The sequence below is a fragment of the Salmo salar genome, chromosome 26 (genome assembly GCF_965601325.2).
Source record: "Salmo salar chromosome 26, fSalSal1, whole genome shotgun sequence".
Classification (NCBI taxonomy): Eukaryota; Metazoa; Chordata; class Actinopteri; order Salmoniformes; family Salmonidae; genus Salmo; species Salmo salar.
The window spans coordinates 13,314,128-13,457,356 of record NC_138316.1 but is presented as its reverse complement, the minus strand read 5'-3'; the positions used below and the strand labels follow the sequence as shown (position 1 = coordinate 13,457,356).

Genomic DNA, 143,229 nt, shown 5'->3' with positions numbered 1-143,229 from the left:
TGTTTGAGGCCAGCCACCCGACGGTTGATGAAACTGGATTTGCACAACTGAAGAAATTTCTGCACAAACTCAAACCGTCTCAGCGAAGCTCATCTGTGTACTCGACCTGACTGCAGTTTGGGGCGTAACCAAACTCCAATGGGCAAATGCTCACCTTCGATGGCTGCTGGAGTGTGCTCTTTGCGGATTAATCACTGTTTCAAATGTACCTGGCAGACAGCGTGTTTGGCATTGTGTGGGCGAGCGGTTTGCTGATGTCAACGTTGTGAACAGTTCCCCATGGTGGCGGTAGGGTTATGCTATGGGCAGGCATAAGCTATGGACAATGAACACAATTGTATTTTATCAATTTTGAATGCACACCGTGACGAGATCCTGAGGCACATTGTCGTGCCATTCAGCCGCCACCATCACCTCATGTTAAAGCATAATGCACAGCCCCCTGTCGCAAGGATCTGTACACAATTCCTGGAAGCTGAAGATGTCCCAGTTGTTCCATGGCCTACATACTCACCAGACACGTCACCCATTGAGCATGATGGGATACTCTGGATCGACAGCGTGTTCCTGTTCCCACCAATGTTCAGCAACTTCGTGCGTGCTACTCTACTCTGTGGCCATGGAGGAGAACCTACCTGACTACAGGTGACCATCTCGGATCAATTCCGGCAAGGCGAGAGGTATTGATGACCGACACTTCGCTAACAGGCTGGGGAGCAGTGTGGTAACACAGGTCTGTACGAGGAGAGTCGTGCCCCTACTGGAGGAAAGAGCACATTAACATGCTAGAACATGGTAGTTTACCTATCCCTCAATCACTTTCTGCCGGTTCTCAAACATGTCCTGATCGGACTACTTAGACAGTGTTCCACATCAACCATCAAGGGGGAACGAGGTCTGTACGGCCCCTACAGGTGGCCCAACAACTCTTGATATGGGCCCTACCACATCTGGCATCCTTACGAGCCATTCATGTCCCAGGCAAGGTGAACAAGGAGGCAGACTTCTTGTCGTGACAGAAACTGCCCCCGGGGGAATGGAGACTTCACCCACAAGTAGTGAACATATGGCAGCGGTTTGGAACGGCACATGTGGACCTGTTTGCCTCAGAGAGAAAACATCCCAATGCTCCCACTGGTTCTCTCTGGCAGAGTCCAAGAGTCCCCTGAACATTAGGCCATCTGTGGGCTAAGGCTACTCTATACTTTCCCTCCACCCCCCCCCCCCCCCCCCAATCTTAGCACTGCTGCACAGGGTCTTTCATGCTCTGAAGAGCCCAACCCTCTACTGATCGACTGCAGTCCTGCTATTATCAGACGGAATCTCATTTCGAGCATACGAAGGAGCCGGACATAAACCATTTTATCTCTGAAAACTGCTTTTCTCTTAGTTATTTCATTAGTAAAATGTGTGAGTGAGCTCCACGCTCTCTCTAAGGCAGACGACCTAGACGTGACCTTATGGTCAAATCCAGACTTTTTGCCTAAGGGTTTATCACATCCATCGAGACAATCGAAATGCAGGCCTACTGCCCCATCCTTTCCAGAATGCAGAGGAGCGAGCAAATCTCCTGTGTCCAGTCCATTCCCTCAAATGCTATATGCAAGCCTCAGAGAACTACAGGAAGTCAGACCAGCTGTTTCTGTGCATTGGTGGGAAAGACCTAGCATTGTCCAAGCAGAGGCTTTCACACTGGGTTGTGGATGTCATCACTCAGGCCTACCTGTCCCAGAAGGTGTGTAATGTTATTTGACCAGAAGTGTTGCCACATCCTGGGCTGTGCTGAGAGGCATCCCCCTGAATGAGATATGTGCAGCTGCTACCTGGTCGTCAGCCCTGCACGTTCTAGATTTGACAAGGTCAACGTTGCATCTTGCCACACCATGGGCTCTGCCATTCTTCTAGTGGCACTGGTGCATTAGAGGTTAGTAGTCTATTCCTCGTGACCTTGTTGGTACTGTATTGACAGTCTGAAAGGTATGAAGTAGAATGGAAGTTACGAATGTAACTATGGTTCTACGAATACCTGGAAGACCATCAGTACTTACATGTCACTTAATCTTTTGGGCAGAAGATACTCAGTGTGTGTTCCGACATACGGTTATATTTGTACCGAGGGGCACGTCCTCCCAAGCTGTCACATCACCGGCGTGACTTTATTACTCGATCTGTGCGGAGCACGAGGGATATAATCCATACTTTCCACCATACTGAAGGTCTTGCAGGTATTCGTAGAACCATAGTTACATTCGTAACTTCCGTTTGAATTGTATTAAGCATTTCTCCTAGGATCAGACAATGAGTGGTTATTCATTATCACCCAGCAGTTTCATCCGGCAGATGTTTTCAAAAAGTGAGAAATTCAGGCACAATAAGTTGGGCTTTTTATATTTTTAAGCAGTGCTCGACTTGGAAAGATATAGGTGCCGGTACTGTTTATATTAGATGCAGGAGCGCCACAATACCTTAGAGTTAATATTCTATAAAAGAGGAACAGGAGCTCAAGCAGTAGAACATTTGAAGTGCCGGTACTCAGCCCTGGTGAGCTCTTGCCCAAGTCAAGCACTGTTTGCAAGACCATTATATTTGTTCATATAGCCAAATATCAAGTAATTATTTTTTTACCGTTAACTAGGCAAGTCAGTTAAGAACAAATTCTTATTTACAATGACGGCCTACCAAAATTCCTCCTGCAGGGACGGGCCGGGATTTAAAAAAAAATAAAATATATATATAGGACAAGAGACAATACTACATAAAGAGAGACCTAAACAACAGCATAGCAAGGCAGCAACACAACATGGTAGCAGCACAAAACATGGTACAAACATTATTGGGCACAGACAACAGGTAAGAAGGTAGAAGACAATACATCACGCAAAGCAGCCACAACTGTCAGTAAGAGTGTCCATGATTGAGACTTTGAATGAAGACATGGAGATAAAACTGTCCAGTTTGAGTGTTTGTTGCAGCTCGTTCCAGTCACTAGCTGGAGGAGCGACCCAGGGATGTGTGTGCTTTGGGGACCTTTAACAGAATGTGACTGGCAGAACGGGTGTTGTATGTGGAGGATAAGGGCTGCAGTAGATTTCTCAGTAGGGAGGAGTGAGGCCTAAGAGGGTTTTATAAATATCAACCAGTGGGTCTTGCGTCAGGTATACAGAGATGACCAGTTTACAGAGGAGTATAGAGTGCAGTGCTGTGTCCTATAAGGAGCATTGGTGGCAAATCTGATGGCAGAATGGTAAAGAACTACTAGCCTCTTAAAAGCACCTTTACCGGTCTTTCCGTTATCTAGCATGGGCAGGATGGTCATCTGAATCAGGGTTAGTTTGGCAGCTGGGGTGAAAGATGAGCGATTATGATAGAGGAAACCAAGTCTAGATTTAACTTTATCCTGCAGCTTTGATATGTGCTGAGAGAAGGACAGTGTACCGTCAAGCCATACTCCCAAGTACTTGTATGAGGTGACTACCTCAAGCTCTAAACCCTCAGAGGTAGTAATCACACCGGTGGGGAGAAGGGCATTCTTCTTATCAAACCAGGTGTTCAGAACAAGGTTGGACACTAAGAAAGCTTTGTTGTAGCGCATTTAACACAAAATCCGGGGAGGGGCCAGCTGAGTATAAGACTATCATCTGCATATAAATGGATGAGAGAGCTTCCTACTGCCTGAGCTATGTTGTTGATGTAAATTGATAAGAGCGTGGGGCCTAGGATTGAGCCTTAGGGTACTCCCTTGGTGACAGGCAGTGGCTGAGATAGCAGATTTGACTTTATACACTGCACTCAGAGGTAGTTCGCAAACCAGGCCAAAGACCCCTCAGAGACACCAATACTCCTTAGCCAGCCCACAAGAATGGAAAGGTCTACCGCAGGTATTCCCAAACAGGGCTACGCAATGTCGCTAGACGTACGCCAAATAAAAATGTGATTCATGTTTTTTGCTTCACATTTTCAAAACAGCCCATTTATATTTTCCAACGGGGCTATACATTTGGGTGTTTTTTCCCCCCCCCCTCGCCTGAGTAGCCTTGACTCACTGCCAAAAATAAAATGATACCATCTAGTGTTCAGCGAAATAACAATGTCAAATACAGGTAGCCAAGTCAAATAGTTAACATCCAGTAACATTAACTGTTATTGTTACGTTCCCCAGTTTCTGTGTTGTGGGTTTGTATGTGTGTATTGCAGGAAATGGCTTCCTGGATTCCCCCAAGCAGCTGATTGGTCAGCCCTATTGCAGATTTGAGCTCTGATCCCACCCTCTCGTCAGGAGATACAGCTGTCTGCAATTACAAACTCCTTCTCCAGCTGGATAAAAGCCAGTGTTCCTTTGTTAAGAGAGCGAGCTTCTTGGATGTCCTGTGTTGGTTGTTGCACAGAGACAGCGTAGTTAAAGTATTTTGTAGCCGCTACTTCTGAGGTATGTTTGTGCCAGTTGGACTGTGTTTTTTGAAGTTGTTCACTTTTAGTAATTATTCTGTTTTTGTTTCCAGGGGGAAGGCATCTTGGGAGTGCTTAGGCAAGAGGCCTGTGGGCATACATATACCCGTGGTGAAAATTGTGAACTTTGTTAAAGGCCACTGAACTCTCGTATTTTCTGCACTGTGCAATGATATGGGCAGCAACCATGTAACACTAACATACTGAAGTCTGCTGGTTATCAAGGGGCAAAGTATTGACACAAGTTTACAGTTCCTTACTGACCATTATTTTCACTTGTGACTGCTTGCATGAGTTTCACACGACTGGCCTATCTGGGTGATGTTTTTCCTCGCCTCAATGATCTCAATCTAGGATTACAGGGACTCGCCACAACTATTTAATGTGCAGGACAAAATTGAGGCTGTGTGCGCAAATGAACTCTAGCTTACAATGTCAAATGTGATAGCAAAGCACCCAAGTTGGGTGCACAATTACAAACTGGATTTGGAATCCCTTTCATGCCCTGCCTCCAGTCCACTTAACCATATCTGAAGAGAGCCTCATTGAATTTGCAACAAGCAGGTCTGTGAAAATTGAATTTAAAAGCAATAGCCACCGCCAGATTTCTGGATTGGGCTACACTCAGAGTATCCTACCGTGACAAAACGCGCTGTTAAGACACTGCAACCACGTACGTATGCAAGAGTGGATTCTCAGCAGACACTGGACAATTATTTTAAACACTCTCCAATATAACCCAACATTGTCGAGTTATGTGCATCCTTTCAAGCACACCAGTCATTAACTTGTGAGATATTCACAATTGACAAGGTTATGTAAAATGGTTTAATAAAGAGCAAAATTGATTATTTGTGCCCTGGTCCTATAAGAGTTGTCACTTCCCACAGGCCGGGTTGTGACAAAACACTCATTCTTATTTAATGTATCTTGTGGCAGGCTTACAATGATGGCAAAAAACAATTTGTGTGCTGACCCCGGTGCTAGAGGTGGTATGCAGCTGGAGGTCTTATGTTTGAAGGGGTATGGAACTATAAAAAGTTTGGGACCCACTGGTCTACCATATCAAAAGTCAAAAATAGCAGCACAACATTGCTTAGAATTAAGGGCAATGGTGACATCATTGAGGACCTTTAAGGTTGCAATGACATAACCTGAGCAGAAACCAAGTTGCATACCAGAGAGTATACTGTAGACAATAAAGCCAGTCAGTTGATTGTTAAGTTTCTCCAACACTTGATAAACAGGGCACACTTTTGCTAAACAGTGACAGTTGTCAATACGAAAATATTCAATAGGATGCTCGCAACCACCGACTTTGTGGGGCTATATATTGCTCACAAGCCAGTAAACATGAATACACAAATACAGAACCGTTTATTGAATCAATGTTTAATTTGAAAGTAAAACATGCATAGGTGGCATTAGTGGATCAATGTTAGATGTCTTGGTATCATTGCACAGTCTCATTCATAGGCTGATTCGCTTTGACTTTGTTGAAAAGAGAGTCCATCAGTTTCTAAATTAGAAAAAATATCTGAATTAATTGTAGGGGATAAATTGTTATTTTCTCATATTGAAATGAGCAGAATATATTTTACCATCAACTTCTGCATCTGGAGAACAGCCATATCATCCAGTAACCCGATGTCAACATCTTCAACAGTATCATCTGAGAGGCACAAAGTCTAGGGAGAAAATGTGACTAGTTCAGACTGCTTGAAGGAACTTAAAGCCCAACAACCTCAATATGAAAAGTTACCTCTCCCTGGGATGTAGAGATCATTACATGTGGAGACAATCCAGACAGGGAGCAATACAGGTGGTCATCACTGGCTGACCGCAAAACAGATCTAGATACCAAGGAGAATTTAGGACAGAATTAATTTGATAAACCTCAGACATACCTTAAAAGATAGCCGTTTTGAAACTAGTGAAAGTGCAGTAAATGCAGTTGACTCAAATGGTATTTTGGACCCAGTAATTGCAGAATAACTGCAATCTTTTTTTCCATAAGGGATTCTGGTAAGTGAAGACAAACCTGTGTTTCGTCCCAGTCAGTGGAGACTGATCACTGATTTTGGCAATGCGAGTTTTGGTTCTTTTTGTACTTGTGGATGTGGCACACCTGCAAGAGCAAATGAGCAGAATCAACCAGAAGAGGGTGTTTCAGCTAACACTAGTGAATTATTTCAATAGGGTGTTTGAGTGGTGGACTGGAACAAAACCAGCAACCACCCGGTTGCTCGCCAGGACTGATAATAGATATAGGGAGATTTACCGTAGGCTTCCAATGCTTGAGCTATTGGCAAGTGATCTGGCTTTCTTGGAACCCTTTAGAAGAAAGAAAATGTATTAAATTGTATATATTTTCAAGGGGAAATGCCTGCTCTGTTCCCGATCACACATTGGCCTAATGCCATGCAAATAAAGTGGGAGCTAAACTGCACCTACCTCAGCCTAAACATCAACACCACAGCTACCTTCCACAATGCTGTGAATGATCTGAGACAAGGCAGCAAGGGCCTTCTACACCATCAAAAGGAACATACAATTCAACATCCCAATTACGATCCGGCAAAAAAAAAAAAATTGAATCAGTTATAGAACCTACTGCCCTTTGTGGTTGTAAGGTCTGGGATCCACTCACCAACCAACAATTCACAAATGGGACAAACACCAAATTGAGACTGCAAAAATATGGGTGTACAACGTAAAAAGAAGAATGCATGCAGAGCAGAATTAGGCTAATACCCATTACATTTTATAACTACCTTAAAATAAGGGATTCAAACCTTACATAAGCCATCACCTACAGAGAGATTAACCTAGAGAAGAGTCCCTTAAGCAAGCTGGTCCAGGGGCTCTGGTCATAAACAGACCCCAAAGAGCCCCAGGACAGCTACACAATTAGACCCAACCAAATCATTAGAAAACCAAAAAAAGATTACTTGACACATTGGAAAGACCAAAAAAAAAAAAAAAAAAAGAGCAAACTGGAATGCTATTTGAACCTAACCAGATAGTACACAGGTAGACTATTGCGTCGTTATAACACTGTACATAGCCATATTACATTTATTCATTTGAGGTGTGTCATGTTCTGTTCATTTTTGCTTGTTTGTTTAATAGTTTACTATTCCTGTCACGTGCTATGACAATGTAAAAATACTGTAACGACCCTGGGTTTATAAGCGCGGATATGACTTCGAGGTAGAAGGTCGAGGGTTCGAGACCTGCTCCCTGCTATTTCATTACGTTTCCCATGATAATAAAGCCCTTTAAATTGAATTGCTAGCTACCTTTGATGGTTCTGTTGTAGTCTTCCTTTTATGAGCCGATGCACCTTCACTTACTTTGACTACAGAAATACGAAAAATGTATCGTTAATGGCAAATTCATGCATTTAAGTTAATTAATGGAAGAAATAAACCCTTACCTTTACTGACCTTCCTTGTGAGAGGCTGGTGAATCTCGGGTGATTCGGTCTGTAAAAAAACGTTAGATTCTGACATTTCTACAGTAAGCCACAAGGAGGCAGCCATTTACAGCCTGTCTGATAATCAGTTTAGTCCTACCTTTATGGCGATGGTGACTTCACCTGCCGAAATGTCATCCGCTAGGAAAGAAAGGTGATAAACAACCTAAATAAAGTCAACATGTATGCCTTCCAAAAAAAACATTAAAATACATTTGAAAACCGCACCATTTATTAAATCTATCATCAATGTTTTTTGAAGCGCAGGTGGCATTTTCATCAATTCCACTTTGAAAACACGATCTACTGTTGCAAGAGTCTGCTCCAATTTTTCCTCCATCTCGTTTATACGTTCTTGTGCTGTAAAGGGAGAACATAGTGAATTCAGTTAATTTGAGGAACATGGAAAACTGACGGTAGAGATGGGCCTACTTAAAATTAACAACCTTCTTTCTCGAACTGTTGAATAAAAAGCGCCCCTTGCTTTTGGCGCATCTCCTTGCTAACTTGACCATCTGTGTATCCTTCTGCCTGATTGCTGATTTTCCTTATCCTTCTTGGTGCCATGGTTTCAACAGTGTGCCTTCTTCCCCTGCCTCCACGTCACCTGAACGCTGATTTATAACCTTCAGGACACCAGGTGTTCCTGACCAGTCAATTGACCCTAGACTCCACCACTAATAACTCAACTCACTAACAATTAGTGCTGGGCTAGGAGAAAACTGCACCCTTGTCGTGTGAGTCAGTCTAATATTAATTTAAAAGATGGCCAAGTTTAAGATTTATGAACAGTTCAGCACTCAGGTAGAAATTATATATGCAGTTATTCAATGACTGGTGGAGAGCAAATTGTCCTCCTGTATTAGAGGGTAGACCGTTTATTGTTGAACTGTGTCATTGTAGTTTCTGATGTTTGGGTAAATGGCTAAACATTAGATTCAGTAGTTTCCCCAAGTACAATCATTCACGTTCATATTGCATGAAACTGAATCTGTGGATATATCTTCTTCAGAGACCATTTATGCATTTACACAAGCAGCCCAATTCTGCTATTTTTTTCCCCCCACTAATTGGTATTTTGACCAATCACATCAGATCTTTTTCAGAGCTGATCTGATCAGTGTCTTAACAGCACGATTTGCCAAAGGCAGGATACTCTTGAGCGCAGCCCAATCCAGAAATCTGGCAGTGGCTTCTGATTAAATTCAATTTTCACAGAACCACTTGTTGCAATTTCGATTAGGCTCTCTTGTTCAGATATCAGTAAGTGGACTGGAGGCAGGGCATGAAAGGGATAACAAATCTAGTTGTTTGTGTCAATGAAACAAATATCAGTATTGGGCTGCCTGTGTAAATGCAGCCTTAGTTTGAGACAAAAAAAAGATTTTAATCATCTCTCAAAATGGATCTCAAAAGTATTTATTGTACAAAACAACAGAAGTAACAAAAGAAGAAATCCAAATCTGGAATTTAAATTTTTTTTATATCCAAAACATAAACAAGACAAGCAGAAACTAGGGTTAAGTCTTATTTCAGTTAGAAACTTGATATTTATAAGCACATCGATGTTGAACCCAAAACCTTTTCCAGTTAACTTTCAGCTCATGAAGAAATACTGTTGAATAGAAAGCAGGCACACAAATTAAAACATTTAGCAGAAAATGTACATTTTTAAAAATGCCATAGCATTAATAAAAAATATTAATTTATTGACATTCTCAAAAGTCATTCAATGTAAGTTACAGCTCATTGCCATTGAAGGCACCTCATTGCAGTCAAATGGTTAAAAACAATTCATGTTGAGGTCAGTCAAGAGTTTCATACATCGAATGGCTGCCGAGGTTCCGTTAATGCGTCAACACTTCATTCAGCATTAAACTGCATACAAAAATAGAGATGAGATGATACGGTATCAGAGAATAAAAGTTAAATCGGCTGGCTGAATTCATTGGACTGAAGCTTTTAGACTGCCTTGTGTGGGTCACTATGCTCATCTCCAACCTAAAAAAGGAAATTGTAGCGTTTCACTTTCCAATGACATTTCTTCCCGCTCGCAGTGTGCAGAAAGAGACATTTTACAAACAAAAACACTAAAGTGCATTCAACCCACCATCTCTATTGTCTGAGATGTAACCGTACTCCCTTTCTCATTCTCAGTTGTGATACAAATGTGAATGAAAGACATAAAGCCACTGTCAGTAAAAAGCATAAACAATCTGTGCAATAATTAGCCTATACAGAATTATCATCAGAACCTACGGTTCCCTTGGTTTGACCTTTAAGCTCATTTAAGAGTAGCACACAAACAATTTCTTTCCATAACAAGCACATAATACTGCAACTAGGCAGAGTACAGACACACACACACACACTCGAAAAAACCCTCTCCAAGTGCATCTGACACCTCATATCAGTGTCATGCTAGACAGGTACTATATGGGTAAACATGTGCCCAACAGTGAGCTATGCAGGCTTAAAGCTTTATGACTTGGAGAGATAGGATGTTATGTTAGAAATGGTTAAGAGAATCCCTCCCCGCTGTTTTTCGGACCAGAAAGAGCTGATGTAGCAGTACTCATTGTCCGGAGTCCATGACCTACATAAACAACCTCTGTTCCCCAGTTCCATTTGGCTCATGGAAAAGGTACAGCTGGTTCTAAGATAATATTTGCACTTACAGTGCCCCGTGGTGTAGATCTCCAACACAAAATGCCTCTAAGGAGACAGAAAAGCCTCAAGACAGGTAGAAAATACAAAACGGTGTAAATAACTTCCCGGGCACAAAAACAACAAAATGGAGTGCTAGAAAAGAATTCCCCAGTGCATCCTCTATAATGGAGCACCTTTGCGTACATCACAATGTACATTGCTTTAGTGTTAAAGGGGCAATCAGCAGTAGTTACAATAAAACATCCTCACTGCCAGTTTCAATAAAAATCTGAGGGATGGGACTGGAGAATTGTAACCAAATTCATAGCCAGAGCTATGGATGCAAGGACTGATCATCCATGATATCAACATTACCGTTTTAACCATATAGTGTTTGTTTACATTTACAAAGATTATTTTGTGTTCTGATGTGGTACGACAGCTTATGAGACATTTGTAAGTTGTATTCTTCAAGAATCAATGGGTACATTGAACTACAATTTAATTTACAAGTCCTAAAATGTATGTAGCAACTGCAGATTGCCCCTTTAACATCTGTACAGACGGCATCGTTTCTCCCCACTTTTACCTCGTCTGACAAAGGCACAAATGTCTCTCAAACAAGTACTGTTCCTAAAATCAGATAAAACTTCAAGCAATCATAGGTTACACTAGTAGAGTAAAAAAGGGGTTACTTTTTTACTTTACATTATGTTAGTCGATACCTCCGTAAATGCTGTTTTTGTTTGTGTGTTAAACATTGTCAAACTGGGACTATCTGAACTGTTTCAGTGCTTCCTGTGTGTCATCCTCTGATCTCTTTGGTTCCTCCAATGACGCGTACTCCTTCAGAAACTTGATGTGGAAATCCTGGAGCTTCTCCAGGAGCACCTTCAGCTTCTCTGTCGTGGGCAGAATGGTCATTCTAGGGGGAAATCATTTGTAAAACAATTTAGCGGGTAATCTCAGATACCCAGAAGTTAAATTCTCGCGAATGTTGTTACACGTAAATCTCTCCATGAGAGATTACTTAGCGGGCAAAAGACAGAGAGGGAGGAAGAGATCAATGCAAAGTAAACACAGCATCTGTAAGATATAAAAATAGAGCTGGAATGAAAGGAAGCCAGCTATTTAGTTAGCTCCTCTACGGCTAGTGTAATATTTGCAATTTCCAGCTCAGTTAAATCTTTTTAGTTTACTTATGCAAGCAAGATGTCAGTGCCTGACCAATTTGAGCCTGGTAGATGTAGCACTGTAATGGTTAGGTTACAATGCATCAATGTACAGTTGAAGTCAGAAGTTTACAAACACCTTAGCCAAATACATTTAAACTCCGTTTTTCACAATTCCTGACATTTAATCCTAGTAAAAATTCCCTGTCTTAGGTCAGTTAGGATCACCACTTTATTTTAAGAATGTGAAATGTCAGAATAATAGTAGAGTGATTTATTTCAGCTTTTATTTCTTTCATCACATTTCCAGTGGTTCAGAAGTTTACATAGACTCAATTAGTATTTGGTAGCATTGCCTTTAAATTGTTTAACTTGGGTCAAACGTTTCAGGTAGCCTTCCACAAGATTCCCACAATAAATTGGATGAATTTTGGCCCATTCCTCCTGACAGAGCTGGTGTAACGGAGTCAGGTTTGTAGGCCTCCTTGCTCGTACACGCTTTTTCAGTTCTGCCCACAAATTTATTATAGGGTTGAGGTCAGGGCTTTGTGATGGGCACTCCAATACCTTGACTTTATTGTCCTTAAGCCATTTTGCCACAACTTTGGAAGTATGCTTGGGGTCATTGTCCATTTTCGACCAAGCTTTCACTTCCTGACTGATGTCTTGAGATGTTGCTTCAATATATCCACATAATTTCCCTTCCTCATGATGCCATCTATTTTGTGAAGTGCACCAGTCCCTCCTGCAGCAAAGCACCCCCACAACATGATGCTGCCACCCCCGTGCTTCACGGTTGGGATGGTGTTCTTTGGCTTGCAAGCCTCCCCCCCTTTCCTCCAAACATAACATAACGATGGTCATTATGGCCAAACAGTTCGATCTTTCTTTCATCAGACCAGAGGACATTTCTCCAAAAAGTATGATCTTTTTCCCCATGTGCAGTTGCAAATCGTAGTCTGTCTTTTTTATGGCGGTTTTGGAGCAGTGGCTTCTTTCTTGCTGAGCGGCCTTTCAGGTGATGTCGATATAGGACTCATTTTACTGTGGATATAAATACTTTTGTACCCGTTTCCTCCAGCATCTTCACAAGGTCCTTTGCTGTTGTTCTGGGATTGATTTGCACTTTTCGCACCAAAGTACGTTCATCTCTAGGAAACAGAACGCGTCTCCTTCCTGAGCGGTATGACGGCTGCGTGGTCCCATGGTGTTTATACTTGCTTACTATTGTTTGTACAGATGAACGTGGTACCTTCAGGCATTTGGAAATTGCTCTCAAGGATTAACCAGACTTGTGGAGGTCTACAATTTTTTTTGAGGTCTTGGCTGATTTCTTTTGATTTTCCCATGATGTCAAGCAAAGAGGCACTGAATGTGAAGGTAGGCCTTGAAATACATCCACAGGTACACCTCCAATTGACTCAAATGATGTCAATTAGCCTATCAGAAGCTTCTAAAGCCATGACATTTTCTGGAGTTTTCCAAGCTGATTAAAGGCACAGTCAACTTAGTGTATGTAATTTTCTGACCCACTGGAATTGTGATACAGTGAATTCTAAGTGAAATAATCTGTCTGTAAACAATAGTTGGAAAAATGACTTGTGTCATGCACAAATAGATGTCCTAACCAACTTGCCAAAACTATAGTTTAACAAGAAATTTGTGGAGTGGTTGAAAAACGAGTTTTAATGACTCCAACCTAAGTGCATGTAAACTTCCGACTTCAACTGTAGGTCACTAGCTACTGTCACAATCTGATTTGAATCCAACTGGTGAATCAGGACAAACAAAACACTGTCGTCACAGACAATGTTTCTGAAAGGCTTCTCTAAATTATTATGTCTTTGTAAATGTATGGACGCAATGTTTCCACTAGTTGAACAGTTACCTGAAGTGATATGTCCCTTCCCTCTGGCCGAAGCCACTGCCTGGAACGAGGCAGATGCCAGTCTCCTCAAGCAGTCTCAGACAGTACATCATGTCAGGAGACATTCCCAGGGACTGCAGAAGAGAGACAAAACCTGTTTTTCTAGTTTCGGGTGTGGGGGCATATAATTATATATAATAAGGAGGCATGTGGAGCCATATAATTATATGCCAATGCCAATTTGTTGTCAGCTGCACAGTACCTACACCATGCAAGTTTTATGCGCGAGTTGAGAAGTGACAAATTCACTAATGGGTGTAGAAAGGAATCACATTTCGGCAGTAGGTTTCTAGATGGGTGTTAGGTGAACACACCATGGCCGCCTCCACAGCTCGTGGGGGGATGAAGATGCGTGGGAAGGCGTACATGGCTCCCTGCACAGGATTACATTTGATCCCAGGCACCGTGTTGAGGATCTGCTCAGTCATCTGGGCCTTCTCAGCCAGAGCTCCAAGCACAGCACTCTTCTCCTGGAAGACAACACGCGTACACAACACAGAGGTCAGACATCGGTCTTGGATGGCAATCAAAACTGAATACTAACAAAATGAACCCCCCACCACCACATTGAATGACAGACCTTGTGGAACTGGAGGTAGGAGGGTTCGTGTGGCAGAGGAGGGTTGACGATAACATCCATGGCAGCCTGTCCAGAGACAGGGGGACACAGTCTAACAGAAAGCAGCTTCACCAGCTGGGCCTTGACCTCCAGGTCGAGGTTGAGAACCTCCATATAGCCCCCTCTAAACCCACACCTGTAGGGGAGGAGGACAGAGGAGCGTTAGTGTTGGGTTCACAGTCACACACAAAAGAACCAAACTGGACTTTATCCCAGATCAAATCAACCATGGCAAGGATAATCCCATGAGCCAGTCAGTCTGCATTCCAAGGGCATCTGTTTTTTTTTTGGGGGGGGGGGGCCTGGTAGCCTTGTGATTTTAGCCAACCCGTCTGACATTTATACAAGCATGACAACACAAATCCGAGGAGTTGGCTAAAGCACAGCATGGACCTGTTTCCCAGGGCAACATGGCGTACTAACACAAAGGCTAACATTTTATAACGTTCTTGTAGATCAAATACATGAGACTAAGGCGCTATACGAGTTGGACAGCCTGTTATGGATACACAGGAAAGGGTACTGTACGTCAGTGACTACTTATGGGGGTCAGACAGAGAATTCAGATTGAGCACAGACAGCGTGTGGTGTTTTAAGGTTACTTTGGGGGAAATAGTGACCCTGTGCGAGGGGCACGTGGATGTGAATACTCACTCTCCTGAGTAGCCTTTGGAGGTGGAGTGAAATGAGGCCAGCTCGACAGTGTTGAAGTACTCTGGGCCCATCTCATAGAGCACCTTCTTAAAGGAGTGGAACTGACAGTCTGGGGAGTACACATTGTCCTGATACACCTGGACACACACAGAGGAGGATTACATCAATGGAGAATTGATACTTCTCATAGGACTGGAAAAGTCGAGGAATAGTCAGTGTCCATTCAGTTCAATACACCATGGTAGTTGGAAACAGCAAACAATTACCTCATCGGACATAACAAACAGATTCTCCTCGTAGGCAAAGTGGAGCACTTCCTCGATGCACTTCTTACTCTGCACTTGACCTGGATATTGCCAGAGAGAAAGAAAGGAAAGAAGAGGGGAGGGAGAGTGGTCACCACAGGTGCTGAAATTGAGAACACGGTGAACTCTACATGGGCCTTCCATCTGTACAGGGGACGCCATGACTACAAAGACAGTATGTACTGCATTATGGAGGCAACTGGAAACCAGAGGAACAGAGTATTGCCTCACGGACGGTTACTAGCCTGGCGGATGCGATTCACGTGGTACACAGCGAGGGAGAACTGTGACACACTGGTCTGGACAGGAGCCCGTTCTTAGTGCAGTATTCACACACAAGTTGGCTTAGCCTTTGATTGTGTGGCAGTTAATGTTGGTGTTTCTGAATGAGAGAGAGGCTGAACCAATCAGTAAAAAATAAATAAAAAAAGAAGCACAGCCCCCTTCATTATCAACACATCTTGCCTACAACATCATGGAGCCTTTCCAGACTCTGAAGTCAGGAAGACTTCAAGTCAGGTGTCAGGCAGACTATTAAGTTACAGCTATTGTAAGAGGGAGTCCAAATCCTTTTACCCAAACGTCAACTTGTTAAGACCGATCCCGTTTCCTATGAAGGCTATAAACACCCATCAGCTACCCTACATGACACAGAAGAGTAGAGGGGGTTCCACATATAATATCTAACACAACCTGACATCATGACCCTTGGCCTGCTTGTTTCAATGGTGGTACAGTATCAACATAGCTACCTTATGGGACATGGTAAACATTTGCAACATATAGATTTGAGATGATCATGCTTGGATATGTTGGACACTGGTCTTTGGTGTGGTGGACACTGAACCGTCACATTACATAAGGAGCCTAATCTCATTGTTCTGGCTGGTGAGACCCACCGGTAGGGTTGCCTGGATTGATGATGCAGATGACTCTGGGGTGACAGTGCTCCTTGGCAGCCTGGTAGGCTCTGTGGAGCTCGTTGATATCCAGGGCCCAGCAGTTGTCCTCGTCCAGGTAGTAGTTGATCTGAACGGCCTCCATCTCAGAGATGGCTGCAGAGTACAGGGGGTACTGAGGAATGGGGATCATCACACCGCTCCTGGACCGGCCCTGGCCCGACACCAGCATCTTCAAGATGCTCTACGGTCAGATGAGAATAGCGTTGCACAACATCAACAACTAGTAGGAAAGCATCCCGAATGAAAACGATAATGATAAGAAAAAATAAATGAAAATACCTAATAAATCCAATGAACTTTCAGTGACAGCTCAGATTAAACAAATACCAACCAACTCCCTATTGTTTGGAAGAGGATTATTCGAAAGGGTCGAGAACTAAAGACTTACCACGATGCCATCACTAGCTCCGGTGGTGAGGTAAATATTGTCCCAGTCGGCAGGCACACCCTTATCCCGTTGCTCGATGTAGACAGCAATGTCCTGCCGAATACAGTCCACTCCCTGGCTGGCACTGTACGACCCTGGAGTTAAAAAACACACAATATGGTATAAACTCTGGATTTGGTTTTCATGTTCTGTTTCAGGAAATAAATGAGAGCTTAGATAACCTCAACTTGCATACACTTTCTAGCTCCACCGTACAATGCAGTTTTAAACGAACTATGAGGCATATCTTGCAGCAACGGTAGGTTACAGAAAGAATGTTTCAAATGCATATTGTTGTAACCAAAACACTGCTAGGTTCTGCATTTTTCAGGCCACAACGTCATGAGAACTTAACTTAGCATCCTGTTCTTTGTCTGTGAGACAATTCTGAACTCAACAGTGCACAGGAGGCCAAAGCTACTACTTGGTCAGCATTTAAAGCTATATTATTAGCCTATTTCAACACAGGAATGTGAGTACAGTGCACTCCGACAGACAGGCACACAGTACACACCCAGGCTCTGTCCCCCACAGCCCTGTAGAATGCGACGGGCACGTTGTTTGGCATCTTCTGGGAAACTAGAGCTGTCCAACAGCTCTGGGAATGAGCAGAGAGCCACCACCTGAACATTAAGATAGGAGGTGTTAATGTTAACTTCAACCCCATCAAGACACAGACACCTTCACAATTTAATATGCCAATTTGACATATTGTGTAAATAGCTTTACATAAGCATCCCAGGTGAACCAGCAGGAGGAAAAAAATATTTTTACTGAAGTTATCCTTCCACACAATCATGTTCTCTCTTGTATAGTTCTAAAGGAATTTCTGATTCCTGTATGTAGCCTTTGTTGCATGTAAGGACTAGTTTTTGAGGAGGAGGGAAATACATTGTGTTCTTTCACTCTGAGAATGGCTTCTGGCTTTCCTAAGTGATTAATAAAGCAAATCAACAACACTCATCTGAACATGACCCATTCTATCGGGAGGACTCATGGGTTTACACAATGACAGACATAAAATAAGCCACTTAAAAATGGTCTTCCATTTGACCAATATGTAGTACATAGACGGGTTGTTTTTTTAGTAACGAAACCGATGCATACGCAACTATGGTGCAAAACAGACGGGGTTGACTTAGATCGTTGACAACATGTAAACTATATTTAGTCTCCAATGTTTATTGAAAACAAATGAATTTGTACAATGAGCACTTGTCCCAAATACTATCGTTACAGTTGTTGGTTAGCTAGCGAATTTGACATATTAGCGTCGACATGAAATAAGTCAAAACGAGACATCAAGTGCAAGATGAAACTAGCTGAAACGTGCCTCCTACAATTCCCCACACGGCAGCGTCTTGCCATCCGACTGTTCAATAACGCACGGCTTCCGGACCCATTAATGCTCGCGCATCATTTTCGTGACGTTGTCAGCCAACCCGTCAATAGAAGGCTAGTGTAGCCTAGCCACAAGTAATTTACACAATCTGTTCTGTGTTTATTTGTTTGCAGTGTAGTTGCTAGATGGTGTAGAGTACGTTTGCTGATGAGATTTAGAGCAGAACATTTGACCACAGTAAAATAGGCAGCATGACATTAGCACACAGGTTCTATGTTTCCAGAGCAGTAAATGCTGGGGAGTGGGGCATAGCAGTGGCATTGACTGGCATAAACAAAGCTTGCTGCCTTCCAAGCTACTGAATCACATGGAAAGTTTTACGACAGAGTTCCATGGACACACTGGTCTGCACACAATGTCATTGGCAACTGACAGATTTACTTTCAATCCACCTGACCAGGCAAGTTTATTAGAGACAAAGTAAGGTGGGTGGTGCAGAGTTAGGCTTTATAGAACTACTCAAACTAGGCTATATAGACTTCACATACCGGTACATACCGGTACTTTAAAAAACAGGCCTCCTGGTACAGCTAACTGAATAGTTCAAGCACTGGGGCTATTATTTGAATGATAATGGAAGATCTAAAGTGAGCTGTCCTGAGGGAGAACGTAGCCCTGGGCGATATGGCCTAAACTTATGGACGATTCACGAGATATATACACAATGCAGTCGGGAAAGTATTCAGACCCCGTGGCTTTTACCACATTTTGTTACGTTACAGTCTTATTCTAAAATTGATATACCCCCCCCAATCGATCTACCCACAATACCCCATGATGGAAAAGCAAAAACAGAAAATGTATTACAAATAAAAAACTGAAATATCACATTTACATAAGTATTCAGACCCTTTACTCAGTACTTTGTTTTAGCACCTTTGGCAGCGATTACACCCTCAAGTCTTAATATGTATGACGCTACAAGTTTGGCACACCTGTATTCCGGGAGTTTCTCCCATTATTCTCTGCAGCTCCTCTCAAGCGTTGTCAGGTTGGATGGGGAGCGTCACTGCACAGCTATTTTCAGGTCTCTCCAGAGATGTTGGATCAGGTTAAAGTTCTGGCTCTGGCTGGGCCACTCAAGGACATTCAGAGACTTGTCCCGAAGCCACTCCTGCTTTGTCTTGGCTGTGTGCTTAGGGTCGTTGTCCTGTTGGAAGGTAAACCTTCGCCCCAGTCTAAGGCCCTGAGTGCACTGGAGCAGGTTTTCATCAAGGATCTCTCTGTACTTTGCTCCATCTTTCCCTTGATTCTGACTAGTTTCCCAGTCCCTGCCGCTGAAAAACATCCCCACAGCATGACGCTGCCACCAGTATGCTTCACCGTAGGGATGGTGCCAGGTTTCCTCTAGACGTGACACTTGGCATTCAGGCCAAAGAGTTCAATCTTGGTTTCATCAGACCAGAGAATCGTGTTTCTCATGGTTGAGAGTGCCTTTTGGCAAACTCCAAGTGGACTGTCATGTGCCATTTAATAAGGAGTGTCTTCCGTCTGGATACTCTACCAAAAGGCCTTATTGGTGGAGTGCTGCAGAGATGGTTGTCCTTCTAGAAGGTTCTCCCATTTCCACAAAGGAACTCTGGAGTTCTGTCAGAGTGACCATCGGGTTATTGGTCACCTGACCATGGCCCTTCTCCCCTACTTGATCACTTTGGCTGGGCGGCCAGCTCTAGGAAGAGTCTTGGTGGTTCCAAACTTCTTCCATTTAAGAATGATGGAGGTCACTGCTCTTGGGACCTTCAATGCTGCAGAAATTGTTTGGTACCCTTCCCCAGATCTGTGCCTCAACTCAATCCTGTCTCGGAGCTCTACGGACAATTCCTTCGACCTCATGGCTTGGTTTTTGCTCTGACATGCACTGTCAACTGTGGGACCTTATATAGACAGGTGTGTGCCTTTCCAAATCATGTCCAATCAATTGAATTTACCACAGGTGGACTCCAATCAAGTTATAGAAACATCTCAAGGATGATCAATGGAAATAGGATGCTCCCGAGCTCAATTTTGAGTCTAAGTGTCTGAATACTTATGTAAATAAGGTATTTATTTTTATGTTTAATACATTTGCAAACATTTCTAAAAACCTGATTTTGCTTGGTGATTATGGAGTATTGTGTGTAGATTGATGAGGAAAATGTTTTAGTTCATCCATTTTAGAATAAGGCTGTAACAACAAAATGTGGAAAAGGTCAAGGGTTCTGCATACTTACCGAATACACTGTATGGGGCATACAACAATCTCAGCTCTGTAGATTTTGCTGTGAAGAGACAGAATCACTAGATCATTAATTCTATTATTGCCCCTATGTAGCTTGTTTCTGGTCACAGGTTCAGGAATGGTTAAACAATTACAACAATCACTTAAAATTAACCTTACAAATAACATTGTTGGTTGATTTGGAAAACCATTGTCAATCAATCATGTAATAATACTTGTAGGAAAGGTTTTTCATCTTTAGCTCACAATCTGTGGATACTATGTGCTTAGAAAGGTTCAAAATTCACAATTGAAAAATATATGGTACATGGACACCAAATGAGGGTGGTCTACAGTGATAGATGGGAGGGGCTGAGAGTAGCTGAGGGGTGGGATTAAAGAGCTCATGTTCGGTAATGTGTTATTGTTATGTGATTGCTGTATATAAAAGTACCATGTATGTAAAATGTATATGTCAAGTGTATGTATAAAAAAATACTTATCGTAGCAGGAATTATAGAAAATTAACACAGGTCTCAAACAATATCTCAAGCACAAGCCCGAATGTTAGTGAGTAGCCAGCTAATCTTTATATTTCAAGTTTAGCCAACTTAGATCTATTTGCTTGCTAACAAGGTAGAACAGTTGAATTGTTATGAACACACCCTTCTGTCTGTCTCCAACTGTTTTGAACAGAATTCTCAGAATGAGTTGCCAATTCCTTATATAATTAGTGTTTTATGCTGATTGCACAGTTATACTAGCTGTCTAGTATGTGTTTTATAACAGTCTTTGGCTAAAATACTTATAGCAAGCAGTACATGGTACTGCAATGTCGCGCGCGACAAATTGAGCATACATTTTCCAGAATCAATGTTCAGTGATACTCTTCTTTTAGTAGTGTCTGCTCTGCGCACAATTTGAAGAGTTGAGACAGGGTATCGTTAGAAAGGTTAACTTCTCTATTACAGTTAAATATCTCAATGCGTTTCGGTGTCCATTTTTCCTTCAGTTTCCTTACTTAAATTTATTTAAAAACTCTGCATTGTTGGGAAACGGCTCCTAAGTAAGAATTTCACGGTAAGGTCTAAACTTGTTGTATTCGGCGGATGTGACAAATAAAAATTGATTTGACCAATTCTGTTGAACCAAACCTCAAATGCAAATAGCGAGTTGAATCCGCTTGTCAGAGAGGAAGAAGTGACCTCTCATCTTTGTTGATGTGAGTGGCAGGGGGAGGGCTTGTTGTGTTTGTATATATTGGAAGATGCACAGCTTACAAGTCATTGCACACAGCAAAGAAGGAGAAAATGAGAAGAGACCAAAAAGACAACGTGAGAATAAGCGGGCATAAACTCTCATTAAAAAAAAATTATAAACTTGATTCTTGAGATACAGGCATTTGGAAGATCATGCAAAAACAAAAATTCTAATTAATTCAACATCGCCCAGCCCCATTTCCAACCTCTCCATGAGCTGAGGACGTTCCTCTAAATGTTTCAGAGTGCAAATAGTAGCCTAAACAAAACAGTAGATGTGCAGCCTCATAAGCCAAACTGATGCCCAGCCAAGGATGACTGATTTAGTAACTCTGAATAAACAGATAGCCGTCCTGACAGAATATTTCCTTAGCAAGATCACAGAATCAACAGTCCAGTTAGAGAGGGTGATAATGGAATTATACGTCTATTTGACCTTGTGGTGGTTATGGTGGTAGGACAAGTGATGTAAATATGACTTTGCAAGACAACACTTTTCCTGACCCATCCCTGCCCCTCACCTGACGGAGAAAGGTGATTGGCTTCTGCCCCATGGCATGTGAATCTCCAATGTTGGCTTTGATGACCTCAGTGAAGGGGTGTTTCTGACCCTGGAGAGAAAAAAAGTACAATTTAGATTCACGTTGAGAGAAAATTAGAATTTTGTAAATACCTCTGCACATATGAATAAATAAATAAATAGTTCAATAAAAATACATATGAAGAACTATACTGAACAAAAATATAAAATGCAACAATTTCAAAGACTTTGCTGAGTTACAGTTCATATAAGAAAATCAAACAATTGAAATAAATTCATTAGGCCTTAATCTATGGATTTCACATGACTGGGCATGGGCACAGCCATGGGTGGGCATAGGCCCACCCATTTGGGAGCAAGGCTGACCCACTGGGGAGCCAGGCCCAGCCAATCAGACTGGTGTCTGGTCTCAGACAATCCCACAGGTGAAGAAGCCGGATGTGGAGGTCCTGGGCTGGCATGGTTACATGTGGTATGCGGTTGTGAGGCCGGTTTGACGTACTGACAAATTCTCTAAAATGACGTTGGAGGCGGCTTATGGTAGAGAAATTAACATTAAATTCTCTGGCAACAGCTCTGATGGCCATTCCCGCAGTCTGCATGCTCTCTCAACTTGAGACAACTGTGGCATTGTGTTGTGTGACAAAACTGCATTTTAGAATGGCCTTTTATTGTCCCCATCACAAGGTGCAGCTGTGTAATGATCATGCTGTTTAATCAGCTTCTTGTCAGGTGGATGGATTATCTTGACGACGGATGAAATCCTCACTAACAGGGATTTAAACAAATTTGTGCACACAGTTTGAGCGAAATAAGCTTTTTGTGCAAATGGAACATTTCTGGTTTCATTATTTCAGCTCATGAAACATGGGACCAGCACTTTACACATTGCGTTTATATTTTTGTTCAGTGTAGTGCTGATCTAAGTAGGCTACTCTTTCTATCAGCGTAACTGTTGAGGCAGATTTAGGCCTACAAGACATAAAAGTATATTAGATGAGTTGTTACAGCAAGTGATGGATCAAATAATTACGCCTGTCAAAGTTGTGGTCTAAGAGCAAATACATTGCATGATTATGCATACTGGGGGTATATCATTGATTGACACCATCCTTTACATGATGTATTAGCATAACCTAAGTGCTGAATTCCTACAATTTCATTTTAATGCCCCTGTGGTGGCCCAGTATTTAAATCATATTTTGACAAGAGTACGCAGGGGACATAACAAAGCGACCCACCCTAGTGTGGTCTTGTATATGTCAGAATGGTACACGGATCATGTGCTCCTACCAGCCCCTAGGAAGGCACCTGTTTCAGGGTTATTATTTGTTGAACCGCCTTTGCCCAAGGCACACATCAATCAATCAACTTATCCAACATGACAGAGAAACAAGCGAGTTTAAGACTCAAGTGAAAGAGTAGTGGGAGTAGATTTTGAAGACTGGCTTTCGTTCAAGTGGAATGTGGGCTATAGGTCTGTCACAGCATTAGTCTGAATGAATGAATTCCAGTTCACTGATCTTGTAGGTCATATAATTACATGTAAATAAAAGGATCTTTGTGTTGTAGCTCATCTTCATCATTAAAGTAAACTAGCCTAAACTTCCCCACACAACAGTCTGGATCACAAGGGGTCCTTGCCTGATATTAATGTAATGTAAAGGGATCACTAAACAGCACAACGTGTACATGAATAGCAGTTGAGCTAAGGGTTAGTTACCAGTAACTTTGGTTGAGCGTTCACTAGCAAAGCTCATCATTGCCTCGGAATCAGATGGCGCCTTCCGGGATTTTTCTGTGTTTGATTCTGAATCCAAAAAGGCACTTGCACAGTTGAGCTATCTATGTTGCAGGTGCATGGTAACAATTGAATAACATGAAAGAAAATAGAAGCCACGACCACTGCTCTTGCTAGTATCACTGTTCTTTATTAAGCTTTACGTATCGGCCTCAAGGCATTTTTCATAGCATTTTTTCCAGTGTTTGATTCTGGAAATGGGCCTCTCGTCCTATTTAAGCCGAAATGTTGAATATAATAAAATGTGTTTACTCTACTGGTTGTCTGCGTCGTTGGTCCTTTTGCAGGTTGGAATTTGAGCCAATACATCCATAGGAAAGTATTATTAGACCAACTTTTCAAAGCACTGAGTTGTGTTCAGAATTATATCACTTGAAGCAGGCGTAAAACCATGTAAACATGAGCACTGTACATGTTTGGCAAGTATGCATGCAAGTATTTACATAACGTGTGCATGCTTCAGGTGATAGTTATCTGAACGGACTACCAGTGCTTTGAAAAGTTGTGTTAAGACTCTCCTGTCGATAGTCAAAAGTCCTACCCGCAAAAGGACCAACTACGCAGATAACCGATAGAGTAACTTCACATGTAATTGTATTCAACATTCCGGTTTGCAGAGGACCGTTTCCAAAAATCAAACAAAGACAAATCCCGGACGGTAGATTGAGAAATTCACTGTCTGGTGGTCCCCTGTCAAAGCTCATCACTGCCACGTCCACGAGGGGGTACCACGAAGGTCGAGCAAATCACGAGGCGGGATTGGCTCCTCATCACACACATACAAGCGGATGGATGCAACATTGTTTCGGCACTGAGGGAAGACGCTACACACGTTATTTTATATAAACTAGCTAGTAAGCTAACGTTACTCCTCCATTTCCCCAACTGTCGTTCACTATTTTAGTTGACCATATAAAGCATGAGAGCACATATCCATGACTAATCTTAGCTAGTTTGTTTGCTGGGGGTGTGCCAACGTTACGGCTGTGTAAATAGCTAGTTGCCGGTAAACGCTGGTTAGCATGAGCTAGAAGCAAGCTCACCTATTGTTTTTTTAATCCTCGCTAGTTAGAATGATAGGCAATGTGTTGTCACCTGTTGCAAGCCTCTCTCGATGTCACCAGCCTTCGTGACAATTGGTCCTCTTACAGCGTACTCCACCGCTTTCACCTGCGGATTGAGGGTGCCCATGGTCAGAGTCTTTTCTCGCGTCTTGCCATTCTCTCTCAAGACCACGGTTGCCTCAGCTGTACTGAATCTCTTCTGTCCATACTGTTCAACGGGTCCTTGTGTTTTGAGTCGTATGGACTGGACTAAACATGAGGTTTCCCGAGCCTTTGTCCGCACAAGGGCTGGAGACTGATCAAAAGCACGTGCAATCAATGATCTATTTGCCAAGTGCTGAAGTCGATGCATGATCTCAGCAGGGTAGCTAGAAGAAACACAGAAATGAATGACCGCTGCAAATGAAGAACGATAGTATGTGAGAGGAAGAGGCGATGCTAGAGGGATAACTGGGCGCGAAATCTGTCTTCTCCAGCAGGTGGCGATGTTTAGTTTTTTTCCCGCTTACCAACTGAGGAGTTTTAGTTTGGAAATCAAAGTGAGTGTCGAATTTAGTCTACAAAAAATGGAATGGCTTGATTGCGACGTGAGGCTTATTTAATCGAAAATGTGTTTCGTAATTGTTAGGTTGTTACGAGTGTACAGATATAAGTAGAACACGTGACACCCCGGCAAAAACAAACACATATCAGAGTTGTTCGTGTTCTTCGGATACGTATCTTCCCTCTCATTGGTTAGAAGGGTCTCACCTGATCTTGCCTCATCCTGACTGCCTTCCATTTTTTTAAACATTTATTTTAATTGTTAGAGTTGCCACTTGAGTATATGGTCAACACAATGGATAGTCTGTGGTAATATCACCCAATCAGGTTACATTTCAGGATGCAACGTTCTGACGATTTGAATTTGCCCGAGTTAGGTTGAATTACCATTGCCCACACCTTCAATACTGGACTGCTAGGACTGTACTGGACAGCCACTGCAACACTGACTTTAAATGAATTGTTAGAATCAAAAGTGATGACTGCCTGCCAATATGATACCAAACCTGGGTCTGGGTCATGTCAAAATGTGAATATATGTCAAAAAGTATTTGAGGTGGATTTGTTTTTTATTTGGAGTTTGCACTTTTGGGACCATTCCATTGGTGCAAATTGTACCAGGCACACTAAATCAAATGAAGTTAAAGTGTTTCTAAGTGTTTTGTTCTGACTGTTATAGGATGATAAATGATGCTGGCTCATCTAACCAACAGGCGGCGCTATCACCGGTCCTAGGTTGGTAACCGTTCTGTGATCAATAGAGATAGTTGAGTATTGGTCTTCATGATAGATAGTGGTGTAAATCAAGTAAAGATTACATTCTGTGTCCTCCAATTATATGTTGGTCTATTCAAGATACTACACTGACCATACACATTTTTTCTCAAATAAAACGCACCACACTCATTAACTTGGCTAGTTACTTAATCAATCAATCCAACCAACCTACACTCAGCGCATGGGATGGGAGGTTAGCTGATTGATCAAAAAGCAGATAGCGCCATCTACTGGATACATGGTTGCACTGTGTATTTACTGTCCTAATAACCTCGGGCCACTTTCAATCAAATGTAATTGTATTTGTCACATGCGCCGAATACAGCAGCTGTAGAACTTACGGTGAAATGCTTACCTACAAGCCCTTAACCAACAATGCAGTTCAAGAAATAGAGTTAATAAAATATTTACTAAATAAACTAAAGTTACAAAAATCAAATCAATCAAAAGATAACACCCTACATTTACATAACAATAACGAGGCTATATACAGAGGGAACCGGTACCGAATCAATGTGCGGGTGGTACAGGTTAGTCGAGGTAATTTGTAAAGGGGGGTCAATGTAAATAGTCCAGTTACCGGTATGGGGAAATCCAGTTACCGGTATGGGGATTCAGGGCTAAGTCAAAAACAGAATGGCTTTGGCTGGAAAATGCAAATAATGTGAAGTAAGAGTGCCTCAAATAAAGGTAATTTTGCATCTCAATTAATTTCTTAAATTCTTCAAATAAAGGAAATACAATTCTCAAAATGAAGATACATGTTTTAGACAGTCATTATAATATAGTCTAATAATACTGTCAACTTTTCAGATACATTGCAGAAAAGGTTAAAGAGTTCACATTTCTCATGAAATCAAATAAAATGTTATTGGTCACATACATGTGTTTAGCAGATGTTATTGCGGGTGTAGCGAAATGCTTGTGAATCATGAATCCCTAGTTTGCATATGAACCATGTACTGCAGTTTTCCTTGCCTAATACATCCGACTTTGATACCAGTTGTTGGTATACAGTCTGAAACAAAGCACTGCAAAATCGTGGACATTTTCCTTAAAAAACAGAATATTAAATAACATTTCATTTGAACTTAATCTACCGGTTGTCTGTGCCGTTGGTTCTTCAGCTGTTTGAAATTGGAGGCAAAATATCCATAGGAAATAATTGCTTACCCAGCGCCGGTACTAAAATTGAAATTTATATTACCTAGCACATGAGCAAAACCATGTAAACACCTGTTAGTATACTCGTGGACGTGCCTTCGGTCATGAGCAAACGCATCTTGATTGCCACACTCTTCAAAACCTGTTTTGAAGTCGGTTTAATAATACTTTCCTACGGACAATTGGCAGGGTATGTTCAAATATGATTTTATTCAACATTCGTGACAGACAAGGGACGTTAGGCTTTTTTTCTATGTAAATGTGTGTGGCGTTGCCTACGCAATTGAAGGCGTCGACCACGTTTAGTGACTACAGTTTCCTTTGCTATACATGGAGGCCCATTGATTAGACTTCTTGGTTCTCAGTGCCAGATTGCTGTCCTCAGTGTTTCTCAGGGCTGGATCAAATTGGAAGATTTTACTCTGAACCTTTACTCATGGGTGGTTCACCCTGGTGAGACATTTATAACGTGTTAAGTATATTGATATCAAATCCAGGAAACATCAACTAGGCATTTTGTCAGAGAACATTATAAAACTTTAAGAATTTGAAGTATCTTAAAGACTGTATGTTGCTCTGTTATATAAACCTTTAGGCAGGGGTGGACTTAGTGATTTGGAGGCCCCAGGCAGAGGCCAATCTGAGGCCCCCACCCCCGCTCCTATGTGTGCATGCACAATTATGGGCTTTATAGTAAAGACATGTAATTGAACTGTAAACATGTATTACCTTTTAATGTGCCATGAACACATTCAAATCACTTCAAAAAGTAGGTCAATTTCGCACGTTCACTCAAAATCATTCCAGCATCCGAACAGTGCACTGTGCACTCGCCAATTTTCCTTCAATTTGCAATTGGTTGAAACAGAGTGCCGACACTTGTGGGGTTCGTAGAGCAAAGCAGAGAACATCATCATGTTCGTGAGAGTCTCATCTGTCCATAGAGGTGTGTAGCCCAAACTGTTCAGACGCTATAGATGTTTTCATGAGAAGGCCGATTTTCAGGATGTCTTCTGAGCTGACAAACAGCGCTGTAGGCCGAAATTATAAAAAAAATTGTTTTACTATTATTATGCCCAGCTCATGAGGCCCCTTGATGATGTGAGGCCTGAGGCAATTGCCTCTTCTTGCTAATGGTAAATCCACCAGTGCTTTTATGGTAGCACTTTATAATAACTCATAATAAAGCATGTATAATGGATTAGCCATTTTGGACCTATATTAAACAGCTTATGAATGGTCTTATGAATCATTATAAGTTGTTTTATAAATGTGTGAATAACTAGGTTACTAACATTTACAAATGTGGAAGTAATGATTAATAAATGATGAATAAACGATTTACTAATCCATTATAAATGCTTTATTATGTGGAGTTATTATACATTTCCTCAATTTGGTACAAAAATCACTATTTAACTCTGGTTTGGTTCCAAGTGTTTCAGGTTTGGTTTCAGCATCGGCGTACTGGAAATTCAACCACTAAGTGACATATTCGTCTTGCTCTAATGATAGGGCTGTTCTTGTTGTAAAGCCCCTCTGAGCTGGCATTGGGTTGAACTGTGCAAGAATGATCAATGTCAACAAAGGCATTACTGACTTCTCTATTTTAACACCACTTACAAAGCTTTTTTAATCAACTTAATTTGACCAACTGTCCAATAATAGGTAGTTAACAATGAATTACTTTGTTATCAAACATCTAGGGTGACGAAGTAACTTGTAAAATGACAACTGTTTCTTCACCTTTCTTGTCATGAATATTATTAGACGGGCTGATAAGGCATAAATAGCTGTGGGGGGTGGACAGATCCTGCCCATTGCAGCACAAAGGAAGTGAGAGTGAGGAAATTAGTGGAATGTGTGTCAGAGATGTGAGTACATGATACACAAATTCTAATCTGACACAAAACTCAAAAACTGTCAAACAAGAGAGGAGAAATTCTCTCTCTCAGGCAGCAGTGGATCCAATGACTCTTTCAATGACTATTTCAAAGTCTATGTGAAGTTCAGTTTGTATTTATTTCCTATGACATAAGAGCTTCCTGCAATATCTGAATATGATGAAATGGAAATGGAGAGTGAAGAAAATTATTTAGGAGACAGATTTTGGCATGCCTACTTAGCTTGGTCACACAAAAAACTGTTGAGCTCCAGGAAGCTTACATTTGTTTCCAAGCAATATTAATGCTGGAATTGTACACCTTGTACAACATAACTCATCATCGTCACTGTACGCTGTGATACTTCAGTAGAAATAACTTCAAATCGAAAACATGTTTTGTCTTAGTCGCCATTATTACCACTGTATCTCGCTGATCATAATACAGAGCAAACTTGCTGGCAGCCTGTGGTACCTTGCATGGGGGATGGTAGCCATGTACACTAAGCCTCTTTGCTTTTCAGACAATGTTATCTTTAATCTACATCATACAGGCACATAGATCATAATAACATGGACTGAGACATAATATATGCAATATAGGCCTACCACAATAGGTACAACATTTTCTAAAACATTGGAAATGTAAAGTAAAATCAGAAGCCACTGAAAACAAATGGGGTTGATAGAATACAATAGGTGTGCATATGTGCCCTAATCAAATACAAGTAGGCCTAGCATTCACAGTCATTTAATTTCAGTTGGCTATAGTCATTTGATTTATGTAATTAAATATGGTTTAACAAATAGTCCACGAACGTTCCAACCAACGATGTATACTGCTCAAAAAAATAAAGGGAACACTAAAATAACACATCCTAGATCTGAATGAATGAAATAATCTTATTAAATACTTTTTTCTTTACATAGTTGAATGTGCTGACAACAAAATCACACAAAAATAATCAATGGAAATCCACTTTATCAACCCATGGAGGTCTGGATTTGGAGTCACACTCAAAATTAAAGTGGAAAACCACACTACAGGCTGATCCAACTTTGATGTAATGTCCTTAAAACAAGTCAAAATGAGGCTCAGTAGTGTGTGTGGCCTCCACGTGCCTGTATGACCTCCCTACAACGCCTGGGCATGCTCCTGATGAGGTGGCGGATGGTCTCCTGAGGGATCTCCTCCCAGACCTGGACTAAAGCATCCGCCAACTCCTGGACAGTCTGTGGTGCAACGTGGCGTTGGTGGATGGAGCGAGACATGATGTCCCAGATGTGCTCAATTGGATTCAGGTCTGGGGAACGGGCGGGCCAGTCCATAGCATCAATGCCTTCCTCTTGCAGGAACTGCTGACACACTCCAGCCACATGAGGTCTAGCATTGTCTTGCATTAGGAGGAACCCAGGGCCAACCGCACCAGCAAATGGTCTCACAAGGGGTCTGAGGATCTCATCTCGGTACCTAATGGCAGTCAGGCTACCTCTGGCGAGCACATTGAGGGCTGTGCGGCCCCCCAAAGAAATGCCACCCCACACCATGACTGACCCACCGCCAAACCGGTCATGCTGGAGGCAGCAGAACGTTCTCCACGGCGTCTCCAGACTCTGTCACGTCTGTCACATGTGCTCAGTGTGAACCTGCTTCATGTGCTCAGTGTGAACCTGCTTCACACTCACCCCCCCTTTGACCTCCTCCTTTTCCGCAGCAACCAATGATCCGGGTCAACAGCATCAATGTAACAGTGTACGTTCCGTCCCTCTCTTCGCCCCAACCCGGGCTCGAACCAGGGACCCTTGCACACATCAACAACTGACACGCCACGAAGCATCGTTACCCATCGCACCACAAAAGCCGCGGCCCTTGCAACGCAAGGGGAAACCCTACTTCAAGTCTCAGAGCGAGTGACGTCACTGATTGAAACGCTATTAGCGCGCACCATCGCTAACTAACTAGCCATTTCACATCGGTTACACTAGCATGTGAAATGTATTGTCAATCAGTGTTGCTTCCTAAGTGGACAGTTTGATTTCACAGAAGTGTGATTGACTTGGAGTTACATTGTGTTGTTTAAGTGTTCCCTTTATTTTTTTGAGCAGTGTATATAAACCCTGGATTTCTCATGCTATGTATTGGCCGTTGAGAGGCATTGAAGCCACAGGTCGGCCATATTGGTACTCCCCAGTAGGAGCAGCCCTCCATTGGAGTGAATGGAAATGTTTCAAGGACAAAATTACATGTATTTAAGTATTTGTGTTGTTGTAGTGGGGAAAGTAACATTAGTCATATAAATGATCTAATTATACTTAAAGGAACATGCTTTTATATATTTGTTCATTTTTTTATGCTTAGCTCACATAATATGATTTAAAAGTAAGGTGTCTGTAATAGAGTAAATGTGTCAAAAACGAATGTAGGCATTAATAAATGCATTTCTATAGCTCCCAATATATTTGTACAACGGTGGGGGAGTGCCAAAATGGAGGCACAGTGGCTTCAACACAGTGCCCCCTATCTGGTCATCTAGTCACTTGTGTATATGTAAATAATTTGTTCCAGCTGAGCACTGTTTCCTACTCTGTGAGAGGTTAACGTATGCTCAGTGGATAGGATAAAAATGCAAGTATTATGCAGAACATTTTCTAGTGTACTGTATGTAGCCTACTGTTTTTTAGGCTGAGTGGTGCGCATGCCCCATGTCATAGTAAAGGAAAAGCATAATGAATCCTCTCTCTCATTGACCACAGTGCGCATGGTCATTGCTTTTGTGTCATTTATGTCCGTCTGAGCAAGATCAGCTGCACTTCATGTATTGCAGAAATAAGTTTTACGGCGTTGAAGTAGGCTTTTTTCAAAGGAATCATCGGATAAGGAAACAGAATATGTCGGTAAACAAAGCTAAGAAAGTAAAAATGGCTACCAAATCATGCCCTGAGTGCGACCAACAGGTGAGAAAATGTATAGATATTGTTCATTTTGATATATTTTGACCTAGTACTAATGTTGTTTTGCTTCACATGCATGGGATTTAAAGCCATTGTAGGCTGCTGAAGTCCCATATGGTAGCCTATGAATTCAAGATCTGGAGCAACATATTCTAATCTAATGCAAATAATCAGGCTAATCATATAAATTAGTATGTGCATTAGACACTCAAACACTATGTTACAATGTACCTCAACTATAGCTAGTAATTGCTTTAAATGACACGTTGATACGATTAAAGAGTCGGAATGTTATTGCTCGCCAAATGTAGCTTGACGTTTCCTTATTTTTGATACACTAATACTGTAACCTAACTGAAACTGGTTAATCATCGTGATCTGACTTTGCAAATCATAGGCTATAGCCTTAGAACAATATCGTGCGTTGAAATGTCGTTAAATGTAGCTGCATTGCTGACATTTGATATATTGTAAAATTAACATATTACACAAATAAATCGTAGTTTATACGGCGACATTTGGATCTAGCTTTTAGATCGTTTCTTGATATAATTTCTCTAAACTGCATCGATGAATTGATTTGTTTTCACAAATAATTTGTCGACGAAATAAATGTAGGCTATTAGTCAACATTCGATTTGAAAACGCTTTATTCATTGGAACGTTTTAATGTCACTGCTGTTGTCGGCACGTGTCCAAAATATGTGGTGCGAGTTTCAGCTAGATTGCGCTAAGGACTTTTTCATGAATTACAAAGGACAGTCCTCTAATATCTCAACATTGTTGGGCAATATAGTTATCATGGGGGTTAACACTGGCTACGCCCTTGTTTAACTATTGCAAACAAAAACTGCTAAAGTTTATATAGCTTCTGCAATGTAGCCTATGCTTAATAGATGACTTCATCAACAAAGTTGCTACAGTTTGGAGGAATATTTTATATTAACCATGTTTCATCCTGTTTCTTTTTTAGATTCCAGTTGCTTGCAAGTCTTGTCCCTGTGGCTATGTATTCATTAGTCGAAAGCTTCTTAATGCCAAACTGAATGAGAGATCACCACCAGCAATAGGTAAATTAACATAATTCAGGAGCCTACAAATCATAATTTATTTTACTTCTCTTCACACACTCAATGTTACAATCTTTATTAACTTAGGTATTTTGTTTTATTATGAGCCTGTATAACATTCACATGAGATTGAAGATAAAGTAGTCAGAATGTAATTGTATTAATACATGACTAAACTCAGCTAATGAATTGTATTCATCTTGGTCATTATTGATTTGTCCATTTTAACCCCTCCCCCCCTGGTTATTCACTTAAGATGTATTGGCATTACTTTTTTTGTCAGATGGATCAGAGTAGAATATTTGAGTTGTGCAGTGGTGGCTGGCTTAAATTGCTATTTGCTTGAGTGAGTAGCCTACTGCAAGAAGTGGGGGGATGGGATATTTTATTCCTGACTGAAAAGCTTGTTCCCTCAGTTCTCTCTTGTAGGCTTCTGCAGTAGCATAAGGCAGCCTATACCGCTCACTGTGACAATTTAGACCTTACATTTCGCTGTAGAGTTAGATCATGTTGTCTTTCGTGACATTTGACATTTTCAGAATACAGATATCTAACAGGATTTGATTAAGCCATTTCCAAAATGTGATTAGGAAAATAAATTACAATACAGAATTGTTATATAACCCATTAAATGCTAGCTCATGCTGCTATGATCCTGTCAAATGTTGAAAGTGTAAGGATTAAATAGATATAGGGCCCAGAAGCCTGCCTGTGTATCTGAGCATGTTTACAGAATACTAGTTCACTGTTTTATTCCAATGAGGGCTTTTTCCGTGTGCATGTCATCAATGTGCTACTGTCTGCCCATAGCCTTGCATATCCCTCCAAACAGACTGTTTAAAAATGCAGTAACATATAAGAAATTATTTCAATCTGTTTTTTGAAGAATATGCCATAGAAATACCTTAAATAGCTTAGTACTACTTTATTACCTGATAATAAACAAATTTCTGCAAATATTTTTTCAACCTTAAAGAATGAGAACCAATACAATGCTGCTGTTTTGATTTTAAAAGATGGAGTGATTGGAATGCTAAATGTAGGCTAGTACTTAAAAAATAAATATCTGGGTAGGGGTGAAATCATCGTGTATAGGCTATCACAGTGCCTGAAGTTATGAATGGAATGTTAACACAACATGCCTCTGTGAGAACTTTGTTTTATTAAACACTTAGTATTAGACAGTTTATGGAGTAGAATTACTCACATCTTCTCTCGCTTTATGATACAATTTCATTAGTTTCATATGATACAGAATGAACTTTGAGGTATTGTAGTTAATAAGTATTTTGAAGGCAGAGAATACTGGTTCCATTTGAAGAGGAAGGGGTCTTGAATTTCAGCTCTGTGATTTTTAATGATGGGGTTTTGTCTTCCCCCTCTCCTTAAACAGTTTATCATTTGCCTCTCCTCTGTGTAATTTCTGTAGACTGCCTCAGGTTTTCAGGTTTACATTTTAGTACTTCCTTTGTAACTTTGAACAGACACTAATAAAACATTATTATTGTTGAATAGGAAGACTAAGGTTGCACTGAACCTTTTTTTTCTGGATAAAAGTGCCAATAGTTGTATTTATTTTTTGCTCACTCATGATTCCTTAGCGGAACATATTTATATAAGACTGTTATTTTCCGGTGGCCTTTTTTAAATATCATCTGTTCTTGACAATGAGAATTGGAAAAGGTGAAGTAGTAAGTTATGTATATGATGTTTATGTTATAGTATGGAGTGCAATAGGTTTCTCAGACTATTGATTATGTCACAATTTTATGAAAATATTGTCAGTCTGAAGAGGAAGTGTGTTCCTGTTTGGGCAAGCTGTTGATAAGGCTAGAATTCCTGGGAGATTCTGAAGTTGTGTGTATTCTCACGTAGCAGAAACGTGGTTGATGTAGAAAATATATTTTCAGGCCTAGTCCAGACTTTGAAACAATCAATTGAATTTAATAGCAATACTATTGCTATGCAATTATTACAGAGTTACTAAAAAACGATGCAATAATATGTTAATACAATATTGTTAGTAGTGGGTTGCTACACAGTTATAAAGCATCACTATTTTATCTGGCTCTTTCAATCAGTCCTTGTTTTGAAACCTAAATACTCCTGAGTGCACACTCACTGCCTACACCGCTGAGGAAGCAGCATATGTGGTAACTTACATTTCTGAAGAGGAAGGCTTTTTAAAAGGCCACTAGACAGAAACTCCTAGTGAAATGTAGGCCTACTTCCTGCACTGGTAATAAGAACACTCCACTGATTCAATGACTTAAAGTGGTTTTGAGGCAACAGCACACCTAGGATGCTAGATATGCATTGGAATCACAGAAAATGGAATGCAAGCATCTTCCTTTTAGTGTAATCGTGTTGAATATGAGATGAGCTATTCTGTTGTTATTTTAAGGCGGTATTGTTGGTGTGTTGGAAGAGGGGGGTTGGTAGGAGAGAAAAAGTGGAGGCTAAGATGTTTAATACCATATAGCCTTCCCACAAATTTTCCATAACATACATTTAAACGAGTCATTGGCATAAGACGATTTGTCCTTAGTCTGGATGTATGATGCATTTGATACTGTGACATATTTGAAGGCAATTCATTACTTTACATTAATCTTTAATTTCCATATTGCATATTTTCTGTGTTAAATACCATTTTAAAACATATTTTTCTGGTCTATTTAGACAAGTTGGATGCAAAGAGGAGGAGAACTGAAAGAATTCGTAGAGAGAAGATCAACTCTCCGTCAACCAATGACATGGAGAACAGAAGGCGATGCCGCTCCAACAGCCAATCGGATCAAATCCGGAGAGGGCGGGGCAGGCCAAAGACAGTTGGGCTGAAGAAGCAGGAGGAGGAGAAAGGTAATACAATAATTAAAAGCCTCTATCTGTGACACTCAATGACATGGTGCAGTTATGATATATTAAGCGTTTCCAAGATACTTTCGAAGCTTTGTTATTCCTCATTGTTTTGTGCTGACTCTTTTAGTATTACTCTTTTAGTAATATTTCAGTATTTTCCAGTCACAGGAGATAAGGCTGGTGATTAGTGCAGTATTGGGACAGAGCTGGGGGATTTGTGTTTGGATGAATGATTTACAGAGAGGGTTGCTCTCTCCTCTCACCCATGAATAAATCATGGTGTCCCTGACTCTGCCTGTGCTTTAGCGGCTGATCTATAAGGAGAAATATCATTATGCAGGTTCCTCCTGTGTGGAAGACAGAAATTATGTTAATATATTGCTCGAGGTTATTGTTGTCACATGCAAATTATGTATGTTTTTCAATGGGTTTTCTCTATTACCCAGGGGATGTTGTTAATTCATTTTCTTTTGTGTTTTTTTACCAGAAAAATTTGAGAAAGAAGTTGATATCTATGCCAACCTCTCAGATGAGAAAGCATTTGTGTTTTCGGTGGCATTGGCTGAGATCAACCGAAAGATCCTGGGCCAAAGACTGATCCTATAGACAGACCAGATGGTTGCTTTGAGGGATTGACATGTGAAACCTAAGATTGTTACTGTGGAGAGACCCATGGATGACCACCACAGTATGTCTAACAGGGTATGAACTCTGACCCAAAGAACTCCCTGCCGGATTGGTCAAAGCCTTGGGAAAATGGAGATGTTGGGGAACATTGAGAAGCAGGCGCCTGATCTGCTCAAGAGGAAATGTTGGAACCAACTTTTATCTTTAGAGAGTAGCTTATGGAATTGGAGGGGGTAGGACATCTGAATATTTATCTTTTAATCAGATTTTATATTATATATATTAGATGATATGGTATAGGTATAGGATTCATCACCATGGCAACCAAGAAAGCTGTCAGTAGCAAATGGAATACATTTCTATTAAAAAAGGGCACAAATGTGTTGAAGCATGGAGGGCCATCCTAGCATTGTTACTGGCTTCTATAACGTTATTGGCTTGTAGTGCTAGTAAACATTGTTTATTTAAGTCTAGATGCCATTGGAACATAATGTTCAATATATTTTGTATCATGCTTAGGACTTTGGGAGAAGGCCTTGTACATTTATATTTATAATGCTTGTGTACCATCTTAATTTAAATGCATATTGTTTTGTCTTTTGTTTCATTATTGGTGACATTATATTAAATATGTCATATTTGCTTTGGACACCTGTAATTTAAATGTCAAAGGCAAATCCTATTTAATGTGACTTATTTTTGCCATTAAAAGAGATGAATCACAACCATCACTGTCAGATGTTGGGCCTTAATGAGCAAATGTTAGTTTTTATTTAAGAGTGTGTTGTACTTTGTTGATTTACTACACATGCACTATAGTACCAGTGAATGATGTGTATTACCCACCCTCTCATGTCTATACGTTACCCTGCAGAGGGATTGGCTTGGCCCCTGAGACACCTGTTTGTAACCTGCCCACTTCTCCTGGAGACAGCTGCTGCTGCCGTTTCTCCAGCTCCTCTCTGCCTCCCTCCACAGGGAAAGGCCCTGCCATTAAAGGCTCATCCATCTGGAACACATCCCAGTTTCCATGGAACTCTCAACAGATCTCAACCTCACAGGATAATCCTGTTGGAGACATTTTCAACTGCCTGGCTTCTTTGTTCACCAAACTGCATTGTATGAATGTACAGAAACACGCTTACATCATATCCTGGTTATTCATACAATGAGTAAAACCTGAGAGGAAACACTGCTGGCGTATGAATATGCAAAGCAGGGCTGTTAACGATGAGCTATAATGATGAGACTTTCTTCTTGGTTAGGAAAAGGGTTCTGTGTGCTGTATTATTGACACCTCAGTTCTTGTGAGAAACTGTGGCCATTCAGTGAACCAGAAAGAGACCGTGTTCAGCATGCCCCTATGGGAAATACATGTGAGTAAAAACAAAAGACAGTGCTGTTTGTATAGGGCGGAAAGTAATTAGAATTTAAGTGAAGTAATGAAAAGGTTATTTGAGAGTTGGATTAAAGAACTTTGGTTGTAAATTATCCTGGATGCATTTTTTTTTATGTCATGGGGATTATGTGGATTGGCTGCCCTAAAACATTGTATTAATTCCCCTCAAATAGTCAGAGGAGACTTAGACACAATGAAGAAGGGATTCAGGGTGAACCCGGGATTTTCTTTCTTCTCAAAGCCAACATTTACATAAGATACTTGAGTAAAGCCTGCCTGTTGCAATGCAATACCACAGGAGATGGGTGTCAACTTTCACATTGGGCCCCTGAGTCTTAATACATTCAAACACAGAATAATACACATCCATCCGCTATCTACAAGCACATTTGGAAACAAAAGTCATGATATTAGTCAACCACTGCTCCAAATACTGAAACTCATTCTTAATGACATTTTCTGAGAAAATGACTCTGTTCTGTGAAATGTAGAACATGATTGAAATGAGAATCGGTTGTTAGTGGAAATCACTCAGGCAGTCAGACCTTATTTGGATGTTTTAAGGGTATAAGGATAAAGAGCGCTACCTGATGAGCACATTTCATAAATCACGTACTGTAATGTGAGAAAGTTCCATGATGACAGTATCATTACTGCATATGGCTGGTAGTGGGGCTGAAATGAACACGCTGAGGCCAGGCTGGGCAGGGCTGTTAATGATGAAATGCCTGGCCCAGCCTGAATACCATGCCCTATTACCACATGCCCCCAGGAACACTGAGATCCCTGGCTTTATATCGAACAGGAAATAGTGAAGTGAGCAATACTGAGCACCCAGGCCCATAGACAGAAAGATGGAGAGAGAAGAGGGGTGTAGGGAGAGAGAGAGATACATGTGCACACTAAAAGTCAGTTATTGTTACTCAAACAAAAATTGCCATTTGTTCAGTGTGGAGTGTTCCCCAAGTCACATGACTCACATGTGGTCTCATTAACCAGCGAGGGTTCTTTGTTCAGATCTTGGCGCATGTAAACTGGCTACTTTCCAATGTAACATGAGATACTGTATATTATTCGCTTTATATTCTTAAGGAATTTGAGGACAATTTTATTATTATAAAAATGATTAAACACACAGTAGCTAATACTCCTTCTAACATTATTATTTTAAAATCTAATCGGTTCGGTTTATTATCTGCCCAATATGATAGTTTGCATATAATCCATGCTTGTAAGGCGTGTTTGAGGATGTTGCCTACTGGCAAACCAATGTCAAACTGTGAACCACCCTCCTCATGTCCTAGAGAACAACATTTAAATGTTTTCCCTTTCTCTCCTATAAACCCTACTCCCTTCGTAACGTGCAATTTTTGCATGTAAATGTATAATTTAGTGCCTTGTCCTTTTCTATGGCATTGAAATGTCAATATGCTATGTAGTCTCTCTTTCAACCACTGGAGGGCAATCCAGTGACATAAGAATCCAGTGCTTTGTTCACATAATTAACAGTAAATGTTCATTTTTGTGAAATGGTGATCTCTCAGTCTCCTCTGCTATGACATCATATATGGCAGAAAGAATTTAATTAAATTTAATTAAATGAAAAGTGGTTAATATAATTATAAGCCACTCTACTTCAAAGAACATTAGTCAGTCCAGCTATTTTTTATGAAATGGATTGATGGATGAAGAGAATCTATTGCCTTTGTTGCTTGTTTCCTCAGAGTGTTTTCTCTGGCTCTGGATTTAGATGGAAACGGTAAGGAAACCAGTGGAGGCTGCTGAGGGGAGGATGGCTCATAATAATGGCTGGAACAGTGCGAATGGAATGGCATCAAACCATGTGTTTGATGTATTTGATACCATTCCGCTCCAGCCAGTATCACGAGACCGTCCTTCCCAATTAAGGTGCCACCAACCTCCTGTGGTAGAAACATCTCTTTCAATGAAATACTGGACAGTCATTCTGAGGTCCTAGCATTCAGGAGACCGCTACAGTAAGAGATCAACACTGTGAACAACAAGTTGTTTCAGGAGATTTAAACATCCCTATTAAGTCTTGTTTCGGAAGAATCATCCAGCTTTTCATTTATCTAACAGTCGTGTAAGAGTGCGTGTGTGTCCGTCTCGGAGGACTCAGTGGGCTGTTTTAACAAAAAAACTTGGTCATATAGAACAGTACCATTTCCACGCTAAGTGAGTCAGAGACAGAGACAAGTGCGACAGCATAGACAGACACACATGTCAGGCATCCAAGAAAGACAGATTATGTAAAACTTTAGACAGAACGTGTAAAACTCTATACACACCAGTAATGACAACAGTTCGAATCATGCTGTTCCCTTACCCACCAGCTGTCCTGTGATGTCTAAAGGCAGACAGTTAAACTGAAGCATCATCCACATCAGAAGGAGGATTATGACATTGTGACAGTCCACCGGGACACCACCTACACACTAGTACATGCTGTTCATAATAGATATGTCATATGTGTGGCTCAAGCACGTGTACATACACAGTGACACATTAACAGGTCAGCCCTAATGAAAATGTGCATCATCATCATCATCATCTCCTTAGGACCATTGTGACATCATCCCTCTGGCGTGCATACTTCTTCCTGCATCATAGAGCTGACACTTCCCCTGCGGACACCAGAGCCTGTAGACAATACTCCAAAAATACCCTGCACTTCTAAACAAGGTGTTCTGAGGAGGAAAAAACTGCAGTGGGATGCTTGCCAGGAGGTGAAGACTTTTCCATTCCACCTAAAACCCTGTTGCTGCCAGGCTGAGAGGAGGCCTCTTTTTCCCTGAGTGTAAGACATAGGTGGTTTTGAGGTTAAGACCAGCAACACGATGCCACTGCATTTGAGTGTTGGTGACGCACCTTCTGTTGCCCCAAAGCAGAGTCGTGTGGGATCAGATCCCTAACAGGTTCACACACGCACGCACTCAACAAACACACTCACACATGGAGGGGTAAACAGGATGGGGTACACTGGTATTGACCTCAGTGGGGTGCAGAGAGAGGGCATTCGTGAGAGATCTGAGAACGGGCTCTCTTCACCTCAGACTAGGAATCATCCTCTCATCATCACTGGGTGGGAGGAGGACCCCCACAGAGACCTTCCAAAACAAAAAGGCCAATCTGAACCCCTATTAATAAAGCAGGACACTCACATTTCGTGCATACCCTGCCTAATCTCAGGCAGCTGTTATCTCCCTGCAGGAAGTGCTCTTTGCTCTGGGCCGGCTGTGGTGCTGGAGCAGTGCTGATATCACTACGAGAGGGGACAGGATAGGGACCCAGCTATAGCACAGGACAAGGCACCGGGCGATAAGATAGAGTTGTCTCTGTCAGCACCCATCTTTCTTTTCCACTATGTTTCAGTACCCAGAGGGCCTGGCTTCCCCATTCACCCTCTCCATAAGGCACAGAGACCCTGGTATGGAGAACCGTAGGTCCTAACCTTGGGCAGGGAGAAAGTGATGGGAACCTCCGTCTATAGAACTTTCCTTCTACGCACTGGAGGTTTCAGCGTATCTGACTACATTCAAAAGTTCACGGTAAGAGACCTGGCACTGATTGCTTTTGGGTTGTGGTTATACAAGCTAGTTTTATTTTTGTCATTTTATTTAATCAGGTTCATGGATGAAGTTAGATTCAAGACAGACCATTGGTCACACAAGGCTGCCTAATTAATAATAGGCATCTAATAAAAGATGCTAGGCAAAACTAAATTAATTCCTGTCTAGACTCTAGAATATTTTTGTGTCATTCTAATATTCATAAGGGCCAGGGGTTACATAATATTGAAACACAAATCATCATACACTCAAAGAAAATGATGCATCAGCATCACTGAACAGAAAAAACAAACAAACAGCCTTGTGTGCTCAAAATCTCATTAGTGCTCGGTCAGTGAAGTGAGACCAAGTCACATTCACAAGTCACATTAACTGTACCATATCTAACTCCATTCGTTTTTTTATCATTGCCCTTAACACAGCATGGGAGCATGGGGTAATGTTATTTGGAGGTGGTCAGGTGGAAAACATTTTTGGGAGAAGAGTGTTGTTTTTCTCAATTACCATTTAAGTCCTTGAATTAAGATTTTCTTCTGAAGTAAGACTTGTTATTTTATGTTATTGAATATTGAATAATATATGAAGCATAGCCCTCAGGGTTAGATCATTTGTTCAACAAGCTTGCCGAAAACATGGCTTCTTGCAGAAAAAAGTTGTATTTTTGAAGGTCTGTTTTTGTCTGTCCATATCAAAATTCTCTTCAGGAAAATGATAAGACAGTTTATGTGTGTGTGTGCGTGTTTGTGTGTTCCTATGAGGAGGAAGGGGAGGACCATCCTCCTAAGTGAATTTCATAAAACAAAAATAGTGAAACATTAAAAAAGTTACCCTTTTTAGATAAAACTAAACTAAATATATTCACGTCACCAAATAATTAAAACACACTGTTTTGCAACGAAGGTCAACAGTAGCCTCAAAAGCACTCTGTAGGGTAGCACCATGGTGGAGCCGGAGGACAGCTAGTTTCCGTCCTCCTCTGGGTACATTGACTTCAATACAAAACCTAGGAGGCTTGTGGTTCTCACCCCCTTCCATAGACTTACACAAACGTCCTCCAACCTATCAGAGCTCTTGCAGCATGAACTGACATGTTGTCCACCCAATCAAAGATCAGAGAATGAATCTAGTAGTGAACACATAAGCTACAGCTAGCTAGCACTTCAGTGCATACAATGTGATGAGTCGTTGACTCAAAGAGAAAGACAATAGTTGAACAGTTGGCTATGACTATCCAAAACTGGAACTCTCAAGTCAAGGTAAGATTTTAGTTTTATACATTTATTGCCATGGGGCCCGCCGGTGTAGCTGCTAAACTGCTTGCTGAACACTGCACTGCATGATTGTAGCGTGTTTAATAATATGTTAGTTTTAGTAGCTACAGTATGTTGACTATGACTTTAAGATGGTGACAACGATGTAGGCTGTGTGGGATCATGGGGTGTATTCATTCTGCCAATTCTGTTGGAAAACATTCCTTAAACGGAAGCAAACGGATCGAAACAGGAATAAACAGATCTGAATTTGTCCATTAGAAACTCTTGTTTGCAACTGTTGGACTAATGATTACACCGTAGATTAGCTAGATGCAGGAAAGAGTGTGCAAGGCGGTATTGAATGTGTCAATGTCTGTCACCTTGATTACTCAAATTTCTCTCGACCTGTGCACCTACAATGTAAACGTTAATTCATAGGCTAGGTTGTAGCAACCTCATTGATGGGTATAGGGAAAATTTGAGTATCATGCACTATCCTAAACCTATCGATGTTACTGTGAGCTGGGTAAATGGAATATGAATGACAGTCATTCAATATGCTGTCATAAAAATAAGGCCATGCTCATAAAAAAAGATGTGTCCTCCATCATCTTAAACGGCACCAACCGCCACTGGTGTATTAGCATGCTATCTGTTTGATATTCATAGTTTTAACTCTGGCAGCTGGTTTAAGAACATACACAAATCCCTATTATCCTCTGGGAAGCTTGTTGAGTGATTTTTTTTTTTTAGCAACGTTCCCTCTAAACTGCGCAGGCGCGCAGTAGCCCTGAGACTGACACGCAGCTCCTCTGGGATTCCATGCAGAATAAATATCAACCAATAAAGAGAAGCTCCACACGAGATTGAACTTAAGTCAATTTTCTAGAGGAGTGGTCACCAACCTGTCGATCGCGATCGACTGGTCGATCACCAAATCATTTCTAGTTGATAAAGGGCACTGCAGTCCCTGGTTCTAATCCAGGCTGCATCACATCCGGCCGTGATTGGGAGTCACATAGGGCAGCGCACAATTGGCCCAGCGTCGTCTGGGTTTGCCCATCATTGTAAATAAGAATTTGTTCTTAACTGACTTGCCTAGTTAAGTAAAGGTTAAATAAAATAAATAAAGCCTTGTGTTCCTATTTTTTTATTTATTAATCTTGGGCTGTTAATTGTAGGTGCACCCGATTCAGCTGCCCTGCGCCCGGGTATGCGAACCGTTTCCATTTTGAAAAATTGTATGCATCTTAATGTACAAACTCTGGCTTCCCGGCAGGCACGGAGAGCAAATCAAGTGCCCTATAGGTATTCCACTGGCCAATCGGATGGCTCAGATTACCGTGTCTGCAGTAACATACCAGGCATAAAAGAAAACTACAGCGAAATTGATACGGTGAGATTTCAAAACCATGATTAGAGAGACTGTCAACGAATACAGCAAAGAGCTGCTGTTTTTATAAGTGAGTTCATGTTTAAATTCTTACTCAGCACTCTCAACACTTGAAACCATGAAATGGCTTTCTTCCTATTTCCATTTAGCGCTACAACAAGCATTGCAACAGTAACTTAATCAATGAGTAGGAAAGTGTATCGATAGGCATGCGTTGTTATTATTAGCTGCTTGGGTCTTTTTTAATAGGAACTTTTCACTTTTTCTGTTAATAAAAGTAACAACATGAGGCAGAAATAATGCGGTGCGACTCGAGATTTGCCATCAACTGGAAGATAGTGTCCCTTTGGTCAGTGTCAGTGGAAGAAAGAGAGAGCGGAGGGGATGTTGAGAGTAGAGGTCGACCGATTAATCGGAATGGCCGATTAATTAGGGCCGATTTCAAGTTTTCATAACAATCGGAAATCGTTTTTTTTTTTACCGTTATTTAACTAGGCAAGTCAGTTAAGAACACATTCTTATTTTCAATGACGGCCTAGGAATGGTGGGTTAACTGCCTTATTCAGGGGCAGAACGACAGATTTTTACCTTGTCAGCTCGGGGATTCAATCTTGCAACCTTACGGTTAACTAGTCCAACGCTCTAACCACCTGCTTTACATTGCACTCCACGAGGAGCCTGCCTGTTACGCGAATGCAGTAAGAAGCCAAGGTAAGTTGCTAGCTAGCATTAAACTTATCTTATAAAAAACAATCAATCAATCATAATCACTAGTTAACTACACATGGTTGATGATATTACTAGTTTATCTAGCCTGTACTGCGTTGCATATAATCGCTTAGGTACACGTTGCTCCAATCATAAACATCAATGCCTTTCTTAGAAATCAATACACAAGTATATATTTTTAAACCTGCATATTTAGTTAATATTGCCTGCTAACATGAATTTCTTTTAACTAGGGAAAATGTGTCACTTCTCTTGCAAACAGAGTCAGGGTATATGCAGCAGTTTGGGCCGCATGGCTCGTTGCGAACTGTGAAGACTATTTCTTCCTAACAAAGACAGCCGACTTCGCCAAACGGGGGATGATTTAACAAAAGCGCATTTGCGAAAAAAGCACAATCGTTGCACGACTGTACCTAACCATAAACATCAATGCCTTTCTTAAAATCAATACACAGAAGTATATATTTTTAAACCTGCACATTTAGCTAAAACAAATCCAGGTTAGCAGGCAATATTAACCAGGTGAAATTGTGTCATTTTGCGTTCATTGCACGCAGAGTCAGGGTATATGCAACAGTTTGGGCCGCCTGGCTCGTTGCGAACTAATTTGCCCGAATTTTACATAATTCTGGCATAACATTGAAGGTTGTGCAATGTAACAGGAATATTTAGATTTAGGGATGCCACCCGTTAGATAAAATACGGAACGGTTCCGTATTTCACTGACAGGAAAAACGTTTTGTTTTCGAGATGATAGTTTCCGGATTCGACCATATTAATGACCTAAGGCTCGTATTTCTGTGTGTTATTATGTTATAATTAAGTCTATGATTTGATAGAGCAGTCTGACTGAGCGATGGTAGGCAGCAGCAGGCTCGTAGCGTTCATTCAAACAGCACTTTCGTGCATTTGCCAGCAGCCCTTCGCAATGCATTGCGCTGTTTATGACTTCAAGCCTGTCAACTCCCAAGATTAGGCTGGTGTAACTGATGTGAAATGGCTAGCTAGTTAGCGGGTGCGCGCTAATAGCGTTTCAAACGTCATTCGCTCTGAGACTTGGAGTAGTTGTTCCCCTTGCTCTACATGGGTAATACTGCTTCGAGGGTGGCTGTTGTCGATGTGTTCCTGGTTCGAGCCCAGGTAGGAGCGAGGAGAGGGATGGAAGCTATACTGTTACACTGGCAATACTAAAGTGCCTATAAAAACATCCAATAGTCAAAGGTATATGAAATACAAATCGTATAGAGAGAAATAGTCCTATAATTCCTATAATAACTACAACCTAAAACTTCTTACCTGGGAATATTGAAGACTCATGTTAAAAGGAACCACCAGCTTTCATATGTTCTCATGTTCTGAGCAAGGAACTTAAACGTTAGCTTTTTTACATGGCACATATGGCACTTTTACTTTCTTCTCCAACACTTTGTTTTTGCATTATTTAAACCAAATTGAACATGTTTCATTATTTATTTGAGGCTAAATTGATTTTATTGATGTATTATATTAAGTTAAAATAAGTGTTCATTCAGTATTGTTGTAATTGTCATTTTTTTTTTTTTTTTTTTTTAATCGGCCGATTAATCGGCATCGGGTTTTTGGTCCTCCAATAATCGGTATCGGTGTTGGAAAAAAAATAAATCATAATCGGTCGACCTCTAGTTGAGAGGCAGATCCTCAGTCGGCTGCTCTCTCTGCTAAGACTGACCATAGATGCAGGCACCATCGGCCCAGTAAAGTAAATATTACATCAACATTTCACTAGGATATGCTGTTGTATTACTCCCACAGAACCACAATGGTATTTTGAACTTGTCATTGACATACAAATGAGAACTTGTTCTCAACTTGCCTACCTGGTTAAAAAAAGGTTAAATAAATAAAAAAAAATATTAAGACCTGCTTGGCCTACATTGAACACTGCACATTTGCTGCTACTGTAGACTGTATGACAGAACAGCTATTTCCATGTTAAAATGTTATGGGATACATTTTATTCATTGTTTTTGATGGTAGGCCACTCTGGTAGGCCTACTTTATGATCAAATACTTGTTAACTGGCCACTGTAAACTTTAAAACGGGTACAGCCTCAGTGTTCACAGTAAACACGCACTGGAATTTGCACAGAATTTTCACAATGTTCAAGTTTGCTTTTGAGACTACCACCACTATGAGCAAACAAACAATGCGAACTTTGGAAAGTCTACAACTATTACTAGGCCTATTTCAACATTACTTTTGTTGAAATGTATTTTACATACAGTAAAAATTACAACCTTTCACTTGGATTTTACTCTACTGCTACTCTCTGTTCATCATATGCATAGTCACTTTAACCATATCTACATGTACAGTTGAAGTCGGAAGTTTACATACACATTAGCCAAATACTTAAAAAAAAAATTTAACTCAGTTTTTCACAATTCCTGACATTTAATTCTAGTAAAAAACACCCTGTCTTAGGCCAGTTAGGATCACCACTTTATTTTAAGAATGTGAAATGCCAGAATAAGAGAAGAATGATTTATTTCAGCTTTTATTTCTTTCATCATGTTACCAGTGGGTCAGAAGTTTACATACACTCAATTAGTATTTGGTAGCATTACCTTTAAATTGTTTAACTTGGGTCAAACGTGTCATGCAGCCTTCCACAAGCTTACCACAATAAGTTGGGTGAATTTTGATCCGTTCATCCTGACAGAGCTGGTATAACTGAGTCAGATTTATAGGCCTCCTTGCTCGCACACGCTTTTTCAGTTCTGCCCACAAATGTTCTATAGGAATGAGGTCAGGGTTTTGTGATGGCCGCTCCAGTACCTTGACTTTGTTGTCCTTAAGCCATTTTGCCACAACTTAGGAAGTATGCTTGGGGTCATTGTCCATTTGGAAGACCCATTTGCGACCAAGCTTTCACTTCCTGGCTGATGTCTTGATGTTGTTTCAGTATATCCACATCATTTTCTGTCCTCATGATGCCATCTATTTTGTGAAGTGCACCAGTCCCTGCTGCAGCAAAGCACTCCCACAACATGATGCTGCCACCCCCATGCTTCACGGTTGGGATGGTGTTCTTCGGCTTGCAAGCCCCCCGCTTTTTCCTCCAAACATAATGATGGTCATTATGGCCAAACAGTTACATTTTTGTTTCATCAGACCAGAGGACATTTCTCCAAAAAGTACGATCTTTGTTCCCATGTGCAGTTGCAAACCGTAGTCTGTCTTTTTTATGCTGTTTTGGAGCAGTGGCTTTTTCCTTGCTGTGCAGCCTTTCAGGTTATGTTGATATAGGACTCATTTTACTGTGGATATAGATACTTTTGTACCTGTTTCCTCCAGCATCTTCACAAGGTCCTTTGCTGTTGTTCTGGGATTGATTTGCACTTTTCGCACCAAAGTACATTCATCTCTAGGAGACAGAATGCGTCTCCTTTCTGAGCGGTATGACGGCTGCGTGGTCCCATGGTGTTTATACTTGCGTACTATTGTTTGTATAGATGAACGTGGTACCTTCAGGGGTTTGGAAATTGCTCCCAAGGATGAACCAGACTTGTGGAGGTCTACAATTTTTTTCTGAGGTCTTGGCTGATTTCTTTTGATTTTCCCATGATCTCAAGCAAAGAGGCACTGAGTTTGAAGGTAGGCCTTGAAATACATCCACAGGTACACCTCCAATTGACTCAAATGATGTCAATTAGCCTATCAGAAGCTTCTGAAGCCATGACACCCTTTTCTGGAATTTTCCAAGCTGTTTAAAGGCACAGTCAACTTAGTGTATGTAAACTTCTGACCCACTGCAATTGTGATACAGTGAATTCTAAGTGAAATAATCTGTCTGTAAACAATTGTTGGAAAAATTACTTGTGTCATGCACAAATAGATGTCCTATCCGACTTGCTAAAACTATAGTTTGTTAACAAGAAATTTGTGTAGTTGTTGAAAACGAGTTTTAATGACTCCAACCTAAGTGTATGTAAACTTCCGACTTCAACTGTACATACTACCTCAATCAGCCCGACTAACCGGTGCCTGTATGTAGCCTCGCTACTGTTATAGCCTCGCTGCTGTATATAGCCTCGCTACTGTTATTTTTCACTGTCTTTTTACTGTTGTTTTATTTCTTTACTTACCTATTGTTCACCGAATACCGTTTTTGCACTATTGGTTAGAGCCTGTAAGTAAGCATTTCACTGTAAGGTCTACACCTGTTGTATTTGGTGCACGTGACAAATAAACTTTGATTTGATATGCTGTGTGGTATTACTCCCACAGAACCACAATGGTATTTTAAACTTGTGATTGACATACATGTATCATATTAATGTCAGGGTTCATGGAGAAAGAGGAGCATTAGGTACAGCAAAAAACTTTCCATCAATAGCTCTCCAAACAGATCAAAATACTGACCCCTCTGGTCTGCCAAGAGCTCTAACTAGACCCGCTAGGCTCAAACCTTGACACGCACACTTAGATGCATCAAACACTTCCTGAAAATGATTGACTTCTCTTTTGGTAGACAATGGGCGTTAATGGTACAAGGTTAGATGGAGAGGACTGGAAGAAACCCAGAATACCCTCTCCAGTGACCTCACAGGTCTGAAATGTTGTTGTGTCAGGGAGGTAGCTTTGGTGTCACGTTTCCATTTCAGAGGGAAAATACACCAGGTTAACCCTGTTCAAGACAAATAGCCATGGTATTCCTATAGACAGCTTCAGTGTCCAGTTAGTTGGGTTTCCTTTATTTCCTTTGTCTGATGTTCTCCCACTCTGTGATTTTTTTTATTGGTGACTGCCGGAGCCATGTTTATTTTACTGCTATTGTTACAGATACTTTTACAGACATTAAATACAAGTAAACGTGTTAAGTAGCTCTGGTGGTACCACAGCAGCTGTGCAAATGAGGGAAACTGTCCGTGTGTTTGATGTCTAATGGTCCCTCCCGGCAGGCATGTGCACAGATAGGGCTCTACCTTTGCAGAGAACATGCCCATTTGCCCTTCCAGTCTCCAAAGTGCCTTTTTGGGTGGAAGTATAATTTCCCCCAAAATGTTTACAAAAAAATTGTATAGTTGTTGTTGTTTTGAACCCACTGCCCACAAATCGTTGTTAAAGTAGTCGGAATGGCAGATCTGGTCATTGATAAGCCCCTAAATTGGAAAGCAGTGGTTGTACAGTAACATTCTATACATGCCGTCAGAGCTCAGGGTCTCCGCTTCACAATGCTATATGGGTTTTGACTGACAGTCATTCTAAACTTGACAGTCATTTGAAATCCCTCACATTAATTGGGCAACTTTTGAGCATTTGTTGTTTGGATTCAGTCTTGTGTCAGGTGAACTATTGTGTCCTCACATTTGGTCTGATAACTTCCCCATAAGATCCAAAGTCTACTCTTTCAGTTGCTACCATGGTCATGCATATGCTTTTTATAGTCATTTTGTTAAACATTAAAACGTGTCCCCTATCCATATAGGCCAGTTTTCACTCGTGTAAAGGGTTAAGCAAAGCAATAAATGTAATAGATCTGTGCTAAATGACTACGGAGTTATTATAGATGAAATATTAAATTACTTTCAGACTAGGGGTTATTTATTTGTGTCATTTAATTTGCCATTAAAATGTGACCCTCTATTGCTTTTATATACAGTAACTAAATAACCAAAGTAGCCTAATAATTGCTCAACGATTCCATGACCTTGATTGTAGGGATTTTTCGGGGTTGACTTTTTTGTTTCAGCACATTTTTTTATTTTACCTTTATACCCACCAAAAGACATATCCTCAGAATGTATGATAATTGAATTATTAGACACTTTTATCTTCTCCGAAATGGCCTTAACCCATATTTACCAAGATAATTTTGCATTTGAATTGTTTTCTAGAGCTCCTTTGTCAACAGCTGGTCATGTTAGCCTACATTATTTTTAAGGTCTAGCTTGTTGAACAACAGTCGGTCTATATTTGAAATGTTGTTGTGGTCTTGGTATTATGGCCCCACCCTACATGACCCATGTGTATTGGGTCATATCATCATCGCTGGCCTGATCCCATGTCACTGCACCTCTCATTATCTATTGTTTCCTGTTATTCATTGCAGCTGGCTGCCCCATTTTGCTACTGCCAATGCTTACTTTCTGATATGCTAGGACGCTAGCTAACTAGCCTGCCCTGGGTTATGGGGTGGTTAATAGAGTTGTTTTGATTGTTCAGAGCTGCGGTGACGCACCCCCCCCCTAGTCAGACAAACCCCTTGTGGAAAACCACAGCGGAGTCACATTCCTTTGAAGGGCCAGCATCCTACCAGAGATTTCCATTGCCACTCCATTGCATAATGTGGTTACATTTCAGTGGGATGGTTCCTGGCGTAGGCACAAGGCAGAGAGCTAGCCTGTAGTCTCATTGGGAAGGACTTTATGAATAAAGCACCCAGCTTACATACTGCCCATTATACTGGGCCTAAGAGACTCCGTCCACTACTTGGAGGTGTTACAGCTGCATATGGATGGTTCTATGGGCTATCTTCTGCTCTCCGGACCAGGAGACAGGGACCCATCATTTCATCAAATCATTGCATCACTATTCACAGCACTGAGATGAAGACATATCCTCAGAATGTATGATAATTTAATTATTAGACACTTTTATCTTCTCAGAAATGGCCTTAACCCATATTTACCAAGATAATTTTGCATTTGAATTGTTTTCTAGAGCTCCTTTGTCAACAGCTGGTCATGTTAGCCTACATTATTTTTAAGGTCTAGCTTGTTGAATCATTGAAAAGCAGAGATTGCATCATTGAGGTCCATTTGTCATTGGACTGTCTTTTCAATAGTAGGTTAAAGAACAAACACTCTTTGCAATACCTGAATACTTTACTAATAACTGGGAGATGGGAAAGACCCATGCAGTACAAAATGCCAGGATGTTCCAAGAAAACATTCCCATCCAATGGGACAGTAGGGGACACAGTAGGGAACTGTAGGGGAGACCGGGGTTGGATGTCACAGTTTTCACTCTCTCTTATATTTTACAAGACTCCTTTCAACATTAACAGAAAGGTCTTGGGTGGAATAGGGACTATTATTATTCTCATATCTTATTCCAACAAGCAATCAAACCCACCTTGCCCACTTGTGACAACCAGCCTCATCGCAGGGTTGGTTGTCGTATGGAGTGTGTTGTCACGTTTGCTAGTAGCTTATTCATTTTGTAAAAGGAAATGACCCAATATAGCACACAGTCTTAGAAATGGCTTTCTTTTATAGAACGAAATTCCTAACAGAATTCAGCATTTTATACCTTGAGAACAACGTATGACATTTTGAGTATATTTGTGTGTGTGTGTATGCGTAAGTTTGCACACGTGTAATAAAAAATATGTGTGTGGTGCCTCCCGAGTGGCGCAGTGGTCTAAGGTTGTGCCACTAGAGATCCTGGTTCGAGTCCAGGCAACCGGGAGACCCATGGGGCGGCGCACAATTGTCCCATCGTGCTCTAACGACTCCTGTGGCGGGCTGGGTGCAATGCACGCTGACACGATTGCCAGGTGTACGGTGTTTCCTCCGACACATTGGTGCGGCTGGCTTCCGGGTTAAGTGGGCATTGTGTCAAGAAGCAGTGGGGCTTGGCTGGGTTGTGTTTCGGAGGACGCACAGCTCTCGATCTTCGCCTCTCCTGAGTCTGTTTCGGGAGTTGCAGCGACGGGACAAGACTGTAACTACCAATTTGAGTACCATGAAATTGGGGAGGGAGAAATAAAAGAGACAACACTTCCACTCCGCTGCCCAACAGATGTATACATGATGCATTGGGAAGATGCAGTTCAGACATTGTTTGCTAATTTGCAAGACGTCTCACATTCTACATTCTAAATTCTATAGTTCTACATCATTTATACATCGGCCAGGCATCAACATTTTATTCTTCCCAATCTGCAAACGCTCTCCACCCTACATATTCCCAACACATTTTGATATGTTGGCCAAAGGTGTTTGTGTTTACTGGGAAGGGAGATTTTTATAGCAACAGCACAAAAGAGCTTGGGATATATTGTATACTGGCAGTGCCAATATCCCCAAACAGTATGGTTACAATGCGTTGATAGTGACTACCAACCCGACCAATGCTAGTTACCACATGGCTTGACCTAGCAACTCAGAAATAGGTTTGGAATAGCTCTCCTTTTTCTCTTTTCTATAAACATATTTTTTATTGTATAATCCCAGAATTCAAACATTTATAAAGTAACAAGACATACTTTACATGTTTTTTATTTTACCAATGAAAAACACAAACTCAGCAAAAAAAGAAATGTCCCTTTTCAGGACCCTGTCCTTCAAAGAATTCATAAAAATCCAAATAACTTCACAGATCTTCATTGTAAAGGGTTTAAACACTGTTTCCCATGCTTGTTCACTGAACCATAAACAATTAATGAACATGCACCTGTGGAACGGTCATTAAGACACTAACAGCTTACAGACAGTAGGCAATTAAGGTCACAGTTATGAAAACTTAGGACACTAAAGAGGCCTTTCTACTGACTCTGAAAAACACCAAAAGAAAGATGATCAGGGTCCCTGCTCATCTGCGTGAACGTGCCTTAGGCATGCTGCAAGGAGGCATGAGGACTGCAGATATGGCCAGGACAATAAATTGCAATGTCCGTACTGTGAGACGCCTAAGACAGCGCTACAGGGAGAAAGGATGGACAGCTGATCGTCCTCGCGGTGGCGGACCACGTGTAACAACACCTGCACAGGATCAGTACATCCGAACATCACACCTGCGGGACAGGTACAGGACGGCAACAACAACTGCCCGAGGTACACCAGGAACGCACAATCCCTCCATCAGCGCTCAGACTGTCCGCAATAGGCTGAGAGAGGCTGGACTGAGGGCTTGTAGGCCTGTTGTAAGGCAGGTCCTCACCAGACATCACCGGCAACAACGTCACCTATGGGCACAAACCCACCGTCGGCTGGACCAGACAGAACTGGCAAAAAGTGCTCTTCCCTGACGAGTCGCAGTTTTGTCTCACCAGGAGTGATGGTCGGATTCGTGTTTATCGTCGAAGGAATGAGCATTCTCCCGAGACTTGTACTCTGGAGCAGGATCGATTTGGAGGTGGAGGATCCGTCATGGTCTGGGGCGGTGTGTCACAGCATTATCGGACTGAGCTTGTTGTCATTGCAGACATTCTCCTCCCTCATGTGGTACCCTTCCTGCAGGTTCATCCTGCCATGACCCTCCAGCATGACAATGCCACCAGCCATACTGCTCGTTCTGTGCGTGATTTCCTGCAAGACAGGAATGTCAGCCATGGCCAGCGACGAGCCCGAATCTCAATCCCATTGAGCACATCTGGGATCTGTTGGATCGGAGGGTGAGGGCTAGGGCCATTCCCCCCCAGAAATGTCCGGGAACTTGCAGGTGCCTTGTTGGAAGAGTGGGATAACATCTCACAGCAAGAACAGGCACATCTGGTGCAGTCCATGAGGAGATGCACTGCAGTACTTAATGCAACTGGTGGCCACACCAGATACTGACTGTTACTTTTGATTTTGACCCCCCTCCCCTTTGTTCAGGGACACATTATTCAATTTCTGTTAGTCACATGTCTGTTGACCTTGTTCAGTTTGTCTGCTGTTGAATCTTATGTTCATACAAATGTTTACACATGTTAAGTTTGCTGAAAATAAAGTCAGTTGACAGTGAGAGGACGTTTCCTTTTTTGCTGAGTTTACATTCCTCAATGTTTTGTCATGCTGACATGAATTGACCAGGCGGATGAGTTCTTTCAAATAATTCATACATTTGGAATTTTTAAATTATTACACAGCACCCTCTAGATTCAGAGTGATATGCACTGTGACAACCAACCCATGAGACAACCAACCCCAGTCACCCTTACCATGGACCAGAGGGAGAGGGCGACTGCTTAGATTCCTGCTTGCACTTCATCATTCCTCTGTCTACCGAGGTTTATTTTTAAAGGGAAGTGTCAGCCAATGTCAAGTCACTTTCCTTTGAGCGATGATGGGGGACAGTCGCCCAATCAGAGCAGCTGTGCTGGGCGGACCAGAACCTTTACATCCACCAATGGTTCACTTCACTCTATCAGCACCAGTAAACAAACTAAAACATATACCAACAAACAAACAACCTGTACATCCCAATGGGGAAGCAACATGACAATGGGTCAGCATTTTAAAACAACAACCTTTCCAAAGCTCACAACATCTCTCTCTTAATCCTGGCGAAAGGCCATATTCAAAAGGTCATTCCTTGCATGCCCACCAGTCAACAGCATCTTCTGAGGTTGAATTTAAATGTTTTGGTGACGTCAAGCAGCCATTGGAATTTTGGCAGTGGGGGGGCTACTATATAAAAACTTTGGGACAGAGAGGTAGGTAGAGGGGGGGAGACAAGTGGAAAGATAAGATACCGAAGAGTTGGTGTTTATTTAAGTAGTGTCATGTCTCTGGCACATACAGACAACAGGATCCGGCAGACTGCCTGTATGGGAGCGGAACAACACCACCTCGGGAGCTTGAACTAAAATAGATCCAATTCAGCTTGGAGCAAGGTGGATTAGCACAGCTTCCTTTGTCTCGCCTGACACTTGTTCCCTTCTGTGTGGAATTTCTTGGAACTATGAGTAAACCGGAGACATTGGCCTCCTGCATTGCCAAGATGTACGAGGGGGGTAAATTGGACAATGCTGGGGCCCCTTCTGGAGCAATGAAAAAGCCAACTAACAGCCTTCTGAACAGCCTGGGAGGCATGGAGGTCAAGCTGAATCAGCTTGAGGTGAAGGTGGAGCAGATAGCCTGTAGCCAGACAGAGGTCCTCAGGAGGCTGGATATGGTGTGCCAGGGCATGGGGATGCTGGAGAAGGACCTGGCCCAGCTCAGAAAAGACAAGGACCCCCAGGCGGGGGACAAGGGCTCTCGTGGAGGTGGAGGGGACCCAGCCTTGTTCTCCGAGGTCAGGGTACTGTGTGGGGAGACCGTGGCGCTGCTGAAGAACCTGCAGAAGGAGGGTAAATGGCAACGGGAGAAAATTGAAGGAATAGAGAGCTCGGTTTCGGCCGTGGACAAGCTCTGGGGATATGTGGGGGAAGTTTTCCGAAGCTCTAAGATAGTGGAGTTCATCTTGAAAGGCATCGTACCCTGGAGGAAACAGGGCCTACTGTACATCCAAGAGGAGGAGGAGGTCAGTGAGCTCATGCTAAAGCAGGCTGGCACACCTTTGCAATTTCAGAACTAAATGTGATGTCCTCTAGGTGCTTTTAAATGTTTGAGTTATGGTTTTAACATTTTAAAATCTGTTATTTTGTGAGCCATTACCCACTTAATTTAACCTTTGGAAAGTACGCAGTGCATTCTGTACTGAGTGCACTGTCATTATGTTTTGTTCTCACACTTTTAAATACTTTCTCATTCAAATGGGAACATGAGTTCAAATTAGTTCATTTGCATTATAGGATATGCAATGTTCATCCTGTTTAATTCACCAAATGATGTGGTGTAAAATAAAGGGAACGATTTCTCTTTTGAAAATTACTAATCCATGCTTTGGGCTTGTGGGAAAGGATTTCAATGTTCGTGATTTGACTACTATAACAGCGTCTTTTGTTAAACGTTAACTCTCAATAAGTGGTCATTGCTATTTTCATAGGGCATGACCTAACATAATGAGGAAGTGTAAATTGAAAGTGGACGTTTGTCCAGCAAAATGTCAGTTGAAATCCCCAGTGCAAAGTGTTGCTACTATAGTAGCCTTGTGCAAAGTCACTTAACCAGGCAACCTGTGTCACCGACTGTCTCTAGAATGTTTGTTCAGCTGTTTGGAAACAATGTGAGCCATTTCAGTAATGTTACTGTCAAGATCAGGCTGTTTGCTAGCATCAAGTCCAAAGTGAAACTGAAGTGAGAGGGATTTTTCCCACTGACTGTATGCTTTCCCCCCAGCTCATGACAGTTTAGGGTAAAGAATCTGGATTACATATAATGTATGAAGAATCTATTGTCTGATTCATATCAAAATTAGGTTCTCATCACTGGCATCTTGATAATCTTGACATTAAATACTAATGTTTGCTACCACATAAAGTAGCCTACTAACAAACCGTTAGAAGGCAGATGGAACCAAATGCTGGTCATCTATTCATTTGAACATATAATTAGGAATTAGAATAGTAATTTAATACGATCTCTTATTTATTGAACTTTTTTTTTATTTTATCAGGGAGTCCCACTGAGACCAAAGTCTCTTTTACCGATGAGCGCTACAGAAATGACCGAAAATACACACTTCAAAATACAAGCAGAAAGGAAAAACATGATCATAAAAAATAAAATAAAAACACCTTCATCAATAATAAACCCCTCAATCAGCTTTTTGAATTGCCCTAGAGGCACCAAAATATTAAATGTAAAGTACATTTTAATATTAAATGTAAAGTACATTTAGAAGATTTCCACTAAAAGCTGATTTACCTAACTCCGTAGAGACCAAAGGAATTTCCAGAGTTAGGTGGAGGAGCATACACAACAGTATCATCGGCATACAAGTGCAGGTTACAATTTTTTTTACAGACAAGTCAATATTGTTAATGTAAACAATACAGGGCCCAGAACCCTGTGGGACACCTTTTTCTAATATCCAGGAAACATGATTTAACATCATCAGTAGATACACATTGAGTTCTATCTGTCAAGTAATTTTTAAACCAGCTACATGCAGCCTGGTCTAGGCCAATTGAGGAAAGCCTCTGAATTAGCAGTGAGTGATCAACAGTATCAAAAGCCTTTGGCAAGTCAATGAAGAGGGCAGCACAATGTTGCCTTTTATCCATACAGTTAACCACATCATTTATAACTAGGGTTGCAGCGGAGATAGTTTTTAGACCAGGTTATAGCACTGACTGATGTACATTTAGAATGCATTTCAAAGATAAGAAAGATCTTAGCTGAGAATGAAGGATTCTAATAGTTTAGCTAGGCAATAAAGTTTAGAAATAGGGCAATTTAATTATTTAGGTCACAAGCGTCTCCACCTTTGTGAAGGGGGAGTACATGGGCCGCCTTTCAAACCTTGGGGACAGTACCAGATATAATAGTCAGGTAAAATAATATGGGTTAATTATTCAGGAGGGCAGAGAGCTGCAGCAAAAATGGATCAAGCATATCAGCCTCAGTGGATTTTGTTTTACATCAGTCTTAAACAAGGCATCTAGCACATCACAGATAGTAAATTGTTGAAATGAAAACAAAGATGCACTAGAATCTGATGGGTTAACCGTCGAGTCAGCTAGAGGCTGGCAAAGGGAAGAGCAGTCGATTGACTGACCAGGGTCAGTTAAACCACCATTTCTCTCAAATAAAACTAAAAAGCATCACTTATCCCATTCCTCTCAGTTATGATGCCAGACAAAACTTGTTTAGGCAGGGATGAAGAGGAATTTGTACACTTCAGTGCATTTACTGTTTTCCAAAATGTAGAAGGATCCCCAGCAGGGTCAACGCTTAGGATGTAGGTTGACTTAGCTTTCTTAATCGAGATAGTATCTGTTTCTTAATTGTCTGAAAGATTGCCAATCCACTACAGAGTCAGTTTAACTTGCTTTGACCCAGGCCTGATTTCTCACCTGAATGAGCTTAGATAGATGTAACTCTTGGTCTTCTTCTGAGCTATCTTCGACTCTGAATTGTTTAATAGGGGCGTGTTTATCTGCCAGAGGAATACATTTGGAGGATAAATATTCTAGAGCCAACTCAGGGTTAGGAATACAGGATACAGTGGCTAAATCAGAGTAGAGCATGTCATGTAAAAACCCTTGAGGAGAAACATTATAAAATGATGTTCTTAATTAAATAAAGATTAGTATTTTGCTGTTTCGTATCTCTAATACATACTATGGGACAATGATCACTGATATCATATGTAAAAACCCCGTTAGACAAATATTTATGCAGGTTAGTAAGAATTAAATCAATCAAGGAGGAGTTAACAGGGTTTTTCACATTTAGCCATGTCGGTTTTGAGATCATTTGAGTGAGTTTAAAATCAATGTATATGCTCTTAAATTGATCTGAGGCCAGGGATAGCCAATCCAGATTCAAATCCCCCAAAATGACCAACTCCGAAGACATATTGGTGCTATACACTCAGATATAGCACCAATATACGTCTTGTAAAACAATGTGGCCTTAATGGCTACACAAATACACTTAAATCTCTACCCGGTACAGCCAGAAAAGGAGCCACTTAGCCCAATATTGGACCATAGGTAGCTTAACGTTTCCCATTAGTCCAAGGACCTTACATGTTCTGTTTAAAGGGTGAATTGGCTGTGGAAGCCAAAACAGACAAATACAGTACTCCATCTAAACGTGAATTGAGTGTGTACTTTGGTAAAGTTCTAGAAATATAAATCCTCTACTTTCACTTCACTTCAAAATACACACTTACTGTACAATGTTTTAACCAGTTTTAACACTTTTGCAGCCAACGTTATGTTTCCGTGACAACACATTTGGGGCATCTGTCTTCCGTTTACACACAGCTGTTTGAAGATGCAGATAGCTAATTGGCACAGGTAGTCCACTCTCTCTACCGTCTGTTTTCCATAAAAACAAGCACTGTAACATAATATGGCGAAGTTGGAACCCTAATGTTATAAAGGTGTGTACCAATTTACTTCTGTTTTTTGAAAATGATTATATGAAAGCTAAGGTTGCTAATCGGAAACAAAAATCCCCCCTACAGAGACACCTTCGTCCAATGACTCTTATGTGTAATGGAACTGAGAGTCAGGATCAAGGGCTACTAAGCACTGTGTTTCTGCCTCGGCATTGCTTGCTCTTAGGATTTTGAGGCTCTGGAGCTGTAAAAAATAAAACGTTATGACTGCTGATGTAAAAAGGGCTTTATAAAATACATTTGACTAATAGATTGAAATGTAGATATTTTTGGGGTGGAGATAGTGCCGTTTTCATTTAGTGTTAGGCAGACAGATGGACTCTAATGAGAGCCAGTAAGGTATGCCGTGCGAACACAGATCACAACAGCATTGCTTCTTGCCCACCCATGCTATGACCCTGCGGTGTACTTCCAGGCCATACCCACTGCTGGCATCTCCCAGTTACTCATGGCTTAGTGTAAACTAATAACAGAGTCCAGCTGAGTCGGCCCAGTAGGGATCTGTTATCAGTTATGTGTTGTCATTTCAAATATGCCATACCGGTTCATCATTAATACTAAAAAGACCATTGCTCAATCATACTCCATGCCTCAGTCCATGCCTGACGTATTGGCAATGTGGTGATGAGTGGATGTGAACAAACATTTAGATAAGATATTTCAGCTTTTAACCTTTTTTATTTCTCCTGTTTGCTATATGTTGTTTATCTTGTTCAAACTATACCACATTGGTGGGAGAATGATTGTTAAACCTGATTGTGATGAAGTAGTAAGCAACGATATACATGAAAGATGTTCTCTTCCCTCAGAAAACTAAATCAGAAGATAGCAGAGTAAAGCCTAAAGTCACTCTCTGCAACCAGGGGACTCAGGTCCAGGAAGAGGGCTTACAAATCGCCACAGGTAAGCTGGACTTGTCTCTGTGTTATCTGTTGGCATTGATACATATTTTTAAGTTAATGTTTTTCAATTTAATGTATTTAAAAAAAAATGTAACCTTCATTTAACTAGGCAAGTCAGTTAAGAACAAATTCTTATTTACAATGACGGCCTACACCGGCCAAACCCGGACGATGCTGGCCAATTGTGCGCCGCCCTCTGGAACTCCCAATCATGGCCAGTTGTGATACAGCCTGGATCAATCAATCAATCAATTAATCAATCAAACATTATTTGTACAGTGTGTGCAAAGCTGTCATCAAGGCAAAGGGTGGCTACTTTGAAGAGTCTCAAATATATTTTGATTTGTTTAACACTTTTTTTGGTTACTACATGATTCCATATGTGTTATTTCATAGTTTTGATGTCTTCACTATTATTCTACAATGTAGAAAATTGTCAAAAATAAAGAAAAACCCTTGAATGAGTAGGTGTCCAAACTTTTGACTGGTAATGTATATTCCATTTCTTACATCAAATGCATTTTAAGGTGCTTTCAGTCAATGTTGACCAGTTACTGACAACTGCCTCGATGTTTTCTGCGAAGTTAATGTGAGTGGGTGGGGATTCCATAAGCAAATGAGTGATTACTTTAGCTAATTCCTTCTGGTATGGTTGCTGTTCTCCCACAGGTGACCAGAAGGCGCTAGAGCTCCCTGTAAAGGAAGCGAAGGCCGCAGACCATGGAGTGGAAGTCCCGACAACTCCTGAGCCTGATCCCTGCAGGTTATCCGAAGCTCTCACAGAGGGCCCTGCAGTCGACCAGGCCTTATTCCCATCTACCAATAGTGATTGGGGTAGTAAAGGCTCTCGCAAGCCCAAAGAGGTCACCTTAAAGAGCAGAGAGCCCACCAGAGTCCAGACCTTTGCCCCTGATGTGGTCGTAGCTCAGGTGGAGGTCACCATCGAAGTGCTCTCTGAGCTGAGGAGGTAGGCTGTCACTGATTCATTACCAATAGAAAATGCCAGTTATCCAAAGTGGAATCTCTCTTGTTATTAAGTGCTTTTTTTTGTTGTCAACAAATAGCAGCACCATTACTCCCAACAGGGCTATGAAAAGCGCGACAGGTGGATCCGTTGAGTTGACATCGATTGTCATCAAAGAGATCTAACAAAGCACCTGCAATCACTGACGTACACTTTCAGCTAGAAATGTGAAAGCACAGGGGGGATTTAATAAATTATCCTCAAGCTAAACCCCACTGCTGCCTTTTCATGTCTCTAATGAAAGGGTTTCAAGTGGCGGTGGGCTCTCACTCTGAGTAGGGTGAGCAACATGAGGTACATGCTAAAGGGGATAAAGAACATCAAAGGGTCCTTCTGTTGTTGCCAATTTTTTACATGCCTACTCTAAGTGGCATTTCAAGAATGGGGGTACTTAGGATGAGAGTTAGCATCTGTCGCTACTCATAGCCTATAACTCGAATTGCTATTATCTACATTTTTGACCTGCGCTCTTGGAGCCAGGAGCATAATATTTTCACTGTACCCTGCAATTACATCTGCGTCCCTGTACATGTGACTAATAAACACACTCTAATCTAAAATGTAATCTAATATATTGCTGTCACGTTGGTTTCATTAGTTACGTGCATATTCTGTTTCATTAATGAAGAAAACGTGTAGGTCTATACATTGTTCAAACATTGACTGTTTTGTCATGTTACTGTGTTGCTAGGACTCCTGATGTGACCATGATTTCGGTGAGCAGTGAGTTAGACAGTCAGTACATCAAAGTCAAGGAGACAGAGGTTCCACAAGGTCCAGAGCCCACTGTATCACAGCCACCTATCTCCACCACTGAGGAGCAACCGCCGGAGCAACCGCCGGAGCAAGTCCCTGAAAGTGTTTCTCTTCCTTCCAAGGATGACACTCTCCCTGAAGAGGACTTTACAAAGGCTGCAGTCAGTCCTCAGGAGCCTGTTATCATTGTAACACCACCAACCCCGTACAGCAGTGCGCTAACAAGCCCACTGGATGTGGTCACCAAACCAGAGTCCGTAACGATTGTCCCTCAGGTCCAGCCTGAGCCGGTGGCGGTCACAGAGCAGCACAAATCTGTTCCACCTCAACCAGAGTCTGAGACAGTGAAAGACTCTGCAAAACCAGTTATCCCTCAGCCAACTCCCTCTTTAGTTGTTAAAAACCCTACAGCAGCTGCACAGGCGGCAGGCCTGGATGCACAACTATTGGTCATAGGTAAGAAGGGCAATATCAATGTCATTTTCATCAAAATATGGATTGCACAGCGTTATGTTACTGGGTGAAATGCAGGATGAAATATACTCCTCATGGTCTGTCAATCTTCCAATAAGTCCACAGATCATTACCCATACCACCAAGCATATAATAAATCATGCTCCGGTGCTCTTCTTTTCCAGATGACTGCCCACCCTTGCCCGCTCCCTTTGAGCACCGCATTGTGAGTGCCAAGCAAGTACCGATGGGCTCTTATTACGCTGTAAAGCCTAACGCGGTTCTTGGAGGGTGAGTCATAATTCTTAAGTGCCCACGAGAATGTGTTTACTGTACACATAGACTGTGGTGTTGCATATATTATTCCCATTATTGTTACCCCTCAAACACAACATACTTACTGTAAGTGAGGGTTACCAACTGTTATTCTACTGCTATAAATACACTGTCAGGTTGGCTTCTACCCAATGATGTTGACTGACAGTAACGATGTAGAAAACACCAGAGGAGCAGCTTGCTGCACCAGTGGTAACCAGGTGCAGCATTAGCAGATAAACAGGGTTAGCAGACTGACAGACTGTGCATGATAGCAGGCGATGGGCAAAGCAAGGAGAGATAGTACGTATCAGCAGCAGAGCTGAACAACTGGCAACACAGACATGGCTAATCCCCAACAGAGTCTGCAAATAAGCACTGGCTTATTTTATGCTTGTCATGGACAGGGTTTATTTTGGGCAGGTGTTGAGTGGACATTTGCATAGGGGCTTTTTAAAATCTCCATGGTCCATGTAGAGTAGAGGCACTCTCTCGCGACATAAAGAAGTTGGCTTAGTAAACTCTCCATGTGTGGCAGATGATGATATACTTCCAATGAAACCAGAGGAGTAAAACAGGTCCTTGGAGTGTCTGCAAAGCCCTGACCGAGGTCAACGCAAAGGATACCCCTCAAGATTGACTGCTTGTGGGTCTGTGCTGTGCTCTTTGGTGCCTTTGTCGGGGTGAATGTAGCTTGAGTTCTAGCATTTTAAAGGTTCTACATAACCTGAAGCACGGATTCCGCGGAAAACCACGTTGAGTCTGTGCTTGCGCGGCTAGGATGCATGTATGTATGTTCATAAATGTCTATGAACAAATATTCGTGTTCACACCTGTTTCTTTCACATGTACGCTACCGTTCAAAAGTTTAGGGTCACTTAGAAATGTCCTTGTTTTTGAAAGAAAAGCTCTTTTTCTTTTTTGTCCATTAAAATAACATCAAATTGATAAGAAACACAGTGTAGACATTGTTAATGTTGTAAATGACTATTGTAGCTGGAAACAGCAGATTTTTTTATGGAATATCTACGTAGGAGTACAGAGGCCCGTTATCAGCAACCATCACTCCTGTGTTCCAATGGCACGTTGTGTTAGCTAATCCAAGTTTATCATTTTATAAGGCTAATTGATCATTAGAAAACTCTTTTGCAATTATGTTAGCACAGCTGAAAACTGTTGAGCTGATTAAAGAAGCAATAAAACTGGCCTTCTAGACTAGTTGAGTATCTGGAGCATCAGCATTTGTGGGTTCAATTACAGGCTCAAAATGTCCAGAAACAAAGAACTTTCTTCTGAAACTCGTCAGTCTATTCTTGTTCTGAGAAATTAAGGCTATTCCATGCGAGAAATTGCCAAGAAACTGAAGATCTCACACAACGCTGTGTACTATTGCTTGTTTAATCAGTACAACAGTTTTCAGCTGTGCTAACATAATTGCAAAAGGGTTTTCTAATGATCAATTAGTCTTTTAAAATGATAAACTTGGATTAGCTAACACAACGTGCTATTGGAACACAGGACTGACGGTTACTGATAATGGGCCTCTGTACACCTATGTAGATATTCCATAGAAATCTGCCATTTCCAGCTTCAATAGTCATTTACAACATTATCAATGTCTACACTGTATTTCTGATCAATTTGATGTTATTTTAATGGACAAAGAATGTGCTTTTCTTTCAAAAACAAGGACATTTCTAAGTGATCCCAAACCTTTGAACGGTAGCGTATGTAAAGTATCTATGCACTCATAAGTGTCCTTGTTTCCACAGGGGACGTTTTGGGCAGGTCCATAAGTGCGCAGAACTGTCGTCGGGCCTAATCCTCGCTGCGAAGTTGATCAAAGTAAAGGGAATGAGGGAGAGAGTAAGTGGATATACAACAACAGACCTGTGGTCTTTGTACCCCTCCTCTCTCTGACTCCAACCTTACACACCCACCCTGACCTTTCTCTATGTTCCTGTGAAGTTTATTTATGAGGTTCGATGTGAGCAATTCTCTTGCCGCAGATTAAAGAGCTAGTCACACTTACAAACACGCACGGGTACACACACACACACACACACACACACACACACACACACACACACACACACACACACACACACACACACACACACACACACACACACACACACACACACACACACACACACACACACACACACACACACACACATGCATACTAGCTCTCTCTATCTCAAAATAAATAAAAAATACTATGCAACGAAGTTAAAGTTGCAGTATCTAACTATTGGGGTAAACTGACCAAATTCACATAGAAATCTGAGTTATTGATCTGTTATTTTCATTGAAATCAAGTTTAAAGCCGGGTGTACAGTACACAATTTTCACCCTGATTTAGACAAAATCCTAATGTCGTTGCCTACTCGGGGCGTGCGGCCATCACTGACTCTCATTTAATGTGAGCGGGTCAGAGAAACAATCTGAGGGCTACCGATCTCACCGTTGAGCAGTTCGACATCCCGATATTTTTCAAACATGTTTGATTTTATCGGCGCAAAATCTGCAGTGCTCTTGTCATGTGAGATGTGCAACGCCAATTTTTGTGAACAGTGCCAATGAGAGCTCGCCAGAGAAGAAGCCAGTGAGATGATGACGTTGTATCACATCACCCAGAATGTGGACTCTCCTGCAGGAGCCATGACTACTACTAGTGTTTTATTTATTATCCCTTATTTTACTAGGTAAATTGACTGAGAACACTAATTTCTCATTTACAGCAACAACCTCGGGAATAGTTACAGGGGGATGAATGGGCCAATTGGAAGCTGGGGATGATTAGGTTAACATGATGGTATGAGGGCCAGATTGGGAATTTAGTCAGGACACCTGGGTTAACACCACTACTCTTACAATAAGTGCAATGGGATCTTTAGTGACCACAGAGAGTCAGGATACCCGTTTAACATCCCATCCAAAAGATGGCACCCTACAAAGGGCAACATTTTTTTTTCAACCAGAGGAAAGACTGCCTTGTACTGGCCCTCCAACACCATCTGGTATCCCATCCAAGGAACGAACAGGACCGACCCTGCTTAGCTTCAGAGGCAAGCCAGCAGTGGGATGCAGGGTGGTATGCATTTGTACTTGCCTTTGACCAAAGCAAAAGTGTAAAATCGTTACAGCTATGAAGTTCAGAAGCAATGTTATTCAATTCAAAATGTTGGCTACAAATTTCAGCTCTGTATGGCAAGCGTGAATGTCTGACTGAAAACTTTTATGAGGCTGCTTTGAGCCACAGCTCATTCTAGCTACGTTAACAATCGAATCACATCATCATGTCATTGTTTTTACGAGACAGCGTGGTGGTATGGAGAATCCTCATGACCAAGTGAAGAATTTTGTAGTGTGTGACACCCTATATGTGCCAGATCGATTAGTGTGCGCAAGCAAGACAAATAACCGCAGGAAAGACGGTTGTTTAATGTGAGAGGTTCAGCGGCGTTTGGATTTTGAAAGTCGTGTAGTGTACTCCCGGCATAAGAAGCGGTAGATCTGTTCTATGTGCGCTATTTCTATGCTTCCCGTTCGTATGTTTCATTTTTGCGTCTTTTAATTTAGGCTCTAAACCAGCTTCAAACAGCTGAAAATACAATATTTTTGGTTATTGAAAAGATATTTCACAGCAGTTTAGATGGTACAATGATTGTACACTATGCATTGCTTGTTTTGTCACACAAACTGAAATTAGGAGAACTATTAAAATTTTAGCAACCAGGAAATGGCGGATTGATTTCTGCATATTGCACTTTTAAAGAGCACATATTTACATACAGCATGCACCTGTGTCTCTTCTCTTAACCAAAATCTACCACAGCTCCCGTCGAGATTCATTTCACATCCTTCGTCTTCAACATGTGACTCCTATTGCACCTGCTAATCACCACACTCTCTTTATGTGCACTGTTTTAATGATTTAACTTTGGCTTTTCTTCTGACCTTGCCTTTATTGACACATTGAATGAGTACAACCGGAAGCTGGTACAGAAAACTGGTATTGAATTTGTGATTAATAATGTATTTCTTAATCAATCAAAAACGTAGCTTTGGAAGTAGACTCCGAGACACTCAGCCATACACTGAGCAAAGTACGATGTTTCTTATATCCAATATGTGATGTACTCATTTTGTTCAGAGGTTTTGTTTGATCAGAATGGCAAATTGCTCTTATACATATCAGAAATATCCACTTTTCATTTGTTTCTTACTGGAATAATACCAGGGTTCAAGTATTTTTTGGGGTATTTCAATTACTATCAAATATATATTATTTATTGTAAAAGACAAGTATTTGAATATTGGAATGTATTTGTAAATATGCTTGGAAAGTATTGGCATGTATTTGAAAATAGTAAAATACACTGACTCAAATACACTCCCATGCATTTAACCCAGGTCGGTTAGGAATTTGAAATGATGTATTTGGAAAGAAGTATTTAAAAATACTTTTAAATAGTAGTCTATTTATAAGTTGTTGATTGGGGCCACATTATTAGATGACTGATAGGGGGCGCTGTGTTGAAGTCACCATGCTTCCATTCTAGCACTCCCCCACCATTGTAAAAAATATTTTGGAAGCTATAGAAATGCATTTATTAATGTCTACGTTCGTTTTGCCACATTTATTCTGTTACAGACGCCTTCATGTATACTTTAAAATTATAGTAAAAAAAAAGTAGATTACGAATGTCACTGTTCCCACTACAACAACAAAAATACTTAAATACATGTAATTTTGACCATGAACATTTAATTGAAATACTGTAGAATTCCATTCATTCTTATGGAGGACTGTGCCTACTGGGGAGTGCCAATGTGGCTGACCGGTGGCTTCAAAGCCTCTCACTGACCAATACATAGCATCAGCAATCCAGGGTATATATTCATCATTGATTTGAACCCAGGTCTGCATAATACATTGCTCAATGAATGTGTTTAAGGTATAGTGTCATATACATATAATTTATATGGGTATAAGCACCCTCCAGAGTGGTTAGATTTTTTTTCTTCTAAAATCATGAAATGTGATAGATTGTGATTTTCATTTTGCTGAGGTTGAGTGACTTCCTGCTCTCTCTTCTCTTATTTCCTTATTCTCTCTCTCTCTCTCTCTCTCTCTCTCTCTCTCTCTCGCTCTCTCCTTCCTCCCACCGGGTAACAAAGGATGAAGTGAAGAATGAAATAGGGGTGATGAACCAACTTAACCATGTGAACCTGATTCAGCTTTATGATGCCTTTGAGTCACGGACAAACCTTACGCTTATTATGGAGTAGTAAGTCATTTTTCTCGTTAAGTCAGTATTTAGAAATTGCAACTCTAATAGCACCCCCTATCTGCATTTTCATGTGGGTACGGCAAACACTGTTCCAGGCTATAAAGCATTGTTTTAGTGGAATTAACCTCTATGCCACTCAATTTCCTCTTTGCTTCTTGCACAGTAGAACAATATCACTTTTACGGCACTCACCAGCTCCCTGTCTTTGCAGTGTGGAAGGTGGTGAGTTGTTTGACCGGATCGTTGACGAGAACTACCAGCTGACAGAGCTGGATGCCATCGTGTTTATGAGACAGATCTGTGAGGGGGTACAGTACCTCCATCAGCAATACATCCTCCATTTAGACCTCAAGGTAAAAATCATATACCGTACATAGAATATATTGCAAGACTTGTTAGTTCGACATGGATTTTAATTAAATTACATATCACCCTTGTGTGAGGATTCTTACATTCTCTCCTTATTTCCTCTCAGCCAGAGAACATTCTTTGTGTCAACTCCACAGGGAACCAGATCAAGATAATAGACTTTGGTCTGGCCAGAAAGTAAGTTTCTGAATATTTTCTCCATTATGTGGCAAGAACTGTTTTAATCTACAAATCTCATCTATTGACATCACCCTTTTTCCATCATCCTCAATTGAGTAGCCAATGAGGTAGTCATGGTAACAGTCACCCAGTAGACAGGTTGGTAAAAAGTAGGCCATCTCTGTAACTCTGAGTCTCCACCCATGACACTCTGTTGTAAGACATGAGATATTTATGTTCCCATAGTTCAAATGTGCTTGTCTCCCCTCAGGTACAGACCCAGAGAGAAACTAAAGGTCAATTTTGGCACTCCAGAATTTCTGGCTCCTGAGGTGGTCAACTACGACTTTGTCTCATTCCCAACGGACATGTGGAGCGTAGGAGTCATTACTTATATGCTGTGAGTATTACCACACACACACACACACACAGAGAAACACCTCTGCTTGACAAAAACACTCACCACACACCTCTGCTAGGCAGCAGCATCAGTCATACCTTGTAACACAGTGGAGGCTGGTGGGAGGAGCTATAGGAGGATGGGCTCATTGTAATGGCTGGAATCCAATAAATGGAACAATATAAAACATGTGGAAACCACATGCTTGACTCCATTCCATTCCAGCCATTACAATGAGCCTGTCCTCCTATAGCTTCTCCCACCAGCCTCCTCTGGTGTAACATGAGGATCTGATCTGTTGTAAAGGGTCAACCAATGGTATCCTAGCCACTGGAAACATGCTTGCCATCCATCTATAAACGCATGTTTGTCTCTTGTCACTCACACTAGCACACTGTTCAGCTATTACTAAATTCATACCCACTGCTGCCCCCTCGCAATGTTGCCTGTCAGCCTCAACCATGGCCCTGAATGAACTGTGTGCATCCCAATGGTCTTCTGTCTTTTCACAGGACCCGGCAGATTCAATTAATGCTAATAACCGGACAGCTGTCCAAGGAGATTTAGGAGGGTTCGCTCAAAATAAGAAAGTGTGGCTGTCCCACTATGCCGCCAGCTTGCCTGAATACCTAGCACTACCCAGGGCTCCATGGTGCTAATTGAATTATTCTATTCTATTTAGAGTAAGCATCAGCATGTGAGTGTGTTTTGTTTCAATTTCTCTGGAACGTGGCACGTACATCTGCTCCTTCGTAACCATTGCCCACAGTCTTTGTGTTGAAGTGTGATATGGGTCTAAGATTCATATACTCAAACTTCGTATTTACATACCTGGCCCATACTTTTCATTCCATGCAACAGGGCACTGAGGCAGAGCTCTCTGTAGCATCATGACTTTGATGACTGCTTTGTCTTTCTAATGAGTGAATGTATAGGACTGTATGAAAATGTGACTAACCAAGAATATCTCCGTGTTTTATTAGTCTGAGTGGACTGTCTCCATTCCTGGGGGACAACGATGCAGAGACTATGAACAACATCCTTCACGCCAACTGGGATTTTGATTCAGAGGCATTTGAGAATGTCACAGAGGAAGCTAAGGACTTTGTTACCAGACTGCTGATTCCAACTAAATGGTATGTATACTACATCTTCCTTACAATTCATGTTCTATTCATCTAAACTCAGCAAAAAAAGAAACAACCTCTCATTGTCAACTGCGTTTATTTTCAGCAAACTTAACATGTGTAAATATTTGTATGAACATAACAAGATTCAACAACTGAGACATAAACTGAACAAGTTCCACAGACATGTGTACTAACAGAAATGGAATAATGTGTCCCTGAACAAAGGGGGGGGGGTTAAAGGTAACAGTCAGTATCTGGTGTGGCCACCAGCTGCATTAAGTACTGCAGTGCATCTCCTCATCATGGACTGCACCAGATTTGCCAGTTCTTGCTGTGATATGTTACCCCACTCTTCCTTGTGCCAACGCAACTGCAAGTTCCCGGACATTTCTGGGGGGAATGGCCTTAGCCCTCACCCTCTGATCCAACAGGTCCCAGGTGTGCTCAATGGGATTGAGATCCGGGCTCTTTGCTGGCCATGGCAGAACACTGACATTCCTGTCAGAACGAGCAGTATGGCTGGTGGCATTGTTATGCTGGAGGGTCATGTCAGGATGAGCCTGCAGGAAGGGTACCACATGAATGAGGAGGCTGTCTTCCCTGTAATGCACAGCGTTGAGATTGCCTGCAATGACAACAAGCTCAGTCCGATGATGCTGTGACACACCGCCCCAGACCATGACGGATCCTCCACCTCCACATCGATCCCGCTCCAGAGTGCAGGCCTCGGTGTAATGCTCATTCCTTCAACGATAAATGCAAATCTGACCATCACCCCTGGTGAGACAAAACCCTGACTCGTCAGTGAAGAGCACTTTTTGCCAGTCCTGTCTGGTCCAGCCGACGGTGGGTTTGTGCCCATAGGCGTCGTTTCCGGTGATGTCTGGTGAGGACCTGCCTTACAACAGGCCTACAAGCCCTCAGTCCAGCCTCTCTCAGCCTATTGCGGACAGTCTGAGCGCTGATGGAGGGATTGTGCGTTCCTGGTGTACCTCGGGCAGTTGTTGTTGCCGTCCTGTACCTGTCACGCAGGTGTGATGTTCGGATGTATCGATCCTGTGCAGGTGTTGTTACACGAGGTCTGCCGGTGCGAGGACAATCAGCTGTCCGTCCTGTAGTGCTGTCTCCCTGTAGTGCTGTCTTAGGCGTCTCACAGTACGGACATTGCAATTTATTGTCCTGGCCACATCTGCAATCCTTATGCCTCCTTGCAGCATGCCTAAGGCACGTTCACGCAGATGAGCAGGGACCCTGGGCATCTTTCTTTTGGTGTTTTTCAGAGTCAGTAGAAAGGCCTCTTTAGTGTCCTAAGTTTTCATAACTGTGACCTTAATTGCCTACCGTCTGTAAGCCGTTAGTGTCTTAATGACCGTTCCACAGGTGCATGTTCATTAATTGTTTATGGTTCCGTGAACAAGCATGGGAAACAGTGTTTAAACCCTTTACAATGAAGATCTGTGAAGTTATTTGGATTTTTATGAATTCTTTGAAGGACAGGGTCCTGAAAAAGGGACATTTCTTTTTTTGCTGAGTTTGTGTTTTTCCATTGGTAAAATAAAAAACATGTAAAGTATGTCTTGTTATTTTATAAATGTTTGAATTCTGGGATTATACATAAAAAATATATATGTTTAGAGAAAAGGGAGAGCTATTCCAAACCTATTTCTGAGTTGCTAGGTCAAGCCATGTGGTAACTAGCATTGGTCGGGTTGGTAGTCACTATCAACTCATTGTAACCATACTGTTCGGGGACATTGTCACTGCCAGTATACAATATATCCCAAGCTTTTTTGTGCTGTTGCTATAAAAACCTCCCTTCCCAGTAAACACAAACACCTTTGGCCAACATATCAAAATGTGTTGGGAATATGTAGGGTGGAGAGCGTTTGCAGATTGGGAAGACGTCACCGAGACATCAGAATAAAATGTTGATGCCTGGCCGATGTATAAATGATGTAGAACTATAGAATGTAGAATGTGAGACGTCTTGCAAATTAGAAAACAATGTCTGAACTGCATCTTCCCAATGCATCATGTATACATATGTTGGGCAGAGGAGTGGGAGTGTTGGCTCTTTTATTTCTCCCTCCCCAATTTCATGGTACTCAAATTGGTAGTTACAGTCTTGTCCCTTCGCTGCAACTCCTGTACAGACTCAGGAGAGGCGAAGGTTCAGTGAACAAGCATGGGAAACAGTGTTTAAACCCTTTACAATGAAGATCTATGAAGTTATTTGGATTTTTACGAATTATCTTTGAAGGACAGGGTCCTGAAAAAGGGACGTTTATTTTTTTGCTGAGTTTATATTGTTTTCCCTTCTTTGTCCTCCCTGCTCAATCATGGCCGTAGCACCATCTCATTTAGTAAAATGAAAAATCTATTGTTTATGTAAGGCATGAATATTCCAGCTGAATGCACCTCATTGCCACTGAATCACAATCGGACTGTTGATGGTTAATTTTGCCATTTGTCTAAATGGGTTATTTGAACATGTGCCATGAAATCCAAATGAGTTGAATAAACAGGATATAGAAGGTCAATAGAAAGTAGCACATTTGAGTCACATTTAAATGCAAACTACACTGCTAGGGCCTGAGTGAGTTGTGTGTGTGTGTGTGCTCCCACACTGGACTGTTCACTGAGTGGTCAGCTGGCAGGAAACAACGACAGCCCGGATGGCAGATGGCAACAGCCACCTTGTTGTTCTTTCTGTGCTGTGTCACCGTTAATGATCTGGTCATTCCTAATCGGGGCACTCAGTCGTGTGTTATTCACCCCAACACCCACTATCAGCCATGGGGAAGAGGATCATGGTGGGCTCATCATTAGCCTCCCTCTGTAGGCTACTTTTCTTCCCAGGGAATGGGTACATCTCTGCTGTTAGCAGAAGCTATTTCATGATAGGCTACCAGCATTAGATGAGGCATGGGTTACAGAGAATGTTTTCACCCCATAATGGCAGCGGCATTGAAAACACAGTTTATAAACAGAAAGGATTAATACAGTTTTGGAAGTTGTCAAGTTTCGGGAGTTGTATGTCATCGTGTAAAATTATAGTCAACCAATTCTCTTGATGAATGTCCATTTTGTCCGTAGACCTGTGTGTATTGATACTCCTATCCTGGGTCTGTATTGTAGCAGTCGACTCAGTGCAACTGGCTGCATGAAGCATGCCTGGCTGAACAATCTGGAGGATAAAGCCAAATTACACCAGGTGCGGCTCAAGTCCCAAGTCAAGCTCCAGCGCTACCTGGCCGCTCATAAACAGTGGAAGGTGAGGACTGAAGCCTGTTACACATGTTCCCATGCATCCCATCATAGGTCTACACATTGCATCTGTGTTACAGTGAATTGTCTGAATAATATTTTTTTTATAGGAAAGTGATCTAAATTCAGTTATTCTACTTCCTTGCAGAAACACTTCTATGTGGTTGCTGCAGCCAACAGGCTGAAGAGGTTTCGCCAGAATCATCCCATAAACACTGTATAGCAGTGAGAAGACTGTCAAAGACTGAGTAGTTGTACCTCCATGGCAGGCATTTCTGCCATTAATGCTAGTTGGACTGAGGCAACAGAACAGGACGTGATCTGCAACAGTGTCTGGCATTGGTATGCAAATTGCAATGATGGACAATGAAGTGTACTGTAGTATTCTAATCACTTTTTATACTGTACGGTGCACAACTTTGTGCGGTCTTCCTGTTAGTGATTACTAAACTACCCTGGGCTCACGGTGCGCTTCAAGCAGGTAGCCTACTACTTAGGTGTAATTGTTTATTTAATGACAACTCTTACCGACATATGTTTGAACTGCTTTGTTGAATGTACATCACGTTGAAATCACAACGACATTATTCACAAGGCTTTCATTTTTGGTTTATTTAATATGGTAAGTGAATTGTTACAATCACACAGATGACCTTGTCTTGTCAATCTTTCCTTCTATGAAGGCTTTGAATGGGCTACTTGCTTGCATGCTACACAACCTGACTGACAGTATGGTGTTCCCATATAGCATTATTTTGTGACAGTGTCCCCACCTCCACTTGAACTCACCAAATAACTCAATGACTATAAATGTTAATTTATTAAAATAAGTGAAGCCACAAATGGCCAGACTTATACTATTGTCAATAGTCTGGCACAGTGGAATCGCCATAACACCCATAAACACAAATGCTTCCAATGGTTTTTCCGCCATTCATTTTTCACATTGTGATTTTTTTATTTATTTAACTAGGCAAGTCAGTTATGAACAAATTCTTATTTACATTGACGGCCAAACCCTAACCCGGATGATGCTGGGCCAATTATGCACCGCCCTATGGGACTCCCAATCACGGACGGTTGTGATACAGCCTGAAATCAAACCAGGGTGTCTGTAGTGACACCTCTAGCACGGAGATGCAGCGCTTTAGACCGCTGTGCCACTTGAATGACAATTCTAATTAAATTGTGTGTTAGATGTAGGTGTGACGTTTTGATAGCTGTGTAATTCTCTCGGATGTGAGTCATCAATATATTCGCCACAATTTACTCATTCAAAATGCTAATAATTGATAAAAGTCACCTTGTTCGAGAGATGTGTGGTTATCAAAACTTAGGAAGTAGTTCTAAAATTCCAGATGGAAAAAATGAATGGTGACAAAAACTATAAGAACCATTTCTAACTCATACTGTGGTACTCACTGTGGTCTAAATAAAAAACGTTGCTAATGCCAACTGTTAAGACTGTCTGTCATCCACCATAAATTGTGAACGCCAAAACGCCACAGAATGTTAATCTTAAAACTGTACAAATCCAACACATTGACCAGCAACAGCACAGCTCAATTCTCTTAAAGTAAGTCTCATACACTGCCACTGAGGGGCAGAAATGTCAAAGTACTGTATGGAATACAAACATATCATGCTTGCTTACAAGGATAAGGCTTATAGCATAAAATAACCATGGTTGAAACAATAAACCATGATCAAAAAAATAAACACTAATAAAAACACCTTTCAGGAAACTTTCTCAAATCAGAAGCAAGCTCATATGTGCTTCATTACTAGACGTCTATCTGCTCATTAGAGTTCACATGCAAAGAAAACAAGAGCTCCAGCCTCACTACTCAGCACTGTAGACAGCATTTTCACTGATCACAAGCCCAAGGTTGTGAAAACATTTCCACTTTATGGCTGAGATGACTATCAAATTAACTTTTATGCATTGGCTTTAAGGGCATTTTCCAAGATTCTTCGCTTCCATTCTTCGTAATCTTGTGCAGCGCACTCCTCAGAGTCCTATTTCTGCTGCTTTTGAGACGTCGGCAGGTCTTCCTCTGAAAGGGAGGAGGAAAAGGCCTTGATAGACAGCACAAAATATTCCCTCTAACACTATTTTAACCCCACAATACAGCAAAGATTAAGAGTTACACTTTTCTAAAGACATAATCAGGAATTTGGTATGGTTATTATTTGGTCACACTTACCTTCCTCTTTTTGTTCTATACTTTCTATGAGGGTTTGTCTTTTCTGTGCCTTTTAACTGGATTCTTCAGTGGAGCGGCTTCTTCTATTGAGGAAAAAAATCAAGAGATAATTAAAGACCATACCTGAGAGAGAGAGGACCATACATGAACTCACTCTACCTACTGCCAGCAGAAACTGATTTCAGCCTCGACATTCTGAGATTGCTTGTAATAGGCATGTTGTATGCCGCGATCGAGACATCCCTGATTGGGAGACCAACTCACTGAAGTTTTCAGTCCTAAAATAGAACATCCATTCTCTCCCACCAGGCAGTAACCACGACAACAATGAGAGAGAAGAATGACCTAGATTCTCTTTTCACCCAGGAAAGTAAAAATCCACACCAGGGGCAAAAGTACAAATGGCCACTATGAAAAAGGCCACAATAATTCAAACCCCAGCTTTCTGAAGCGTATGTCACACAAAAAAGGTATTGTTAGTTAACAGAGCGTTAATGCTCGGAAGTAGATTTTTAAATCCAAAGGCCCTTCCTGGGCTTTCACCCATTTCCCACCATATGTTAGTCAAACCCCTTTATCATTTGACAGCAGATGTCCTGTCCCAGTTTCTGGAGCTGGGTGCACAGCCTGTCAAGATTCCCTTTTTAGCACCAGATGACGCTAACAGCTTCCTGTCCACTTTGATCTTCAAGCATCTGGAGAGATGTCCATGGGGATAGTGATTAGGTTTAATTAATAATCAGGTTGAATGGTTTATGGAGAAACAGTAACAGAAATACCATAACCCTCACTTGCATGCAGAGTTCAAAGCAGCTGTAGTGAAGAGTGGTTTTGACAGGTCCACATCTTTTTTGCTGAGCAGCAGGAAGGCTCACTTCATACCTGGAACACAAACATGGATTAATCTTATTAAATTAACATATTTGCATTGACAAATGTATGATATTTGGGACAGTGTCTTGTTCAGGAAAGAAGACTTGCTGAAAATAGTAGTTTACTAAATATTTGAAGAATAGTTGTGTTGGCCAGAGTAGGCTACTCTTCAAGTTCTCACCGTTCTAGTATTTGGGTGGCTACTTTGATTGCATCCATGCACCCAAACTGAACAGCAAGGTCTTCGAGTCCTAGGTGAGACTCGAGGCCAAGCGTGCATTCATTCTAAGGCCTTCAGAGTGCTTTGATACGGCTTCTTGTTCAACACGGATAATTTGACGTCATATTCTTGAAGAAATAACACACAGCCAGTTTTCATAGGGCACGTTACCTGAGCAACACCAGGGCATTTGGTTATTTGATTAACAGGTGAGATGCCTTGTCATCAAAACTAATATAAAAAAACGTACTTTGTCCAGGGGTAACTTAATTGATGTTGCTGCCAGTTCTAGGCAAATTACTGCTTTACTTGTACCCGTCCTGTACATTTAACCAGGGATAACCGCACGTACTCATCTGCTTGGCTGTTATGTAGATGCAGAGTTTAGGAAACTATATCAAGCGGGTTATCAAGCAGCTGGATAATAACAGTTGTTGGCAAGCAGGTTAACTAGCTACCTAAAATCAATGGTACATGTTGATTGAACTATGATCCTGTCTCAAGTATACTAGCTAGATAATATAATCGTTTTACAGACCCACCGTAAAACTCTTGCAGAGGTTATACCCATTTTAGATACAAGTTTAGTAAACATGTACTTTTCCATTACCGATAACTAACTAATGTTCGTGACTGCCAACGACAGAATAAAAAGTTAACTTCTCCAGTCGAATTATCACACAAAAACATGCCTTTCGCAGCAAAATTGGCAGACACCACCACCCCTACCAGCCATCGACGCCTGTTTGCGTACTTGTTGCTGAAAATAACAACAGCATATTTATTTACGAAAGGAATTCAGCGTCAAATGTTCTACTCATAATATATTTGCTTATATCACATTGTAGTAATTGGATCTCCGTTGTCTAAATATTTGCGCTAACACTACTACAGGCAGTAATTTAGCCAATGGGAGACGTATTCCCACACTTTGTTTTCGGCTCAGCCAATGCGTGCGATTCTGTGGAAAGGGAAGCGGGGTCTTCACTAGTTATTAAAGCCACAAAGTCATAAACCACGCCCATGTATACAATTTATCTTCTTAAAAGCTGATTATAAACCTAATCCTAACCTCAACCACAGTCAATGCCTAACCCTATCTTTAAATTAAGACCAAAAAGAAAATTGTTGTTTTCATAATTTTTTTACGACATAGACAATTTTGACTTTGTATCTGTGGTAACTTGTCGAAACTGGGTAGCTGGTGGATCGGTAGCAGTCACATGACTGGGAAACGATTTCAGGGTTAGCTACCAGTTTGCTGATACAAACTTGATAATCATGGTAAGTGAAAATGCAAGAATAGCTACACTTTACACTTGTGATTATTATCCATCCTAACCTCCTATGTGAGTCATTCATTTTCGGTATTGTTTTTTTGTTATTGCTGTATGGCTGAGACTGAGACTCGAAAACAGACTCAAATTGTGGGTGGTGCTAGTTAGCTACGGCCTAGTTAAAAGCCAGATAGCTACCTGCTAGCTAGTAGTTGGCTAAGGCTGTAGGCTAACTGTCAACCTATTTCATTTTTTTGAAGAATCGACCCGATTCATTAATGTCTAGCAACTCTTATGGTCGATTTGTTTAATCTCTTACTTTTAAGACACGAATTTCACAAAGTCAAAGGAGTGCAGTTTGTTAGCTAGTATTTTCATGAAATGTCTAGACGCGTTAGCTAGTTAGCTATCTAGCTAACTAACGTAGCTAGTAATGATCAAAGAGAATATCGATATAACTTAGTATATGTAACTAACTAGCTAAACTCGATTGGTTATCCGTGACAGAGAGGTCCAAATATACAAACCTGGCCACCACAACTAACGTTAGCTATCTAGTTCAATAACGAAGGTTCGCCAACAGCTGTCAGTCATTGATCATTCATTCTGGTGATGCTAGAAATGAACATGGTTAGTGTGAACAGTGCATACGAATCAGTAGCTAACCACTTGATGATAGTCCGGTGACTCAGTGCTAGCTTGCAGTCTACACCTATTACACTCTTGATGAGGCATGTGACATTTTCTTCACCATTTCTAATCTTAGGCCATCCAGAGGGCTGACATTAGGATAACTATGAATTAGCTAACTCGATGTTTATGTTGGCCAGTACAGTACCACCAATAATTTAATTATTTTTCTGTGGGCATAGCCAGTTTACTGAGCATCTGAATCAATGTCATGTCTCAGCTCCCTGTAACTGTGAACCACTGTAGCTATAATGGTGGAGTATGTCAGAGTAACATGCATGGCATTCCTCTGAGCTTCTGTGTGCTGTCTTTCAGCCTACCACACAGCAGTCACCCCAGGACGAGCAGGAAAAGCTACTTGATGAAGCTGTGCAGGCTGTCAAGGTCCAGTCATTTCAGATGAAGCGTTGCTTGGTAAGATCTGCCTATTTCCTCCTGTGCGGGTCCCTTTTGATTTCCTTCTCTTTTCTGTTAACAATATAGCAAATATGTATTGTGTTCTCTGACCCTCATCAGTGTATGAGAGAGACAGTGTTTCCGAGCCACAAGTTACATTACAGCATATTGTGGAGCAGTGTTTCAGATATTAAACTAACTGTACTGTATACTAATTGACTTGTTACTTGACTTGTTTGATTGACACTTCCATCTGTAGGACAAGAACAAGCTGATGGATGCATTGAAACATGCATCTAACATGCTGGGTGAACTCAGGACCTCCATGTTATCGCCAAAGAGCTACTATGAACTCTGTATCCTTTACCTGCTGCAACCTATGGATCTCTGGCCTAGACATTTAAAAAAAAAATGCACTCCTCATTCTCCAGATCATTTGACTGTTCTAGGCAAGTCCATGTTTGGTGTTGTTTACAATTGTGCTATGAGTCCCTAATTCTGAGTGCAGACATGGCTATCTCTGATGAGCTCCACTACCTGGAGGTGTACCTGACAGATGAGTTTGCCAAAGGCAGGAAGGTGGCTGACCTCTATGAGCTGGTACAATATGCAGGGAACATCATCCCCAGACTGTGAGTACTCAAGCATCCTAATGATCGTTTCAGATGGTGAATAAGTGTAAATGGAAAGCTGCACATGTTCTCTTGGACTAGCCTACTTGTACATGTGATCAATCATGTGACAACAATGCCCTCTTTAGGCGGTGCGAACCAGATGAAGGAGCTTGACCCTAGAGGTATAGGAAACAGAACAAGTAATGACCCCCCCCCCTCTCCTCTCTCCCAGTTACCTGCTGATCACTGTGGGGGTGGTGTATGTCCGCTCCTTCCCTCAGTCGCGTAAGGACATCCTGAAGGACCTGGTGGAGATGTGTCGGGGGGTGCAGCACCCGCTGAGAGGCCTGTTCCTCAGAAACTACCTGCTGCAGTGCACCCGCAACATCTTGCCTGACGACGGGGAGCAGCTAGAGTAAGAACATAGGGAGAATCTCAATTGCATAACCCTTGCGTCCTCTCGCCTCGCCACCTTCACAAAACCCTTTGGAGGGAGGGACCTCTGGTTTTCTCATCCAATGGGTTTTGAGAAGGAGGTGAGGAAAAAGAGGACGCAATTGAGATTCTCTGTCTCTCCTCACTGGGCTCCCCCCCCTGAGCTGCCCCTCACTCATTCTCATCGACCGATTCCCACTCGCAATCCAGGCCTCAGTGTGTTAATCAGACCTTCTCATTACGTTGTGTCCGTCCTCTGATTGAAAGAGATTTGAGCTCATTGTTTAGCAATCATCCCAGAAGGTTTAAATGTGACCGTAGAGTTATTGATTTAATGAAAAGGCTTCCTTTTGATAAACTTCCTTTTGATATATCTTACTCCAGTTAACGAGGCAGAACCTTTGGTCCTCGTCTCTGTCTTTCCAGGGGGGAGGATGCGATGACGGGAGACATTAACGACTCCATTGACTTTGTGCTGCTGAATTTTGCTGAGATGAATAAGCTGTGGGTGCGCATGCAGCACCAGGGCCACAGCCGAGACAGGGAGAAGAGGGAGAAGGAGAGGCAGGAGCTGCGCATCCTGGTTGGGACCAACCTGGTTCGACTCAGCCAGCTGGAGGGGGTCAACGTGGAAAAGTATAAACAGGTTTGTGTTTACATGTCTGCCTATATATAGCGATGTCTAGAGCTGCACATTTGCATGTACAATGGAACACTTGACATTAATCTGAATGCTAATGTATGATTCATCTGAAACTGACTTGAAGACTGTGTAGTTACTATGAATCAGTATGCTTTTTTATTTGCCACTTTTCAGATATTGGCTTGGAAATGAATTCATGTACTTGAATTGAGAGAATCATGCCATGCAGAGGAGCATAGGAACACATCATGTACTGTTCTAGAATAAAGAGCACCTGTAGAAATATGTAGGGTTTAGCCTTTGTCGTTTGTCTATCTGAGGGCGTGGAGACGAGAAGATGATCCTTGTCAAGCTCCAAGAGGGGTTCTTAACTCTTGGGGCTAGGGGGCAGTATTTTCACGGCCGGATGAAAAACGTACCCAATTTAAACTGGTTACTACTCTTGCCCAGGAAATAGAATATGCACATTATTAGTAGATTTGGATAGAAACCACTCTGAAGTTTCTAAAACTGTTTGAATGGTGTCTGTGAGTATAACAGAACTCATATGGCAGGCAAAAACCTGAGAAAATTTCAACCAGGAAGTGTAAGGTCTGAGAACTGTAGTTCTACTTTTGAATCCCTAGAGAAACTACAAATACTTAGGGGTCACGTTGCACTTCCTAAGGCTTCCATTGGCTGTCAAAAGCCCTCCGAAAGTTGTTTCATACGTATCCAGTAACCGGGCAGAATATAGGAGCTCAGTTACTGAGTGGACTGCTGGAGGACAAAGGGATTGGAAATGCATGGTCACGTGAGTGCGCCTTTCCTTATTTTTCTTCTGAAATTAATACGCTATTGTCCGGTTGGAATATTATCGCTTTTCTTACGAGAAAAATACCATAAAGATTGATTTTAAACAGCGTTTGACATGCTTCTAAGTACGGTAATGGAACATTTTGACTTTTCGTCTCTGGTTCCGCTCTCGCGCGTTATTCCTTTGGATAGTGCTCTAAACGCACAAACAAAACGGAGGTATTTGGACATAAATATGGATTATTTGGAACAAAAACAACATTTATTGTGGAAGTAGCAGTCCTGGGAGTGCATTCTGACGAAGATCAGCAAAGGTAATACAATATTTCTAATACTAATTCTGAATTTATGTTGCCCCGAACTTGGCGGGTGTCTGAATAGCTAGCCGTGATGGCTGAGCTATGTACTCAGAATATTGAAAAATGTGCTTTCTCCGTAAAGCTATTTTAAAATCTGACTCAGACTACTCCTGGATGCAAACGCTATCTATAATTCTTAAAATAATTATGTATTTTGACAACGTTTATGATGAGTATCTCTGTAATATTTGTGCTCATTCACCGGTAGTTCTGGAGGCTAAACATTTTCTGAACGTCACGCGCCAATGTAAAATGCTGTTTTTGGATATAAATATGAACTTTATCGAACAAAACATACATGTATTGTATAACAATGTCCTAGGAGTGTCATCTGATGAAGATCATCAAAGGTTAGTGCTGCATTTAGCTGTGTTTTGGGTTTTATTGACATATATGCTTGCTTGGAAAATGGCTGTGTGATTATTTTTGTCTATGTAGTCTCCTAACATAATCTAATGTTTTGCTTTCGCTGTAAAGCCTTTTTGAAATCGGACAACGTGGTTACATCAAGGAGAAGTGTATCTTTAAAATGGTGTAAAATAGTCGTATATTTGAGAAATTGAAATTATTCGATTTTTGCTGTTTTGAATTTCGCGCCATGCTATCTTGTCAAGCAATCCCGTTAACGGGATCCTATCTCAAAAGGGTCCCCAACAGGTTAACCCTGAGCACCTCTTGATGTTTTATTTCTGCTATTATATCTACTTTACCTTAGAAATTATGTTTGGCAAAGAGGGATGCAGCATTGGATAAAATATTACGTTGAATATGTGTTACAACGTGCAGAAAATAAACAAATACTTAAGTCCCTTATATCTAGAGAGGATGCCCATTGTGTTACATTGTATTTGGGTTATTTCTCTCCCCAGATTGTGCTGTCCGGTGTCCTAGAACAGGTGGTAAACTGCAGAGATTCCCTGGCTCAAGAATATCTCATGGAGTGCATCATTCAGGTAACTACTGTTTCCAGTTTGTCATTGTGTCAAGGTCTGTAGTAGGAAATGCATACGCAGGAACTATTACTGATTCATCACATATGGCCTGGCTCTCCTCTTCTATAACAGGTTTTCCCTGATGAGTTCCACCTTCAGACACTGAACCTATTCCTTCGTTCCTGTGCCGACCTGCATCAGCACGTCAATGTCAAAAACATCATCATCGCTCTCATTGACAGGTGATGTAAACTCTGCTACATATGATTTCAGTTCAAGCAGTACACTACACACATGATTGCAATTTTCCAATTTCCTTGGTATTGTATTGAAACCCACTGACGTGATTTATCTTCTCTGTTTTAGACTGGCTTTGTTTGCTCACCGAGAAGATGGACCTGGAATCCCTGCTGAAATCAAATTGTTTGATATTTTCTCCCAACAAGTAGCCACAGTTATACAGGCAAGCGATGGAGAAAGGTTTTATTCTATAATTCTTTTTCCTCTCTTGGCAGTTCATTTTCCCATTGATTTGGTCGTTAGAAATTCCCCTGCAGATATTGATATCTCTCGCTCCATTGACAAATTCAGGCACAAAATTGAGATCTAGTTTTTCTCTCATTGACTCAATCTCATGACCTTGATATATGCTTAAGTTTAAGTAATTAAACTGAAGTAGGCTACATTATATGTTATTACATATTTTGTATTTCATGTTTTCCCTCCAGTCCCGCCAGGACATGCCTTCGGAGGATGTGGTCTCACTACAGGTGTCCCTCATCAACCTGGCAATGAAGTGCTACCCTGACCGGGTGGACTATGTGGACAAGGTGTTGGAGAGCACAGTGGAGATCTTCAATAAGCTCAACCTGGAGCAGTAAGAGCACTACCATGTCCCTGTCTCAGTGTTACATAGTTGATCATCAGGATAGTTCTGCTTCTCCTTTGTTTGGTAGAGGAATTCATCAGACCAAAGATATACGTTAATGGAAATTAAAATGAAATTATATTAGCAGGGTTTGCGTAACGCAGGAAAAAAAAGATTTCTTATGCGTTTTATCTTGCTGCGTTTTATAAACGCAGATCTAAAATGCTACTTATTGTAATTTCAGCTCGTCATCAGACTAATTTTGTATGTTAGTTGCACTTCTCCACTTTGACTATTCATGAATGGGCATTCTGGCAGCAGACAGGGCTCTGACTGATGTGTAGCTACAGTTGAAGTCAGAAGTTTACATACACTTAGGCTTGAGTCATTGAAACTCGTTTTTCAATCACTCCACAAATTTCTTGTTAACAAACTATAGTTGTGGTAAGTCGGTTAAGACATCTACGTTGTGCATGACACAAGTACATTTTTCAACAATTGTTTACAGACAGATTATTTCACTTAGAATTCACTGTATCACAATTCCAGTGGGTCAGAAGTTTACATACACTAAGTTGACTGTGCCTTTAATCAGCTTGGAAAATTCCAGAAAATGTCATGGCTTTAGAAGCTTCTGATAGGCTAATTGACATCATTTGAGTCAATTGGAGGTGACATCATGGGAAAATCAAAAGAAATCAGGCAAGACCTCAGAAAAAGAATTGTAGACCTCCAGAAGTCTGGCTCATCCTTGGGAGCAATTTCCAAACGCCTGAAGGTACCACGTTCGACTGTACAAACAATAGTACGCAAGTATGAACAACACCATGTGACCACGCAGCCGTCATACCGCTCAGGAAGGAGACGCGTTCTGTCTCCTAGAGATGAACGTACTTTGGTGCGAAAAGTGCAAATCAATCACAGAACAACAGCAAAGGACCTTGTGAAGATGTTGGCAGAACAGGTACAAATGTATCTATATCCACAGTAAAGCAAAAAGCAAGGAAGAAGCCACTGCTCCAAAACCGCCATAAAGAAATCCAGACTATGGTTTTCAACTGCACATGGGGATAAAGATCGTACTTTTTGGAAAAATGTCCTCTGGTCTGATGAAACAAAAATAGAACTGTTTGGCCATAATGATCATCGTTATGTTTGGAGGAAAAAGGGGGAGGCCTGCAAGCCGAAGAACACCATCCTCACCGAAAAGCACGAGGGTGGCAGCATCATGTTGTGGGGGTGCTTTGCTGCAGGAGGGACTGGTGCACTTCACAAAATAGATGGCATGAGGAAGGAAAATTGTGTGGATGTATTGAAGCAACTCAAGACATCAGTAAGGAAGTGAAAGCTTGGTCGCAAATGGGTCTTCCAAATGTACAATGACCTCACGCATACTTCCAAAATGGTGGTAAAATGGCTTAAGGACAACAAAGTCAAGGTATTGGAGTGGCCGTCACAAAGCCCTGATCTCAATCCTATAGAAAATGTGTGGGCAGAACTGAAAAAGTGTGTGCGAGCAAGGAGGCCTTCAAACCTGACTCAGTTACTCCAGCTTTGTCAGGAGGAATGGGCCAAAATTCACCCAACTTATTGTGGGAAGCTTGTGGAAGGCTACCTGAAACATTTGACCCAAGTTAAATAATTTAAAGGCAATGCTACCAAATACTAATTGAGTGTATGTAAACTTCTGACCCACTGGGAATGTGATGAAAGAAATAAAAGGTGAAATAAATAATTCTCTCTACTATTATTTTGACATTTAACGTTCTTAAAATAAAGTGGTGATCCTAACTGACCTAAGACAGGGAATTTTTACTAGGATTAAATGTCAGGAATTGTGAAACTGTGTTTAAATGTATTTGGATAAGTTGTATGTAAACCTCTGACTTCAACTGGACCTTTCTCAGTGTAGCCTACTTTTCTACGATAAACATTAGATATGTGATGGCCATGCATGGTTTTTGCAAAAAATACCTTGCTTTTTTACACCAAATAGTGTTCCACTTCTGTTGTCTGATGAAAATGAAGCTATTTTCTGCCAAATATGTTGCACTAATGTAGTATCTGTGAAGGAAAACAATAGTTGCACACCCCTGATCACTCTATTGAAGCAAAAAATGACTGTTGACTTTCAATATAAATCACCTGTGATTTATTTTTTTGTTCATGGTCTGCGTTTTGAAAATGCAGATTTCTGAACTCTAATGCGACTCCTGATTAGTTTACTATAGCCTACTCCTATGAGTCCGAGGCTTTTTGGAAGTACTAAAGCTTTCACATTTCTACCTATTATGTAGTATCTTGCACAGTGGCGATTTTAGCATGTGAATCTTGGTGGGGCAAAAAAAAAAATATGTGAAGCCACTAAACAATACATGAATTGCGCTATAACGGTGACAAACGGTGCCCACAAACTGTTAGCGCCTACATCAAGCTGTCCCAACACCTTACCACTGCTACACCTGGCTTTTTTGTTTAAAAGAAAATTGCCCCTTTTCTCCCCAATTTCGTGCTATCTAATTGGTAGTTACAGTCTTGTCTCATCACTGCAACTCCCGTACGCACTCTGGAGAGGCGAAGGTCGAGAGCCGTGCGTCCCCCGAAACACAACCCAACCAAGCCGCACTGCTTCTTGACACAATGCCCGCTTAACTCGGAAGCCAGTCACACCAATGTGTCGGAGGAAACACCGTACACCTGGCAACCGTGTCTGCGTGCATGCGCCCGACCCGCCACAGGAGTCACTAGAGCACGATGGGACAAGAACATCCCTGCCGGCCAAACCCTCCCTTTACCTGGGGTGCGAACTCGGGGGGGGAAAAAAACACACAGCCACGCCATTGAATAGCAGGCTAGTGGTTGCTTTGCAATGCTTGCAGTTAGCCACTGATTCCTTACAAACCACTCATTGTTGAATTTGCGATTTCCAACTTTATGGCTGATGAGCACCGATACATTCTATCTATAATTTATCTTCATTATTTCTACTCATATGACAAGGATTAAAAATGATTTGCCAGTAGATTGTCGACTTGATTCATGATGACTGCTAGCAAATACTTTGAAGTAAGATGTTGACATGATCAGTCCAATCAAAGCTACAGTACATATAACGTCATTTGACGTCATTTTATCTGTGGCCAATGACCTTGAGCCTTCTTGGAAGGGCACTTGTAATATAACTCTATGGCAAGACCCAAAGGTCTGACATTTTGGATGTCTACCCTTACTAAGGAATTAAACTTGGCGATTATGTAGTGTCCCCATGAGTGACAGAACACTGAGCCAATCACGGCGCAATGCTCCTATTTTCTGCTGGCTTGCCCCACCACCACAGAAAGCACTGAGCTATTTCCCAATTTTCATAAATAGCTGACAAAGGAAACGGCTGTAGCTACTTCAGTATTTTCATTCTCAACTCTATTGTCTCCCCCCTTTCAAAGCATTGCAACCAGTAGCGCGGTCTCGAAAGAGTTGACTAGGCTGCTGAAGATCCCAGTGGACACCTACAACAACATTCTGACTGTTCTGCAGCTCAAGCACTTCCCTCCACTCTTCGAGTACTTTGATTATGAGTCCCGCAAAAGCATGAGCTGTTACGTTCTGAGCAACACTCTGGACTACAACACCACCATTATATCCCAGGAGCAGGTCAGTACACACACACCAACGCACATGCACACATACAGTACCAGTCAAACGTTTGGACACACCTACTCATTCCAGGGTTTTTCTTTATTTTTACTATTTTCTACATTGTAGAATAATCGTGAAGACATCAGCTATGAAATAACAAATGGAACAATGTAGTAATGAAAAAAAGTATAAAACGAATCAAAATATATTTTATATTTGAGATTCTTCAAAGTAGCCACTCTTTGCCTTGATGACAGCTTTGCATAATTTTGGCATTCTCTCAACCAGCTTCATGAGGAATGCTTTTCCAACAGTCCAACAAGGAGTTCCCACTTATGCTGAGCACTTGTTGGCTGCTTTTCCTTCACTCTGCGGTCCAACTCATCCCAAACCATCTTAATTGGGTTGAGGTTAGGTGATTGTGGGGGCCAGATCATCTGATGCAGCACTCCATCACTCTCCTTCTTGGTCAAATAGCCCTTACGCAGCCAGGAGGTGTGTGTTGGGTCATTGTCCTGTTGAAAAACAAATGATAGTCCCACTAAGCGCAAACCAGATAGGATGGCGTATCACTGCAGAATGCTGTGGTAGCCATGCTGGTGAAGTGTGCCTTAAATTCTAAATAAATCACTGACAGCATCACCAGCAAAGCAGCATCACACCACCACCTCCATGCTTCACGGTGGGAACCACACATGCGGAGATAATCCGTTCACCTACTCTGCGTCTCTCAAAAACACGGCCGTTGGAACCAAAAATCTCAAATTTGGACTCATCAGCCCATAGACAGATTTCCACCGGTCTAATGTCCATTGCTTGTGTTTCTTGGCCCAAGTAAGTCTCTTCTTCTTATTGGTGTGCTTTAGTAGTGGTTTATTTTCAGCAATTCGACCATGAGGCCTGATTCACGCAGTCTCCTCTGAACTTTTACCAAATAGCCCTATCTTCTTCTGTATATCACCCCTACCTTGTCACAACACTACTGATTGGCTCAAATGCATTAATTTGTGGAATTTCTTTCCTTCTTAACTTTTAACAAGGCACACCTGTTAATTGAAATGCATTCCAAGTAAGAACCTCATGAAGCTGGTTGAGAAAATGCCAAGAGTGTGCAAAGCTGTCAAGGCAAAGGGTGGCTACTTTGAAGAATCTCATCTAAGTATATTTTTCTATTTGTTTAACACTTTCTTTGTTTGCTACATGATTCCATATGTGTTATTTCATAGTTTTGATGTATTCACTATTATTCTACAATGTAGAAAAGAATACAAAAAAAAAAAAACCTTGATTGAGTAGGTGTGTCCAAACTTTTGACCGGTATTGTACACACAAACACATAATGACATGTGCTACTTACTTATATTCTTGCACATTGAGCTGTGTTCTTTCTCATACGTTTTCTTGTTGTTGGGCTCTTTTCACCTTACTTTGTTTAGGTAAGCATGAACAAAAGGCTCTTTGTATTGTATACTTCCATGCAGTCTGGCTACTTATTTTCATCAATTCTCTTCAAGATATTGGCTGTTATAAAGTCATAATAACCTTTTCTAACTTTTCAAGTTGGAAAAGGTCAGTGTGAACAATGATTCAGAGCACCAGTCTTTTCTAAGAGAGCTCTTAGTGGAACTCCAGGAGAACATTGATTTCCCAGTAATGCCATAAGAGGCCTTTTTTAAAAGCCTTTCCCCCTCTAACTTATATAACTATCTTCACCCCCATACCTTTTTGACCACGATATAACTTCTATTCTATTACAATATACTTGCAGTCTGTCGATTTTTGTTGCCGCTATTAGCCCTTTCCAGTCTGCTCAAGAAAGCTTATTGATGATACAGTGCCTTCAAAGTATTTACACCCCTTTTTACACATTTTGGTATGTTACAAAGTGGGATTTATTTATTTAATGGTATTTTGTCAACAGTCCACACAATACTCTGTAATGTCAATGTGTAAAGGTGAAATTTGTAAAAGAAAAATTAAACACTCATTTCTTGATTACGTAAGTATTCAACCCCCTGAGTCAATACATTTTAGAATCACCTTTGGCAGCGATTACAGCTGTGAGCGTTTTGGGGAAAGTATCTAAGAGCTTTGCATACCTGGATTTAACCGTATTTGCCATTTATTTATTTATTTATTTATATATATATATATATATATATATATATATAAAACCATTTTTATATAAATTAATTTTACAGTTCTTCAAGCTCTGTCAAGTTGGTTGTTGATCATTGCTAGACAGTCATTTTCAAGTCTTGCCATAGAGTTTCGAACCAATTTGGCAAAACTGTAACTAGGCCACTCTTCTTGGTAAGCAACTCCAGTGTAGATTTGGCCATGGGTTTTTAGGTTATTTTCCTAAAGGTGAATTTTTCTCCCAGTGTCTGTCAGACTGAACCAGATTATCCTCTAGGATTTTGCCTGTGCTTGGCTCTATTATGTTATTTAAAAAAAATCCTAAATAACTTCCTAGTCCGTTCGTTCTGATGACAAGCATACCCATAACATGATGCAGCCTCCACCATGCTTGAAAATGTGAAGAATGGTACTCAGTGATGTGTTGTGTTGCATTTGCCACAAACATAACGCTTTGTATTCAGGACTAAAAGTGCATTTCTTTGCCACATTTTTAGCAGGATTACTTTAGTGCCTTATTGCAAACAGAATGCATGTTTTGGAATATTTGTATTCTGTACAGGCTTCCTTCTTTTCACTCTGTCATATAGATTAGTATTCTGGAGTAACTACAATGTTGTTGATCCATCCTCAGTTTTCTCCTATCACAGCAATTAAACTAACTGTTTTAAAGTCACCATTGGTCTCATGGTGAAATCCCTGAGCGGTTTCCTTATTTTCCGGCAACTGAGTTAGAAAGGACGCCTGTATCTTTGTAGTGACTGGGTGCATTGATACACTATCCAAATGTAATTGATAACTTCACTCTGCTCAAAGGGATATTCAGTGTCTGCTTTTTTAAAAAACTTTCAGTCCATGGAACTTATGTCACTTGTTAAGCACAGTTTTCCTCCTGTACTAACTCAGTCTTGACATAACAAAGGAGTTGAATACTTATTGACTCAAGACAGTTCAACTTTTTTTTTTTTTTTTAATCTAAAAACAAAAGTACACTTTACATTATGGGGTATTGTGACACAATCTCAATTTTATCACTTTTTATTTCAGGCTGTAACAACAATATGTGGAAAAAGTCAAGGTGTGTGAATACTTTCTGAAAGCACTGTAAATATCTCACTGCTGAAGCAACACTTTCTCTCTCCCTCAAGGTGGATGCCATCCTGACCCTGGTGTCGACACTGATCCAGGACCAGCCAGACCAGCCCGCTGAAGACCCAGACCCAGAGGACTTTGCTGAGGAGCAGAGCCTTGTGGGTCGCTTCATTCATCTGCTGCTTTCCGATGACCCCGACCAACAGTATCTGGTAAGCTTTGCTTCCCATACAGTTGAATTCTGTCACAGTATCAATGTGTTTTCAGGAGATGTGTTTCATGGCATATGTTAATGGAGGGCTCCGTCATGTTCTTCAGATCCTGAATACAGCCAGGAAGCACTTTGGTGCTGGGGGCAACCAGAGGATTCGCTACACTCTTCCACCGCTGGTGTTTGCTGCCTATCAGCTGGCCTTCCGCTACAAAGAGAACTCTTCATCAGTACGTCACGTAACCGTTACCGTAACTATACTGAACAACAATATAAACCCAACGTGTAAAGCGTTGGTCCCATTTTTCATGAGCTGAAATGGAAGATCCCAGAAATGTTCCAAACACACAAAAAGTTTGTCTCTCAAGTGTGCACAAATTTGCACAAATTTGTTTACGTCCCTGTTAGTGATAATTTCTCCTTTGCCAAGATAATCCATCCACCTGACAGGTGTGAGATATAAAGAAGTTGATTAAACAGCGTGATCATTACAATAAAAGGTCACTCTAAAATGTGCAGTTTTGTCACACAATGCCATAGATGTTTTGAGGGAGCGTGCAATTGGCATGCTGACTGCAGGAATGTCCAACAGAGCTGTTGCTAGATAATTGAATGTTAATTTCTCTACTATTATTTACCTTTATTTAACTAGGCAAGTCAGTTAAGAACAAATTCTTATTTTCAATGACGGCCTAGGAACAGTGGGTTAACTGCCTTGTTCAGGGGCAGAACGACAGATTTGTACCTTGTCAGCTCGGGGCTTCGAACTTACAACCTTTCGGTTACTAGTCCAACACTCTAACCACTAGGCTACGCTGCCGCCGCGATGCCCCCAATGTTTTAGAGAATTTGGCAGTACATCCAACTGGCCTCACAACCGCAGACCATGTGTTACCACGCCAGCCCAGGACCTCCCCATCCGGCTTCTTCACCTGTGGGATCGTTGGGGAGGGGGGATGCTGAGGAGTATTTCTGTCTGTAATATAGCCTTTTTGTGGGGAAAAACTCATTCTGATTGGCTGGGCCTGGCTCCCCAGTGGGTGGACCTGGCTCCCAAGCCTCCCAGGCCTACCAATGGATGCTCCCCCTGCCCAGTCATGTGAAATCCATAGATTAGGGCCTCATTTATTTAAATTGACTGATTTCCTTCTATGAACTGTAACTCAGTAAAATCTTTGTAATTGTTGCGTTTTATATTTTTGTTCAGTATACATATATATATATATATATATATATTTTTTACGAAGTTATGAAGAGGATGATTTATGATAAACAGGAAGGTGGATTTTAACTGTTTCTCTTTGTTGAACACGTCCCACAGGATGATAAATGGGAGAAGAAGTGCCAGAAGATCTTCTCGTTTGCCCACCAAACCATCAGTGCTCTGATCAAGGCTGAGCTGGCTGAGCTGCCCCTCAGACTCTTCCTACAGGGGGCGCTGGCCGCAGGAGAGATTGGCTTCGAGAACCACGAGACTGTGGCCTACGAGTTTATGTCACAGGTACAAGGGACAAAATGGGTTGAGTGTTAAATATTGGAGGAAGGAGGTCACTGCCCCTCTTCGCCTTAGGTTTACTTGTGCCCTGTGTTGGCAGCATTGATCCACTGATTTCACAGTCGGGAATTGTTCTATATCTGAAACACAACACTGATGACTGCCCCCCCCCCTCACAGGCCTTCTCCCTGTATGAGGATGAGATCAGCGACTCCAAGGCTCAGCTAGCAGCCATCACGCTGATCATCGGCACGTTTGAGAGAACAAAATGCTTCAGCGAGGAGAACCACGAGCCTCTGAGGACGCAGTGTGCGCTCGCTGCCTCCAAACTGCTCAAGAAGCCAGACCAGTGTCGGGCCGTCAGCATCTGTGCACACCTCTTCTGGTCCGGACGCAACACTGAAAAGAATGGAGAGGAGGTGGGGGTTGTGATCAGAAAGAGGAGAAATATATAATTATTGTGTAAAATACAGTGCAGTTCTAAAGATGGTGTCACCATAGTAACAGGACAGGCAGTAACAGTCTAGTAACCAAGTATTGAGATTGATTGCCTTGCTTTGTCTTCTGCTCTGATGAGATGTAAAGAAAAAAAATAAGAAAATGACAAGCAGGGTGGTAATTCTAAGGTTCCTTGCGTATAATGACACATAATCAGAGTATTGAAGCGCAGGGAATGCAGTAAGACGTTCTCTTTGTTCTATATTTATATTCAGAGTTTCAACTTCCTCTTCATCACAGGTGGCGTGTGTGTGAATGTGTGGTAGAAGAGTTTTACACCACCGTCTTTGTCCTCAGATTCTTGACGGGAAGAGGGTGATGGAGTGCTTAAAGAAGGCCCTGAAAATCGCCAACCAGTGCATGGACCCATCACTGCAAGTGCAGCTCTTCATTGAGATCCTGAACAGATACGTCTGTTTCTACGAAAGAGAGAATGATGCGGTATGTGCGCTTTTCTTTTGTCCTCCTCGTCTATACTACCACGTCTATACTACCACTGACATGCTTTTTCAGAACCAGGCCTGCATTATGAAATCCTGACGTCTTTTCGACGCACTTCAAGTGCAGACGGTCACATTGAGCTGCCTGGAGTGAAGCCATCCAATCTCCCGTGTTCTGAGTTTATTGGAACAGTGTTGGGACTTGCTAGGACACCAAGGGGACACCCACTCTTTGGTGGTTATTTACCAGCGCAGCAAGGAGGGAAGGACAGGAGGCTACAGCTCACCTACCCACTCTCCCCAGACAGACGGGGTGTCTTACAGGGGGTTCTTCTTAACAGCTAGAGAGGGTACTAGGCCTCCAGGGACTGAGAACAGGGGCTCCATAGTCAGGACAATTTGAGACACTGACATCATTTCCCCCCCCTAAATCATTATATAACTTTTGTCTTATAACTGAGTATATTTCTGCATATCTACAGTAGGTAATACATACTTTTTTTTCTCTCACTAATTTCAACCTATTTGAAATGATTATTTGAAATCATGAGATGTCTTGATCCCCTGTAGGTGACGGTCCAGGTTCTGAACCAGCTGATCCAGAAGATCCGAGAGGACCTGCCAAACCTGGAGGCCAGCGAGGAGACGGAGCAGATCAACAAACACTTCCACAACACACTGGAGCACCTGCGTCTGCAGAGAGAGTCGCCGGAGGCCGAGGGGCCTGCTTATGAGGGCCTGGTGCTGTAGGGCTCACTACACTTAAAAATATCTATATATATTAACACACACAGACACACTCACACCAGGGTATTCCATCCATTGGGAAAAATGCCAACCCCACCAACAACACCTGCCTTCCATCTCTCTCTCTTTCTTTCTATCCTTTTCTCCTCTCACTTTATTTCATGTTACCATTTTTAGCATAAGGTGTTGCATTTACAGGTGTTGCTTTTGAGAATACATGGTGTACAGGCTGCAGTTTGCCTTGCACTTCCTGCGTGTTGTCATTCCATCATATTTGACCATTTCTGTTGTCCGTCGTCACCCTCAGAAGGCGATGATATAGCCAGTGGAAGCTCATGTTTAAACTTTGAACCCTACTCATCTCCTCTGTCTGTACGTCATCATGATTTCATGGTCATGCAAAAGAAAGAAATTGCCTGCTTTTATGTCGCGTCATTACTAGGTCGTACTGGGGGAGAGTTATCCCATTGACCTAACGCTGTGACCCAACAACCCCTTCTCCTCCACAGACTAACACCTGGGCAGTCGGCTGTAGATTTTCCTTTGCCCTCCTCTCTCCTCAACGGCTTCACTCATTTAGCTTGAGCTCTTCTTTTTTTTTGGTTGCGGCCTTACTTCTGTGGTTGGCAGCCATTTGTAGAGAGTTAAACGGCGTGTGTTGGTGCATGCTTTTGCATAGACCTGCTCTGGATATCTCAATGAGTGGTAGGAGGAACGGATGTGTATGATACCCCTTTGTCACTGGCGCTACTAAAGTGGCAGCTAACCTTTAATTTCTTAGATGTCCACATCGATTAAAAGATCTCTACTGGGGGTGGGTTCTATTCATCTCGTTGTCTTCTGGATTCTGAACCCTATCTATTGTATGTATGAGCTACTTGTAAATCAGCAAAAATAGAATAAATATCAATATCATGTCGTTTGCACAAATAAACAAATTGATATTAACCCTACATGTCTATAACTTGGTGTACTTCTTCTGTTATGCTGCAGGTATCTAGCCTCTGGTTTTGAATTAATACTGAGTTGGTGCACTGAAGTGCAAATGAGGGGAGAAACAACACGTTAGTGAATGGATTGACATTTGTTTACAGAATGGTCATCCTTTCATGAAAGACAAACAAGGTTATATTTTTAGAAACACTTTCGGTGTTTTCTACTATTTAGTTTGGTGTGGGTGGTCAAGGTTGTGTTGTGACTCATGCTTAACAAATGAGGTCCAATTCGCTATCTACTGACTACGGCTGTTATTCAGTTTTATTTCATCCGTCGCTAGGTGACTGTTCAATGGAGACAGTCTCTCGGTGGTCAAAGGAATAACAATCACAGCTGAAAACATTTTCTTTGCCATTTAGCGACACTTTGCTGCATATATAAAGGCTAACATACTGTATGTGGTACAAAAGGTTGTGTTTTTGCAAAAAGGTTTTGAACAATGTTGCCTGAAGTCTAAGGTAGATGCCAGGGTAATAAACATATTGGAGGTGAGCTTCTGCATGTATTTATTGTTCAACAGAAAACAGACATTACATTTGTTGTAACGATAACTAATACTGTGTAAGATCTGCAAACAACCACATGCTACACAGAAATACAAAACAATATTCATGGTGACCATCTGTACCCAGTGTTGTGCAACACTCATACGACTTGTCCACCTACACTGATATCATGAGACAACTGATTTTAAAAAATAAATAAAAACTGTCAGAAGAAGGCCATAGTTGTCAGTGCAATTTGGTCATGCTTAATACATTTGTTCCATATACTGTGGCTGAATTTTAATCTTGGTGGTACAAAGCAGTTTTCTGAAAGCCTTTCTGAAGCTGGTATGACACAGCGGGTAAAGGACAGGGTTGATGGAGGAGTTGACCCACAGTAGCCAGAAGGAGATTTCATACAGGTAGTGCTGGACACATTGGGCATGGCACGCTGCACGGATGATCATTAACAGTGTGTAGGGAGCCCAGCACAGGCCAAACACACACACAATCACTGCCAGGGACTTGGCAACCTTCTTGTCCTTTGAGAGGCGAAAACGACTGGCAGCTACTTCAGATCGGCTGCACTGTTTACTGAACGAGTGCTCCGCTGACTGGAACCGCGTCCTCCTGGAATGCTGGACCACATCGCCCACTTGCAGTGGAGGAAGGTCCAGAATCGTGCCATCCTTACTTGTCTCATGGTTGCTGTTCCCAGTTACTGCTGACACTTTAGCAGTAGATAGAATACCTCCTAACCTGGCAGCATTGTCTGGGATCCTTTGGGCTTCACCTTCCACTGGTCTGACGAAGAATACATGCTGAACTCCAGCTTTGAGGGCCTCCATCTCACAGTCCCCAGGCCCCTCGACAGGCTGCTCATCTCTCACCTGGTTCCGCCTCCTGATGTTGATGTAGATGCTGATATTGAAGTACATGACAGTAACAAAGGGGGTGAAAAACTCTACAGTGGATGCTGTCATCAAGAAATACCAGTTGAAGTAAAACTCAGCGTGGCACTCTTTGTCGGGCACCACGCTACTACCAGCAATGTACTCCCAGATAATGATCGCTGGCCCATAGAGTAGGAAAGCAGCCAGCCACACACTCATCATCTTCAGAACAGCCTCCCGGGTCACACCTTTCTGACACCTGTAGCTCACCTGATACAGAAAGAAAGGAATGGTGGCATTATTGAAATGGAGTGTACACACGGTTCTTGGTGCACTAAAGAAAACCTTTCAATTAGAATTTTTGATATTTCATTACTTCCATATCACTAGCAGACAGTTGAAAATGAAACCCGCTGCAGGAAAGGATAATCATGCGTAAATGTTTTCTCACCGCTTGTGTGACAGATATAAATCTGTCGAAGCTGATCAGGACGATGTTGAACACTGATGCAGTGCATAAAGTATAGTCCACCACCAGCCATATCTTGCAAAGACCTCGTCCGAGTCTCCACTCGCCGGTAATGACATAGGGGATATAAACCGGAATACAAAAACCTCCTGCGGATGGGATGGAACACACATTTTACGCACGACTATTAAGCAAGCATTTGAAACGCGGTTTCAAATATTTTGGCAATATAGAACAGTACAGAGAGAAAATATGTATGGGTAGCAGTAGCTTATGAATCATGCACAACAGTATGTATACCTTTACAACAATGGCACACAATGCACTTGCTCACACAATACATTTACGCACTCACCAACGAGTAAATCGGCTATGGCCAAATTCAAAAAGAAAAAGTTCCCTTGAGTTCGCAAACTTTTCTCCACCGCAAAGGCTAGTATTACAAGCGCGTTGCCTAGCACAGTGGCGAAGACAAGAAGCGTCATGAGCACAGCCAAGAACACGGAGGTAGACGGAGAGAATTGTCCATAATGCGAACGCGAGTTCCCAGGCATCTCCATATCACCAAGCGCCGTGGCGTTTCCCTGGGTAACCACAGACCAGTTGAGCATCTCATTCGATTTCCAATGCGAAGTGACGGCCATGGAAGTTCCAGCACCCAGCAATAAAGATTCGGGTTGCATTGTCCCTACTTTTATTTTTTCAGATTAGTTTAACCAGCCAACTTCAATAGCATGTTAAAGCTGACATGCCATGGGGTTCGTGTGAAGACTGAAAACGAGGAGGAAGATGCCGTTTTTATAGGCTGCAGCCTACATAAAACGAGAGCTGCGTTTTTATTGGTTGTTTTGCAGTGCTTGTGAGAACTGAAAAAACTGGACATATGATTCCTATCTCCTATGTCTGTTTGATCAGATAGTATATAAAGACAGTGAAATAAAGATTAGAATAGTTCATTCCTTAAACCACATTTGAAGGCTAATGGGTGTTCTGTATTTCTTTCTAAACATAATTTTAGCTGTTAGAAAATATGAATTTCCAAGGCAAAAATAAATTATAATGTAATGTCTGAAAGGTATTCTCATCTAATTTCATATTAATATTAACATTGTGGCTGGCTTTGCAAAGTTGTGTCAAATACTAATTCTATACTAAACAAAAGTATAAACACAACATGCAACAACTTCAAAGATTTTACTCAGTTACAGTTCATAAGGAAATCGTCTATGGATTTCACATGACTAGGAATAGAGACGTGCATCTGTTGGTCACAGATACCTTAATAAAGGTAAATCAAATCAAATCGTATTTGTCACATGCGCGGAATACAACAGGTGTAGACCTTACTGTGAAATGCTTACTTCCAAGCCTTTAACCAACAATGCAGTTTTAAGAAAATCCCTAAAAAAGCAAGATAAGAATAACAAATAATTAAAAAGCAACAGTATATAACAATAGCGGGGCTATATACAGTGGGTACCAGTACAGACTCAATGTGTCAATGTCCGAGGGGCACTGGTGTCAAGGTAATTGAGGTAATTATGTACATGTAGGTAGAGTTTGCCGTGCGGTAGCAGAGAGAACAGTCTATGACTAGGGTGGCTGGAGTCTTTGACAATTTTTAGGGCCTTCCTCTGACACCGCCTGGTATAGAGGTCCTAGATGGCAGGAAGCTTGGCCCCAGTGACGATCTGGGCCATACGCACTACCCTTTGTAGTGCCTTGCGGTTGGAGGCCGAGCAGTTGCCATACCAACCCGTCAGGATGCTCTCAATGGTGCAGCTGTAAAACCTTTTGAGGATCTGACGACCCATGCCAAATCTTTTCAGTCTCCAGTTTTGTTGTGCCCTCTTCACAACTGTCTTGGTGTGCTTGGACCATGTTAGTTTGTTGGTGATGTGGACACCAAGGAACTTGAAGCTCTCAACCTGCTCCACACATCCACGTCTGCAGAGGGAGCGTGTTTAGTCCCAGGTTCCTGTAGCTTCAGTGATGAGCTTTGAGGGCATTGATGGTGTTGAACGCTGAGGCTGTAGTCAATAAATAGCAATCTCACACGGTCAGGTGTCTTCTTTCTGCCTCTAGGCTGTCGCGAAAGGGCAGTGTGGAGTGCAATAGAGATTGCATCATCTGTGGATCTGTTGGTGCGGTATGCAAATTGGAGTAGGTCTAGGGTTTCTGGGATAATGGTGTTGTGAGCCATGACCAGCCTTTCAAAGCATTTCATGGCTACAGACGTGAGTGCTACGGGTCGGTAGTCATTTAGGCAGATTACCTTAGTGTTCTTAGGTACAGGGACTATGGTGGTCTGCTTGAAACATGTTGGTATAACAGACTCAGACAGGGAGAGGTTGAAAATGTCAGTGAAGACACTTGCCAGTTGGTCAGCGCATGCTCGGAGTACATGTCCTGGTAATCCATCTGATCCTGTGAATGTTGACCTGTTTAAAGGTCTTACTCATATCGGCTGTGGAGAACGTGATCACACAGTTGTCCGGAACAGCTGATGCTCTCATGCATGTTTCAGTGTTTCTTGCCTCAAAGCGAGCATGGACGTTATTTAGCTTGTCTGGTTGGCTCGTGTCATTGGGCAGCTCTCGGCTGCTCTTCCCTTTGTTGTCTGTAATAGTTTGCAAGTCCTGCCACATCCGACGAGCGTTGGCGCCGGTGTAGTACGATTCGATCTTAGTCCTGTATTGATGCTTTGCCTATTTGATGGTTCGTCGGAGGGCATAGCGGGATTTCTTATAAGCTTCCGGGTTAGAGTCCCGCTCCTTGAAAGCGGCAGCTCTACCCTTTAGCTCAGTGCGAATGTTGCCTGTAATCCATGGCCTCTGGTTTGGGTATGTACGTACAGTCACTGTGGGGACGACGTCCTCAATGCACTTATTGGTAAAGCCAGTGACTGATGTGGCGTACTCCTCAATGCCATCGGAAGAATCCCAGAACATATTCCAGTCTGCTAGCAAAACAGTCCTGTAGTTTAGCATCTGCTTCATCTGACCACTTATTTATAGACCAAGTCACTGGTGCTTCCTGTGGTAGGGGCGTGGATCAGAAAACCAGTCAGTATCTGGTGTGACCACCATTTGCCTCTTGCAGCATGACATTTCCTTCGCATAGAGTTGATCAGGCTGTTGATTGTGACCTGTGGAATGTTGTGCCACTCCTCTTCAATGTCTGTGCGAAGTTTCTGGATATTGGCAGGAACTGGAACTTGCTGTGGTACATGTCGATCCAGAGCATCCCAAACATGCTAAATGTGTGACATGCTTGGTGAGTATGCAAGCCATGGAAGAACTGGGACATTTTCAGCTTCGAGGAATTGTGTACAGATCCTTGCGACATGGGACCCTGCATTATCATTCTGAAACATGAGCTGATGGAGGCGGGTGAATGGCACGACAATGGGCCCCAGGATCTCGTCACAGTATCTCTGTGCATTCAAATTGCCATCGATAAAATGCAATTGTGTTCATTGTCCGTAGCTTATGCCTGCCCATTACATAACCCCACTGCCACCATGGGGCACACTGTTCACAACGTTAACATCATCAAAATGCTCGCCCACTCGACACCATACACGTGATCTGCCAAATTCTCTAAAACGACGTTTGAGGTAGCTTATGGTAGAGAAATTAACATTCAATCATCTGGCAAAAGCTCTGGTGGAAGTTCCTGCAGTCAGCATGCTCCTTCAACTTGAGTCATCTGTGGCATTGTGTTGTGTGACCAAACTGCACATTTTAGGGTGGCCTTTTATTGTCCCCAGCACAATGTGCACCTGTGTAATGATCATGTTGTTTAATCAGTTTCTTGATATGCCATACCTGTCAGATGGATAGATTATCTTGGCAAAGGAGAATGCTCACTAACAGGAATGTAAACAAATTTGGGGACTTCATTTGAGAGAAATAAGCTTTTTGTGTATATGGAACATTTCTGGGATTTTGTATTTCAGCTCATGAAATTTAGGACCAACACTTTACATGTTGAGTTTTTATTTCTGTTCAGTGTAGATTAATTTGTGTTCTCCACATAAGGTGACACAAGTGCCTGGTAAATTACAGTATTTTCTATACTTAGTGACATTGTGGACATTGATGTACAGAAACTTTGGCTTATGGACCAGCTTCAGACTGGAACTCAGGAGGACCATTGCAGCTTTCATCTATGTACTACTGAGTGCACAGAGACAGGTTGACTTTTTTCGAACGAGTAAAAAACAAGGGGGCTAGAGTGGACTGTTTTGACCTGACATGGTGACCAGGGTCTAGTGCTATTTTTTTAGGTACCGGAGCGAATCTTGTATTTTTTTTTTATGTCATCATTTCTCAATTAACCGACATGTAGCCTACTGTATAATTGCATTTAAGAATATACATACTATGCATCCTCCTAATTGCAGATTGCCTATGCTTACACATAGTGGCTCAAATATGCCTTATTTGGTGCTTTTATAAAATCCGAAAACACCAAATTAGGCCTACCTTATTATAAATTAGGTCAGTGGTAGGCAACTAGATTCAGCTGTGGGACGGATGGTCAGGTCGGAACATAATGATAATAACTTGTACACTGCAAATTGTATTTGAAAATAATAATTTCATAACTTGATTACACTGAGACACAATCACATTTGTCTCTTTTGTTATTTGTGGGAATACTTTGGAAACGACCACTACACCACTGATGGTGACCGACATGAAGCAACTTAAGAGCAAAATATATAAAATTGTCATATCGTTGACAGAACTGCAAGCAGCAATGAAAAGTACAATTTTGACAGATGACTCTGAGTACACTCTAAGAAATGTGTTTGGATGACCCAACTGCTGGGTTACAGGCATTGGGCAACTTAGCGGGGTTGTTTTCTTGAGAAAATAGCAAAGTTGGGTTGTTGATGCTGTGTTATTATTGATATATGATCCAGCGGGTCAGATCAGAAGGTAGGCATAGCTTAGTAGGGGCGTTGCTTTCAGATATTGTTATTTTTGGCTACCTGTGAGAGTAAATGTCATTCCTGTTCCTCTGTTCTGTTGTATTGTTAGCACATGAAAAATTGTTAGCACTAACTTCTGTCCCTCTACTTCTCTCTCGCTACCCCCTCCTCCATTCCTATCGCATAACTTCAAAGAAAATTACATTTCAGACAGTTTTGAAGCTTTTATGAGGCTTACAGAAGTGTATATGTTCCAATGTTGGGATAGTTACCACTTTATTACAATATGTAATAAATAATCTAAATATTATTCATATTATATTATAACATGTAATATGCAAAAATATATAAGGAACATTTAAAATTGCAGTGTACTATCTTAACATCTGATACAATACAACAGAACAGATTAACAGGAATTACATTTACTCTCATGGGTGGCCCAAAATAACTGTCTGAAAGCCATGCCTCCTGAAAATAACCTAAGGATTACATTATAAAATACCCAGCTGCTGAGTCAACCCAGCATGAAAGTGAATATAACCCAACTGATAGTTAAATTAACCCATGTTTGGGTAATCTGAACAACCCAGCCAGTTGAGTTATTCACGCAACCCAACTGTCTGGGTAAAAATAACCCAGCTTGTGCTCTGTCCAGTATTTACCCTGCACTGGGCTACCAAAAATAGAATAAATAATTGGGTTGTTTCTAACCCAGCATTTTTTTGAGTGTAGGCTACGTGGGCATGCTGTCAGGAGGCTGAAGCGGCCTAAATGACAGTCCATCTGTGAACACCCACAGAACATGTGTTCCTTACACATTAAGGTCTCAAAAAACAATAATTAACACTTAACATACTCAAATATTCTCACAAGGGTTTAAAATTCTCAAGAAAATAGATATGAACATTCAATCTTTCAACTCAAAAGGCCCCTATTTGCCTCCTTACTGAGGATTTCTTTTCTGCATCACCAGCAAGTTCACTTTACCCCTTTTGAAATAAAATCAATCTTTGATAATACTGTAATGTATTTGATAATAAATATGAATTGAACAATTAATCTGCCTCTTGAAAATGTTTCTGCTGACACCTACTGGACAGAAGTATGAACTTCAGGGACTAGGGCTGCATCTGACAAGGCCTTGCACTGGGCCTACTAAAGCACAGCAACATAAGCCTTTCACTATATAAACACATCCCATGAAAATATCCCACAAACTCGTCATAAACAGTCGTAAACAACTAGGTGTGTAGTTTGTAGGTCAACTTCTAATAATGATTTATGACTGTCTGTGGTTGAGGGCTATAATACTGTCAATTAACAAAAACCTAGCTAGTGAAGTCGACAGTGCTGCTTACCTTCATGCTCAGATTCTATCCCAAATAATAACGATAGAGGACAGTATTTCCTTTTTCAATCCTGCTCTGACAGTGGTAGTTTAGCTACATCGTGAAATGGGCCTCATACACAGTCACTGGACTCAAATTGTCAAAAATTCAAGTCAGGTATTTTTTTACCAACTATTTTTATATATTATATGTTTAACTTTATAACCGGACAGTTGTAGTATGCTATTTGTGAATGTGAATATTATTTTATTATAACTAATAGCTAGGTCTATATATTTAATTTGTGTGAGACATTATAATCAAGTCCAAAGGATGTTGCAATTTTGATAGTTCAGATTTTCCTTAGATTGGTACTTATACAATAACACAACATGCACCTTACACATAACACATTTATTACTGAAATCATTGTTTCATTTCTGATGCAAATGCTTGCTGGCTTGACAAGTTCACAAGATCATACAAACAGAGATGTCCATTTGTTATCCTGTGGTCCTCTGTATGTTGTTACCCAGTCATCAGATTATATGTGCTCAGCCAACATGAAAAATAGCATGTGACAAGCTACGTGTCAGAATAGCCACCATGTTTATCATGTAGATGCTGATTTATACCACAGTCAACAACATGCTTGACAATAAAACAATCCTCTAATAATGCTCAGTGTAAACAGACATTTTCCAATAGTGAATGAATGTAAATCCACAGTTTGAATTGAATGTTATTTATAGTGACCTGGCCAGTTTGATGTACCTGATTAGGTTGATGGATTAAGACTGAGATGCTGATGGACAGGTATAATCAGGAGGTTGACACCATATTGCTCTGACTAGGATCAGGACGTCACCAGTCACCACTGTCCATCTCATTTTAAAGACTTATTCTTGACATCCCCCACTCTCCCCCCACCCCCCCTTCTCATTCTGCTCTTTCTTACTCATTCCTTCCATCTGTGCACTGTCCCTCTGAAACGACATCACTGACTCACTATTACCTCAGTCAGGACTACTGCTTGGTGTGTAAAACACTGCCCAGAAACAATGACTGTATTCCCACTCCACCACTGAAAAGGATGCTGTCAGCAGTAGGCTACCACTTGAACGTGAAAAATGTTAAAGGGGTACTTTGGAATTTTGGTAATAAAGCCCTTTATCTACTTTCCCAGAGTCAGATGAACTTGTGGATACACTTGTTATGTTATGTGCATTTTGAAGGAAGTTGCTAACTAGCGCAATGACTTGAAGTCTATGGTATCTGCTAGCATGCTAGTAGATACCCTTCCAGTCATTGTGCTAACGCTAGTTAGCATTGGCTCACGAAACTACCTCTAACTTCCTTCGTACTGGACACAGAGGCAATAAAATGGTATCCACGAGTTCATCTGACTCTGGGGAAGTAGATAAAGGGCATCATTGCCGAAATCCCAAAGTATCCCTTTAAGGCTTTTATCTCGGTCAAGGATATCTCTCTCTCCTCTCTATCTTTATATCTCTTTCTCCCCCTCTATCTCTCTCTCTTTATTATTTTTGTTCTGCATCTCAATAGTCAAAGTGCGTTCCTCAACTTCCTCCGGAGGCTCCCATATGCACTGGTCTGAATAAACAATAGAACAGGTCAAAGGTATAGGGAAGACCAGGCATTTCCTTTGTATATAAATGTCTCTAATGTAATATATTATCAAAGATTCTTTACAATTTGTGATACATTTGCACTCATATGTAAAAAGGAAAAAAGAACTGGTTTACTATTGGGAACGCCTATCAATGGAACCACGCCAAACCTTTAGCCAACGGCAATGCTCATTGGTCGAGACTCCGTAAACCGGGGAAATTTTGAAATGAGCAATGTGAAAGTGCATTTCTTAGGAAAGGCACAGTTAGTTCGCTAACTCACCTGTCATTTTAGTGCTGGATTTCATTGTACATTCGGACCTCTGCTGTGCCTAGTTTGAAAGTTGTACATTGGCTGAAGAAGACGGTTGTTCATCTATGACGGAGCCTCAGCTTGAAGCAGGAGGAGACACGGCGGCCGATGGAATGATGTCGACAGCAGATTCAATTACTTCAAGTGAAAGTGGACAGAACAAGACAGACAAAGTGGATTTGGAGTCAAATGTCGAATTAGAAGAGGACGCCAGAGATTTTAATTTGCGACAAGAAGATGTTGTCAGACAAGGTTTTGTTTAACTATTGTTGCACATCTCAACCGTGCAGCTAGCCTAGCTAATAATGTTGGCAAGCTAACGTTCGTCAATTTACTTAGCTAGTTATCTAATGTTACTGTAACTAGCTAAACATGCAATGCCGCCAACTGTTGACTCATAACAGCAAATAAGGCTAGGTATATCTAATTTCATCTCTATTTGCTGTATTTCAAAGAACTGATAGAGAGAGAAAATGTATCAGTACCTATTCATGGAATTATTTCGTCTCCCCTTGATAAATACCTGCTGCTAGGCCATGCCAGATCAATAATTGATCATGAAGGATAGGGCAAAAGGGAAGGAAACCACGTTACACTATGCATCCAAGTAGTAAATTATGTAAATTATATATCAATCTAACTTATGCTTTATTTTCTAACACAGGACTTTTTCAGAATGAGGAGGATGACCGTGACAGCGGCACAGACTACTTCAACTCTGATATGGCTGGTACTCAGTTGCAACGTGATGAATGCGTAGGAGATGCATCCCTTCCTGACACCTTTCAGACAAATGAACTGCTTTATTACGAGAGATTCAAAGCCTATCAAGACTACATGCTAGGTATGTAACCTTACACATTCTTGCATAAATTCAGTTGTCAGGTTTACTGGCTAAAGAGGATGAAAGATGATTACACCAACCATATTGATCGATCTTCAAGGCTCCCAATGAAAAATCTAAACAAAGCTGACTTGAGGTGTTGTCTCAGATGCTGTCTGTGCTGTTTTGCACAGGTGATTGTAAAACATCAGAGGTGAAGGCCTTCACAGCTGACTACCTGGAGAAGGTTCTGGAGCCTTGTGACTGGCAGGCACAGTGGTGCACAGACGTTTTTGATGTGCTAGTGGAGGTAAGTCACTTCGACCTGAAAGATTTCCCAGCAAGAGACTTGTCTAAAGGAGCTGTGCTTTGTACACTGCATGAATGAATTGGAACAGTTGTACTCTGGATGCAGTTTTATAGGGAATCTGAATCCAGAGGTCTGGTTAAACAGTGAAACAGCTATTTTTTTCCAATGTTATACAGATGGTTGGATCTGATCAGAAGTAGTCAAACAGGGTAGCCTAACCATTTACCCTTGGAAAAATTGTCATATAAAGGTTACAACCTCATACTTGTGCCCCTTTCCTCAGGTGGTGGATGTGAACTGTAAGGAGCTGAAAGCCAAGGTGAAGCTGGTGGTGCCCCTGCAGTGTGAGACGAGAGGCTGCGAGCTCACAGAGGCAGCCATGAATACCCTCTTAGAGGCCACGCTGCACAAAGTGCCTCTGCAGGAGCTACATGTGGTGTTTGATGAGTCTGGGGACTTTGACCAGACTGCACTGGCACTTGAGCACCTCCGGTAAGTCCCTATTGTTAATAAAACTGCTGAGGTTTTTATTCAAAGGGCTGTTAAAGCCACAGTTATTCTTTCCATGTCAGATTAGAAAGCACCAGAAAAAGTTCCCAGGGCGATTTTTTCCCCCCCGCCATAATAATTATTGAAACAGGCCTCTTGTAGGACTTTGCATGGGGTGGAACTGATATTCCATTTTGCTGTGCCTGACTAACATCTCTTACTGTGTGTGTGTGTGTGTGTGTGTGTGTGTGTGTGTGTGTGTGTGTGTGTGTGAAAATGTATCCCTCTTGTCTTTTTGGCCGCTTGAACTTTAGAAGAACTTATTTTTTGGAGTGGTAAAAGCTGCAATATGTCAACTTTTTTTTACAAAAGCACTCAGAATAATGTCAATGGACAGGTAACTTCACCCCTACCTACATGTACACATTACCTCAACTAACCTGTATCTCCGCTAGAGATGAAACGATATGAACATTTCATATCATGGTTATAGTGACCACGGGTATCAGTATTATCGCGGTATTGTTAAAATGTGCTGGAAATGTTAATAATGTACTGATCCACACACTGAAATCATTTCACCAAGTTTTATATTGAAAACCAACAAATAGAATTAGCAGCACTATGCACTTTTTGTGCGCATAAACATTAAAATAATAACATTAACGATGGCACATGTGGCCATGAGGTAAAAGTTTCCCTAGTGCAGGTTTAAATGAACACAACCTTAGCAATCAAATAAACAAACAAACAAATAGAATTAGCAGCACTCACTTTGTAGTGAGGCACAGCAACCTTCATCAGCCTCAGAAAGCCAGGCCTCTCAACTTAATGAAAGGGCTGCAGTTAGGTCTTGAGCATTTTTTGATGTGGGTGCATAAGCAGCCTGCCTTTTTTAAATGCTTGCTCAGGTGTGTTACAACTGTAGATGAGGAGGGACCAGTAGTATCACTGGGTTTGCCTGCTGCACGCCCACTCTGTAAACAAGGGAATAGAAAATGTATTATTAATATTGGTGTTACGTTATTATTATTATTGTTCACACACAGTCTTTCTGTGTTGCATTTGAGAATGTGCAATGACCCCATGCACAATTTACATGAATACAAATGAGTCTTAAGAAGACAATGATAATTGCGATGAGCCCAACAATTGACATAAATACAGGATTCTTGTATAGGAGTCTATAGTGTGTCTCCTGTTGGAACACTTTTACAACCAAGTCGACGTCTGCCGGATTGTAAATGACCAAAATATCTTGGTTGGGTGACTAAACTACATCAAATCAAATGTATTTATAAAGCCCTTCTTACATCAGCAGATGTCAAAGTGCTGTACAGAAACCTAGCCTAAAACCCCAAACAGCAAGCAATGCAGGTGTAGAAGCACCGTGGCTAGGAAAAACTCCCAAGAAAGGCCAGAACCTAGGAAGTCCTCTTCTGGCTGTACATAACTTGTGCAATGGGTGAATAGAGTCTGCAGACACACGATGCATTCAGCAGAACAACGTGTAGTGTTTTTTTCAAGAGTAGGTAACACTGAAAGCTTCAGTTTACATTATTGACAAGCTATTAGCAAGTTAAACAGACAAACCATGGCATTTTTCACCCATTCCGAAGTCCCCACATCATGCATTGAGGTAAAAGCTTACCTTGCATTCGCTATAAAGTAGTGGGTGTTGGTCACAAGTGTTGCCCACTTTCGCAGCAATTTTTTTTATTTGCATGTTCTGCAGACAGGGTGACCATCTTCGATTAAGTTCCCCTAAAACCCAAAATACGACCGCACTTCAGATTTGGTCCTCTTAGAAGGCTGAAAAATCTCCCGAGCGCTGTCACTGCCTTCCGCCATGCTTTCACACACAACAAAACCCACGTTGCATGCTGCGCCTGCGTCAGACTGTTGCTCACTCTGGTTGATGCTGGACAGTATTTACCGTGAGTTTTTCAAACCGTCGTAATCTAACACGGTTTTAATGATAATAAAAATTTGAAACGGTAATACTTATCGTCTGGAATTTTAACGTGGTTCATCGTGAAACCGGTAACCCTTTCATCCCTAACCCCCGCACATTGACTCGGGACTGGTACCCTGTATATAGTCTGGTTATTGTTATTTCGTTGTGTTACTTTCTATAATTTTTTACATTAGTTTATTTGGTAAATATTTTCTTAACTCTTGAACTGCACTGTTGGTTAAGGGCTTGTAAGTAAGCATTTCATGGCAAGGTCTACCATTGTTGTATTCGGCGCATGTGACAAAATTTGATTTGACAGACGAGACAGAACCGACATCACCCGTCACATTACAGCGGCAGAAAAAAAAATATATGGACTAGTTCTTATGTGATACTAAATAACAGAAGGGTGTGTTCAAATTTCGTGGTGTGACAGACCGATAATACACTGGAGCAACTGGTTCTGCTTCTGTGCTGTGAAATCTCTTGTCTGAACTGTCTCAAACCTTTTTCTTCTTAGGTTTTTCTACAAACACATCTGGAGACAGTGGGACGAAGAGGAGGAGAATGATGACTTTGACTACTTTGTCAGATGTGTGGAGCCCCGCCTCAGGCTGTACGTGTAGAGGGGGGGGGGGGGGGGGGGGGGGGGGAAAGATTAGTCAGTGTGTGCACATTCTCATTTAGGCTGTATTGGTTCAGATCTGCCAATGACACGGCTAGCTTGAACCCATTATTTTAATGCCGCTATCAGAATGGCCATATGGCATAGGAACCTGTAGAGCATTGTAAATGAGTGCAGTTCAGGAACACTTGAGCAAGCTCTGTGTCTAATGGTTGGAGCTGGATATGTTCAAGGCTGTTAGTGAGAGGGTGCAGATTATTCCTTGGACACTAGATGGCAGTATGTTCCTGGGGATTGTGAGCATACTGTGGCGTCTCCTATTTTGTTTATGGGTGGAGAAGGGGTTTAACATATCTTATTGGCTTCAGCAGAAATCCACAAGCTTGTTAATGTTAGACCAATCAGCTCCTAATTTATACCAAGGACACTGTTGCCGATTTTGCTTTTAATAGACAAAGAATGTCTTTAACCCATTCATGACCGGCTCCTTAGATAGAATGGAGGGTGTCGATTCCTTCTCCAAATAATGGTTAAGAACATTTTCAAATGCCGGACAAGGCCATCAAACAAACAATATTGTGCTCTGAGCATCTCCTCTAAAGTTATCTGACCTTAACCTCTCGTTGCCCTCTCTTGCTGAACACTTTGTTCCCAACAGTCCTCATAATGCGATTGTGTTTTAAGGAAATCAAAATGAGTATTTCTCCCTCTGTGGCTGTCAACCCTGTAGGTTTTATGATATTCTGGAGGATCGGGTGCCTGCTGGACTTGTGGCAGAGTATTACTCTCTTTTGGCACGCTGCTCTCAGAAGTTCCATGAGTTTTCTAGCCTACGGAACGGCATCAGCAGCGACTCGGAGTCGGAGCTGGACAACGTGTCCATGGTGGAGGGCCTAAGGATGTACGAGCAGATGGAGGCTCTGAAGCGCAAACTCCGGATCATTGAGAACCCGCTGCTCAGGTAGCTGGCCAAGGGGACACGGGGTGGGAAGACTGAGAGGCGCTATCAGTGCCTCTGCAGAGTGTGTGAGGGAGTAGTTGTGTGACTGATGGAGTTGGTCTCCTAACAGAGGGAAAAATAGGAAGACGGCGTAAAGGCTATTGGATTCACCTCTGTCCCTGAGCTAACATGTTTGACCTATACTGCCCCAGTTGAGCGCAAAACCTCTCACAGAATGGCACTACACTACAGTCCAATTCAATGCATCATATTCTGGTTAGAATACAACAGAGTGACAGCAGTTGAATTTAGAGTTACTACTAACGCACACTTGGTGGCACCTCAATTGGGGAGAACGGGCTCGTGGTAATGACTGGAGCGGAATCAATGGAATGGTATCAAACACATGGGTTTTCCAGGTGTTTGATGCCATTCCATTTGCTCCGTTCCGGCAATTATTCTCCCTTCAGCAGCCTCCCCTGGCCTATACTTTGAGACGCTATTGGAAAGTGGAGATGCAACCATTCTGCTTTGTCCAATGCTGTACCATTGTGTTCTTATACATAAATCTATTCTCTCCTGACACTGCAGGTATGTGCTGGGGTACAAGGTGAACTCAGGGCAGCAGTCGTGCAGGGCCAAGGGGCCTCGTGTCTCAGGTGGCCGGATGGTCCATGTCGTGTCTGTCTCCACTACAGTCAGCCAGCTGCAGAGCCTGATTGCAGACAAGCTAGGGCCCGAATTCTCAGGGGAAGAGTTTGAAGTACAGGTATGGCAAACAAATAAAATCTTTTTTTTTTATTTTTTATCCATGACATTTGTCCATTCTTAGGCATATTGTATTTTGTCAAATTTAAATTTGCCTAGGTTTCCATTTCAAATGGCCTGTTTAATGAGATGACCAGAGATGAAAACCAATGGTTAAGTTCTCTAACTATGTCACACTTGTGTATTGGTCTAATGCGCTGGGATTTGCTAAGGTGTGTGGGCTTTTTTTATTTGACCTCCCTAGTTCCTGTACACTGGCAATCCACCAGGATTTGTAGAAGCTGTGTCTGTTTGCCTGAATGCCTCGGCTCTAGTATCTTTGTATTCCACTGAGACGTTAGAAGCAGAAAACATGTGTTTTTGTGTCTTTCTTTGTTTAGTCATGAGCGCAGATCTGTGTTGTATAGACCGACCGTGTACTGGAACTGCTCTAAATGTTAGTTTTACAGTGAGCCCCTGCTGGCTGTGAGTGCCTGCTACGAGGGAGACGTGGTCATCGTCCTTCCAGGACACTACAATGTCACCAGCTCCATCAGTATCCCAGACTCCATATCAGTGGAAGGTAATGTTTCACATGTCTGCAAGCAGCCTTTATAATGGCAGGGTGCACTACTGCTGTATGTATGTACAGGTAACTGCCAGAGTAATGGAGAAACAACTCAATGAGGGATACAGAGTGTATTGAAAGTAGGTGCTTCCACACAGGCGGGGTTCCTGACTTAAAACAATGTAAACCATTTGCCATGGCCGTCTGTCACCAGATCTCAACCCAATTGAACACGTATGGGAGATTCCACCACCATCAACAAAACACCAAATTATGGAATTTCTTGTGGAAGAATGTTGCATCCCTCCAATAGAGTTCCAGACACTTGTAGAATTTATGACAAGGTGCATTGAAGCTGTTCCGGCTCGTGGTGGCCCAACACTCTATTGAGACATTGTGTTGTTTCCTTTATTTTGTCAGTTACCTGTATGCATCAGTGGAGGCTGCTGAGGGGGAGGACCGCTCATAATAATGTCTGGAATGGAATGGTATCAAACGCATGTTTGATACCATTCCATTCATTCCATTTCCAGCCATTATTATGAGGTGTCCTCCCCTCCACAGCCTGCACTGTTATGTATGTATCCTTTGTTGCTATTAGCCAGCCAGGGATGTTTCTTGCTGGATTCAGGTAATGAGAAGTATAATCTGGAAGCTTGGTATTGCGAAAATCCAGATTCCACTATCTGAATCCAGCAGGAGGCCTCTGATTTTCTGTTTTCCATTCATTGAAGTCTGATGTTCAGTCATTGCAAAAATGTCATTTTTAATATATATATATATATATATATATTTTTTTTTTTAATGTGAGTTGTTCAACACATTTTGCAGGTTGTCTGAATCCTTCCATCCCTTTCTGTCACTAAAGAATCTGTTGCTATATCTGTGACTAATGTGCTGCTAAGTACTGTTATGGCCATGGAAGTTATTTTCATATTGAACACTTGTGTAAGTGTTTCAGATGAAATCAAGTGTTCACCAGCAGATTATACTTTTACGGTACTGGCTGTACTATGTGGTGGGTTAATGCTTGTCGAAGGTAAAACAACCACTCAATCTACAGCACATGGAGTGAAATGAACGTATAGCAGAGAGGATGTGGGATGTACAGAGGGAGCCCTCGGGAATAAAATAGAGATTGCTGGCGCAGTAAGCATTTCAACGGGGATGATATTAATGCATAGAGAAGGCTAGCGCGGGCGAGGAGAGGTCAGAGCAGAGGCGCCGTGTCAGTCTCTTTATGTAAATGCAGGGCCTGCCGAGTTGGATAGAGGGAGGGGAGGTTGGAGGGGCTGTTTACATGCGTCTGTTTCTATGTGCGTGCCCTCCTGTGGTGCTAGGAAACCCCTGAAAGCTGAGATAAAGAGGGTGTGGAAATAAGATGCGACGCTGCCTGGCACTGCACCACGACAGGAAAAGAGCAACTCAATTAGACCACCACTGGATTACCATAATAGAATTCTCCCTCCCACCAAAGAGCCTTTGATATTTAGAGGAGCAGGGCACACACAGGCGCTTATTGCTTTTTGGATATTGCTGTATCAAAGATGGATGGGGAAAAAATGCATATGATCTATCTTCATAATAAGTATTGCGAGAATTTCTGAAAGCGTGTTCCTGAGGAGACATTAGAATTCATTAGTGAGGAGGTTCAGTCAGTTAACACTTGTTAAGAACAGACTGCATTCGTGATCTGCAATCAGTGCACCCGTTTTAGCGTTTTTGAAAATTAATTCTCTAAGCAGCAGCACATTTTTGCCAGTCATGAAGTCCACTGGGAATAGGGTTTTTCTCTCCTGGATGTGTGCATGGGCCTATGACTTTACCAATCGATATTCAGCCTTTGGCCTTTCCAATGGCAGAGTGTGGAACCTAGCCAGTGCTGTAGAATTGTTGGCCACATTGTGGAACACCTGTCTCCATGCCATCTGTCAAGGAACAGAGAATAATGAACCCTAGCCGTCAGAACACTGTCCATCACATTCTGCCTGCCTGCCTGGGATTGTGCTGAATCGCTACTTGTCATGTACACCACTGTGAGGTTGGAAGGAGTGTTCGGACCCAACACTGTGGCCATTGAGCCATGACCCAGTTGTCCCAGCTGTCAGCATGCAAAGATGGAGCAAATGCAATTTAATCTAAATGTATTATTTTTATGTCCAGTTGGTGAGGGGGGGGGGAATTAATACAGTAATAGAGTATTGCGCTATTGTTTTTGCAGAGTTTCTATCGATACTGTGACTCTATGTTTATATTATTGCTAGGTAGTTAATGTTAGCTAGCGCTAGTCGGCTGTACCTACGCCAAAACCTAATAGCTTATCATTCTATTCGCCATCTTTTTAAATGCTGAGCCAACATGTTTTCAGCACTTATCTCCATGACTGATCAAAATGCCTTTTTCATGGCTCTCTTGTCCCTCTGCCGCAGACATGCACTACCGGTCAAAAGTTTTAGAACACCTACTCATTCAAGGGTTTTTCAAAAAAAAAAAAAAAAATTCTGCATTGTAGAATAATAGTGAAGACATCAAACCTATGAAATAATACATATGGAATAATGTTTTAACCAAAAAAGTGTTAAACAAATCAAAATATATTTGAGATTCTTCAAATAGCCACCCTTGCCTTGATGACAGCTTTGCACAATCTTAGCATACTCTCAACCAGCTTTTCCAACAGTCCAACAAGGAGTTCCCACTTATGCTGAGCACTTGTTGGCTGCTTTTCCTTCACTCTGCGGTCCAACTCATCCCAAACCATCTCAATTGGGTTGAGGTCGGGTGATTGTGGAGGCCAGGTCATCTGATGCAGCACTCCATCACTCTCCTTGTTGGTCAAATAGCCCTTTCACAGCCTTGAGGTGTGTTTTGGGCCATTCTCCGGTTGAAAAGAAATGATAGTCCCACTAAGCGCAAACCAAATACTCAGGCCACAAATTTAATTAAACAATATACAACATTACTTCTTACTAGTAATGCATTTGTTTTAGAAGACTACAAAGCATGCTCTTCTGTTTTTTTGTGTGGGGGGGGGGGGGTAGAGCTGAGTGGCTGGTAGATTTTTAAATCTACCTGCTCTGGTGGCTGGTGGACCAAAAAGTAAATTTTAGGCCCTGATTTAGGCTAATAAATCTTCTTTCTTTTCAGGGTTCGGCCTACCTGATGAGGTGGTGATTGAGAAGAAGAACAAAGGGGACTCGTTTGTGGAGTCAACAGGAGCCGACGTGAAGGTCTCCAACATCAAGTTCATCCAGCACGACGCTATCGAAGGCATCCTCTGTGAGTCCTCTTAGTCCTTCTCCCAATGTGATGCTGCCTCTACATCTACCCTGCCCCCCAACTCTACCCATTGTCCTGCGTTAGTAATTCTGCCTAAGCTGCTGGCACTGCTTAACATCTGGCAACAGCAATATATCAATGACTTTCCAGGAGGAGAATGGAGTTATGGTCATACACGCATTCGGAATACTAGGATCTAGCTGGCCTCTTTATTTACCTCCTGGTGTCAATCTTCATCTTCATCTTATTTCCCTCTTGTCTCCAGGTGTACGTCAGGGTAAGCTGGAGATGGAGAACTGTGTCCTTCAGTGCGAGACGACAGGTGTCATTGTGCGGACGTCAGCCCACCTGACCATGAACATGTGTGACCTCTACGGCTCTAAGGTGAGAGGTCATTGACGCTCATCACTCTTTCACGGTGGCTTTTATTTTTTTATTAGTACAGATCTAGCTCTCATGTTAATCATTGTGTGTGTCTGAGGCCGTGTAGTAGCCTAGCTGTGTCTCTACATGCTGATAACTGTTGTGCTCTAGGGAGCTGGTGTGGAGATCTACCCTGGCAGTGTCTGCCGTATGGTGGGAAATGGCATACATCACTGCAAAGAAGGGATCCTGATCAAGGTGAGAGATTTGAAGTTCTACTGGTCATTTACCAATCGGTATATTACTGCTCCTAGCACAAGCACATCCAACCTCCATCTCTTCCTAGGTTCAGTTCAATTCTAAGCCTGTGGCATTATCTTCCCTCAACCGAAATTGAATTTAGTGGAGAAAGATGTTAAAATGCACACACACACCGCAAAAACAAATATGGACTTATTTCCCTTGTTACCTTCAGATGCGTTCCCGGGGTCTTATCTCATTCCCTGAGGCTAGAACGGTAGTGTGTTTATCGCTCCCTCACACAGAGCTTTCCTTCCTGTTGTCTCTCTGCTCAGTGTGTTGGACTTGGCCAGGACAACTTAAGCAGGAAGACTGATGTGATGACTCTGTTTATGCCTGTCTTTCCCCCTCTCTCTGTTGCTCATCTGTCAACCTCCTCCATCCCTTCAACCCCCCAGGACTTTGCCGATGAGCTGGACACCATGCCCAGGATCACCATGGTGAACAATGTGATCCACAACAACGAGGGATACGGAGTGATCCTGGTCAAACCTAGTGATGCTGTACCGGGCGAGGTTGCACAGGAAGACACTCCTACAGGTATGAACTAGTTCCAAAGCCTGGGGAAGTTTTCCTCAGGAATATGATTTAAAAAATGTATAAAAAAATGGGTGGAGTACAACAGTCTAGATGGAAACTAGTGATGCATTGACACTTATCAAATCTATCACATATTTTGCATCGCTGGCGTTCCAAATCGAGTTTTGTCTTTATGAAAATTGAGATTTGAAACAAGCGAGCAAGCTTAAGATACAGAACTAACACCGCACAAGCTACTAGAACTTTCTTACATGGAAGGAAAAGAAACATGGACGAAACAAGGAAAAAACTGTAATGCCTCTGAGGGGAAATGTAATTACTACTTAGAGAATTTAATTTGAGCGTTGAGTACCAGCACTCCCATTCAAGCACATAATCCAATACTGAAGTTCCAATAGATTTCCATAGGTAGAATCAACAAGACAGGACTGTCACACGAGACACATCAATGGGTTTACTATCTCTGGAAGGCTGAGTTGGTTTCACTGGGAAGTTTGTGAGAAAATGTGCTTGACCTTCAGTCCAGGGCAGCTACAGAATAAAAGGTGCAGCTGAAGGTGGCATGGCTTAAAATACGTCTGGAGTGCTCTCTTCATCTCCCTCACGCTCCGATGTCCTCTAATGGAATATGCCTTATTGTTTAACCCCAGTACACAGGAATAAATACCTCTATCCCAGGCAGGAGAATGAGCGAAAGTGGCAGAAATTTGAACTTAAACAAATGAAATAAACAAAGCTATCTCTTCTCTTCAGATTACCCTTTAAAAATGTTATCTACAACATTCATGAATTTTGCGGAGACACTACTAAGCCAACAACTGGGTAGTAATTGTCATTTGCGTTGTTATTGAAAAGATGATGTCCATTATGGTGCTTTGTTATTTCCCCTCCGGAATTTGAAAAAAAGCTGTTAATAAAACATTTCTCAACACTCCATTCCCCACTTTAAACGTCGTAAAGAGGCTGCTCGCATTTGGATTTGAAAAGGTAAGAGCAAAGCAATTATCTACTATTGATCCCAAAGGGCAGTCTTTGTTAGAATACACTGTCAGTCTGATTTGAACAGAATATAGTAATGTTTCACAGGAAGGCGTGGTGTTTTCATACATGACAAATCCGAATGCCATGATGGAGAAGGAAGTGGAAGTGGTGGTATTAGGTCTGAATGTCACAGCGGGGTGTTAACAAGCCTGTCATGAACAGATTCACATTATTTTCCAGATGAGCAACTGGATATAGAAGGGAACGAGGACATGAAGGGTGAGGGGAAGATGCAGGTGGGTGTGGACGTGCAGCTCATCGTGGTGGACGACTGCTCTGTGAAGGAACCAGTCCCCTATTCGTCTTGTTACGTCGTACCTCCGGAGTTCACGGAGGGCAACGATGCCATCAAGAGGGAGCTGGTGGCCACATCAGCCAAGAAGCAGCGACGCCGGAAGAGCAGGCTGAAGGAGCTGGGAGTGACCCAGGCAGATGACAACCTGCTCTCCCAGGAGATGTTTGTCTCCATACAGGACAACCAGTTCAGGAGAAACGGCATGGGCAGCTTCGGCACCTTCTTGTACTAACTGACCCGTCCTCCTGTTCTGTATTCCGTACATGCACAATCACACTTTTACTTTATTTATTCCAACCTCTTTGCTAAATTTTGCTGCACTGACTAGTGAGTGAGTATGTGTATTTTTAAACGCTTTTTAACATGGCTTTTTAATACAATTCTCATTTTAGTATACTGATATTGTGGAGACCTGAGTCTAATAAACGCAATTATTTCACTATGACTAATGATGAGACTCAAATGTCCTTCAAATGTTTTTCACTTTTTTGGGTGGATATTGTATGATGTCTTGTAATGGGTGTTAAGATGACACTGTTTGAAATTTATTTTTTTGTTGGGGGAAATCACATTGTCTTATTTTTGGAGTTATTATCTCACCCTCACCTGTAGTTCTGGTCATTTGTTTATCAAATGTTGCTGAAAACACTGTAAATATTCTAAATCATGAGCCAATAAAATGAGTATTTATGTAAGTTTTGATCTATTTGTTTTTTTACAACTGGACACAGGACATATGAGAGGGGGGAAATCTGGAAGGGTGCTTATTGGTTTTCTGGGCTTAAAGCTTCACCTTTTATAAGATGCTCACAATTGTTTAATTCCAGTTGATTAATTTCCTGGGGATTAAAGGGCTGGTAAAACCTCATTACACCACAGACAGTTTGATTAATTACCTAATCCAGCATGCCCCTGTGAAATACAACACATTGTACTGCCTCTTATGAGGTGTCCCATGCTGACCTCAATAGACCAATTTATTCCACAAATTCAAAACTGAATTAAATGGTGCCGGTAATCATTATTTCAGTGAAAGCATCTGCCCAATGATGGAAAAAAATGTATCTGGTGATGAGTACAGACTGACAAAAGTCCATATTTAGGTCAGCATTTGACTGGGAGAATAGAATAATTGGATGTGAAATGGTTTTGTTAAATTGAATGTTTTTACATACACATTTAATGGACCCACTAACAACCTAGCGATCGATCATTTCATAGTGTTTTGTGTATGGGGGGGGGGGAAAGCTTTAAGGGAATGTGCCGTGCCGAGGCGTTACTTTCCCCCCTCTGCTTATTCCCGGTAGGACTTGTTGCTAGTGAATGACTTGATCCTATCATAGCATATTTATAATTTCTGCATTAGGTGAAAGTTCCCTGGTTCGAATACCCGAGCCGACAAGGGGAACAATCTGTCTCTACCTGTGAGCATGGCACATAACCCTCATTTGCTCCAGTGTATGTGACAATAAAACTGATTTTTTTTTTGTTAAAAGCTATAGGGAATGCCAAATATAATTTATAGGTCTGAACACTGGGTATTGGACATAATCTATGAACAGGATCCAGGTGGGTTTTCATTGTCATCTGAGGAACCAATTATTTTCTAGGACCGCTCAGGAAACGTGTGGTTTTGTATTGAGAAACTACAGGCGATTATAGATTTTCCTCAACGTTTCAGTGACGTGCTATAGATGTCAAACAGAACGGGTGAAGAAAGAAACTGCAGGGCTGTTTGGCAAACGTTTTATCTTCCATAAAATCATTTTAGAATGACAAAAACAAGAGCTCTGGGTGATGGAGGACAGTAGAAAGTGCTGTTTGAAGTGTCCTTTTTATAAATAGTGAGTCTCTACAGGAACGAGCAGTGGCCGTCGTTCTGGGGGAGAGGGAAGGGCCTGTCTGTTGTCCTCAAACTACTTTGTCATATGAGGGGGGAGAGCTGACAGGCTGGCTTTCAGACTCACTATTTCTCTCAACTTTTGTAGCTCCCCTCCCTCTTAGCTTTTATGCGAAAATGACATTTTATGCCATGACACTTTCTGACAACAGACTATATTATTAATTATTTGATAGGCCTAAATGGCTGCATTCACACAAGCAGCCCAATTCGGACCTTTTTGCCCAATAAATAGCAAAATAGCTGATCTGATTGATCAAAAAACCAATTAGTGACAAAAATATCAGAATCTGTTTGAGTTAATGAATACTCTTGCAGTCTTTAAATGAGAAGTTGAGACTCCTTTGTCTTCCTATTATTATTATTTTTAAATTTGCTATGAGAATTCATATTATTTTAATTAAGAATTACTTCAGGTTGGCTGTTAATTAGCTGTGTCAGGCACTTTCCACCTCTCCCCATTACTTTGTCAAGCCTGTAATTCTCCTGGGGTCCCTCACATTGCCATTTCTACTGAATATATTGTAAGGAAGGGAAACGTGTGTCATACACAGTGTGTGTGTATGCATGCATGTGTGAGATATTCTGTAGCTAAATGTCAACTTTTTTGTGAGAAAAAAAGCCCTATTACTAGGCTATTCAAAATCAAATACAAATTCAATATGATTGTAGGCTAACTCTGTAAGCTGCTCTGCACAATCAATGAACCAACAGTATAGCCTAGGCCTATATGGTGTGCTTGGGCTCATATATAGGCCTATGCAAATGCATAAGCTCTAATATGCTTATGGGTGTTTTGAATGAATCGTCACTTTAAAAAGCGCTGTCCATTTCGTTGTGTTAGGCTATGAAACAACATCCACAACTACCATGTTTTCCACTCAGTTTCATACTGCTGAACTTCTTTTCAAATTGATCAAACACATTGAGGTGAGATTTAAAAGCACATACTGTTTTTGATAAGGGTTTGATGTGATTCTTGATTTCATTTGCATTGATGTCAGAGTGGTTAGAGGGACAATAGAGCCCTGAGTACCAGGCCATTAGCCACCTGATGGTTGTTAGCGAGTTGGCTACTACCAACGCATGTCCAGAGTGCATAAGAGGAGATTACTGTGACTCAACGGTCACGTGGAATTTTACTGCGGTCATGACTGGTGGTAATATGGTTACCGCAACATCCCTACGTGTGTGTGTGTGTGTGTGTGTGTGTGTGTGTGTGTGTGTGTGTGTGTGTGTGTGTGTGTGTGTGTGGTGTGTGTGTGTGTGTGTGTGTGTGTGTGTGTGTGTGTGTGTGTGGAGGGAGAGAAGGAAACGGGACCTCAAATGGATTTGTGACAGAAAATTGAAATATTTGCTCACAACCCATGGCACCTAAATCTGTTCTGAACATGGAGGCTGGCCAGGGGTATTGAAGGGCACAGAAAGTAATCTGAGCGAAGGCAGTTAAAAAAAACGAGCCTGTTCAGATAAAGCAAAGGGAAAAGAAAGGGGAAAACGTATTTCTGTGGGGGAAAGTCTGACTTCTGATATAGAATACTGTAGAACAAATAATTGTCTGCTGTCTTGGTTTTTGTCTCTTGTCCTTGCATGACTTGAAGATGGCAGACGAACGTATGTGGTGAGTCTGAATGCACTCTTGTGCTTGGGTGTGTGTTCAAATATGTGATGCATTGTGGGTAAATTGTATCTGACTGACTGATTTACAAATAATAATGAGTAGTTATTTACGATGCAAGGTTTGATAGATCAGTCAGTCCGCAGTCGCCTACAATGTCAGCTGCAATGTCGAACAAGCCCTGTGTGTGTACGCGCATATGTGATTGCTTGTTTACATTCACACGCATGTTAATTTGGTAATCATCTTGGCCAAACAGCTTTAGTGCTGTTTTAGACCGTTTTGATCAGTTGGGAATGTGCCTCCTTAGGGCAACCAGTGGGTCGAACATTAAATCCTTTGGAGCTGCTAATTGCAACGGTATGAGTGAAGATTGTTTAAAATAGCCAGCCATCAGCACAATGGATATATGGAGTTTTAGCTGAAGTCCCTGTGAAGTAAATAAAAGGGAGTTGAGGCCTGTAGGAGGACTGATTTTCATCTATTTCCATTATTTTTCTCCAGTGTCAGCAGACTATAACCAGACTATTTCCGATCAATACATACTGACATTGAATTTTTTTGAATTGATACATCAGTGACTGTATGCTAACAGCCTGGCAATGATAATCATGAGGTACTCTGTTGGGAGTGAGAGTGTGCTCTAATGTGGTTGTTGTGCTACAGGGCAGCTACAACATGGAAAGTAAATGTCTGTGCTGCAGACAGATAGATACCTGTAGTACTATTTCATCTCTTATGTTTCACATGTTGCTTACTGAGAAAGTTTAGCCTAGCGCCCATTGCTAAAGCTACAAACGAAATCACAACTGACAAGGACTCAAAATATGTTTCCGTTCTCTGCCAGTCAAGCTCTTGGCATAAAATTACCACTATGTGCTCAGAACACAATCAATGGACAAACTAGGACCAAAAGCTTTGTTTTACCGAATAAAGTTTGTCCTCAACTGATCTACCAGCCACCATCTGTGGAGCGATTGGCTTCAGCTAAACCTCACATTTGGCATGGCACAACAGCTAGCATGAAATGGGGCCAATGGCTTTGACGTACGTGAGAGGTAGATTTGACTGAGAAAAAATGCGTGTAAGCTATTCATATAAGCTTATTCATTTGCCATCACACATGCCTTTCTTTACCTGATCAGTAAAAAAGGAGAGCCAATGTGTTTGGAGACAGCTCCGTTTGAGGAGAGAGAAGTATGTTAGATCTGTCACAGATGGCAGACAATTATCCGTAGGCCAAAATGGATGGATTGAGCCCTTTAAAAGTTCTGTGTAGAAAGCTTTATTTGAAATCCTTTATCGGAAGCAGGCTATTATTGTCACTCTCAAGAATAGACCACCTCCGATCGCAGAGAGCTAATTCATTATTTTAAAACATGAAGTAGACAGGATCTTTACAGAAAATCCATGACTGTGTAACTAAGTTAGATATTTAGCTGGTTAGATGCAGCAGTTAATTGTGATCCATAAAGTCCCTCCCCTCAGACAGTAGTTAGGCTACAGAGAATTACTGCTAACACCAAAAGCTTTCATCCATATACGTTCACTTGCTTCGTCTCATTTAGTTGCCCCTTTTTCTACTTTTGTTGTGAGTCAGGGGGGCAGAATCAGTGTGCCGAACCCAGACCCTGCTGCGGAGGCAGATCGATGGAGTCTTGGTGGGTCATCTGCCACAGTTTTCTTGCTTTAATGACTGCAATATCTCATACCATCTGTCATCCTCAACAGGCCCAGGTGGGGGGTCCCACTCAATTGGGCTGGATTAAAGACGGGTAATTGTCAGCTCTTGCTACGGTGCCCCTTGCCAGTCTATTTCTGATACCACTGATAGGGCAGGCATCATCTCTTTTCTCGCACCGATGGCTTAAAGCTAATATCAAGAGACTGTTTTGAAGTTGAAGTTCTCTTCAACTACACCAAAAAAGTGAACTTCCTCATACTTTTTCCCCCCCCCCCAGCTACCCTTTTTACCAAGAAATGTTGATGGTCTCTACTGACTTATCTTTCAGGTTCTTTGTCAGTTTCATTATCATTGTGAGAATTTTACTTGGGCCTACAGTACATGGAATAACAGTAAACATTGCATTTTTCATATTTGGTGTTGGAGTAAAAAAGTGGACAAAGTTAGAATCCCCAACCCAAACATTAGTATTGTATAGGCTACTAGTCTTTATGGCTAGCAACAGTTTGGAAAAAGGAATTAAACCAGGTATCTCAGAAACACCCAAACACAGATGGAATCCCTCATACAAGAGCTTCCAGCAGAGACTTTTGTAATGTTTTGGTCTAAAAGAGTAACAGTGAACAAATTGTAGAGAAAACAAAGACTGTGTGTGTGTTACCCATTTACTGGAAGCAGGTCAAGACACATCAGTGGATATCAAGAGTAATGATTCCCTTGCTCCTACGGTGCTGAATGTTTCTCACGCTGTACGCAGGAGAGGAATGCTGCAGAAAACCGGCTCATACATCAACTTAGACAAAAAAATAACCAGATATGTATAGATACTGATGTATATGCAACAGAAAAAATAGACACTGTTGTAGATAGTACTCCAACACGGCATTTCTCTCCGTCTCCGGTTGTTACAGATTGTTGCTCTGCATGAAAATCTCTTCCTACTGTTATATCTCCCTTTTTTTTCTCCCCAGGCTGTGATGAGTACAAGCCAATCTGTTGTTTTCAAGTGTCAGTCAGCCCTTCAGTGGGCATTGGTTAGGTCTCCTACCACTTTCTTATTTAAGGGTCATAAAACCACCACGATCTTGTAAGCTGACATGGCTCTCTCTGTTCAACTCTACTGCCCAGCAGTACTGCCAAAAGCAATGCCAATTGTCGTCACAAGTGAGGAATAAACTGGCCGTATTATTGCCATAGTAAGGACGTGAGGGAAGCTTTTCTATAAAAGGACTCTGGTCTCCCTCATAGCATTGATTGCTGTACATCTATAAACGCGCCTTGAGCTGAATGCAAATACTCTCCCCGAGAACGCTAATACTCATCGCTATTCAGCCCCATGTCAGGTCCCTCATTGTCACATTAGAATACATTTTGTACTTATTATCCTTCAGTATGTAAATCCGGTTGAGGCAATTACGGGCTTCAGATGGATCATTTGACAAATAGTGCGTAGGTTTTTTTGTTTGCTAATTGCTTGCATGAGTGTGCTGACTTTTTCTTGCAGAGGGGATTTGAATGACTCTGTGTGTGTTCTCCCTTCGGAGTCTCATTACTGTTGACGGAGGATGGGTTTATGCATCCCGTGGACGGCAGGACAGGACTTATATACAGCTGGCTCAACACAAAACGACCTGGGAAACCGTCTAGTCAGAGTACACAGAAAACCTGCCATTCAACCCCCTCACTCCCTTATGCAGTCTGTGATTTTGGTTGTGTATCAAATAAATGTACCACGAGGATAACAAATAGGATAACCCTCATAAGCATCCTTGTGTGAAAGCCCCCTCTCTTTCTGCTGATGTCCCTAGTTCAACAGTGCTGGCTCTGGAAATCTTAAGGGCTCCAAGCACACACACACACACACACACACACACTAAAATCACCTTTATCCCCTATTTTCTGAACAAGACAAGGGGGACCCATGCCTGACACCTACTTAACCATTCCACCTGTCTCTCCTGGCCTCCAGTTAAGCTGTGCGTGGTGCCTCTTGTCCCGCAGAGTTTATTATAGGGTCAGTGATGATCGGCTCCCTGTGTGACTGTTTGTGTGTGTCTGACTCTGAACATTTACATTCATTACCCTCAAAGCATGCATGTCCACCGTGACACAGACTTTTGTCTGACTCTCTGTCGCCGCTGGTTACCACCCTACCACCCTATCCCCTTAACACTGCCCCCATCATGACCTCTGCACAATCGGGCCTTTCCAGGAAAAATATATCCAGACCAATTTAACCAAAATATATCCAGACCAATTTAACCAATTTATTTATTCTGTGCAAAGTACGTGTTAAGAAATCAAACACTTGTGTTTCAACCTCATCCTCGACCTAAACCTCAACATGTCAACAGCTATAGGGAAATGTAATAGTCACTCAAGTCCTCTCTCTCTTCTCCATCTACAAACATGTCTCAAAGGGCAATGGTCTCCTGTAATGTCATAATAACAGGGTTACCTTTGAATACGTCTCTGTCCACGTCTGCTACAAATGGCTTAGTAAAGCGGAGGTGGTGGGATAGATGGGAAACAGGCTGGTGCCGGTGGTGAGGAGAGGTTGAATCATGCAGTTCCTCCACGTCCCCTTCCATCCTCTCACAGCCTGTGGCTCTGTCTTTCTGCTGTTTGATGTGGATCTCCTCCACTGGTGTAAGCAGAGGGCTGGTGGAACAGCAGGCTCCCTATGCAAGCTAGAGAACCCCAACAGAGCTGCTAGATTTCCTCAGTGAACACTGTGAGGAGAGGAGGGAAAAGATAAACAGCGAGAATATTAGTCCAAGAAAATATAGAATGGAAGGAAAAATGAGAACAGAAGATACTGTGTGAGACTGAGGATGAGAAGTAGTTGTTAAAACAGTAAGGATAAGAAAAAGGATATTTTAGAAAGGCTGACATCTAGATGTCCTAACTGGTCCATACAGATGGTAACCCCAGTCAAGTTAACAACTCATTTTTATTAGGGAGGTTTTATTAATCGGGCAAAGCGCTGACTTCATGATCAAGAGCCTTGGTTTATGGAACATTTTTGTGAGGGCAATTTTCTCCCTCTCCAACTTTATCTTCTTCTTCTCTCTCTTCCTTTCTCCATCAAATAAAAATAATTTTAGGCTTCTTAACAGCAGGGGCAATGTCACATTGAATTTAACTTGGTAGGCTATTTAATCACAGCCAAATCTAAATTGACAGTGCCGGCTTTCTTGGCACAAACAATATTGGAACAGATTTGCCCTTAGGAAAAAAATATGAATGCGTAATAAAATAGAACAATTGTTTTTGCTGTCCTCTAAGTTTAAAGTCTTTAGATCTCACTGAACATAGTATTTCATTTACAAAGGACTATGTTGTTAATTAATTCATTAAATACCGCAGGCATTGAACAAGTCCTCTGAGGACTTTGTGAAACTATACTGTCAGCCCCTCCCAGAACCCCCTCACCATCCTTCATCTAGCTTAGGATTTAGACTTGGAAGACTTGTGGGAATGATCCCATCTGTGTGGTGTGTGTGTGTGTGTGCGCGGGTATGTGCATGTCCGCGTGTGTGCATGTTAGTAGTGATTGTTTTCTCATCCCTCCTGAAGATAGCATATCCCTCTCTGGCTTAGATAATCAGTGTGTGAGAGGAATAAAGATGTTTAATCAGCTAAGACTCATTACTCACTGGGATGTTAATGGGAATTACAGGGGAGAGATAGACTCACCAGGTTGTGTTTAAATCTAGATTGAGAAGAAAGTGTGTTGTTTCCTGATGGTCTACAAATGTGGGATCTTAATTTGATTACCCTGTTGCAGGAGAATTTTACGGCAAAGCAGGAAATGTAAAACTTCCAGTGTATTTGAGGTTTGAAAAGGCTTCTGAAGTTTGTAATTTCCACTTTGAAATTTCAGACTTGATTTTCCCTTATGAAAAATGTATCAACCCCTACAAAAATGTCAATTTAATAATACATAATAATAATTCACATTTAATGTTGCTGCAGGAATTTGGTTATTGTGGCTTTAGCAATCTGGCTCAAATTAAGATCCCACATCTGTAGGTGAACGTGGGCATGTAGCCTACTCTTTATTATGCAGTCAACTCCTCTACACACCCACAGTGTTTGTTGATCATCGAAGCCATTGCACATGGCATATTTATTCTTATTTCAGGGGCATATGACCTGTATCAGTCATATGCTAAATCAAAGTGTTTTATTTTAACCTTCTGAGGTTATTCCCATAGTCTAAAAAGCCTTGTTATTCATAGAAATCAGAAGTGGATGTGTCATCCTGCATATATCAATAGAAAATAACCAATCTAAGGGTTTTCTATCCCCAGAACAAACTTCCATATGTCCCATTTACAATGGACAGTTAAGTAATGAAATATCTTTCAGAGTCAGCATGGACAGTACCCAGCCATTCACAATGCATTCGAGTGAGACAAATAGGTACTGTGAATAGACAGTGACTGGGGTGGCTGTTGGTTTGCTCTGCTTCAAATTCTTATTTCTCCAGAAGTCTATTTTCAGCAAAGTCAGTTATTCAAGCCCCATAGTGAGGGGGATGAGCTAAGATTTATGAGTTCACAGTACTATGTAATGTATATAAGATTCACATTTAATGTAACTTTGTATGAGCATACCTATAAATCATTCTGTCCTTCGTTATTTCATTTTATAAAAAATAAATAAATGTAACCTTTTATTTAACTAGGCAAGTCGGTTAAGAACAAATTCTTATTTACAATGACGGCCTACCCCGATCAAACCCGGATGACGCTGGGCCAATTGTGCGCCGCCCTATGCGACTCGGGAGCCCCCATTACCAGCCAAGTATGTTAGAATTAAAAGCCCACTCTAATTGTCTCTACCACAGGTATTTTGTTTCCAAAAAAGATTTGGTCTCAGGGAGTCTATTCTGTTTTATTTAAGGAAGTTATACTAATTGTGTGAATTCTGTTTCATCCAAGTGTTACCACAGCAACATGATACAATGATGTATACGTGAGAGAATAATAATCTAACAAGGTGGCTTTAACTGATGAATGTTTAGTGTTAGGTAGAGAAGTGCAAATAATAACGTAAGAAACTCTACAGGGAACTTTGAGGCATCTCAATTTTGGCAATCTACAGTAGTTGTTTGAAATGCGCTTTTAGATGGTTCAAAAGTAAAGAAATAAGCCACATTTAGATGAAAAATCGAATTGAAGTGAACAGGTGTTGCTTTTCATGGACTGACTCACAATTTTCAGTTTGATTTACACATTCAAATCCAGACAGGGACCGGGTTGTCCAGCTCCTTCCATGGGCAGGGGAGTTCAGAATGTATGTAGCTATCCAGGCCCCTACACTCGCCCATCCCAGCCCTCTCCTCTCAGCCACTAAACTCTCGTAGTGAAAGATGGCATCTCTACACGCCTCCATCTGTTCTTCCACTCGTTCTCCTCTGGGAATGTGCTCAGGACACCAGAGGCTCCGTGCGCTCTTGCTCATCCAGCCGTCTCCAACACAACATGGCTCCTTTGCAGCTACGCTGAGGAGGACACACGCTCCCTGTGGAGGTTCCTCCATTCATGACGCCGTTCCTAATGGAGGGGTTGGACAAGGCTTTACACCTGTTGAACAGGCTTTGTCCATTTGACGGGGGTCCGTCAGGGCCCCTCGGTCCTATCCTAATGATTATGCAATACGGACAGTTAGCCAGTCAATCAGACCCTCAGTGACTCCTGGTTGCAGTGGCGCCAGTGGCTCTTTAAAGAGCCTCAGATTAATTCAACCTTGTCATGTAGCATATTGGGTTTGTTTTCTCCCAACGCTCTTTGTTTTCTTTTCTGATTCCGCCCATTCATAACAATTACAGCGCATTCATCCCTTTTTGTCACGAGAGGCGGCCCCTCACAAATTACAGATGGATGGTTAGGCTACTGCTGCTGCAGTGTTGAGCAACAAACCTGATAAAGAGGGAATAACTCCCTAAATTCCCTCCTCGTCGTGGAACATAAACAGGCGGGGAGAGGGGAGGCTGCTCTTCTGTGCTAGGGTTTGGTAACACAACCTTTTACAGAATATCTCGGAGGCACAGAGTGCAGAGCACTCTGAATTACCCAAAATAGAAGCTGCAGACCCAGAGCGTGAAGATGCATAAACAAGCTGCCATCTGTGGGCCGTGGTGACCCATTCCGCTCTGCCAGATGCACAGAAACAGCTGGCTTGAGTTGTTGTTACACAGATGAAGTTCCCCAGCCATAACATTTTCATCTCCAAGAATTATACATATGAATAAGGCTGCCACATGAATGGTCCCCCGTGATGGGCGGATAAAGCTGGAAGTGTTACAGCAAGGATCTTTTTTTTCTTTCTATTGCCACATCAGTAGGAGATGGAAGAGAAGAGTCAAACATCTTTCAACAGAGTAGTCTGTGGATAAAGACATGCACTGCTGGCACTGCTATTACACTGGTAGGGATATACCTGAGGGCTTACACACTGTAATTCCAATGACTAACAACTCTGGTCTGTTGATGGAACAGCATTAAACACATGCAAAAAACAGGCTTGGTTACAAAAAAATAACCGCAAGGACCATCTCCTAGTTGTAGCCCCTACCGTTTCAGTTTTTGCTGACCTGAGAGAACGCAGTAGTTCTAGGCAATATTGTGAAAGGTCCTCTAAGTGGAGCAAACTCTAAGCTCTTAAAAACTGACTGAAAAGTTTCTCTGCTTATGAATCAGCAGACATTTGAGAATGGAGTGTTTATCAGACAACCAGATCCTACAAGAGGGCACAAAGCCGGCAGCAACCTGCAGCTACCTCTCTGACCTGGCTGGCCTCTGTAAGGTTCTATTAACCAGCATGGCTACCACAGCATTCTAACCACCTAACCGAAGAGGTCATAGTGAGAAGTTATGGTGACGAAAAAAATGCAGCAACTGGATGTATTCACTTTTCTTTGCAGAAAACTGAGATTGCTGGTTGCCACATGGTTAAATTCTATGTATGACTGCTGCTCTGTATTGAGGTGTGTGTGGCATATTGATGAGTTGTGTGTTGCAACTAATGCCGACCAGAACGATGAAGCTCAAGAGGACAGTGGGTGTGGCTAGCGACTGGAGTGGATTGATTTACAGGTTCTCGCAGAGAAGTAGACCAGAGCCCAAACACACTCAAACCAATATTACAGAGGCTTAGTTACACTAGACTCTGGGTAATCCCCATTGAGACCTAGATGAGTCAACTCAACACCCCTACACTATACGGGCCAATAAGAGCCCTTTCAATACTCAACACGGAGTGGTGTTGGTTTTGTCATGCCCTTAACCCTCACTTTTTGCCCCCTTGGTTTGAGCAGTAGTGGAAAAAGTACCCAAGTGTCATACTTGAGTAAAAGTATAGATACATTAATAGAAATGTACTCAAGTGAAAGTGTAAGTCACCCAGTAAAATCTGCTAGATCAGAGGCAGTAGGGATGACCATGAGATCTCTTGATAATTGTGTGAATTGGACCATTGTCCTGTCCTGCTAAGCATTGAACATATAGTGAGTACTTTTGGGTGTCAGGGAAAATGTATGGAGTATAAAGTACATAATTGTCTTTAGGAATATAGTGAAGTAGTCAAAAATATAAATAGTAAAGTACAGATACCCCAAAAAACTACTTAAGTACTTTACACCACTGGGTTTGAGTGATCTCTAGAATAGAGATCAGCTCTGATCCCCCACAATCTCAGCAATCTCCCCTCCACCTTGTTGAGTCTTCTTCAGACAGGTGGCATCACCGTTGTGTGGACCCAAGTGAGTGTACACGTTTTTGAGTGGAACTGAACGAGAAAAGAGAAACAGAATTGGCCTCACCAATATTTGCCTGAGTGTGTCTGGATTGCAGATGGAAGAGACGTAGGAGCATGATTCAGCCTTATTATTTGTGATTTGTCTCTATTTCACTCTGCTTACTCAACCAAGATCCAAAGAACGCATCACCTTTACAACCCATAACAGAAGGACATTTTAAAGCAGTGAGCTGATACTAATGGCTTTCCATTGTAGTGGCATTACACTCCTGGTTATCATTCTAATCGTCCATTCCTTGACACCATCATTTGTAAAGTGTGGTAAAAGTATCGCAGATTGGTACAATGGATAATCTTACTGTTGGATTGTTGTACTGTAATTGTTGTACTGGAGCCTGGGGACGGTTTATTCAATAGTTTAACCAACCTGTGACATATACAGTACCAGTCAAAAGTTTGGACACACCTACTCATTTAAGGGTTTTTCTTTATTTTTTTACTATTTTCTACATTGTAGAGTAATAGTGAAGACATCAAAACTATGAAATAACATATGGAATTATGTAGTAACCAAAAAAGTGTTAAAGAAATCAACATTTATTGCAGGGTGGTGGCACTGGAATCCTCATCTCTCCCAAGTGGACATTCTCTCTTTCTCCCCTGACCCATCTGTCTATCTCCTCCTTTGAATTCCATGCTGTCACAGTCACTAGCCCATTCAAGCTTAACATCCTTATCATTTATCGCCCTCCAGGTTCCCTTGGAGAGTTCATCAATGAGCTTGACGCCTTGATAAGTTCCTTTCCTGAGGATGGCTCACCCCTCACAGTTCTGGGTGACTTTAACCTCCCTACGTCTACCTTTGACTCATTTCTCTCTGCCTCCTTCTTTCCACTCCTCTCCTCTTTTGACCTCACCCTCTCACCGTCCCCCCCACTCACAAGGCAGGCAATACGCTTGACCTCATCTTTACTAGATGCTGTTCTTCTACTAATCTCACTGCAACTCCCCTCCAAGTCTCCGACCACTACCTTGTATCCTTTTCTCTCTCGCTCTCCTCCAACACTACTCATTCTGCCCCTACTCAGATGGTATTGCGCCGTCGCAACCTTCGCTCTCTCTCTCCCGCTACTCTCTCCTCTTCCATCCTATCATCTCTTCCCTCTGCTCAATCCTTCTCCAACCAATCTCCTGATTCTGCCTCCTCAACCCTCCTCTCCTCCCTTTCTGCATCCTTTGACTCTCTATGTCCCCTATCCTCCCGGCCGGCTCGGTCCTCCCCTCCTGCTCCGTGGCTTGACGACTTATTGCGAGCTCACAGAACAGGGCTCCGGACAGCCGAGCGGAAATGGACGAAAACTAGCCTCCCTGCGGACCTGGCATCTTTTTACTCCCTCCTCTCTACATTTTCTTCCTCTGTTTCTGCTGCTAAAGCCACTTTCTACCACTCTAAATTCCAAGCATCTGCCTCTAACCCTAGGAAGCTCTTTGCCACCTTCTCGTCCCTCCTGAATTCCCCCCCTCCTCCCTCTCTGCGGATGACTTCGTCAACCATTTTGAAAAGAAGGTTGACGACATCCGATCCTCGTTTGTTAAGTCAAATGACACCGCTGGTCCTGCTCACATTGCCCTACCCTATGCTTTGACCTCTTTCTCCCCTCTCTCTCCAGATGAAATCTTGCGACTTGTGACGGCCGGCCGCCCAACAACCTGCCCGCTTGACCCTATCCCCTCCTCTCTTCTCCAGACCATTTCCGGAGACCTTCTCCCTTACCTCCCCTTGCTCATCAACTCATCCTTGACCGCTGGCTACGTCCCTTCCGTCTTCAAGAGAGCGAGAGGTGCACCCCTTCTCAAAAAACCTACACTCGATCCCTCCGATGTCAACAACTACAGACCAGTATCCCTTCTTTCTTTTCTCTCCAAAACTCTTGAGCGTGCCGTCCTTGGCCAGCTCTCTTGCTATCTCTCTCAGAATGACCTTCTTGATCCAAATCAGTCATGTTTCAAGACTGGCCATTCAACTGAGACCACTCTTCTCTGTGTCACGGAGGCTCTCCGCACTGCTAAAGCTAACTCTCTCCTCTGCTCTCATCCTTCTAGACCTATCTGCTGCCTTTGATACTGTGAACCATCAGATCCTCCTCTCCACCCTCTCCGAGTTGGGCATCTCCGGCGCGGCTCACTCTTAGATTGCGTCCTACCTGACAGGTCGCTCCTACCAGGTGGCGTGGCGAGAATCTGTCTCCGCACCACGTGCTCTCACCACTGGTGTCCCCCAGGGCTCCGTTCTAGGCCCTCTCCTATTCTCGCTCTACACCAAGTCACTTGGCTCTGTCATATCCTCACATGGTCTCTCCTATCATTGCTTCGCAGACGACACACAATTAATCTTCTCCTTTCCCCCTTCTGATAACCAGGTGGCGAATCTCATCTCTGCATGTCTGGCAGACATATTAGTGTGGATGACGGATCACCACCTCAAGCTGAACCTCGGCAAGACGGAGCTGTTCTTCCTCCCGGGGAAGGACTGCCCGTTCCATGATCTCGCCATCACGGTTGACAACTCCATTGTGTCCTCCTCCCAGAGTGCTAAGAGCCTTGGAGTGACCCTGGACAACACCCTGTCGTTCTCCGCTAACATCAAGGCGGTGACCCGATCCTGTAGGATCATGCTCTACAACATTTGCAGAGTACGACCCTGCCTTACACAGGAAGCGGTGCAGGTCCTAATCCAGGCACTTGTCATCTCCCGTCTGGATTACTGTAACTCGCTGTTGGCCGGGCTCCCTGCCTGTGCCATTAAACCCCTACAACTAACCCAAAATGCAGCAGCCCGTCTGGTGTTCAACCTTACCAAGTTCTCTCACGTCACCCCGCTCCTCCGCGCACTCCACTGGCTTCCAGTTGAAGCTCGCATCTGCTACAAGACCATGGTGCTTGCCTACGGAGCTGTGAGGGGAACGGCACCTCCGTACCTTCAGGCTCTGATCAGTCCCTACACCCAAACAAGGGCACTGCGTTCATCCACCTCTGGCTTGCTGGCCCCCACTACCTCTGCGGAAGCACAGTTCCCGCTCAGCCCAGTCAAAACTGTTCGCTGCTCTGGCACCCCAATGGTGGAACAAGCTCCCTCACGACGCCAGGACAGCGGAGTCAATCACCACCTTCCCGGAGACACCTGAAACCCCACCTCTTTAAGGAATACCTGGGATAGGAAAAATGTAATCCTTCTAACCCCCCCAAAAAAAAGAAGAAAAAAAAAAAGATATAGATGTACTATTGTAAAGTGGTTGTTCCACTGGATATCATAAGGTGAATGCACCAATTTGTAAGTCGCTCTGGATAAGAGCGTCAGCTAAATGACATAAATGTATTTTATATTTGAGATTCTTCAAAGTAGCCACCTTTTGCCTTGATGACAGCTTTGCATGCTCTGCAATGAGTATGTTTGTCCAAACTTTTGACTGGTACTGTACATTTGTCTGCACTGAAAGAGAGCCACCACTGTTTCTGCCTCTGAGTTATTTGCAATGAAACCTAGCCATCTGTCCTAACCGATAATGTCCTACATTTCTCAGTTTATAGACAGACTCTCTGACAGATATTGTCATATCCTACACTCCCCTCTGCCTCTTACACATAACAAAACCACATTTGGATAGCTCTATTGGTTGTGGGGTTCGTAAATTATGCAAATCTAAAACAGGATATTCAATGTGGATTTGAGGATTGATGGTTTCTGCTAAAACACTCAGTCATAGATACATGCCTAGGGGTTTGCGCCACTTGGCAAATGTGGCAATCCAGCTGCTGTCCCACTGGGCACACACTGGCTGAATCAACGTTGTTTGCATGTCATTTCAATTATATTATGCTGAACCAACGTGGAATAGATGTTGAATTGATGTCTGTGCCCAGTGGGGTCCTTTCACCAGCCTGGGTTAGCTCCATAATTGAACGTTGATTACAATTCAAAACACAAAAATATCCTGTTCTGTTTCAAGACTCTGTGGTAACAGTAAGCATTCTTTCATATTCTAGGAAGAAAGGGTACATAATTGTAGTACTGCATCAACAATTTTTTTCCTTCCATTTTGTAGTATATGACATTGCAGTGTGAGCACAGTGGATGAATAATGTAGGAGGGGGAACAGAACTCATTCCTGTGAATTCTGAGTCCTGCTGAGTGTCTCAGGCAAAACCCTGCAGTTTGGACTGAGGAGGTTTGGAGGCCGGCTGGCTGTCAAGACAATTACCCACCACAGATAACATACATGGCCTAGCCTGAAACTCTTTAAGGGTTGTGCAAATAGAACAGGAAGTGCAATAATATTCAGTTTTAATAAATTGAGTGGTATTTCAGGTGAACATAGCACTTAACTGAGCTTTTTGAACTTCATAACACTAGATCACTAGATCTCATCAGACTGGATATCTTCCTTCTGTTCCTGTCATTTAATGATCAGTGTCTCCTCTCACAGTCTGATGTAGTTTTTTGTAATAACATTTATTCTCATATCAGAACAGAGTCAGCTTTGGTGTCTTTGAGCATTGGAGAGCCTTCAAAGTCCATCTTCATGCGGTATCCTAACTGCAGGTATCTTCATTTGCTTCCCTCTTGTATATCAATGACGGAGTATATGGCGGATTCATTGTTTTGAATCACTACAAGGACACTTTCCCTTGAAGAGTTGTAAATTCATTTGAATGGGTCCTGTCCCCAAGAGAGGATAGGGCAATGTTGTCATGTTCCTCCTAAAATCGTTCAGCCCACATCCATTCCACTGATCCCATAATGATGGATAAGATTTGAACACAAAATTATTCTTCCAGTGCCTTCAGAAAGTATTCACACCCCTTGACTTTTTCCACGTTTTGTTGTGTTATAGCCTGAATTTATTTATTAAATAGAGATTTTTTGTCACAATACTCCATAATGTCAAAGTGGATTATTATACATACACTAATGTTCAAAGGTTTGGGGTCACTTAGAAATGTCCTTGTTTTTGAAAGAAAAGCACATTTTTTGTCCATTAAAATAACATCAAATTGATCAGAAATACAGTGTAGACATTGTTAATGTTGTAAATGACTATTGTAGTTGGAAACGACAGATTATTTTATGGAATATCTACATAGGCATACAGTGGCCCATTATCAGCAACCATCACTCGTGTGTTCCAACCATCACTCTTGTTGTGTTAGCTAATCCAAGTTTATCATTTTAGAATTGATCATTAGACAACCCTTTTGCAATTATGTTAGCACAGCTGAAAACTGTTGTCCTGATTAAAGAATAAATAAAACTGGCCTTTAGATTAGTTGAGTATCTGGAGCATTAGCATTTGTGGGTTCGATTACAGGCTCAAAATGTCCAGAATGTCCAAAATGTTCTGAAACTCGTCAGTCTATTCTTGTTCTGAGAAATGAAGGCAATTCCATGCCAGAAATTGCCAAGAAACTGAAGATCTCGCACAACGCTGTGTACTACTCCCTTCACAGAACAGCGCAAACTGTCTCTAACCAGAATAGAAAGAGGAGTGGGAGGCCCTGGTGCACAACTGAGCAAGAGGACAAGTACATTAGTGTCTAGTTTGAGAAAGAGATGCCTCACAAGTCCTCAACTGGCAGCTTCATTAAATAGTACCGGCATAACAACAGTCTCAGCGTCAACAGTGAAGAGGCGACTCCGGGATGCTGGCCTTCTAGACAGAGTTCCTCTGTCCAGTGTCTGTGTTCTTTTGCCCATCTTAATCTTCTCCTTTTATTGGCCAGTATGAGATATGGCTTTTTCTTTGCAACTCTCATCCCGGAGTCGACTCTTCACTGTTGACGTTGAGACGGGTGTTTTGCGGGTACTGTTTAATTACGCTGTTGGTAGTTTATCAATACACCCAGTCACTACAAAGATACAGGCATCCTTTCTAACTCAGTTGCCGGAGAGGAAGGAAACCACTCAGGGATTTCACCATGAGACCAATAGTGAATTTAAAACAGTTACAGTAAAACTGTTTAATGGTTGTGATAGGAGAAAACGTAGGATGGATCAACAATATTGTAGTTACTCCGCAATACTAACCTAATTGACAGAGTGAAAAGAAGTAAGCTTGAACAGAATACAAATATTCCAAAACATGTTTCCTGTTTGTAACAAGGCACTAAAGTAATACTGCAAATAATGTGGCAAATCTATTAACTTTTTTTCCTGAATACAAAGTGTTATGTTTGGGGGAAATCCAATACAACACATTACTGAGTACATCTCTCCATATCTTTAAGCATAGTGGTGGCTCCATCATGTTATGGGTATGCTTGTAATCAAGGACCGGGGAGCTTTTCCGAATAAAAAAGATAAAAAAGACCACTCCTGTCTCAGCCTTCAGTATTTATGCTGCAGTAGTTTATGTGTTGGGGGCTAGGGCCAGTCTGTTATATCTGGAGTATTTCTCCTGTCTTATCTGGTGTCCTGTGTGAATTTAAGAATGCTCTCTCTAACGCTTTCTTTCGGAGGACCTGAGCCCTAGGACCATGCCTCAGGACTACCTGGCATGATGACTCCTTGCTGTCCCCAGTCCACCTGGCCGTGCTGCTGCTCCAGTTTCAACTGTTCTGCCTGTGGCTATGGAATCCTGACCAGTTCACCGGACGTGCTACCTGTCCCAGACCTGCTGTTTTCAACTCTCTAAAGACAGCAGGAGCAGTAGGGATACTCTGAATGATCGGCTATGACAAGCCAACTGACATTTACTCCTGAGGTGCTGACCTGTTGCACCCTCGACATCCACTGTGATTATTATTATTTAACCCTGCTGGTCACCTATGAACATTTGAACATCTTGGACATGTTCTGTTATAATCTCCACCCGGCACAGCCAGAAGAGGACTGGCCACCCCTCATAGTCTGGTTCCTCTCTAGGTTTCTTCCTTGGTTCTGGCCTTTCTAGGGAGTTTTTCCTAGCCACCGTGCTTCTACAATTGCATTGCTTGCTGTTTGGGGTTTTAGGCTGGGTTTCTGTACAGCACTTTGAGATATCAGCTGATGTAAGAATGCTTTAGAAATAGATCTGATTTGATTTGAAACGTATGGAGCTAAGCACAGGCAAAATCCTATAGGAAAATCTGGTTCAGTCTGCTTTCCACCAGACACTGGGAGATGAATTCACCTTGTAGCAGGGCAATAGCCGACAACATATGGCCAAATCTACACTGGAGTTGTTTACCAAGAAGACAGTGAATGGTCCTGAGTGGCCGAGTTATAGTTTTAACTTAAATCTACTTGAAAGTCTATGGCAAGATCTGAAAATGGTTATTTAGCAATGACCAACAACCAATTTGACAGAGCTTGAAGAATTTAGAAAATAATACTGGGAAGATGTTGCACAATCCAGGTTTGGAAAGCTGTTAGAGACTTACCTAGAAAGATTCACAGCTGTAATCAATGCCAAAGGTGCTTCTACAAAGTATTGACTCAGGGGTGTGAATACTTATGTAAATGAGATATTTCTGTATTTTATTTTCAATACATTTGCAATGAAATTCTAAAACATGTTTTCACTTTGTCATTATGGGGTATCGTGTGTAGATGGTTGTGAATAATATATATATTTTTTAATCCATTTTGAGTTCAGGCTCTAATACAACAAAATGTGGATAAGTCAAGGGGTATGAATACTTTCTGAAGGCAATCTATGTCTTGCAGTTTAAAAGGTTTACAGCAGTCTTTTGTGTGAAACACTATCTCAGATTGGCTTGTAAGCCTTCACTCAAACTTTTACATCTACCCTTGAGACACCCCATTGATTCAGCCTGAAGTTTGCCTCACTGTAGCTTCAAATCCACCCCAGGTCTTCTTTTTATGTGTTCCATATCTCTCCTCTCGGAAACATCAAAGGCCTCATAGCAAAATGTTAGCTTTTATAACAGCGTTATATCAAAATTACTTCTGACATATACCTACATGTAAAACTAGGTTGTGCATGCAATGATGTCAAAGTGCTTTCCAGTTCACTTTTCTTGTATTTCTTTGTTTTTCAAAACACAAACTCTTGATACTTCATCTTTCTTGGTTGACGTTGATATGTAACACATTTATTTTCAAGAATTACACTGGTGAGAGGGAAATGGTCCTTGTCATCTTAATGTTGGTTGTAATTAAATCAAATTGCATTAATTATTGGATATTTAATACGCACAGATATCTCTTAAGTTTCATCAATTGTCTTTGATTAATCAGGATACATTTTGCTTAGGGTGTGCAACTGTGGTACACGCTTAGAAAAAAAGGTGCTATCTAGAACCTGAAAGGGTTCTTCGGCTGTTCCCATTGGAGAACCCTTTGAAGAACAATGTTTGGTTCCAGGTAGAACCCTTTTGGTCCCAGGTAGAACCCTTTTCGGTTCCACAGAGGTTCTACATGGAAACCAAAATGGTTTTACCTGGGACCAAAAATGGTTCTACATGGAACCAAAAAGGGTTCTCCTATGGTGACAGCTGAATAGCCCTTTTGGAACCCTTTTTTCTAAAAGTGTAGGCAATGCCTGCACCTATCCTGAAAGTCTTTCTAAATTATTATTATTACTGTTTTAGAGACACAGACACACTGTGTAATGCCTGAGGAACTAACAACCAGTCATAATAAGGTGAATAAATTAACAATTAACTCAGGAAGCGGTGTGGCACATAAAGCAAGTTGTTAAAGATGCAAGATTAAACTAATTTTAACGTCATGCAGACAGTGTCTATCCTTAGGGCCCCATCACCATAGCAGGAGGCATCATAAACCCTGTTAATTTTCCAAGTGTTAATCTGCCTCTGAAGTCAAGTAAAAATACATACTTGCTAGATTAAAGTCCCCCCTACTGGCTCTGTGCACATAAACTGTCTGATCTGTGCACATAAAATGAAGCAGTTCAGATACATGGAGAAGAAGGTATTGAGTCCTGATCGAGAGGTCTGTAATGAATTCCTTGGCACACTAGTGTGGCAATGCTAATTATTATTTCTTTTTTACTTTTTAGTTAAACTTTATTTAGCTAGGCAAGTCAGTTAAAAACAGAGTCTTATTCATGATGGCGGCCTACCAAAAGGCAAAAGGCCTTCTGCGGGGACTGGGGCTGGGATTTAAATAAATAATATATATATAAATATAGGACCAAGCTAAGCTATTAGCTATGAATTAATTTTTTTCTGAGTGCATTTGCAGGGGGAAATTTCTTTAATTGCAATGTGAGTTGGGTCAGGGACAATGATGTGTAGGTCATGTTTGGCCCTGTTGCTCTTGTTGGAACCATTATCACGTAGATGGCAGAACCGGTGGGGTGCCTGAGTGAAAGCACGTCCCATGGATACCTGTTGACCTCCTAATAGCATGCATTTGAAAGTGTAGTGGGATTGATGGGTGCTGTGGTGGGAGGGATTGGTGCTGTGGGAGAGAGATGGGATTGAGGGGTATGGGCTCATCCAAGTGGCATTTGGGACTTTTTTTTGCTGTGGGAGTTTGTTTATACTTGATGCCATTTCTGAAAGTCTTCTATCAACCATAGGTTGTGGGGTGAGATGAGATGTGGTGACTGAGAGCACATATTGTCAGATGGCCCCTCCTTCTCTCTCTATCTATTCCATCTTCTTTTCTCTCTTTCAACCCAGTCCCTAACCCTCTCCGAGAGAGAAAAAGACAGAAAGAGACAGACATACAGACAGATCAGAAAGGTGTCTCTCAAACAGGATGAGGAGGTGAGACGATAGAACTCTTGTCGCAACAAAGTCAGGTATACGATCAATCAGTCAGTCAGTGGTTCCACTCATCATTGCAGTCTGTCTCCACTACCCCATGCTTTCCACCACATGGCTATAATAATGTGAGGGGGTTGGTAGGAATGTGTGGGTGGGTGGGCTACCTAGTGTTTGTGTTTGTACCAGAAAGGAGTCAGCACTCATTACAGGTGACTTGTTGTGCTAGGGCAGTGGTTCCCAAACTTTTTATAGTCCCGTACCTTTCAAACATTTAACCTCCAGCTGCGTACCCCCTCCAGCACCAGGGTCAGCGCACTCTCAAATGTTGTTTTTTGCCATCATTGTAAGCCTGCCACACACACACTATACGATACATTTATTAAGCATGAGAATGAGTGTGAGATTTTGTCACAAACCGGCTCGTGGGAAGTGACAAAGAGCTCTTATAGGACCAGCGCACAAATAATAATATAATAATAATCATTCATTTTGTCTTTATTTAACCATCTTACATATAAAACCTTAATTGTTCATCGAAAATTGTGAATAACTCACCATAGGTTAATTAGATGCACATGGAGAGAGTATCAGTCTTAAATCATTTTCCACACACAGTCTGTGCCTGTATTTAGTTTTCATGCTAGTGAGGGCTGAGAATCCACTCTCACATAGGTACGTGGTTGCAAAGGGCGTCAGTGTCCTAACAGCGCAATTTGCCAAGGCAGGATACTCTGAACGCAGCCCAATCCATAAATCTGGCAGTGGCTTCTGATTAAATTCAATTTTCACAAAACCGCTTGTTGCAATTTTGATGAGACTCTCTTGTTCAGATATCGGTAAGTGGACTGGAGGCAGGGCATGAACGGAATAACGAATCCAGTTGTTTGTTTCATACATTTCGGGAAAGTACCTGCGTAATTGCGCAACCAACTCAATCAGGTGCTTCGCGAATCACATTTGACATTGTCCGTAAGCTTGAGTTCATTTGCACACAAAAAGACCTGTGTGTTGTCCTTGTTAATGCACGCAGAGAAGAGCTCCAACTTCTTAATCATAGCCTTAATTTTGTCCCGCACATTGAATATAGTTGCGGAAAGTCCCTGTAATCCTAGATTCAGATCATTCAGGCGAGAAAAAACATCACCCAGATAGTCCAGTCGTGTGAGAAAGTCATCATCATGCAAGCGGTCACACAAGTGGAAATTATGGTCAGTAAAGAAAACTTTAAGCTTGTCTCTCAATTTAAAAAAAAACGTGTAAATTCTTTGCCCCTTGATAACCAGTGCACTTCTGTATGTTGTAAAAGCGTATCGTGGTCGCTGCTCATATCATTGCATAGTGCAGAAAATACACGAGAGTTCAGGGGCATTACTTTAACAAAGTTAACCATTTTCACTGTAGTGTCCAAAACGTCTTTCAAGCTGTCAGGCATTCCCTTGGCAGCAAGAGCCTCTTGGTGAATGCTGCAGTCTACACCCAAGTGGCATCAGGAGCAACTGCTTGCTTGCATGTTACCACTCCACTATGTCTCTCTGTCATGGCTTTTGCGCCATCAGTACAGATACCAACACATCTTGACCACCAAAGTCCACTGTCACAAAGCTGTCCAGTACTTAAAAAATATATTCTCCTGTTGTCCTGGTTCTGGTGGTTTCCTTAATTGACCCCCAAAAACCTAACGGACATATACCAGGAGCTGTGCCCGCCAAGTCTGTTGACTCATCCAGCTGTAATGTATAGAATTCACTGGCTTGTATGCGAAGCAGTAAATGTTTCAAAACATCTCCTGCCATGTCACTGATGCGTCGTGAAACAGTGTAGTTTGATGAAGGCATTGTCTGTATAGTTCTTTTGGCCTTTTCCCCCAGCATTGTCCCAGCCATATCCACGGCAGCAGGAAGTATTAAGTCCTCCACAATAGCGTTGGGCTTGCCTATCCTAGCCACTCGGTAGCTCACCATATAAGATGTTTCTAACCCCTTCTTATTTATGGTATCTGTTGCTTTTATACATGTCTTACTACCCGAAAGTTGTCTTAATTCTCGCGCAAAAGACTCCCTTGGCTTATTTTTCAAATTGGCATGTTTTGTTTCTAAGTGTCTGCGCAAGAATTAAGGTTTCATTGAGTTGTGAGATAGTACTTTTGCACATGTAACACACTGTGGCTGAGGAAAGGCACTACTCCCAATATTTGCGCCTCTTCGATGGTCAAACGTCCCTGTCTGTTGTTTGGTTCTTTCCCGGGTCAGAGGACAGTAGCTCTTTGGCTGCATCAGATTCACAACTGTCAGTGTCCATGCTAGCTGGGCTAACAACAAATGTTGAATTACTGATGCAAGCATTGGATGTGCTCGTGGAAGCAGAACAACTTGTGTCTTCGACAGGTGTAGTACTGCTGGTAGTAGCATTTTTTGTATTTTATTTTTTTATTTCACCTTTTTTTTAACCAGGTAGACCAGTTGAGAACAAGTTCTCATTTACAACTGCGACCTGGCCAAGATAAAGCAAAGCAGTGCGACAAAACAACAACACAGAGTTACACATAAACAAACGTACAGTCAATAACACAATATAAAAATCTATGTACAGTGTGTGCAAATGTAGAAGAGAGGGAGGTAAGGCAATAAATAGGCTATAGAGTCGAAATAATTACAATTTAGCATTAACACTGGAGTTATAGATGTGCAGATGATGA

General features: G+C 41.8%; 7 protein-coding genes and 2 long non-coding RNA genes across 15 annotated transcripts; 4 read left to right on the top strand and 5 right to left on the bottom strand.

Moving 5' to 3' along the window:
* Nucleotides 1-5,821: 5,821 nt before the first annotated feature.
* On the bottom strand, nt 5,822-8,565 carry LOC106587175 (borealin-2). The gene is made up of 10 exons (XM_014175255.3): nt 8,371-8,565; nt 8,153-8,284; nt 8,025-8,065; nt 7,886-7,934; nt 7,749-7,807; nt 6,728-6,780; nt 6,488-6,574; nt 6,209-6,299; nt 6,048-6,134; nt 5,822-5,965 (listed from the first exon to the last, which is right to left on the bottom strand). Exons 1-10 carry the CDS (start codon nt 8,489-8,491, stop codon nt 5,900-5,902), a joined length of 786 nt encoding a protein of 261 aa, XP_014030730.3. The 5' UTR covers nt 8,492-8,565; the 3' UTR covers nt 5,822-5,899.
* Nucleotides 8,566-9,327: 762 nt separating this feature from the next.
* On the bottom strand, nt 9,328-25,563 carry LOC106587295 (alanine aminotransferase 2). Its single transcript, XM_014175548.3, has 11 exons — nt 24,935-25,563; nt 22,019-22,108; nt 17,154-17,262; nt 16,601-16,734; nt 16,150-16,393; nt 15,212-15,291; nt 14,946-15,082; nt 14,253-14,427; nt 13,987-14,142; nt 13,634-13,746; nt 9,328-11,498 (listed from the first exon to the last, which is right to left on the bottom strand). Exons 1-11 carry the CDS (start codon nt 25,253-25,255, stop codon nt 11,348-11,350), a joined length of 1,710 nt encoding a protein of 569 aa, XP_014031023.2. The 5' UTR covers nt 25,256-25,563; the 3' UTR covers nt 9,328-11,347.
* A 6,401-nt stretch (nt 25,564-31,964) lies between these two features.
* On the top strand, nt 31,965-37,508 carry LOC106587296 (UPF0547 protein C16orf87 homolog). The gene is made up of 4 exons (XM_014175551.3): nt 31,965-32,224; nt 33,195-33,291; nt 35,974-36,153; nt 36,641-37,508. The coding sequence occupies exons 1-4, from the start codon at nt 32,084-32,086 to the stop codon at nt 36,757-36,759; spliced, it is 537 nt and encodes a 178-aa protein (XP_014031026.1). The 5' UTR covers nt 31,965-32,083; the 3' UTR covers nt 36,760-37,508.
* A 3,845-nt stretch (nt 37,509-41,353) lies between these two features.
* On the top strand, nt 41,354-74,573 carry LOC106587297 (myosin light chain kinase 3). 2 transcript variants are annotated; one of them, XM_014175553.3, is made up of 13 exons: nt 41,354-41,748; nt 60,661-60,754; nt 61,423-61,720; nt 62,469-62,989; nt 63,172-63,277; nt 65,074-65,167; nt 68,489-68,598; nt 68,813-68,954; nt 69,077-69,147; nt 69,401-69,529; nt 70,513-70,665; nt 73,798-73,933; nt 74,075-74,573. In XM_014175553.3, the coding sequence occupies exons 1-13, from the start codon at nt 41,671-41,673 to the stop codon at nt 74,147-74,149; spliced, it is 2,007 nt and encodes a 668-aa protein (XP_014031028.1). In that variant the 5' UTR covers nt 41,354-41,670; the 3' UTR covers nt 74,150-74,573. The 2 variants fall into 2 exon arrangements, with proteins under 2 accessions (XP_014031028.1, XP_014031027.1); XM_014175552.3 differs by lacking the exon at nt 41,354-41,748 and adding an exon at nt 55,559-56,359.
* LOC106587301 (uncharacterized) lies at nt 74,521-78,243 on the bottom strand. Of its 4 annotated transcripts, none has more exons than XR_001324407.3 (5): nt 77,477-78,243; nt 77,188-77,354; nt 76,925-77,015; nt 76,134-76,828; nt 74,521-75,983 (listed from the first exon to the last, which is right to left on the bottom strand). It is a non-coding gene; the product is annotated as an uncharacterized LOC106587301 (long non-coding RNA). The 4 variants fall into 4 exon arrangements; XR_006762265.2 differs by having other exon boundaries at nt 77,188-77,590; nt 77,769-78,243; XR_001324404.3 differs by having other exon boundaries at nt 77,188-78,243.
* Nucleotide 78,244: 1 nt separating this feature from the next.
* On the top strand, nt 78,245-95,446 carry LOC106587298 (vacuolar protein sorting-associated protein 35). Of its 3 annotated transcripts, none has more exons than XM_014175555.2 (17): nt 78,245-78,510; nt 79,509-79,607; nt 79,849-79,945; nt 80,098-80,221; nt 80,436-80,618; nt 81,065-81,284; nt 83,305-83,388; nt 83,500-83,609; nt 83,734-83,830; nt 84,096-84,244; nt 87,679-87,886; nt 91,159-91,314; nt 91,421-91,543; nt 92,635-92,814; nt 92,988-93,227; nt 93,604-93,747; nt 94,317-95,446. In XM_014175555.2, exons 1-17 carry the CDS (start codon nt 78,508-78,510, stop codon nt 94,494-94,496), a joined length of 2,397 nt encoding a protein of 798 aa, XP_014031030.1. In that variant the 5' UTR covers nt 78,245-78,507; the 3' UTR covers nt 94,497-95,446. The 3 variants fall into 3 exon arrangements, with proteins under 3 accessions (XP_014031030.1, XP_014031031.1, XP_014031032.1); XM_014175556.3 differs by having other exon boundaries at nt 78,258-78,510; nt 79,521-79,607; XM_014175557.3 differs by having other exon boundaries at nt 78,260-78,510; nt 79,524-79,607.
* A 594-nt stretch (nt 95,447-96,040) lies between these two features.
* On the bottom strand, nt 96,041-98,244 carry LOC106587300 (histamine H3 receptor-like). The gene is made up of 3 exons (XM_014175559.3): nt 97,692-98,244; nt 97,319-97,485; nt 96,041-97,137 (listed from the first exon to the last, which is right to left on the bottom strand). Exons 1-3 carry the CDS (start codon nt 98,017-98,019, stop codon nt 96,241-96,243), a joined length of 1,392 nt encoding a protein of 463 aa, XP_014031034.1. The 5' UTR covers nt 98,020-98,244; the 3' UTR covers nt 96,041-96,240.
* A 7,199-nt stretch (nt 98,245-105,443) lies between these two features.
* LOC106587299 (SHC SH2 domain-binding protein 1) lies at nt 105,444-118,525 on the top strand. The gene is made up of 13 exons (XM_014175558.3): nt 105,444-105,805; nt 106,218-106,397; nt 106,571-106,686; nt 106,970-107,178; nt 109,653-109,748; nt 110,488-110,718; nt 111,289-111,466; nt 111,907-112,027; nt 115,160-115,291; nt 115,557-115,675; nt 115,826-115,912; nt 116,353-116,494; nt 117,716-118,525. The coding sequence occupies exons 1-13, from the start codon at nt 105,619-105,621 to the stop codon at nt 118,060-118,062; spliced, it is 2,145 nt and encodes a 714-aa protein (XP_014031033.2). The 5' UTR covers nt 105,444-105,618; the 3' UTR covers nt 118,063-118,525.
* On the bottom strand, nt 107,749-109,022 carry LOC106587303 (uncharacterized). The gene is made up of 2 exons (XR_001324408.3): nt 108,827-109,022; nt 107,749-108,152 (listed from the first exon to the last, which is right to left on the bottom strand). It is a non-coding gene; the product is annotated as an uncharacterized LOC106587303 (long non-coding RNA).
* Nucleotides 118,526-143,229: the final 24,704 nt, after the last annotated feature.

What these genes read in the sequence shown, in the direction of transcription:
- LOC106587296 (XM_014175551.3), top strand. Translation starts at nt 32,084, where the DNA reads ATGTATTGCAGAAATAAGTTTTACGGCGTTGAAGTAGGCTTTTTTCAA. An exon ending in GAGATCACCACCAGCAATAG is followed by an intron (nt 33,292 to 35,973) that starts GTAAATTAACAT and finishes TGGTCTATTTAG; the next exon opens with ACAAGTTGGATGCAAAGAGG. An exon ending in GAAGCAGGAGGAGGAGAAAG is followed by an intron (nt 36,154 to 36,640) that starts GTAATACAATAA and finishes TTTTTTTACCAG; the next exon opens with AAAAATTTGAGAAAGAAGTT.
- LOC106587175 (XM_014175255.3), bottom strand. Translation starts at nt 8,491, where the DNA reads ATGGCACCAAGAAGGATAAGGAAAATCAGCAATCAGGCAGAAGGATAC. An exon ending in TCAAGCATTGGAAGCCTACG is followed by an intron (nt 6,575 to 6,727) that starts GTAAATCTCCCT and finishes TTGCTCTTGCAG; the next exon opens with GTGTGCCACATCCACAAGTA. An exon ending in TCTCTACATCCCAGGGAGAG is followed by an intron (nt 6,135 to 6,208) that starts GTAACTTTTCAT and finishes TTTTCTCCCTAG; the next exon opens with ACTTTGTGCCTCTCAGATGA.
- LOC106587300 (XM_014175559.3), bottom strand. Translation starts at nt 98,019, where the DNA reads ATGCAACCCGAATCTTTATTGCTGGGTGCTGGAACTTCCATGGCCGTC. An exon ending in CATAGCCGATTTACTCGTTG is followed by an intron (nt 97,486 to 97,691) that starts GTGAGTGCGTAA and finishes TCCCATCCGCAG; the next exon opens with GAGGTTTTTGTATTCCGGTT. An exon ending in TTATATCTGTCACACAAGCG is followed by an intron (nt 97,138 to 97,318) that starts GTGAGAAAACAT and finishes TTTCTGTATCAG; the next exon opens with GTGAGCTACAGGTGTCAGAA.
- LOC106587299 (XM_014175558.3), top strand. Translation starts at nt 105,619, where the DNA reads ATGACGGAGCCTCAGCTTGAAGCAGGAGGAGACACGGCGGCCGATGGA. An exon ending in TTTTTGATGTGCTAGTGGAG is followed by an intron (nt 106,687 to 106,969) that starts GTAAGTCACTTC and finishes CCCTTTCCTCAG; the next exon opens with GTGGTGGATGTGAACTGTAA. An exon ending in CTGGCACTTGAGCACCTCCG is followed by an intron (nt 107,179 to 109,652) that starts GTAAGTCCCTAT and finishes TTTTCTTCTTAG; the next exon opens with GTTTTTCTACAAACACATCT.
- LOC106587298 (XM_014175555.2), top strand. An exon ending in AATAAGCTCAACCTGGAGCA is followed by an intron (nt 84,245 to 87,678) that starts GTAAGAGCACTA and finishes CCCCTTTCAAAG; the next exon opens with CATTGCAACCAGTAGCGCGG. An exon ending in ACAAAGAGAACTCTTCATCA is followed by an intron (nt 91,544 to 92,634) that starts GTACGTCACGTA and finishes CACGTCCCACAG; the next exon opens with GATGATAAATGGGAGAAGAA.
- LOC106587295 (XM_014175548.3), bottom strand. Translation starts at nt 25,255, where the DNA reads ATGCATCGACTTCAGCACTTGGCAAATAGATCATTGATTGCACGTGCT. An exon ending in CAATCACCTTTCTCCGTCAG is followed by an intron (nt 17,263 to 22,018) that starts GTGAGGGGCAGG and finishes CTTAATGTTCAG; the next exon opens with GTGGTGGCTCTCTGCTCATT. An exon ending in TCCAAAGGCTACTCAGGAGA is followed by an intron (nt 14,428 to 14,945) that starts GTGAGTATTCAC and finishes CCTCCCCTACAG; the next exon opens with GTGTGGGTTTAGAGGGGGCT.
- LOC106587297 (XM_014175552.3), top strand. Translation starts at nt 55,799, where the DNA reads ATGAGTAAACCGGAGACATTGGCCTCCTGCATTGCCAAGATGTACGAG. An exon ending in TCCTCCATTTAGACCTCAAG is followed by an intron (nt 68,955 to 69,076) that starts GTAAAAATCATA and finishes ATTTCCTCTCAG; the next exon opens with CCAGAGAACATTCTTTGTGT. An exon ending in CCGCTCATAAACAGTGGAAG is followed by an intron (nt 73,934 to 74,074) that starts GTGAGGACTGAA and finishes ACTTCCTTGCAG; the next exon opens with AAACACTTCTATGTGGTTGC.